The following is a 131,154-nucleotide window of genomic DNA, read 5'->3' on the forward strand; positions in this document are numbered from 1 at the left end:
ACTTCTCCTATATTCTTCCTTCAGGATATGCTAAGAAAGCCCTGCCCAGTTTCTTGCCAGCTAAAAAGCACCCACTTGGGTCTACCCTTCACTGGGGTTATTCTGTAACCCCTTACTAGCACAACCAGGAAAGAGTTTCTGTGATGACCACGTTTTCCAAAGAGCCAGCAATGTTAGTCTGTTAAAGCAAAAACAGGGAACTTTCTTGTGGCACCTTTAAAGATGAATAAATTTATTACAGCATAAGCTTTCATGGATTATGACAGAGGTAGCTAACCTTTTTCAGGCTGAGGGCTGAATTCCAACTTGGGAAAATTCTCAGGGGCTGTATTGCAGGGGTGGGTGGGGCCAAAGTGGGCAGGGCCAGGGCCAAGGACAGCAAGGCCAAGGGTCTTTCTTACCATTTTTAAGTACGATGTAGTAGTCTGCTGTCTGCGGCCTCCACCTCCCCTTCAGCCACCTCTTTCCTCCATTTTTGCCAGGGTCTCTAGTATGATGGTTGTGGTGCCTTTTGCAAGCTTTGGAATATTACCTTGAATTGATGATACTGCCACTTGCAGCTGTCTTCCCAAGTTGTCAGCTGTTAATCCGGCACAAAGCTGGTTCTTGGCAAGAATTAGCTTTGAGAAGAACTGCTCACAACAGTATGTCGTTTCAAACAGAGATGCTACTCTCAAGTGTGTGTCTCCACAGTGCTGGAAATTCTGCATCACCTACACATAGTTTGTACAACTCCAGAATAGTCATGTTGTTGTATTTTGCCTTACTTCACTGTTGTTTTCAGTTTCAACAGTTCATGCTGAAATTCTTCTGGTGCATCACCTGCTTCAACACTGAAATTGTGGCCAAGAGCTCTAATGCCCTTTACTGTGCTTTTAGGGCTTTGAATCACTCACTGAATTTATTAAGCACGTTTGCACACTCGGTTGCGTGCTCTGCTGTTGACTCAGGCTTTTGTTCCTGAAGGGTTGGAAAATGAGCTGTGTTGCCTCTTGCCAGCTGTGGCAACATTCACTTTGCTTCAAATGTTCTTACATTGGAACCAAGTGATAATACAATTTCAACCTTGCAGTAACGCTGGCAAAAGCAGCACTTTCAAGGACCATTACAAAAAGCAAGCCTATGCATATCTGCTCAGAAGTAAGGATGGGCAGTAAGGAGTTAGGATACTCTGATGAAATTGCTGCTCTGAGAAGGCAGGCTACCTAGGACGTTCGAAGCAGCTCCAAGATTACCACGCTGGAGATGGCTGAAAGTGAAAAGCAAGACAGAAAGGGCCAAAGAGCCCCAGAGACTCCTAAAGGTCTCTGAAAGTGGGGAAAGAGTCAGGTAAAGGTCAGAGGCATGGGGAAAGTGTTCCAGCAGCCTGAAAATTAATGGGAACAACCAGGGAAGGGGGAAAATCAAAAGGACGGGTGTGTTTTCTGAGGGGGGACGTGTTGAGGAGGAAGAGCCTTATGGGACAGATTGGAGAACTTTATGGGCTGGATGTTCCCCATAGCTGGACTAGAGCCTATCTTCATGCATCTGATGAAGTGGACGCTACTCCACAGAAACTTATGCCATAATTTGTTAGAGTCTTGTAGCACCTTTACAACTTCTTTGTGTTTGTGATGACCTTGTCTTTTCCTAAGGCTGGATACAAGTTCTTGTCACACTAGAGTTGTAAGGATTATGGCGGCATTATCTCCCTATGTGAAGCAGTCCCTTGAATGCATGCCATATAAAAGTGAAGTATTATTGTTGGTTAGCAGTATTCTTGTACCTAAAAACTATAGTTGCTTCTGAGGGAAAGTGGCTTCTCCTGTGTCTCTCTGTGCACAGCAGCATCACCTAGTGGTGTGTATTGAAGCACTGTAGCTTTATGCAGATTTTGAGAGGAAAACCCCTTGTTCTGAGCCTGCTGGTTTATATTGCTGCTCTTAATGCAGTGTCCACTACATCATTCCAACACCCTGTAGCTTCTGTTACGGATTCAGGAAAAAAACACATAGCGATTTTACATTTCTTACTGGATTTTCCTGCTCTCTATCTCTACAGAGCATCGACTGGGAAGCCCTGCTGGCTCGTAAGATCAAGCCACCATTTGTGCCAGTAATCAAGGGCCGTGAAGACATCAGCAACTTCGATGAGGAGTTCACAGCTGAAGCAGCTATGCTGACCCCGCCCCGTGAATCACGGCCCCTCACTCAAAAGGAGCAGGATGCCTTCAAGGACTTTGACTATGTTTCCAATGCCTGCTAGCTCTGGGAATGGGGGTAGCGAGATCCCCCTAACACTGCCAGCTGCATGGGGCAGGGTTCTGTTCCACCAGTGACTCAGAGGCTTACTAGCCCTGCCTGTTAGCTCCAGGAGTGGAGCTGGGAAAGCCCAGCCACACTGCCAACTTCATGGGGTAGAGTAATGTCCACCAACATATGCCAGCCCTGGGATTAGAAAGGGAAAGCCCCAGAAATATTTCTGCACCCTATAGAACACAATATCATTCATGCAGAAACTTGGACACTTGCTAGCTCCAAGGGAGGGGCAGGGAGAGATTGAGAGAGAGAGAGAGAGAGAGAGAGAGAGAGAGAGAGAGATACTGCCAGCCCAATATAACAGGCACTATTGACCCAGAGTCATGGGCAAGAATAGTCTCCATGATAGCACCTTTTCTCCACTGATGCCCAAACTTTCTGCTGAAAAGCAAAAATAATTTTCCATTGCTAGGAAGGAATGCATTGGGATTGGAGCCACTGAAGCCAAAAGGCTGTTCTCTGCCCCAACATACACTTGTGAAAGGTTTTTTTACAAACAGTGTTGCAAAGAAATGGCTTGCTCTTCTGGTGCTATTGTTGAAACCCATTGTTTCAAACCCCTTACCTAGAAGGGAAACCCTATCGTTTTATGCACCACAGTGTTGTATCTATCTCTAAAAGTCCTCAAAACCTATTGGGGGTTCAAACTAGTGATGGACAAACTCCCCTTGGCACAATTTGAAGCAAGCTCTGTATTTACAAACTTCCCAGGCAAGTGTTTTTAAAAAGCTCACCATTTTCCCCACCAAGAATTATCTCAAGGTTCATAATGGTGGAAAGTATGCACTGGTAATGAACACACATGTGCATTCTTATATTGCCTCCCTGTGCGTTTTAGATTAATTTCACCTGCCCTGTACTTAGTCCTCAACATCAGAGAGCTGCTTGGAAGCTGATCCCCACACTCCAAGCAAACTGTCCTGGGAACTAGAGAGGGTTTTAGGTCTGGATGGAGGAACAACATCATAAAACGTTTGTAAGAAATAATCAAGAAAATTAGCACAGGTAGATATGACACCCACCAGACAAAAGGTTGCTTGGTTGGGTGGCCCCGGTCACACAAATTACAGCAATCAACTAGAGTTTCACCACAAATAAGCATACACAGCTAGCTTTCAGTGCTTGGTCTGCCAGCTGCTGACCTTGTGTGCTCAGAACCACGTTTAGCATTCTGAGCTGGAGAAGAATATCTCAGAGGAAATGGCACTACATTCATAATACAACTGAGCACTGCAAGTTAGGCAAATTTGTTTCCTGAACAAGGTAATGACTTATTTCAGCAACCTCACTGCTTCAAATCCACCATTTAGAAATTACTGATCTGGTCTGTGCTCCAGTTCCATCCTGTGTCCCAGCTCTTTCTTGGAGACCTATCTACTACCATGCAAAAGGAGTATCCCAAATGTAGGGGGAGAAGGTGTTGAGACTCCAGGTGCTTCCAGATGGAAGGCTCCTAGCGCTACCAATCAAAAGACATTGTGCAGCTATCCATCTTTCCCTCCTTAATGGATTTTCTGTGGTAAGAAAAAAAGATGGATGAAGCAGTGAGAAAACACAGGAGAGTTGCCAGTGGAAGACAACAACATCTGGACCCCCTGTAAATTCCATGAATAAGGCAGGGTGATTGCACAGTAAAGGCCTCATCCAGAAGCACCCTCCATGCCCACATACCTCTCCTGGCTTGGTTTCTGTAGCTTTTCCAACAGTTTCCCCTGCCCTGTTTTCAGTGCTGGCAATGTCCTCATCCTTGCTCTCCTCTTCCAGTGTCTTAAGCTCTGGACTTGAGCTCTGAAAGTTCAAGAATTTGTTGTGAAAGAAGCAATGCAACTATGGGAAAGAGCTTGTGAATAGTCTTTGCTGGAGTGAGCACTATTATGGTCTCAGCAAAATTATCTTAAAAGTGCAAACAGTTGCTGGAGGCATAATCTCTGCACACAACTAGTCTTTGCTGAAGAATCCTCATTGGTCTGTTTCTACATCCTGGGCACTAATCTTGCAGAATTACCTGTCAACTTTCTGAAGTACCTGTTGGGGGAAGTTCTGTTTTTCTTAACCTGCCCTGGGGACTTAGTTCATTTCCTACAAGTGTTGCCTGAGATCCTTGAGTGTAGATACATAGGTGGGAATAAGCAGGACTAAGCAGAGATGGCCATCTCGAGTATAATACCTTTTAAAAAATACTGATAAACTGTGCCTGGTGCTGTGAACTATATCTGAGAAGTACTGTGGCTCATATCCCACTACTGCTGTGATGTCCTTTTATATGTGATTAGTTAATCAGGAATAGCTACTATCACTGGTTCTTTGCTCAGTTATTAATGTTGATTAGAAATTCCACTCCATCCATAAAAATACATCGAAAGAATGGGAAAAATCCATCCTTTTACTACTTTCATCACCTTGATTGTGAGTATGAAAGGATCGTCAAGATCAGCGGATACGGATTAGTTACTCCTTGAATACACATACTTAAAAAGCAAGATATCTTTCTGCAGTTTGACTAACAGGCTACAGTAGATCCTTCTCTTACTGCATATGAGCACAAGGCCTCGTTGGTAATATAGAACAGGGCACTTTCCTGAACATACTTGTATCCTCTAACTGACCCTCAGGAGATGTGCCTCTTATTCAGTGCGCTCTGCTTTTCAGCCTCATTTTTTCCACCCACTTTCAAGCAATCCTGTTTCAGGATTGAAAAACAGGAGCTGGCAGCTACTTCACTTCGAAGAAACAATTTCAGTACATGATGGTGGGGAGAATTCTAGTTTTGGCCCTTGTGAGCACCAAAGGATTCTGTATAAGTTGCTGCTTCAGGAAGAGTAGGACCAGGGATTTGTTTTGCTTTTCATGGGGAGGAAAAGGCTGTGCCACGTAGTGTCTGCTGCAGAGAATGTAGGAAAATCTGAGGGCTGGAGAGGAACTCGGACATATATGACTTAATTAAGCAGCTTGGCGATTTTTAATTCTGCTTTGGTCCTTGTATATCCCTGCTTCACATGACTGCTCTGCTTTCCTTTTTACACCGTCCTGAACACTGAGTCTGCTCCTTGTTTTAAATGGCAGTGCAACCTGCTTTAAAATTGGGACTTTTGGTTCTGTCCTCAAATCTGGGAGGGAGGTTTTGGTGCTTCCTAAATTATGGAAGACTTGCATTCAAGGCTCCAGTGTTTCAGCCTCAGTTCAGGAAGGAGAGTAGCCTCTGTTCCCAGGTATGCTGTTAACTTCCTCAGTGCCTCTTTCTGCTTACATTGCCTCTTCTGTCTTTCCTAGGGGCGTGTCCAAACTTAGTATCTGTATGGATTTTATGCTAGGAGGCAGTATCATGCTACAGATTTGAATCTTTGCCTTGTCTACTGAGTTTCCTTTTTTAATGTAACTACCTCTGTTACCTGACCAGAACCACACTGTGGCCACAAAAATGCTGCCTAGATCCTTCACTTCTCTGCTAGAAAGTCTGAGTTTTAAAATGTAGACATGTCAATACAAATCTACCTAGTGTTAACAAAGGTGTATTGCAGGATATCTGACAAAAAGCTTTGAAAGTGAATAGCGTCATTCTTCACTTGAGAGGCAGGACTCCTGGATACTATTCCCAGGCCTCCCTTGGATTAGATTAGAGATCCCTAGAGTCCCATTCTTCATTCTAACACTGGTTTCCTGAGTAAATTTTGGTAGAAGAGGAGAAACCAATAGGGACAGTCATTAGAAAGCATGTTCTGTTTAGATGCAGAATACCATGTCCAGAGTCCAAGCTCTTAAAACTATAGATTGAATGTGTACATTACAATGAAACAGAAGTAGCATACTCTGCTATAGAGCAAGGAAATCTGGGACAGTCTGTATTTTGAGATTGCATTAGTGAGTGTGCAATTGGGTACTGGACATAGAATTCTGCACCTGAATGTCTCAACTTAAATTGTCCAAAATCAAGTTTCTAATTGTTAAGATTGCAATCATCATATTGAGAGTACATGCATAATGGTTAGTGGAAATATCAGAAGCTATAGAAGGACCTAAGGCTTTCTAGTAACCTGAGATTCAGTCCCCTGCATACCGCTCTCTGCCTACTCAAAGTAACTAAATACATGCAAATTTGCCTACTTTCATAATTTATGCAGCTCACAGAATTCAGGCTATCTTGGTTTAGAAACTTGATTTTAGCACAGGGCACACGTAGCCCTGGCCTAGAGCACTGTGGAATGAGGCTGAGAATGCAGCATGAAAACATCAGAGGAAGAAAGTTCCCACACTTTTTTGCTCATTGTGTAGAGATAGGGTGGGATATTGCTTGATCCCTCAGGGTTAACTTCTGATTAAATCCTCTTGCTCAACTCTGCATCCACTTTTATGGTTTATATACCACTTTAGAGGAGAGATTACAGGCTGTCTTACAAGACTGTGTTTCTATCACCAGTCATCCGACTGTACAGACGATATTCCCAAATGGGTTTGAATACCTAATTTCTTATGAGGAAAATGTCTCAGTGGGCTTTGGGCCCACCATGCCACTTCAATGTCTTCGATACCAAAACAAGCATCAGCAGCCTTTGCTCTCAGAAAGAGGGAGATGAGTTGAATATAAAGTTGTGGAATTCCATGCTCATCCTGCCTTCCCTTACTACAAAATTGCTTCAGTTTGTGCACCTTGCTTTATAATGCACAGGATTGGACTACGAAACTAGCAACTTAGTGGGTGACTATAATTCTAGGCTTCACTCTGTTGGCCTGGATTTCTTCTCATGAAAGCTGTCCTTGCACTATTGGAACTAAACCATGAACTGCTATAACTCTGCCTTTTTCCCACTGGTATAATTTCTCTGTATATTAGCTCCTGAGGTGGATATGGTCAGACAACCCCACTCCAAGTTGTTCATTCCTCTTTGGCCACCTGGGAGACCTCCCTAGTACAGAATATGTCTCTGTAGGGTAAAATGTAAGAAATTATAAAGCAAAGGTATGGCAATTGCTTCAGCTAAAGCAAATGAAACAAACAGCAATGTCCTGTAATAAGAACAGCCCCTTCTACATCCATCAGCTAAAGCACCTCCCCCTATCCAGCACTCTACTTTGTGTGATGTTGAACTTGCCATTTTAAAAACTGTTTTCAGACCACTTTCATATCCATCCCCACTGGTCTACCTAATGTGCTGTATTCTATATGGCTAGAGATGTAGGATGGTGGAAATTCATAGTATAACTGAACTCCTTCCTTGAATCAATGTAGAGGTTGATGCTTAATTTGGAAGTAATGGGTTGGTCTTTGTCCACATTCTAGGCCTCTTAATTTATTAACCCCTCCTGCTGCATGGCACACAGTAGGATATTATTGCTGCTGCTATCAATAACAACATCTGCATAACAAGTTTCCTTGGGTCTTTTTGTTTCATGCAACTGTGGTTCATAGAAAAAATAGAACTTTCAAATGGCCTAGTGTCAAAATTGATCCCTGCTGGATCAGAATTGGGAGTAAGACATGAATGGCCCATGGGGTGGTTTCACAGATATGGTACGACCGCTATGGTACGACCGCTCCTGAAAGACCTACTTGCCCACAGCCAAAATGCCGATACCAAGCCAAACTTGTAAAAGGCGGGGGGATGGGGGCCGGAGAGGGATACTGTAGGCCGTAGTTCTATACACACTAGAGGGTAAGCCCCACTGAATACCGTGGGGTTTGTTGCACAAAGTCTTTCGTCCTGTTTCACCCTCGTTTCAGGAGGGTGGCTCGGAGGTGGAAAAGCCCGGCACGCATCTGCTAACGGAGGGATCCCAGTTTTAGGAAAAACGAATGAAAACCTGCTGGAACATAGTTGATTCTCGGACGCTGTAGCCACTACTGGGGCCGCTTACCGAGAAAAGGGAGATGCTTGGTGTGGTGTAGAAGTGCTTGTGGGTCGGAGCAATTCAATAAGCCTCGCAGGAGAGGAGGAGGGCGAAGTTCGACAGCCACGGCTTGAAGGGAGCCGAGAACATCTCCAAAGCGACCCTTCGCATTGGAACGGGAGGGGGCAGGGAGGACAACAAGGTAAACAGTACTCGACGGCTCCCCTCGAGATCCTTTTTAGCTGTGAAGGGATCTGGCCACGCCCGGTCCCCCTCGAAGAGAGCGCTCGACCGGAAATTTACCGGCGGGGCCGCGGGAGGGCTTCTTCGAGTACTGGCGCTACGGCAGCGACGCGACACCCGCCGTGACGAGCAAGGGGCGGCAGTGCCAGCAGCCGTAGCGCGCAAATGCTTCGGGCTGCCAAGACCTCGGGGCCCCTCGGGCGTGGAGAAGCCGTGGGAACGCGCGCGCGCGCGCACAGAGCGCCGGTCCTGCCGCTCGATTGCGCAAAAACGGCAGGCTCGCCATCTCCTCGCGCCGATCCGGATCTCGTCCTCGTGCCGCGCCTTTCGGCGCCCCGCCCGCATCCGGTGATTTCGGGGCGATTCGCTTTCCGGAGTCGCGGGCCGCCCCCTCGCTGGCTCCTGAGGCGAAGGCGAAGGCCGCGGCGAGTGTCTCCTTCCTCCAGGCGGGGCCGTGGCCCGCAGTGGACGTCCGCCTCCGTGCCCTACACGCGCTCGGAAGAGTTGCTTCCGTCGACAGCACTTTTGCCGGCGGACGAGATTTCCTGGGTAGTTTTGAAGCCATGACCAGCTCCGGCCGAGTGATAACAAATAACGATGGCTGCTGCCCAGAGGCGCCAGTGGAGGTAGCCAGGACAATTCTGCCCTGAAAGCAAGAGGTTAATTAGCTTGCCTTCTATGTAAATTAATATGTAAATTAGCACATGCGAATGTGTTCAATTTCTTGGCCTATTGGTCTGAGCTCTGGATCTTTTTGGTGCCTAGCGCCGCCCCTGCAGGAAGTGATCTTTTCAGTATTGGACAGCATCGTGTGTCATGGCCCTCCAAAAGAAAAAAGCCGCGGCAGAAACGTTGATCTTTCAAACTTGTGTGAGAGCGGAGGGGAAAGTGTCAGTGTGGTGTACTGGCTAGAGTGCTGGACTGGGAGGCAGGAGAGTCTAGGAACCCGGAAGTTCTAGTCCCCACTTGGCCATGGAAGCTCACCGGGTGACTTTGGGCCAGTCACAGACTCTCAGCCCAACCCGCCTCACAGGGTTGTTGTTGTGAGGCTAAAATGGAGAGGGGGAGGATTATGTACATCGCCTTGGGTTCCTTAAAGAGGAAATAAGGCAGGATATACATGAAATAAATAAATAAACAGTTTATATAGTTTAAGCAAGTATTAAAAAATTGGTCTGCAAATATCTGCACTAAGAGAGGAGAAATACACAATCCATTATGCATCTGATGGACTTGACAGCAGTCCATGAAAGCTTATGCTACAATAACACTGCAATCCTATGTGCCAGGGGTGAGCAGTTAAGATCAGGATCTACTGGATGATCTCTGAGTGATTTACAATAGATCTGCAAAAGTTTCTGACTCCCCAAAGTCAGAAATATTTCTTCTTGACAAGGGAAAACAAAAGATACCACCACCACTCCTCTTAAAGGGCAAGGGGAGAACCAGGAGTGGATTTTTGTGTGAATGCAGGTCTGATACTGAATGGTCTAAGCCTTGTGCTCAGAAGCACCCTCTCCCTTACTTTGCACCAGTACTCAGAAGGTATTGTTCAGCTGTCCTCTTTTTTTTTTTTTTCCTTAATGGATTTTCCGTGTTAAGAAAAAAGACAGACGAAGCGGTCGGAAAACATGGGAAGGTTACAAGATGAAGATATCACCTGAATCCCCACAGATTTTTGTGAATGAGCCAGGGTGATGGCATGATAAAAGCCTGGTCTCAAAGCACGCTAGCTGTATGTCTCCCCCACCCCACCCCTTGGAACCATATCTTGCACCTGCCTCCAGTTGGTAGACCTTGAGGTTTTTATAAAAAACAAAATAGATTCCAGAAGCCTGAAATCTACCCACACTTGCTATACACACTTATCTGAGAATAAGTCCAATTGAACTCAATCAAACTTCAGAGGAAGTATATATAGGACTGTAAGCTTACAGCATTCTGTTAGTCTTTAAGGGCACAATCCTATGCATGTTTAGACAGAAGAAGGTTCTACAGCTCCCAGCATTCCTCAGCCAGTATGGCTGGCTGGGGAATGCAGTGAGTTGTAGGATTTTTTTCTGTCTAAACTTGCATAGGATTGTGCTCTGAAGTGTCACAAGTTTCTTCATTGGTTTTGCTGCCCAATATTATCTGCAGATGGCGGGGGGGGGGGCATATTATGCACATATTGCAGGACAAGGCTGATAGTGGCTTACAACAAAACCCTGGATAGTGACTTACAACAAAACCCAACTATTGTTATCTACACACTATGTGGGTGAGTGGGCGGGCTGAAGCTGAGAGAGAATGGTTTAGGACTAGGACCCTGTAATGTAGTCCGGCGTTATTAATCCTGGGATGCAGGGGTGACGGAAGCTGGTGCTGAAGTATGGTGACTTAAGAATCCTATGCCAAACGAGCTCTTGCCAGAGATCTGCAGAGATCTCAACCTACACTAAAAATCAGAGGGCATGTATTTACTCACGCTTTGCCAGTTGCCTGCTTGCCTCCTGCTCGAACATGTGTCATGTGAGCAGAACAGTGTGTGTGGCCTGGCTCCCTCTCTGCCTGCTCACTCGGCCATAATCTCTTTTCAAAGGTGCTGCCTGTGACTTGGTAGAAGGTGACTGAGACAGACAGACATGCAGGGCCAGCAATAGACAAGGAGGATGGGGATGGCCCAGGGGGCTGCCACTGCCACCTCCCTGCATCTGTTGCCTAAGGCAGCCACCCCACTCTGCCTAATGGTAGGGCTGACTCTATATATTCCCTATTTTATACAGGGTGGGGAGAAGGTGAACAAGGACACAGCAGGATCGAAGCTAAGCGCTGCTTTTCATTATTTTATTGCAAGTAATATGAAACATGGCTTCAAAGAGCCATGGGACAGAATTTGAGATGCTCAGTTTTTCTTCATGAATAGTAATAGTTCCACAGACTAATGATGGGACCATTACCTATAATTCAGTTTTTCTGAAAGCAATGACCTTCAAAGTGCAGAAACCCCACCAGGACATTCAAGGCAATTTCTCTCTTATTCACAGGAACATCAGCCAAAGCTGCTTTGAAGCATAAATTCCAAGTCTGAAAGCAAAAAGATAAAATGGATGTCAGTTTAAGAAAAGAGGTTCCTCTAGGGGTGCTCCCAGATAGAGGACTCCTAGTGCTACCAGTTAGAAGATACCGTGCAGGAATTCTGTCTTTTTTTCCTTAACTGGTTTTCTGCAGTAAGGAAAAGGAGGAGGAAGCAGTGGGAAAACACAGGAGGGCTATGAGTGGAAAATGACATCTGGACCCCTAGTAAAAGTCTACGAATGAGGCAGATGATGGCACAATAAAAGCCTCACCTGGAAGCATCCCAGGGCTTGACTGGGACTGAAAATTAAATTGACCTTCTTCATCCTCAGAATTAGTGGCCAAAGGAAGGAAATGGCAAATGGAATTAAGCCATATATAATCTCTAATCTGTCTCCCTAGGATTTTAGCCCACTGAATCCTCCTCTGCTAAGATTGTACTTTGTTTATAATCCAGAGGCTGAGTTTTCCCCACCTGTGAGAAACACAGTGAAGTTACTTCTGATTATTCTTTTGGTACTGGAGGTGGAGATTCAAGAAGACTCAGGGCTGGACTCGATGGTCTTGTAGGCCCCTTCCAACCCTACTATTCTATGATTCTATGAAGACAATGCAGAAATGGTGCGACCCAAAGGCAGAGTTTGCATTTATGCCACAAACTTTTGTCCTCAGAGTGACCTGCAACAAAATGTTACACTGTGGAGTGCTCCTGTTCAGGTCTCCAGCCAGCCAGGCATTGCCCTCTTCCAGGATACTCCATTCACACATACCCCAGTTATTCAATTCTCCCCATTCTCAAAAGTCACTTCTGTGGCCACTGAGCATGCTCAGTGCTCAGTGGCTGTTTTGGTTCCCCGCACCAATTTTTTTCCTAAAGGTTTTTTTTGTACTTCTGCAAACTTTGGGGTCCCCCCGAGCCTATATCCTCTTCTTGTGCATGGGTGGTGCCATTCTGGCTACAGAAGGATCTACACTCAGAGAATGGGTTTGCATTTAGTATATAGGATGATGTCTTAGGGGGCAGCACAGACTGTTTTTGTTTCTTATGTGTGTGTGTGGGATCTCAATGGGCTCCTTCACACCGGGCTTTATCCTGTGATTGAGATTGCTCCTTCATGGAGGTTTGCGGGCTCTTCACATGACACAGTGATCATCCCAGGCATCTCCTGCACTAAATGCCCTTTGTTCCGTTTTTAAATAGATTGCAGATAATGAGCTATCAAATTACCCCATTGTGTTCCGCTTCAGTTCCCTCCATCAAAAGAGTTAAAGTGGCAAGAAGAGGAGCGAGATCCATGAAAGATAATGGAAGACTCAGATATGGGGAAAAGGGGGGAAGGGGAGGGGGGAAAGGAAGTGCATGTAAAGGGAGTCAGTTGTGATCCTGCATTTAAAATGGAAGCAGAAAGCCCTGTTTTAAATGCAGAATTTTGGGCTGGTGTAGAGATGCCCAATATCTTCCTCCAAAGCAGCACTTCTGTTATGGGGATGTTGCATTTCCCCACACTCTGAGAAAATGCTGTTTACCCCTTGCAATTGTAGAAGCTGCTATTTGGAGTGCTATGAGGAATGTGGTTGCATAAATGCCACAGTTACCTGTTGGATAGTGCCAGTCAGGGTCAGAATGTCATCATCAGGCACCTGCTGAGACCCACACCCCAGCAGCGACCCACTACCAACCCCCAGAGACCCCTATCCTCCTTTGCTGTCACTGCCTGTTCATCTGCCTTCTCTGGGTGAGTCGTGACAGGAGCAAGTAGAAGGAGCAGCAGCCTCTACTTGCCTTCCCCTCTGGATTGGGCCCCAAGCGTTGAGTTCATGAGCAGACAAATGGGCAGTGGCAACAGTAGTGAAAAGGAGCTGGGGCTTACTGAAGGCATCTTGCCCAAGAGCCCAAACAAGGATGGAGCCAATGCTAGTGCCTGTGACATCACTGGTGATAAGAAACCCTCAGCCATACCCTCAGGCCCATCCGTTGGTGAATATTTTTCACCAATGGAGTGGGACGATGTGTTGATACTCAAAGGAGAAAACAGATTTAGTTAACTGCAACGGAACTCTTTAACGGTGGTCTACATGTCCCCATCCTTCCTGCCGTCCTCCCACACTAGGACTGTCTGCATCTTTATTGCTGAATTCACTGTTACGGATTACGAAGTGAGGAGGAACTGGAGCCCCTCCTACCTGTGCAGAACATGCTGCCAACTGAGGTGGCAAAAGCCTATTGGCTGAGAGAGCCCCTCTCCCTTCGAACCCCAACGGTCATCACTTTCTGGAAAAGTCCACCTTGGCTGAGGACATCACAGTTGTAACCTTCACGGTGTGTGGATATAAGTATACTTATACTCTCAGTATGAGTTACAGGTAGGTAACCATTTTCTTCCAAAGAGTTCCAGCCCACAACACATTATGCTTTATTAAAGGTTCAGTGGTGTCCCTCTAAGATTCCCATCAGTACAATAGCTCAGCATTCCCAAACACAGGCAAACAAATGCTGATACAATGAAGAAAGCGGTCGCCAAAGCAACGTAGTAAATCTCCCTCTCTGTGGGGAAAGCTGAGTTTTCAAATAGTACAAGCCTGTTGACTCCATTGCCCATCTTGGGGGTTTCTTTCACATACTCCTGTGTGGGCAGCTCTTGGGTCTATTTAACGTATGTCCCTGAGGATCCCTAAACATCCTCATTCCCTCTAATAGCAAACTCAAGTAATTCAGTGTTTATCACAGAGCCAGTGTGGTGTAGTGGCTAGAGTATTGGACTGGGAGTCGGGAGATCCAGGATCTAGTCCCCACTTGGCCATGGAGCTCACTGGGTGACATTGGGCCAGTCACAGACTCTCAGCCCAACCCACCTCACAGGGTTGTTGTTGTGAGGATAAAATGGAGGAGGAGGATTATGTACGTCGCCTTGAGTTCCTTAAGGGGGAAAAAGGCAGGATATAAACATAATAAATAAATAATCAGTTTGGATGCGAAAGGGAGCTGCCCAAAAACAAGGCATTGGTTTCTACATACTTAGGGGACTCACTAGGTATGCAGAAGCTTATAAGTTTATAAATTAAAAGAAAAACATTAAAAAAAAACCTGCCAGACAAGAACCTGAAAGCTTATAAAATGCTGATGGCAGTTGAGCCTGTAGCAAGGGCAGAAACGGTGTAAAGAAATCAGACGTCTGGCAACCTCCACCCCAAATGTGGAAGACAGGAGGGGAGAGGGAATCCTCTCACGTTCCTGACTGTGTATAGTAGGTATTCTGGAGGGGTGGAATTAGAGTTCGTGAGATGCATGCTATGAGGTTAACAAACTCTCCACTATACAAGGATGGTTCAGTCTCCAGAACTGTGACCCCCACTATATAGTATTATATGTTAAGCAGGGAGAAGTTCCAAGAGTGCAGTGCTTACCCAGGTTTTGGTTTCCTTTGGAAGGAGGGATCACTGGAAACTTACACCATTTTGTAATATTTTAGTTTATTTACAAATATATAGGTTCAGCATAGGTGAAAGCAGACAGCTTAAACACAACAAGGCAAATCCCACTCTCCCCACATCAGAGGCACCCCCAAAAGCCTAATCTCTGCTCTCTCTCCTTGTCTTACCTCCAACTCTAACTTCAGTCTGTCTCCTTTGTTCCTTTTCTCTCCCTCACTCACAGACACACACTGCATCATCCTTAGTTGGGGAAGGGTGGAAGAAAAAAGGATGCCTCTTAGAATCATAGAATAGTAGGGTTGGAAGGGGCCTATAAGACCATCGAGTCCAACCCCCTGCTCAGTGTAGGAATCAAGTCAAAGCATCCCTGACAGACGGCTGTCCAGCCTCTGGTTCTCACCTTCCAGAGGGATCTCCCTCAGTCTCCTAGTCATTGTACACCAGAGGTGGGTAACCATGGATGGAGGGCCACATGCAGACTTTGGCCTAGTTTCATGTAGAGTATGGCCCACTTAGTAAACCCACCCACTTTTGGCTCTGGCCACACTTACGGCTTGACCGCAGACCCAGACAAGTTTTGACTAATGTAATGTGAAAAAAAGTTCCCCACCCCAGTTGTAGGCCATTTACCTATACTTTCCATATGAAAAGACATATGTGACAACTTTCCCATTGACTATTATGGAAGTTTCTAGCAATCCTCCTGGTGTATTAACCCTTTCCTGTTCAATCTTACAACAATAATTATAAAATGCTCAGGTTTGGGACTTGCAAATTTCTAGTGTTATAACACACCAAATGGAAGTCTGGGGGAAGAGGAGGGGGAAAGGGTATAATTTATCACTTCCTCACTCCTGAAGCTCACTCCCCCAGAGACTCAAGAGCCTGCAAGCTCCTGTCTCAGGCTATCTTGAACGCTGAACAAGAGCACTCCTGGGGGAGGGGATACATTAGGAACGTAAGAAGAGTCCTGCTGGATCAGACCTGTCTAGGCCAGCATTCTGTTCACACAGCAGCCAACCAGATGCTCTAGTGGGAAGCCCACAAGCAGAACATGAGAGCCAGTGTGGCGTAGTGGCTAGAGTGTTGGACTGGGAGCCCAGAGATCCGGGTTCTAGTCCCCACTCGGCCATGGAAGCTCACTGGGTGACTTTGGGCCGGTTACAGACTCTCAGCCCAACCTACCTCACAGGGTTGTTGTTGTGAGGATAAAAGGGAGAGGAGGAGGCTCATGTAAGCCGCCTTGGGTTCCTTGCAAGAGGAAAAAAGGCGGGATATAAATGCAATAAATAAATAAAAATAAATAAATAACATGAGGGCAACACAGCATCCTGCCACTCATGCTCCCCTGCAACTGGTATACAGAGGTATATTGCCTCTGTTCCTGGAGGTAATAGCTTCAATATTTGCAACATTTTATTTCAGGGTCCCGCTTATCAAGCAAATGTATCACATATGCCCACGTGCAATACCCTCATAATAAAAATGTCAGCATAGGTTAAACCTGTTTGTAACCCACATTTACTTCAAGGATCTCAGAACATTGTATACAGGGTTCTCCCCATTTTATTCACACAACCCCCCTCCAGGGCAGGCTAGGCTGAGATAAAATAAGCAACGGTCACCCAATGAAGTTTATGAGTTTGGACCCAGGACTCTATCCACTGGCTCTAACTGGAGGGGGCAGTGAGTGATAGAGAGAGGGGCCATCTTTCACTTTTGGTCTAAAGACCTAAATCTACATTTGACAACACCTCTTGGGATGGCTAAGCTGCACTGATGCTTAGTTCCATACCTTTCTCTTGGCAGATTTCCTGAGGCAGGTGTTTGAAGATGGCTAGCAAGCAAGGGTACAGTTGCCTTCCCGATGGCTCTGTGGATGTTCCATCTTCTAGCCCTGAAGGCACCCTGGCCCTTAGTCCTCATAGCCCAGGGCTGTGCCTCATCTCCCCTCCCATTGCAGAGTCCCACTGGCTGAGCAACACACCACCACAGCCCGAGTCACCGCCAGAAGTAAACATCACTTTGGAGGAGCTCCTGGCTCCCATTACGGAGAAGCTCAAGTATTTGCTGAAGAAAGCAGAAGACTTCCAGACATACCTGCTGTACAGGTGGCAACGGGCTGGGTCAGGGCTGGGGAAACATGAGCAGGAGGTGGCAACCTTTCGGTGATCCAGGCAGTCCACACAATGTTTGTGAAACGAGACTTTGAGACAACTTTCAGTATGAAGCAGCTGATGATTACTTAGAAGACAGGGGAGGGGGGAAAGGGAGGATGGACGGGCTAGTTGTAAAATAGTGTTCTATAGAAGGTGGCAGGAATAATTTCAAAAGGAGGGATGGTGCTTGTCTTGAACTTGCGCATGCTATACGTTGATCTGGTTGAATCTCTGCGTTAGTTCTGCTCATTTGAGTGAGTCCCTGCCTGCTGATTAGTATTGAAGAGGAGAACTTCTAGCCCTGAAGCTAGAATCAAATGCAGTAGTGGTAAAGCCTCATCATAGGCTTCTCCTCTCAGAGCCCTCTCATCAGAACCAGGGCAAATAATCCAATGATCAGTCTAAGTACTCCAAGTTACCTGAACCCTTTAAATGCCCATTGCTACTCTTTAGTTATGGGCTGTTGGGGAGAGAAGTATATATTTTTGCCAGAGAGGTAGTGAGCAAAGGTGCTGTCTGGTCTGGTTTTACAACTGATTAGGATCGGGCAGGAATCAGGATATGAAGGACTTCAACAGAATTTTGTGGGAAGGGAATTAGTGTGGCATTTCCACCAGGCATCAGCACTGACTTTAATGCACTGCATCGTTCTAGCATGTGATACTACTATAGTGCTGTATAGTGGAATGGGAAATTTATTCTTCCCTACCTATTGCATAGATGATCAGTGACAATAATCTGCCTATGGCACTTGCAAGGGGCCCAGAGACTATCAAGGGACACATCGCACTGACAAGACTGCCATTTTCACTTTGTGTCAGGTGCTCACAAATAGGGGAGGTACAAATTAGGCCTGGAGTGCCTCTAACTTCCCTAGGGCCCAGCATGACCACAACAATCACAGCCTTCTGTGGGTTCATCTGACTTTTCTGAGTGCCTGGTGTGAATGCAGGGTTCCTACCACTCCAGAATCATATGCTATCTGCAGATTCTGGGGCATCATTTTCACTTTTGTGCAGGAAGATCGGAAGCTGTGCTGGTCTCCAGCATGCTGCTCCTGGCCTCCCTGAGTAAATTTGCATGAAAAGAGAGATTGAGCTTGGTCCCCCAAGTCCTTTGCAACATGCCTGGGGGAAGGGGGCAAGCAGGGCATTTTGGAGTGCACTTTTGAGGGGTTAGGTCAGCCTTCCCCAACCTGGTGCCCTCCAGATGTTTTGGACTACAACTCCCATTAGCCCCAGCCAGCATGGCCTATGGTCAGGGATGCTGGGAGTTGTTGCCAAAACATCTGGAGGACCCCAAGTTGGGGGAGGATGGGCTAGGTGTTCTCTCAGCTTCCATTCCTTGCTATGGAGAGTGTCTCGCCCAAGTGCCTTCAAAATCCTCCAACCAGCCCTGCGTTGCTAACCAGGCACTCTCCCAGTGGTTAGAATGTGTAGTGCTGTGCTAGTATGTGCACTGTAGCAAGTGGTTCAGTCAAGAATAATGCTCTGTAAGGAGCAAAGACAGATAGCTCAGTTTCCTCCTTGAGTTAATGCTGAGATCCTGATAAGATCCTGATAAGACAGAGACCCTATGGGTTGACAGTTCCCAGGTCTGGAAACTGGGATGTTTGCCTGTTCTGGATGGGGTTGCACTCCCCCTGAAGGAGCAGGTCCATAGTTTGGGGGTGCTCCTGGATCCATCTTTGTCACTGGAGGCCCAGGTGGCCTTGGTGGCCTGGAGCACCTATTACCAACGCTGGTTGGTATGCCAACTACACCCATTCCTACATAGGGGTAGCCTAGTCATGGTGCTCCATGCGCTGGTAACCTCATGATGATGACGACGACGACGATTAGTGTCCCTTCTTTTTCCCAATACTGGGATTCAAGGCGGCTTTACAACATTAAAACTTGTACAGTTAAAACATAAATAGAAATATACAAAAGTTTAAAATATAATTAAATCAATAATATAAAAATTATATAACATATCAGAATTTAAAAATCAACAATATAAAAAAATAGTCTCAATCCAGCATATTCTCACAGGTCCAGACTATTCCCAAAGGCCTGCCAGAACAAAAAAGTTTTTGCCTGCCTGCGGAAACATATCAAGGAGGGTGCCACTCTCGCCTCCCTGGGAAGGGAGTTCCAGAGCCTTGGGGCAGCCACCAAGAAGGCCCTCTCCTGCGTTCCCACCATAGACTACTGCAATGCACTCTATGTGCGGCTACCTTCGTGCATTGTTCAGAAGCTGCAGCTAGCACAGAATGCGCAGCTAGCACAGAATGCACAGCTAGAGTGCTCACTAGGACACATAACACCTATGCTAAAAGAACTGCACTGGCTATTAGCTACTGAGCCATGTACAGGCTTATGTTATTGTCATATAAAGCTCTAAACAACTTGGGACCAGGATACCTAGCAGGCCGCCTTCCCTTATACATACCCAAGCGATCTCTAAGATCATCAGAGGAGGCCTTGCTCGTCATTCAAAAACTAACAGAATGTTGCCATGAAGAACCCCAACAGCAGGCCTTCTCTGTAGCAGCACCCACCCTCTGGAAAACCTTCCCCTGTACAGTTCTGGAGGCAGAAAATGTGGCATCTTTCATGTGCCTCCTAAAAATGCACCTTTTCACCCAGGCTTTCCCTGGGTTGTCACTGCTGCTGTGTTCTACTTTGGTTTTACATTCTACTTTTAAACTTTTAAAGTCTTATGTTTTCTCGTGTTGTATTTTATGGTTTAAATTGTTGTGAACTGCCCAGAGAGCCTTGACTGTTGGGCAGTATATAAGCAAAATAAATAAATAAAATGACCATACATCTGGCCTCCTATTTTCAGCAGAGACAGAATGCAGAAGGAGCAATTTGCCAAAGCTATGCCCACATTTCTGCAGATGTGCCAGCCATACTTTCACTATCTGGAATCCACAGCACGCAGCTGCACACCTTATTTAAGACCCCCACAGGAACCAGTGCGGAGGCGGGTGAGTCTGGCTGCAGGGTGGGAGAGGGAAAGGCCCGGTACATCTGGGAAGGACATTCCATCCAATCAGGCTCAAGAAGCTCAAAGTACCTCCTCTTGGCACTGTTGCAAGATGAATTCAAGAAGGATGGAAAGGGACAGAGGAAGTAGGCTCTAGTGAAAATAGAAGTCCCTTGAATCAAAGCGCTTCTTTCTTTGACTCTGGGAAGGAAACTGAGATTATTTCAAGAAGTTTCTCTTGTACCAAGGCTACCTCTTCCCTTTCACAGTCAGACATTTTGGGGGTGAATTTCCAAAATTGCACCTAAAATATCAGCTCTTCCTAGCCAACATCCAGCCCATTCCTGGCCATTGTCTTCCCCTTTGTTCTTCACAACTGCAACACTTTTCTAAAATTAAATTCCATCTTTACACTTAGGGGCAACTGTGCAGATAAACTGTTTTTCAGTTTTAAAAACATGATATGCAAATTTGGGAGGGGGGAAATCAATGCAAACAAACTATTTTGGAATAAAAAGAGATGAAGTGAAATTAAAGGAGACATGAAATGAGAATAATGTTTGTGCAAATATACTAATATACTTTTTGATTATATGCCAGAGAGGAAAGACTGTAGCAGGTTCATTAGCAAATGTGATCTATGTTAAATGGGAGAAGGTAATATGACCTCAGTATAGGACAGTTAAATTCCCACCCCCAGAAAGAGCAGGGATGGCACAGTCCCCCTATAAAGGCTGCTTCTGGACAAACCTTTTATAATACAATTGCCCTGCCTCACTCACAGAATGTTACAGGAGTCCAGATGGCATTGTCTTCCATTGGTAACCCTGCCGTGTTTTCCCACCACTTCTTTTATCCTTTTTCTTACCACGGAAAATCGGTTAAGGAGGGAAAGACAGAATAGCTGCACACAGTTTTTTTATTGGTAGTGCTAGGAGACCTCCATCTGGAAGCACCCTGGAGAAACACACTCTTAATTTAGAGTCAGCAACTGGATTGGTCCAAAGAAGAATAAAGAGATGAGGAGCCAAGTCTCCCCTTACTAACTTTCTGCTGCTAGCAAACTCATTGCTGACTGAGGCTGAAAGCGGTTGGCCCTAGTGTGTCCTTTTTCCTGGGAGAGGGAGGAGGCAGGAGGAAACACGGACAGCCTGAGCTCAGCCTCAGTATTTCTGGCAGATTGCAGGTATGACTATGAGGGGCTTGCTCAAGGCAAAACATTTCCCTTTAGTAATAACTAGAAAGACAGAAGCGAGTAGTGGCTCAATGAGTGTGATCAGCCCAGTCCCATTCAGCACTGCCTGCCATTGCTTGAGATCCTGCCTTTTCAGCCTGCAGTCTCAGAAAAATCCTAGCCCAAGTTGGTATTCGCAGCTCTGCTCTTTCCTTACAGCTCCTGGAGATCTCTCAGCAGCTGGCTTGCCAGCTTGAGCAACTGGTGCTGATGTATGCTTCCTTCAGCTTTGTCTCCTTAGAGGACACCGACCCGTTCAGGTACAAGGCAATCCCCAAGGCAGGTCTAGCTGTATGTTCCCCAGGGTGGGGCAAGTGGCTACAGTGCTCCAAGGTCAGGAACAGACTCTGGAAGTGATACTTGGTGGTCACTAGAATGTGTAGAATTGAAGAAAATTACTTCTTCCAAATAAAATCTGCAGCTATCTTTGTGCCATGAAGCACGAGATTAATTTAAAGATTGTTAAAATGCTTTTTTGACAATTAGGTTTTACGATTACATTTTTTAAAGAGAGAAAACAGCATTTTAAAAAACCAGGAGTCTTCCTAAAGATGCTCAGTATTTTATTTTTAAATTGTTTGAATGTGTGTATGTGTCCATCAACCCCAATGAGTTATTTTTCAGGTTTTGGCAAAAATACTTGCAACCTAACATTCATTTGCAATACCCTAGGTTCATATTGTCACAAATTTTCTTGAAAAGTAATGATTTTGAAAGGCAAATGTATTCATTAGCTTTTTGTATGCATTTTGGAAGATACTTCTTCTGCCTTTGAAACTGCCTACCTGTCTCCAAATCTCCACCAGCGTCTCATGTTTCTTCTGTGGGAAGTTTTGGCTGAATGAGGCACAACAGGTTTCCATCTTCCAGTATTGCATCTCAGCACCCTACACAGCTGCCCACGTTCCCCACAACTTATACAAGAAGATGCGCTGGAACCTTGACATCTCGGAAGGGACTGCCAGCCGGAATCAAACACCTCGGACAGAATAGTGAGTTGCTTGACATCCTGGAGATGTACGGTGTGGGTAGAGGGGACATGAATGGAGAGACAGATCTAACCATGATTCCCTCACCCCCTTACTTCTGGCTTTGGGAATGTGGTAGGTTCTCCTGATGCTGCAGTTTTGGCTGTAATTTTATTCCACTTCCACTCCTTGAGCTTCCCCGAGGCTTCCTTGAGCAGCCATCCTCATTCTTCACTGCCTGCCTGTGATCTTGTCCTTTTGTTCTAGCTACTTCCTATGCTTCCGTGATACAGGAGATGACACCACAGTGAAGATGCAGAAGCTCTGGTCAATTGGACGCTGGGTGCCTGTAGATCCTGACAGTGAGCATAGCTCCGATGTGCTCTCTTGGTAGGTATGACTATTGAAATTGGATAATAGTTCACTAGCAGACCACAGTTTACTTTCCGTTTAGAAAATACAATATCACAAGGTCATTGTGCAAGTTTGTTGCTATGGCAAAAGGCAAACACCATGTGGGGACACATTAAAATGAATGACATAGAATGGCCATTGGAATGCATTGTTTTCTTCCAAATGGCCATAGGAATACATGAAACCAAGGGCAATTCATTCCTTACAGTCATGTTTAGGGACTATGCCCCAAAATAGCCAAACAGAAAAGTATTGCCCTTCTGAATGACCACTGAAATAGCTAGGATCTTAAATTGGACCCTCAGTTGAATCCTACATTGCCTGAAGGCTTTATTGTCTGTCCTGTTGATCAAGTGAGTGTCTGAATGGCCAGAGCAATGCTTTGGCACAGATCAGATCCTGCTAAATTTCCCCCACCACGTCCCTCATTCCACCACCCTCATCTACATAAAAACCAACAAGAGTTTCCAAATGGCCATAGCAATGCATTGGAATGGAGTCAGCCTGCAAGCCTCAGAAAAAAAGCTATGGAAATTCTTGTAATTCCAAATGGCTATTGCATTGCAGATGGTTGGGTGGGAAAAGCAAGCCATATAATGGCACTGCCCATGCTTTGTACTAGGGCCAAGTATGTGTCCATCAACCCAGCACTGTCTCCTCTGATTCTCCACGGTCTGGGGCTGAGAAGGGTCTTTCCCATCACCTGCTACCTGATCCTTTTAACTGGAGAGGCCAGGAATTGAATCTGGGGCCTTCCATAAACAAAGCATATGAGTTGCCATGGAGCTGTGGCCCTTTCCTGCCATAGAAAGCTTTGGAATAGGTTGGGCTGCTACACAATTGTCTATGGCAAATACCAACACTATCAGCCCCTAAAGACCCTGGGATGCTAACAGCACTGCCTCTCCTTCTGTTACTATCCAGGTTCGACTTATTCATGTAGTACTCTTCCTGGCATTCAGATACATTATCTCCATAGTCCTTGCAATAGCCTTGTGAGTTGGTTGGTATCATTTTCTTAATATCATGGATGGGCAACAAAGGTTGAGAGGATAGGGGCCTTGCATAAAACTATTAAGTTTGTTGTCGCCACCCACTTTCGGGAAGGTGTGCATGACAGCAGCACAGAAAACCTGTGTTAGTGGGTTTAGCTGACAATAACCGTCAGTGCAAAGGAAACTGATCCTTGCATCGATGTACGATTGTGCGACCATAGCCTTTACATCCAGTAACTTGTACAGAGCTGTACAAGCCTTTACATCCAGTAACTTTAGCAACATCTGCAGTCCTAGTACATGCTTCTAAATTTTCCTTTGCTATAAGCATATGACTCATGGTTTGTTTGGGTATCAAGTGAATGAAATGTGTTGGTCTGTTTTCAGTGGTATGCATGTTAGTATAATATGTATTCACTTGATATGTATGGCTGGAATGGGCAAAACAAGTCACCCCTTAGCTTCATCTCTCCACCATTGCTATTCTGTCCTTTTTTCTTTGAATGCCTGTACCAATATTGGATACATTTATTAACAACAACTAGACTGGACACAACAGCATACAGCAGCTTCTTGATCACCTGTTAAGAGATGCTGAGGTGCCTTACTGCTGGGTGGGTGGTGCTCCAAATGGGAATATGTGCACAAAAGTTTCTAGAAAATTATGCATCTTATTGCTTCCAGTTGTTAAACAACAGATGTTGCAACTTTCAAGAAGGGTCTATGATCTTAGAAATATTTGCAATGTGTGAAATATAACACTAGGAATTTTGATAAATTTTAGTATTTGGGTTTCTTACAAACACAATTCATTTTAAAGTGTTGTCCATGCAATTGTCACTTAAGTGGAACAAGGATCCTTGTCAGAATTTTGAGAAGCAGCCCTCACTGACACCCAAATAACTCAGAGGTAAAGCATGAGATGTAAGGGGATTATTCTGCCCCTGTTTCATCTGAGCCCTCTAAGTCAATATCAGCAATCAGCAGAATGCACCATACTTTCAGGAGTCATGAACTTCACTATTAAAAAATTAAACATTGCTCTGCAAAGATACACCGCCATGACATTAACACCATTGTTTTATGTTTTAAACCTGGAGAAGGAGGTAGACATACACAATAATTAAAAACCTTGGGCACCAACAAAAACACCCAGCAGGAAATTATGCATAAGACTGCTACATCGCTGGATCCTGACTACAATTTTATGGCACTCCCTCATTTATATAATGCAGGATGTAGCCTGAAACATGTGTGACAAACTGCTCCTCTCTCATCTTAAGGAGTGGGATGTAACTTCCCACACCTTTACTGTGTGAAAAACAAATGCAGCTGATTCCTGCCACTTAATTAAATATTATGACTGAAAACTGATGACTGAAAGCCGGTAACATGATTTCTGGAAGAGAGAATACAACGTAACCATGAAAATCAAAACATAAAGCACCTTTAAACATCAGGCATCTGGGAAAAATGTTTTCTTAAGAGACACAACTAAACCATGGTTTAGTTTGAGGCGCCTCCCCAGAAGCACTAGGAGAGATGTAGGATGAACACATTCTATGCATATTATAGAATGCCTCCCCATGTATTTCTAGAACCACCCTACACAGCCATGTGTAGCAGTGGCTGTCCATTAAAAACCAGGGGAGTTCAGCCCCTGGATAGCATGGATGCTGTGACTGCTGCCACTGATCTTATCCCCTTCCTTCACACAGGGTGCTGTGCCACCAGCCCATGGGGGATTACCAGCAACTTCTGACAATTGGATTTGAAGAGCCCTCCCACACCTTAGCCACAGACCTCTTGGTTCAGATGCTAAATGCTCAGAGTTCTGGCCTGCTTAACTGCGAGTCCTCCTGCTGGGGGAGCCCAGAGGAACAGGTGCAGTAAAAGGTGTACTACAACATGCAGCCCCCTGCTTCCTAACACCACTAGCACCAGCTCAGCAGGCACACTGTGCCAGATGCTGGTATCTTCATATTAGTTACAGAGAGGTCAGTGACCAGAATTTGCCTTACAAATATGTCAGTTTAAGATTTCGACAACTTTGCTGAAATAGGGAAAAAATCTTGACACCGCCCCCCTGCCAGCATCATAGCCTGCACTATTTACAGTAGAAACTTGAATTATATTTTTAAATAAGGATATAGATTGAAGGTCACTGCTTGCCCTCCGGCTAGCTTCCTATGCCCAGATACCATCCACTTTGTGATAAACCATATTACAGAGTACCAAGGGTCTTGTAATTCCTCTTACAAGGTGCAGTAGGATAGAGTTGGCAGTCACATTTTCCTTCCTTCAGTGAAAGGTTCCGCCCAGAAACCCTTTATGGTGGCCCAAGACTGGACATAGCATAAGTGTTTCATCTCATCAACTTTCTGGCCTATTTCCTTTGAGTTTATACATCCCTTGTTCCCCTTTCCTAATTTCCCTCTGGGCCCTAGTCACTGGCTGTGGCTCAGGATAGATCAAAGTCTTTGAAGGATCTAAGAGGGGACACCCAAAGAGCTTTGGAATTTTGTGTGTGTGTGTGTGTGTGTGTGTGTGTATATATATATATATATATATAAATAACTAACATAGCTTCTTGAATAAAGCAATACATGCTGGTTCTATGCGTCATTCCCTTCCAGTGACATCGATGCTGTGTGGAGCTCCAGTTTTGCTGATTCACTTATTTATTTATTTATCCAGCTTTCCAGTGTTTAGGGATGTGCACAAATAAGAAATGTGAAACTATCTAAAAATAAACACGAACAAGCTGCATTTAAACAATAACAATTAAAACAAAAGATATAGAACATGGTCCATTAAACTTACAAAACCAGTCAAGACAAGAAGATCAGCGGTAACAGAAGTTCGGTCTCCAAATGCCTGCACTGCCTCCCAAAGGCCCACAAAGGGCATTTATTTACACACTTCTGGGGAGGAACTCCCAAAGCCTTGAGGTGACCATGGAGATAGCCTATCCCATCCTACTACTGTTCTTATTTCCTGCAGTGATGGGACAGACCTCGAACAGGATCTTTCCAATGGACCTTAGTAGGCAGGCTGTGTGTTTCAGATGGGAAGAGATGCATGCAGATCCCAGGCTGTTCATTATTTTAAAAATCATATCCCACCTTTCACCTAGAAAGTCTTAAGGTGTCTTAACAGTAAATAATAAAATACAATCATCCGTTAAAAACAAACCAACCCACATCAACATGAAAAACAAACAAGCCAACAATAACAATGAGCAAAAGGGTTTTACACTTAAAGGTGGCCTAAAAATATGTTTAAACAAACAAACAAACAAACAAACAGAAGTCCTCAACTAGCACCTTAAAACACACTGGAAGCCAATGCAATTTGGGCTGGATAAACTGCTGACTTTTTGTACCTGCAATAATAATAGCTGGAATATGGCTAAAACAATTTTGAAACTCCAAACTGATGAATGCAGCATGAAGGCACTACAACTAAAACAACCATCCAAAATCCACAGTTAGTGTCTTTATTAGGACCAACCAAAATGCCACAGAAGTTTGTGCAAGCTTTTGAGTTCTCCAGAATTCATCATCAGGCTAGAGGGTACAAAAAGCAGCAGCAGGGGGCAGGGACAAAAAAGGACAAAGATTAGGTCAGGTGTTGGGGCCATGAGCCCTGCAGCTTAGATTCAGTCTCAATACGGAGATTGCGGACTGAATGAACTGGCCACTGGTAGGTGTTCCAGTTATTAGATCACGCCTAGCTTTCAAAGAAGCAATGGCTGACCCCCATTTCTGAAAACGTAGAGGCCAGCTGTAACCCAGATCTGTCTCTTGCCTTGGGAAAAACATACAGAGAGCAGAAGTAAAGAGAAATACAACAGTCTTTATATTAGCAAAGCCAGAGATTAATTTTAGTGGTGCACTAGGTAAAAAAAAAAAAAATCAATTGAAGCCAAATTCTGTAGTATTACCCAGTGTATGGAGCCCTCAAAATGCAAAGTCTCTCTTCAAATGGTAGAAAATTCTCTTCCTCTGGTAGTAGATTCTCCCCTGAATAGATATGAGGAATAACAGGTCCTGTGTGTTACAATATTTCAAAGGTCTAGGATAGAGATGACCAGCCTATTTTGATTACAGGTACAGGAGTTGCTGATATTACAACATTGACTACCTCTGTTCTAGAAGCAGTTGTGGTTAAACATGAGGAAAAACTATACTAAGGAGCAAGAATGCTGAGTCAGAAGGGCATAGAGAAACAGGAAAAGAGAAGCCCTGCCATCTAGAGGCCAAAGTATATTTCTCAAAAGTTAGACTATACTGTTTGGGGGTGTGTTTTTTTAAAGTACGTGCAAAGATATACACAGATGTTAGTGTTAAGCATGGAAATAAAGAGCCCCAATGAACATATATAAAGAAGACATGTTAATGGTGGCAGAATTACTCCCTGCTAGACCTGTGGAATTGCTTCATCTCACAACATAAGTATCAGCAAGAGATGAAGGTCATACTGGTACAGCTTTGTCTCTTTCAAGCATCCAAAGCAAGGCCAAAGTACATCCTAACACAATAGAAGAATTAGATGTTCTGATCATTAGAGCTTTCCTGTTTCCTTATTTGTTACTCTGAACAAATATTCTGAAAATGTATAACCCCCTTAAATATTCATACAATAAAAACAGACTTCTGAAATACTGGAGAATGTCATAGGTCAAAGCTCACTTCAAAAAGCCATAGCTCACTTAAAAAATTAGTATCATCAGTATAAGCAAATGAAGGGTGCATATGTATCCTTTTGCAGCTTGTAGCATCAATTACATGGCGTTAGCATCATCTGCCTAAAATTAGCCCATTTTCTATATGAATAGATCTCAAGACAGGTTTCCAGGTAATGGTGACTAATTTAGAAAACTGAGTTTAGTGATTTGCTGCAAATGCAGACCTGTATATATGATCAGTCTATTTCTTTATTTTATTTATTTATAACATTTGTATACCACTCCCTAGCCAAACAGATTCCAGAGCGGTGAACACAAGAAGTACAATAGTAAAAAAGATTAAAGATTAAAACAGCATATTAAAATTATTAAAAACAAAATGCCAATAAAAACCATGGCTGGTCATTTAAGGAATGCTTCCTGGAAACAGAACTGTTTTCAGGAGGTGCCAGAAGCAACACAGTGTTAGGGCCTGCCTGACCTCCAGGGATTCCAAAGAAAGAGGGCCGCCACACTGAAGGCTCTTCTCCTGGTGGGCTCCAATTGGGCCATAGATCCATGTGGAACCACCAGGAGCATGCCCTCTGATGACCTCAGTGACCGGTTGTCAGATATATAGGGCTTCTTCACATGGAGGCTTTATTCTACTATTGAGATTGGTTACTCACGGACGTTTTTGGGCTCTTTAGATTACGTCGTCAACCTCCAAGGTGTCTCCCACACTAAATTACCTTTATTCCATTTTTAAAAAGATCGGAGATAAAGAGCTATCAAATTACAGTGCTTGAGTTTGCTTGTGAAAAAGGAAGTCCCACAATAAAAGGAGCTAGACCACAGCACCATCTAGTGGCTGTATAATGAAACATATCGAAGACTCCGATAAGGGGGAAAGGAAGCACATGTAAAGGGAGTCTGTCATGATCCTGCATTTAGAACGGAAGCAGAAAGCCCCATTTTAAAAGTGGGATTTTAGGATGGTGTACAGATACTCATAAACAGTAGACAGATAGATGTTGAATGGGGTAATCAATGAATTGCTGATTTTTGACCATAAGAATTCCTCAGAAAATATAATCCATGATTCATCATTGCGTTGTGTCTTCAGTGTGTCCTCAACTGGCACTATAAATAGACACATACTATTAATTTGCATCCCACCCCTTCTCCAAGATGCTCAAAGTAGCCTGCAGATGTCACTTCCACACATAGTTGCTTAGCATCACAGCTTGGCATTCCACATCCAACCAACCCATAACAATTACAATGAATCCCAACCTCAGGGATGGGAAACTGTGGCCCTATAGATGTTGGTGGGCTGCGACTCCCATCAGCCCTAGCCAGCATAGCCAACAGTGATGGGATGATGGAAGTTGCAGCCCAACAACATCTGCAGAGCCACACATTTCCCATCCCTGCCCCACCTAACATGTAATGCAAAGTAAGAAACAGAGACGTCTTTACTGTCAAATGTGTCTAGGTTTTGAATATGACTTCAATCATGTCCATATTACACAGCCTCAAAGTAAAGAGCACTCTCATATATGCTTTCATTCTAACATCAACTAGGAAGTTCACACTTTTTGAGCTGAAATGTCTGTGCTAAACTCTATGACAGATATACCTGAGAGCCAATCAGCAAGCAGACCCTCTAAGGCAGGGGTTGGGAAACTTTCCCAGTCCAAGGGCTAAATTCCAATCTGGCAAAGGTCTCACAGCTACACTCCATCTGTGGTTGGGGCTAAAGGTAGAGTGGGCAGGGCCAAAACATGGTTTTTATTTTAAGCATTCTAGCAGTATTTTCATTTTGTTGTTGTTGTTCAGTCGTTAAGTCATGTCCGACTCTTTGTGACCCCATGGACCATAGCACGCCAGGCCTTCCTGTCCTCCGCTCTCTCCTGGAGTGTGCTCATATAGGATCCCAAATACCAAGCCTCTGCATGACTACTCAGAAGTAAGCATGAGCAGCATGTCTATTCACAAGTAAGCAGGGCAAGCCTCTGTATGTCTACTCAGAAGTAAGCAGGGCTGAATCATTCAGCAGCTTCCTTGCCAGGCCCTACCCTTCTCTCCTCAGCTACTGATCAGAGATAAGGGCTTTCCTGTTCTGAACCCTGAGAAAGGGAGCCTTTTTCAGGGCTCAGCAGGGAAAGGCTCTTAGTTCGTGGTCAGAGATAAGTCCTTTTCTGTGTTGGGATAAAGAGCAGGGCCTGAGGAATAAGCTGGTGGGCAGGATTGGGAGCCCTTCTGGGCCATATCTGACCTATGGGCCAGAGGTTTTCCATTCCTCTCTAAGGTCAAGTCTTCATGTTCTGAAGACAGGCTTGAGGTGGCTCATAAAGCTGTGAAAACAATAATCATGCTGGAAGCCAGAGTACAACTCGTTTGCACTTCAGCTCAGGATCTTTGGGGACAGTAAAGAACAGCAACCCAGGCAGTGGAATTTATTTATAAATAGTTCTTCCAGAAAGGAAGGTGGAGAATCACGCCCACACTCCCCAGTCTTGATCAGGCCTGGAATTTATGTGTTATATGGGAATTCCAGTTTTGAAATCTATTTCTCCTTTGCCTTCACCCTACCACCATCATATTATGTGAAATACAATTGTGTCTCAAGTGGGTTGGAAAAAGAAGGTAGTAAACAGGAGTCCTGGGGCCCCATTTAACAGAATGTATCCACAGTTGAGCCAGGGAAGGCACCGTGCCAACTTAGAACCCATGTCCCCACATCCTTAGAGGGTAGAACACGGGTCTCCCCTTTGACTTGGTGACCAAGGGGTTACAGGCATCATTTATGTACATAAGTTGCTTCCTATTGATTTCTATATCATCAGATAGTACAGATGTGAGAGGTGAACTGGTTTGGTCATCTTCAATTCAACTTCATCCTATAGTGACCAGTAACGTTAAAATATAGTAACCTAGGGCAGGAGTTGAAAGGTACACTATGAATAGCAAATGGCAAGTTCAAAGCAGGCTACCTGCAACTGTACAATGCACTCTGCCATCTTGTTAGAGGAGTGGAGGTAAGGGACACTGCTTTTAAGAAGCAAAAAGGTGCAGTTTCTGTTTCTACGAAGGAAAAACTCTTTCCCACCTTTAAACGAAATGGAACAGAGCATACAGTAATTCTGTTTGAGGCAAGCTCACCCTATTGCAAGGGGAAGGGGCTGCTTTAATGTGGATGTGGCCAGGCTTAAAAGGTATGCTAAGTGCCTCTGGCCAAACTGTCCAACCCATGACCCAGCAGGTGGCTGTAATACTATCATGCACTATCTTTCATTTCACACAGGCATGCTGAATAGTGGCTCAAGTAGAACTGGATACATATTCCAGTGAAAAACATGGCTTAGGCTTTTTTGTGAGATGGTGCGATCTTATACCACTTGCCTGGAGGTAAGCCCCATTAAACACAATGAGACTTACTTCTGAGTAGACATGTATAGGATTGTATTGTAACAGATTCATTCAGCGTAGGCTAGAGCCCACTTCATCAGAGGCATGAAGTATTAGCCTCAGTGTATGTAGTTTTGGACATTTTTTATCCCACCCTTCCTCCAAGGAGGTCCTGGTGGAATACATGGCTCATATTGATTGGAGAAGGAATGGCAACCCGCTCCAGTATTCTTGCCAAGAAAACCCCATGGAACTTATCACAAGGCTAAAAGATATGACGCCGGAAGATGAGCCCCTCAGGTCGGAAGGTGTCCAATATGCTACTGGGGAAGAGCAGAGGGTATTTCCAAGTAGCGCCAGAAAGAGTGAAGCGGCTGGGCCAAACCCGAAAGGACACTCAGCTGTGGATGTGTCTGGTGGTGAAAAGAAAATCCGATGCTGTAAAGAACAATATTGTTTAGGAACCTGGAATGTCAGATCAATGAATCAAGGTAAGCTGGAGGTGGTCAAACATGAGATGGCAAGATTGAACATCGACATCTTGGGAATCAGCGAACTAAAATGGACATCATGGGCGAATTTAATTCAGGTGACCATCATATCTACTATTGTGGGCAAGAATCCCTTAGAAGAAATGGAGTAGCACTCATAGTCAAGGGTGGGAAAAGCAGTACTGGGGTACAATCTTAAAAATGATAGAATGATCTCAGTACGAATCCAAGGCAAACCATTCAACATCACAGTAATTCAAGTCTATGCCCCAACCACTGAGGCCGAAGAAGCTGAGGTTGATCGGTTCTATGAAGACCTACAACACCTTCTAGAGCTAACACCAAAAAAAGACGTCCTCTTCATCATAGGGGATTGGAATGCTAAAGTAGGAAGTCAAGAAATCACCGGGATAACAGGCAGGCATGGCCTTGGTGTACAAAATGAAGCAGGACAAAAGCTAATAGAGTTTTGCCAAGAGAACATGCTGATCATAGCAAACACTCTTTTCCAACAGCACAAGAGGCGACTCTACACATGGACGTCACCAGATGGTCAATATCGAAATCAGATTGATTACGTCCTTTGCAGCCAAAGATGGAGAAGCTCCATACAGTCAGTAAAAACAAGACCTGGAGCTGACTGTGGCTCAGATCATGAGCTGCTTCTTGCAAAATTTCGGCTTAAATTGAAGAACGTCGGGAAAACCACTAAACCATTCAGGTATGACCTAAATCATATCCCTGATGAATATAGTGGAGGTGAGGAATAGATTTCAGGGATTAGACCTGATAGACAGAGTGCCTGAGGAACTATGGACGGAGGTCCGTAACATTGTTCAGGAGGCAGCAACGAAATCCATCCCAAAGAAAAAGAAATGCAAGAAAGCCAAGTGGCTGTCTGATGAGGTTTTACAAGTAGCTCACGAAAGAAGGGAAGCGAAAAGCAAGGGAGAAAGGGGAAGATATACCCAACTGAATGCAGAGTTCCAGAGAATAGCAAGGAGAGACAAGAAGGCCTTCTTAAATGAACAATGCAAAGAAATCGAGGAAAACAACAGAATGGGAAAGACTAGAGATCTCTTCAAGAAAATTGGAGATCTCAAGGGAACGTTTTGTGCAAAGACGGGCATGATAAAGGACAAAGAAGGCAGGGACCTAACAGAAGCAGATGAGATTAAGAAGAGGTGGCAAGAATACACAGAAGAACTATACAGGAAAGATCTGAATGTCCCTGATAGCCATGATAGTGCGGTCACTGAACTTGAGCTGGACATCCTAGAGAGTGAAGTCAAGTGGGCCTTAGGAAGCATTAGTAACAACAAAGCTAGCGGAGATGACAGTATTCCAGCCGAGCTATTTAAAATCCTAAAAGATGATGCTGTTAAAGTGCTGCATTCAATATGCCAACAAATCTGGAACACTCCACAGTGGCCACAAGACTGGAAAAGGTCAGTTTACATTCCAATTCCAAAGAAGGGCAACGCCAAAGAGTGTTCAAACTACCGCACAATTGCGCTCATTTCACATGCCAGCAAGGTGATGCTCCAAATCCTACAAGCTAGGCTTCAGCAGTATGCGAACCGAGAACTACCGGAAGTACAAGCTGGGTTTCGAAGAGGCAGAGGAACTAGAGATCAAATCGCCAACATTCGCTGCATCATGGAGAAAGCAAGAGAATTCCAGAAAAATGTCTATTTCTGCTTCATTGACTACGCTAAAGCCTTTGATTGTGTGGATCACAACAAACTGTGGCAAATTCTTAAAGTGATGGGAGTACCAGACCACCTTACCTGTCTCCTGAGAAACCTGTACGAGGGTCAAGAAGCGACAGTAAGAACCAGACATGGAACAACCGAGTGGTTCAAAATTGGGAAAGGAGTACGACAAGGCTGCATATTGTCACCCTGCTTATTTAACTTATATGCAGAGTACATCATGAGAAATGCCGGGTTGGATGAATCAGAGGTCGGAATTAAGATTGCCGGGAGAATTATCAACAACCTCCGATATGCAGACGATACCACCCTAATGGCAGAAAGCGAAGAGGATCTAAAGAGCCTCTTGTTGAGGGTGAAAGAGGAGAGTGCAAAAGCTGGTTTGAAACTCAACATTAAAAAAACGAAGATCATAGCATCTGGCCCCATCACTTCCTGGCATATAGAAGGGGAAGAAATGGAAGCAGTGACAGATTTTACTTTCTTGGGCTCCAAGATCACCGCAGACGGTGACTGTAGCCATGAAATTAAAAGACGCTTGCTCCTTGGGAGGAAAGCTATGGCCAACCTAGACAGCATAGTAAGAAGCAGAGACATCACCTTGCCGACAAAGGTCCGTCTAATCAAAGCTATGGTTTTCCCAGTAGTAATGTATGGCTGTGAGAGCTGGACTATAAGGAAGGCTGAGCGCCGAAGAATTGATGCTTTCGAACTGTGGTGCTGGAGAAGACTCTTACGAGTCCCCTGGACTGCAAGGAGGTCAAATCAGTCCATCCTAAAGGAAATCAACCCTGAGTGCTCATTGGAAGGACAGATAATGAAGCTGAAGCTCCAATATTTTGGCCACCTAATGCGAAGAGAAAACTCCCTGGAAAAGACCCTGATGCTGGGAAAGACTGAAGGCCAAAGGAGAAGGGGACGGCAGAGGATGAGATGGCTAGATAGCATCACGGATGCAATGAATATGGACTTGAGCACGCTCCGGGAGAGAGCGCAGGACAGGAAGGCCTGGCGTGCTATGGTCCATGGGGTCACGAAGAGTCGGACACGACTGAGCGACTGAACAACAACAACAATTGATATATAATGAAATGTATTTAGAGAAAATGAAATAAGCCTTTTTGCTAGGCATAGGGAACAGCTCACAAGTATTCGTACCAGCACCTAAAATGGCGATTTCATCGCCTTCCATCATTTCATCGCTGCCCTTTTTTTTCCCCTTTTCTTTTTTGAAACGTTGCCTGGAATCGTCCCCGCGCTTCCTTCCAGGCAGCCATTTTGGGGCGTCCACCAGACCCCACTGGCGAGAGGCGCAACGGCGTGCAACTTAAGCCAATCTTTAAGCAAGTGGCTTTGATTGGCGGCTCTGTGGGCCGAGATTTTCCTCCCCCGCTTTCGCAGGGAGGCGGATCCGTACTCGCGGCGGCCAATGAGAACTGAGGGCTTCCTGCGCGGGGCCGTACCGTCCCAGTCGGAGCGCGGTGTGGGCACGACGAAGGGAGCTGAAGCGCCTCGCCGATTCGGAGCTGGTGAGGTAAGCGGGTTGTATGGGGCGACGGTGAGGCGGGGGGAAGCAGCGGGGCGGCCCCGGGGAAGAGGGGTTGTTCCACGGCGGCCTGAGCGCGCTCTGCGAGCCCGGCCGCGCGCGTGGCTCCTCAGCTTGCGCAGCGCTTCGGGCCGCCGGTGCAGGAGCCGCGGATCGCGCCTGCGCGTCTCTCCGGGGCCTCTCCGCTGTTTCCAAGGGAAGTAGCGCTTCCCTCACCCGCGGGGCTCCGTCGCCCGCTCACGCAGACGGTCGTTTCGCCACACGCGACTGCAGCTGGTGCGCGGAAGAGCGCCTCGCCGCTGGGCGGGAGAATGCGGCGGCCCCGGCCGCTCCGCGGCGATGGGCGGGAGGGTCTGCGTCTTCCGGCGCGAAGCGGCAGGGCCGCACGCCCTAGGGCCGCCTTGACCTGGGGAAGTCGAAGGCCTCGGCGCCTTGTGCGGAACCATCTCCGCCATCCCCGTGGCCGAGATGCGCCAGGTGTCTCCGCTGCGGTTCCAGCGCTCCAGGCTCTGGGCTCCCGTGCGTGAAAAGGAGCCTGATTTGTCTTTCTCATCGGCCCGGCTCCTCTCCTCAGGATGAGCCAACCCAGTACTTCTCAGACTTTGATCTAACAGACAGGGTGGATTAAAAATGAATGATTCTTAAATTAAAAGCAGCAAAGACAGGCGTGAAATCCTGTTTGAAGCCTTACCATAAAGGAAGTAGGACGTATTGCATGTTATAAAAGCCTTGGAGTAAAAGTTGGCAGCTGTTTCTGTTCTAGCCTGAGGGCTTCACTGGGCATTGATAATTCCCGGGACGCTATTTTATGTTCAGTTTACTCCATTCTTCTGTGTACATAATGCTGCGCAGCACACTTCAGAGGAATCACTTCGAGTGTTTCATATATTGTGCTGTAGTTGTTGTGCTGTAGAACATCTAATATATCTTTCCCTATTACATACATTTATTTTTGCAGATAGATTTGCTTAAATATTGCCTTATCAAGTAGACTTGGAGTGGCTTAGTAGCTGTAAAACAGGGGTGGGCAACTTATAGGCCAAAACATCTGGAGAACCACAACTCCCATTAGCCCTAGCCAGCATAGCCAATGGTGATGGATGATGAGAGTTGTAGGCCAAAACATCTGGAGGGCCACAAGTTACCCACTCCTGCTTTAAAGGATATTTCCACTGCTAGGTATATAACTCTATACATCTTATTCAGATATACTGTTAAAATCCCTCAGTTTATGTTCAACCATCAAGTATCTTGCATTACGTCTTGATTAGGTTTGGTGGGCTGACTTGTGGAAGTGAGGCCTGAAACCAAGGAGCAGCCATTGAGAATGGCTCTAAATGCTCCTAGCTTCATACCTGATGGAGGGGGAATCTGACTGAAATTACTTATGGAAGATTGTAGAAGTACACCAGCAAGCTATAATACCTTTTCTGTAGAATTAATGAAAAATTAATTAGGGTCAGTCAGTTCTCTGCTTGGCAATTGAAATAATGCTGAGTTAATGATTCCATACTGCAAATTAGCTTTAATCAAGGTAAACCTTCCTAAGGAATAAATAAGTACAAGAATAAATAAATAGCATATTTATCCTGGATTTGTGTACTGAGAAGTCTAAAAGGAAAGGCTGTATGATCAAATAGTCACACATAATTCTTTGAAGATCTATGAAGAGAGGGATGGGCAAAAATATGTGGGAAAAGAGAAGTGCCTGCCGTCCTATGATACCTGTAGTCAGTGCTACAAGAGAGGGACTTAGAATTTATTGCTGTGGTTATATCTTCAAACTGTTGTAATCTGTTTTAGGGGCCTTGCTGAAAGGCAAGGTCAGTTAAAAAAAATACTCTGGCATGATCAAAAGAGACAAATCAAATTTCAAAGGATTAGAGAAAAGCTTGCACCTTTCCTAGCCACTCTGTTGTCTTGGGCTATTTTACACATTGTGTTTTCTGATTTGGAGATGAACAGCTGTGCTGAGAGGGAAAGAGTAATATATATATATATATGGTTAAGGGTCTTTGGTAACATGTACACTGATTAGTATTGGCTTTCTGATCAGTGTATAAAGACCCACGTTACCGATATATGTTTTTAAAACTAATTTGGGAATAATACTTGGGTTGAAAAAAGTAACATGTGATGCAGGCCTTAGAGAGGCTCATAGGATGTTTGGCGAACCATGGTTTCTGAGTGTTGGAGAAACAATATCTGTCTCTGCCATTAGCAGGATTTGCTTGTCGGAACTATGACTATGGAAAGCTTTGAACTGGAGATGACTACCTGCTGCCTACAGCTATGGCTTCCATTCCTACTTCTCAGATTTGGTCTCCCCCTGTTTTTTGGGATGTCCTTAGTCATGGACTTAGCTCTCTTTCCCAGTGTACTGTAAATGTCCCTTAATCCTGGCCCATGCTTCCTGCAGGACATGGCTGAGCAGGATGTGGAGAATGAGTTGCTGGATTATGAGGAGGATGAAGAGCCTCAGGCAGTGACTGAGGAAGCCCCTGTCTCTGCTAAAAAGGATGTCAAGGGCTCCTATGTCTCCATTCACAGCTCTGGTTTCCGAGACTTCCTGTTGAAGCCAGAGCTGCTTCGTGCCATTGTGGACTGCGGCTTTGAGCACCCATCAGAAGGTAGGAGCTGAGCCAAGGCCCTTGGCCCCCTCGCCAGCCAGCCCAGCCCACCCACCGGGGAGCAACTGACAGTGGTGCCACGCGGTACAGGGTGAGAGCTGGGGGCTGCAGGGAGCAGGGGTGGGAGGGTGACATTGGGATGGGAATGGCTTCTTTGTCACCATTTAGCCTAGTATAGTACTTGGGATTGCAGTGCTTTGGGGAGCCCTGCAGTTACGATTTCATTTAGGTGATACCAAGTAACTTCAGCCCAGTAAAGTGGAGGGCCTGTTAGCATAGGAGTTCTGTTTAGACTCTGCATAAGATGGGATGTGATCTAGCACTTAAGGGAAAGGGGGGATTTGCAGGAGCTCCAGTCAACACCTTCTCTAGGGTAACTAGACCGCACCAAAGTCCTTTGGGTCCTGCTCACTTTGATGTAATTCAGGGTGATGAACCTGGAAAATCATCTTGTGCTGCTAGTGGTGTGAGAACAGTATTGCTCCTTTCCACAATATGTGTGCAGGGAGATTGACCTCTTGGGAGGGTGTGATGTGGAATTTCTGGGTTTAAAGTGGCGGGAGAGAGCTGGTATCAAGGCCTCCTGAGGTTCATCCCACTCATTCTGGGTTCTCCCATTTGTCCAGAGGCTGCCTAAACCCCTTGTGTGACGACTTCTTCTTCTTGCCCTCTCAGTGCAGCATGAATGCATTCCACAGGCAATCCTGGGCATGGATGTCCTATGCCAAGCCAAATCAGGCATGGGCAAGACTGCTGTCTTTGTATTGGCTACACTGCAGCAGATTGAGCCACTGGATGGGCAGGTATGTAATGGGGAGTACAACTCCACTATGTTCATGGCCCGCATGGCATCTGTTTTGGAGACATTGTGCTACTAGAAAGCTAGATGTCAAAAGGCCTATGATAGAGGTCATATCCTGATTGGGGAACAAGGTTGAGAATTAGCGTCAAAAGCTGTTTTGGTGGATTTTTCTGGGAATGTTATTGGACCTGAGCTCTGGGGACATCTACTGTAGGATAGAAGTTAATGGGGCTTTGGGTTTTGGTATCTTAGATTGCAACTGGTGTGAACCTCCTGATGGCTTGCTGCCTTTCTCAGCTGGAGTAGTAGATCTTCAGCACTGGATTCTATAATTGCCATTTCAAGTATAGGCTTGGCAATCTCATGTTCCAGTGAGACAATCAGCTGAGTTGCCTACAACAGGGATGTTGAACTTCATCTGGCCCATCTGGGGTCCTGATCCGGCCCTCTGGGGTTCCCCAGGTGGCCATAGCCCCATCCCCTTTTCCTCTGACTGCCAATCATTTGCTGGTTTACCAACTTTTGCACTGTTTTTCCCTTTCTAAAAGTTTAAAATGCTTCTGCCAAGGCTTAGTGACTGTCAGTAGGAGCTTTAAGCTAGGAATATGCAGGTATTTTTGGCCCCAGCACTTTTGCCCTACTCACCACTGGAATGTGGCCCCTGAGAGCTTCTCCAAAATTGAATTTGGCCCTTAGACTCAAAGAGGCTCAGCGCCCTTGCCCTACAAAATGCTTCCAATTCTGCCAGAACTGTAGGAAATTTGGCCAGGAATATAAGTTTATTCTAGTTGTTGCTCTTGCTTGATCATGGGACATGTTTCCTGATTTCCAAGTGTAGCTTGTTTATTGGCTGATGATCCATAGTATTTCCATGGAGAAGGACTAGCTGTGCAATATGCTAAAACTCTAAATGGCACAATGTATGTTACTTCAAGCTGGTTCTCAAGGTCAAGAAAAGTGACTACTGGTTCTGGTGGCAGTGGGAAAACCTGGGCCCTTCTTGCTGCCTTTGTAACAATATGTCCTTTTCTTTCTGATAGGTGTCAGTATTGGTGATGTGTCATACCCGGGAGCTGGCCTTCCAGATCAGCAAGGAATATGAGCGCTTTTCCAAGTATATGTCCACTGTCAAGGTGAGGGACAGACTGTTTTATTTGGGTCCAAAATACATAGAATGCTTGTTGATGTATGCCAGGGAGAGGTGTGTGTGTGTGAGAGAGAGAGAGAGATTTGGGAAGGAGCTTGTAGTGGTGGAGAGAAAGAGGTTATTATGCGATGCCCTGATTGTGCAGTTGATTTCAGATATTTCCACTCCCTTGACCAGCACACAGGACCTTCCTTAAGAATGAGTATCAGTTCATAGGTGGAAAGATCCTATTAGCGATTCATTCGGTTGTATAGGCTTACACTAATATTACTAATTCTGGACCCTGTTATATTGAGGGGAAGGGCTGAAGTCAGTGGTAGAGCATGTACTTTGCACACAGAAGGTCCCAGGTTCAGTCACTGGCATCTCCAGTTAGGGCTAGGAAAGACCTGTCTAAAACACTGGAGAGCCAATGCCAGTCAGTGTAGGCAGTCCTGAGCTAGAATGGTCTGACTTGGTATAATGGCAGCTTCCTATGTTCCAATATTATGTAAAAGCACCTTTCTGAACTGCCTCATTTCTTCAAAATGGAAGCAATTGCTTCTGGAAGAAGAGATCTGATGGATTGAGAGTGGTAAGAGCCAGTACAGCTGGGTCCTATTCATAGTTTATTGTAGTCTCACATCTTTCATGTTTTGTATTGTCTAAGTAGATCAGTGTGGAGCCACTGAAGTTCTGTAGGTTAGGTTGTTGGTTTCTCAGTGTGACTTCTGTTTGTCCTTCAGGTATCGGTCTTCTTTGGAGGCCTTTCCATCAAGAAGGATGAAGATGTGCTGAAGAAAAATTGTCCACATATTGTGGTGGGGACCCCAGGCCGTATTCTAGCGCTGGTGCGCAACAAGACCCTCAATCTGCGCAATGTCAAGCATTTTGTGTTGGATGAGTGTGACAAGATGCTTGAGCAGCTGGGTAAGAGACAGAAGTGGGGGCAGCCTGGGTGAGGACATTGTGGCTTGAGTTGTCATAGTCTGGGATTCCTGATCCATTGGTTGCTGTTCTTGGAAGGAAGTCTGGTGCTCAAGTTCCAAATCAGGAAACTGATGATAAGACAGCCTGAGGATGAGTAATGTTGCTCAAAAACCTGCCTTGGGGTATTTCAGGAAGTAACACCTGTTTCAAGTTCATGGGGAAAGAGGGGTCCTGGCCAGCAGCTTCATGAGCTGCATCCAGCTGTCCAGTCTCGTGACAGAACTAAAACCCGACCTCTATATTCAACTGCGATAGAATTAAAGTGCAGAATTTGAACATAAGGAAAGACTTGACAATTTTTCAGGGATGCTCAAGGTTCTCTGTTATGTGGAGAAAACTCCTCAAAGATCATATTTTTTTCTTCGGATGTCTTTCCACCTAAAGAGATGTCCTTGTGACAAGGTAGTAATAAATGGCAAGCTGCTTGAAAGTGGCTATTCAGACATAATGCCAAACCATGGTTTAGTATTATGAGGTAGTTTCTTGCATGCAGCTAATAGAAACTTTTGAACTGCAGCAAGCAGTCTGCCATTTTGTCCAAATGGGCAAACTATGATTTGCACTTGCCTCCAAACCAGGATCAGACTAGATTGTAGACAAGTATTTTTATTTATTGGATGTATTTATTCAAATCATACCTAGACCTTCTATAACCTAATGCTCTCCAGATGATGTGGAGAGCTCTCCCATCATCCCTGACCATTGGCCATGTTGGCTGAGGCTGATGGGAGTTGTAATTCAAAACATCTGGAGAGCAACCAGTTTGGGAAAGGCTGCTTTATCTGTTCAGACAAAATGGCAGACTATGGCTTGCCAGAGGACTAGAAGTCTTTAATTTCTGCATGCAAGGAAGGAGGTAGTGCATAAATCAGAATCTCCTTTGGGCTCGTTCTCATAGTATCTGAACACACCCTAAGGCTGCAATTCTGTGCACGCTTACCTAGGAGTAAGCTCCGTGGAACTGAATAGATATATAGGATTGCACACAGGTATGTTGTCCAAAAAGCCAGTCCTTCCTTACAACAGGTAGATTGCTGTGGGGAGGTTCTTTAGGGCATCTCAGTGGACAAAACTGATCAGAAGGGAGTCCATGAACTGACAAAATTCTCTCATGATAATTTTTTAGTTAGCACCTGCAGTTCTATCCCTGTTCTTCAAACTGTGTGGTAGGACATGTTGGATCCCATGAGTGGGGGATGGGGGTGGAACTTGGGTTGATGAATACCTGAGTTCCCCTGACTCTTCCTAATTCTTCTCTAGACATGCGCCGTGATGTGCAGGAGATTTTTCGTTTGACACCCCATGAGAAGCAGTGCATGATGTTTAGTGCCACCCTGAGCAAGGAGATCCGGCCTGTCTGCAGGAAGTTCATGCAGGATGTAAGCCCTAACCTCTCATCTTATGTCTCGGTTGGTTACCCTGGTGTGGAGGATCCATGGAAGTGCCTTCCAACACTAAGCTAAAGGGGCCCCTTTGAGGCAGTTTGCTGTTCCTACAGCCTTGTCATAAGAAGCTTGTGTCTTGAGTTCTTTATTTTTTACCATACTCTTGCCAGGAGATCTCTGGGGGAGAGTTTTTATTTTTATCACGTTTCTATTCTGCCTTTTTTCCTCTTGCAAGGAAGCCAAGGCAACTTATATAGTGATTCTTCTCTGCATTTTATCCTCATAACAACCCTGTGAGGTAGATTAGGCTGAGAGTCAGTGACTGGCCCAAAGTCATCCAGTGAGCTTCATGGCTGGATGGGGACTAGAACCCAGACCTCCCAAGTCCCAGTCCAACACTCTTAACCACAACACCAGGCTGGCTTCTTATTTATAAAAAATTATAGACCATGCCTTCATTCAAAAGAGGATTTCAGGGCAGTGTACACAAAAATCAGATACTTGCTTCAATAAAAACACTATAAAACCTAAATATAAATACAGTTAAACCATCTAAAAATAGAAATATAAAATGCTTATGCAAACATGAAAGTTTTAACCTGGCACAAAAAAGAATACAATATCAGTGCCAGGCTTACCTTCCATGGGAGGTTATCCAAAGTCCAAGATGATAATTGTACTTCCATTATAGATGGAATACAGAGAAGGGCTTCCTCTGTTTATAGCATTTTTACCCTGCCCTTCAGCCAAAAATGTTCCCAGAGCAGCTTACAAATAAAGAACATGACCATTTCTGACCTCAGGCTTACAACAAAAAAAGACACAGCAAAAAGGAGGAGGAAGGAAGAAGAAAAAAGCAAATTCTGGCATCAGTGCTTAGTTATAGAGAGCCAGCATGGTGTAGTAGAGAGCCAGCATGGTGTAGTGGCTAGAGTGCTGGACTGGGAGTCGGGAGATCCGGGTTCTAGTCCTCACTCGGCCATGGAAGCTCACTGGGTGACTTTGGGCCAGTCACATACTCTTAGCCCAACCCACCTCACAGGGTTGTTGTTGTGAGGATAAAATGGAGGAGGAGGAGGATTATGTACGCCACCTTGAGTTCCTTGGAGGAAAAAAGGCGGGATATAAATGTAATAAATGAAATGAATGAATGAAATGGCTCAGGTAGCCTGATAGTATAGCCACTACTATGTGACAGTTCAGGGAGAGCCAAAGGCAGCTGCTGATGGGATTGCCCTGCTTCCATTCTCTCCCTCTATTAGTGGTTGAAGCCCTACTAATCTTTGTTCTCTTAACATGTTGCTAGAAAATTGTGTATTTGGTGGCATGTATATGTCCTCTGTTTTCATTCCTGTCCACAGGGCCAGTGCAAGACCTCCCACTGTCACCCCCTCTTCTCTCCCCCGTCCCACCCGGCCATAATGGCAGTGGGCAGTCTCCCTCCTCCTCTTCCCTTCCCCCTGCACTCCTCTGCTGTTGCCCTCTCTTCTTTCTCCCTCCCCCTCAACAACGATAGCTGCAGCCACCAGCCCTCCCCTCCCACACTGCTGGCCTCTTTTCTCCCCCGCCTCGACAATGATGGGGGCTGCAGCCACACACCTTTCCCTTGCTGGGACGGGTACTTCCTGGAACCAAGGTCAGGAGGTGGCCACAGCAGCACAGGCAGTCTCCAGGGCCACCTTCCTGCCAATGCCTCACTCTGAGGGAGGACCACTTGCGGCGAGGCATTTGGACTGGGCTCTCTGCTGGCCACTTCCTCTTCTGAGGGGCCAGTGGGGCTTCCCAGAGAGTCTACCCACCCGATGGCTTGCTCTGAGGGGTCCTCCAATTGAGTCATAAGGTGGGTGGCACTCCAGAAAGCTGTGCCAGCCGCTCTTGCCACAGCAGGCGAATGGCCAGCAAAGTTTCCTGGAGCGCCGGGCAGGGCACATAGTTCTCCTGGCAGTGAGGTCAGCTGCCCTTTGGGATCCGCTGTCTCATTAAAGGGTTTGGCATATGAAGTGCCTGTACAGGACCATGGTGGCCTTTTTTCCGCCCTTCCAAAGTGCTGGCTGAATGAATGATAGTATGGAAATGCACACTGAGATTAATAGCATATAATGTTGAACATAGGAAGTTGCCTTAGACAGAGTTGAATTGGTCCATCTGGTCTAGTATTGTCTGCTTCCTGTGTGGGGAACCATCAGCCCGTGGCTTCATGTCATATGGCCCTCGTCATTGTCCAACTCTTCAAACACTGCGAGCCCAGTCTTGCTGTCCAGACCATCCCTCTGGGATTTGCTTAATCCAGAATCGGGCAGAAGGTAGATCTGGATCTACTGGTAAATCTCTGAATGCTTTGCAGTAGATTGGCAAGGATTGGTGATTCCCAGTTGTTTAACAATAGCAGCAACAGAACTAATCCCCTGTTCCCCTTAAATCACACTGCTGAAATGAAGAAAGCTTGGGATAAACAGGAGTGGATTTTTGTATGGAAGGACTGAAACTTCCATTCAGTTCTGATACTGAAAACAAATGCCTGGGCTCGGAATTCTGTAATTCTTCGTGTGTCTTTTGCATCAGTTTCTGGTTGATGGTTCTTAGGGCTCTACTAAAGAACCAAGTAGATCCTGCAAACCTGAAGCCTGCTCAGGCCTGGCTTAATCTTTCACTTCGTGTGTGTGTGTGTGTGTGCGCGCGCGCGCGTGCGCGTGTGCATGCACGCATGCACACTCATGTGCAGGAGGTAGGGAAGGAATGGGGTGGTATAGAGAGCTGTGCAATGCTGCAAACTCCCACCTTCTTTGGGATCTTTTTCCCCCATGGCTCAGTGGCCCCTTTGTAGGGGGAAAAAAAGAACACTTTTCCTAGGAAAAAGGCGCCCCATCCCTGCTCTATTCAGTGGTAGAGGCTCTTCAAATTCTTGGGGATCCTTTTAACTGGAGATGACAGGGATTGAACCTGCGGCCATTTAGGATGCAAAGCTTGTATGTACTTTACCACTGATCTGTGGAGTTGCATGATAGAAAAGGGTTAGCTGCTTCACTTCCCCAGTAATTAGAGTGCCATGGTAGGCGAAAAAGAGTTGGCACACAGTGCAGGGGAAATGTGATGGTACTGTGGGGTGCCGCTTTAACACCTGCACAGCTTCAGGCAAAATATAACAGCTTCCAAGTGCTATTGCTATATGCTCATAGTCATAAAGAAGAGCTGTGTTGGAGCTGACCTACTGGTTTAGAGTGTTTCTTTTTCTTCATTGTTTCCCCAGTGGATCAGAGATTGTTTATCTCAGGACCTTGATGAAGTACATGATAAATGGCTATCAAGTTGGTTTTCTCTGTTGCTGGGCACATTTTGTGGATAATTAACAGTTGTGGGAATTCTCCTATAGTGCTTGAAAGAGGGAGGTTTGGAGTCTGTGGTTCTGCAGATGAAATAGTTCTGCTTCTGCCCCCAGCCTCTTAACGTCCACTGAAGTAATCAAAGAAATGCCTATTGCTATGGGATTTGATATTTCTTAATTTAGCAATTAAACAAAAAGTGGTGTTTAAAACAGGGATATATATTTGTAGAATTTTGCTGTCATTACTGGTAAAAGGTCACATTGGCTTCCTTCTCTGTTTGCAGCCCATGGAGGTCTTTGTAGATGATGAGACTAAGCTGACTCTGCATGGCCTGCAGCAATACTATGTGAAGCTGAAGGACACGGAGAAAAACCGCAAGCTCTTTGACCTACTGGATGTACTGGAGTTTAACCAGGTCTGCATGTGAGAGGGCTGGGCACCAGTGCTCCTAAGTTGTATCCCAGCTGTAGGACTGGGAGTTGAGCACGGTCACAAGCTCTGGGCCTAGAAGGCTACTCGGGGGCCATGGAGCTCCCAAATTAAATGCACTTTTTTCTTCCTACCTCTTGCAGGTTGTGATATTTGTGAAGTCAGTGCAGCGCTGCATGGCCTTAGCTCAGCTTCTGGTTGAGCAGAACTTCCCAGCCATTGCTATTCACAGGGGCATGTCTCAGGAGGAGAGGTGAGTACAGCAAGATAGCTGAGGTAGGAGAGGGCAGTAGCAAATTGGACTTGAATACTGAGCAGACTATTCATCTGTTTCAGGATGGGATGGGGCTGACAGTTACGTGTGTTGAGGGGAAGAAGAGATCTAGAAAGTTGTGTGTGCAGGCATGAGCATATGCTCTGAAAGGCTGTCTTGCACCCAGCTCTAGAGGGGGGATCTGTAATGGTTTGAGGAGAGCCAGTCATTCCCCTTTTGTTCTTTGCAGGCTCTCTAGGTACCAGCAGTTCAAAGACTTCCAGCGTCGGATCCTGGTGGCCACTAATCTGTTTGGCCGTGGAATGGACATCGAGCGGGTCAACATAGTGTTTAACTATGACATGCCTGAGGATTCTGATACCTACTTGCATAGGGTGAGCCTGGGTGTAGAATGGGGGAATGAATCTCATACTCTTTCTTTCCCTGGGTGGTGTTGGTTTGATACCTTGGCAGTCATGGTTGTGGCAGGGAGCTGGTAGCAGTTGCTGGTCCTGGCTAATTACTAATCAGGTGATTGGAATCTCTACCTAATGCAATTCTGCATAATTTCTAGATCGGAGAAATGGGGTGTCTGTGTTCTGAACCTCTCACAGGATATAGCTCCATCATGAAAACCCTTAATGTTTAGTCGGTGCTGGTTGAATAGATGATTCATTCTTTCCCCCCACCCCCAAGTTTGATAACCCTGGGATGGTGGATTCAGAGATTGCAGGGAAGTTTCTTCTGTGTACCCATGACACATCCTTCTCTCTGTAGGTTGCCCGAGCAGGCCGATTTGGCACAAAAGGTTTGGCCGTTACGTTTGTGTCAGATGAAGGCGATGCCAAAATCCTTAATGATGTGCAGGATCGCTTTGAAGTCAATGTGGCTGAGCTCCCTGAAGAGATAGACATCTCCTCATACAGTACGTATTGGAAACTAACTTGGATGGGCTTCTTCCTACTGACATGTTTTTTGTATATGCTGCTCAAACGTAGAAATCAGGGTAACCATTGCAGAGTACAGATATAGTGTAGTGTTTCTGGGAACCTTGCAGAGAAGGAAGATAAATTGGGCTGCTTTTAGAGAAGTAGCCTATTGAGTGGACCTTCCTCTGTACCTAAAGTGGATAAGGGGGTTGCTGGGCCTTATGTTAACAGCTGATAGGTGTAGGTTGAAAAGCAGACTCTAGTTCGTGGTTTGGAAGGTGAAGTCCATAGTACCTATTACAAGCTATTTTTTGCATTATAATGGGAAGGTAGGATATACATTTCTTAAATAAACGTAGTACAGGTTTCTTCAATTCTATTTTGGCTTTATTTTGCTCTAGCTTATGGGTTTGGCAGAAATGATGCAGATGTTAGGGCAGAGGTAGCTGTTACAGTGCCAATAAAGAATACTTCTAGTGGTGAGGAGATGATGGGTGAAGTTTTCAGTATGCACTGCAGCTGTGGTTATTCAGAAGTAGGCAGGTTTGGCAGAGAGGCAATGTGCTGAGGGCAGTGCCTGCTAAACTGTACTGGAGGACAATTTTGAACTTCCACTAAGACAGCTGAAGAGCCCTTGGAACTGTTCACACGTTTAAAAAATTGATGGGTAGGCACACCTGCCTCTTCCACTGTGCCAAACAATCGGCTCCTCCAAAGGTTGTGCAGTGTGACATGTGGACCCATACCGCTGAGTTGTTTAGGGGCTAAAAACCCCAATGGTTAAACTAAAACCATGAGTTAACGGCTGTTTAGGGGCTAAACAACCCACCAGTCTGGGTTTGCATGTCGCACTGCATAACCTACGGTAGAGCTGATCGTGGGTTATGCAGTAGAGGCGGGTATGCTGCAGGTAGCGAGCCTGCTCATGCAAATCGGGCCTTAGCCTAGTAGTATTTGATATAGGCTGTTCCATAGTAGGGGCAGCTTTGCTAGGAAGCATTATTGACTGGTTGTCTTGTCTCTTGCAGTTGAGCAGAGCCGGTAGCACGTGTTCACAGATCCTACCCGCCTAGTCCAGCATGGGAGCTGAGGCTGAGCACACCGCACCTCTAGGTGAAGCCAGATGAATATCTGCGTCTTTTTTTTTTTTTTAAACGCACTGTTAAACCTATGGGGTGTTTGATCTTAAAATGAATGTCTTATAAATTGCCTGAATGGTATTTTGCCTCATGGTAGCCTGGGGCTTTTTTAATTAGATGTTTCTATTTTCTGAATAGTAAGCCCCTGTGGCTAAGTTTCATAATAAATGGATTTTTTAAATGTCATTTTCTGGCTGTTCTTGAAGCATAATGAGTCCCCGTTGTTGGTACTGAAATCCTGTTGACAATTCAAGTTTTCATTTTTTTTTATATACACACACACACACACACACACACACACACACACTTACTTGATGGCCTCTCTTCTTGCCTACATCTTCCACTTTTTGTACTTTCACTGTTGGTTCCCTTTGCCTACTTGCACCACCTTTGCTGCTCCCTAATGCCCTACACCCTCCTCTACCAAGACTCATCCTTTTCACTTTTGTTGTGCCTTTGAGCAAAGTTTTTTTTCCCAAATTTGTTTGTCATTGTAGTGTCTTTCACATAAAAAGATATGAATAGGGATCTGTAAGAGGCTGTAATTTTTGCTGTTTGAGAAAGAGGAGGAAGAAAACAGGACACAAGATCTTTGATATCCATGTCCCTGCTTGGGCCCCTACGTACTTGTGTATATGTTCACAAAATACCTCGCCTTCTGAACTATCACAAATCAAATATAAGCAAAGAACCTGAGGCCATCTCCTTTTTTTTTCTATGAAACCCTGAATAGTAGTATGTTAAACTGCCTGTACTTAAATGACTGAGTTCCTTCCCTCAATATTGACATCCCTTTCTCTTCGCTGCCCCAGCCCCTCCAACTTGCTTGTTTTGAAAGACAGAATAGATCAAAATTGTAAAATACCTTTTATTTAAATGTACATGTTAGGAAAAGTGGTTGAGACACAAGTGCTTCATATAAGGGGTGGGTATTTAGAGGGAACAAAGGCCTGTTTGTGCAAAGATGCCTAGCTAAACTGCACATATGTTTACCTAAAGGCACTCTTGGAGTGGGTAAGTTTCAAGGCAAGCTAGTATGAAAAGTTACACAACACCAGGGATATCACTTTATATATTTTGACTCTATGGATTTCCCCAGCTCCAAGTAGAAATTCACAGACAAATACTGCAAAACTCAGGTATCTGCAAGACTAGGTTTGAAGGCTAGGTTAATATGTCTGGTGGATGTTGTCAGGTTTTGGAGCACAAAATTAAACATTGTTATATAATTTCTTCTCTCCCCTCAGCTAGCATTTAATAGTTTAAAAAACTTAAACTCAAGATCTGTTAACTCTAGTGTGTGTTGGCTGCATGAGTTACCTAGTGCCAGAATTCTAGGAGTAAAGTGCATCTGGAATTGCAGTATACATAGCCGAGCTCTTTGGCTCAAAAACGAGGAATTTGGCAAAACTGGAAATAATCCTAAATAAGTTAGTCTAAACGGAAAATTGTAAAGTTTCAGTATTTGATGTAAAGTGGCAACATGAGCCTGCTCATTAATTTCAGTAACTGCTTCCAGAAAACAGTCTTCCTCTTGTTCCTGCTATTCTATAAGTGCTGCTATCATTTTGTCTTCTTGTAAGAGGTTCTCTACGACTTGACAGGTTCTTCAGATTACACTGTTTGTTGTGTACTGTATCTTTTTCTTTGTATCTTGCTGCCATTATGCAGAACTCCTGGGGATAGAACTGAAGAACACACCAAAGCACTGAAATATAAAATATGGGGACAGGAAAGAAATGGGGGTATGGGACCCTTTTTTTTTCCTGGAATAGCAATAGGGTGCTTAGCTTATGACAGACATGATGCTACTTGTGCCGTTGGTCTCTGTTGGATTATTCCCTTGTTTTCCAAGGCAACTGGAGAGGCGGTTGCTATTTTTTCAACTTCGGTATGGGTACCTAGCAAAAGTGCTACGTCAGGCTGAATCACACACTTCTATATTAGGCATATGCTCTTTAAAATACTGGAAGTGGTGACCAGAAAAGCGTCAGGTTGCCACTTCTGAGTAGTTTAGAGAAACCATATGCATAATTCATCAAGGCCCTCTTCACAACTGATGAAGCATTCATGTATTTTTGTGCTCCTACACAAATTAGCTATCTCGAGATGTCACAGTACTGGATCCCCTTCCTGCATTGAAGCTGAATTCTTGAGAACACACCAGATGTAGCTTGCCTAGGGTTACTCTGTTCTCTGTCTGAATCCTGGTGGTAAACCTGTGTCTATGCTGCAGGCTGCAAGTGAAGCCTGCTTAAACGTTTCTCTATTAATAAAAATCCTTGTACACAGAAAACTAGATGGCTGGGAGAAAGCTTTTAGCCTCGCCTTTGCTGTGGCATGCTAGTTTTCCAGATGTGTAGATACATGTTTATATGGGGGAACACTCAATCACATGAATGCTCGCAGTTTAAATTGGTATCGTCTCTAGACCAATGTTTATCTCACTGAACACAGGACCTCAGCTTTTTGTTAACCTTTGGATGAAGGAGGTCAAGTGGCCTGAAAGCATAAGCGGACTAGTTAACTGAAGTTCTTTGTCAAAGCCTTGTTAAGCCTGGTTAACACCCTTGCCACTGCTGGTTGAGGTCCATATTCCAACTCCTGAGCAGGCTTTGCATAGAGTACCTTTTCCAGAGCTCCAGCTGGATTAGTTTGTTCTACAGTTTATATCCTACAGTCATGGTCAGAGCAAGTGCAAGCCAGCTAGACAGTGACTGTAGAGACAGTTCCCAAGAATTCCTGCTGCACCTAGCAAACTGGCTATTGACAAGCGGATCCAGTTCATAAAGAGCATGGAAGGGAAGGGAAGGAGGCCTTCACCTACCATGTGACATTCGCTTCAGATTTCTGATGATTGCCTACTGATGCACAAATAGCTAGGCCTGCGGCAGTGCACTCTGCTAGGGCCAACCAATGTCCATTGCAAGGGCTTCTTTAAAAAGTGTCATGAGTGCAAGTACCTCTTTATAGACTTACTCCATCTCTTTGAGAAAGAGCCGTCGCATGAAGGGGAAGGGGGGCCCTTGCTGAAGAGACCTGTGCCAGTATCTGCGTAACAACATTGGTCCAGTGCTTGAGCTTGCTAGGTAGGTCTCGACACAGGCTTCTGGCAGTTTTGATGTCCTTGTTGCAGTAGGTGTGTATCAGCAGGTACCTCTTCCAGAGAAGAATGCCAGAATAACAAGAAGTGTTTGTCATGTGCAATATAACACTTCTGGAACTTACTTCTGCAAAGGGCTGCTACATTCCAGATTCTTTCAAAGGCTTGTTTGTCTATAAGAAAGAAGAATATAAGTGGAGTAGTTGAATAGTTCCTTACCTCTACCAGGATACTGTGTGTACCCAGTGCATTTCCTCTGTCCCTATTTCTTTAGCCCTTTATAGCAGACAACCAGTGGTTTCAGCTGGTTGGTTTGTAAATCTTTCCTTCTAAGGAAATAATGTTTTTTTCTGAGTGGAGCTTGGTGATAGTTCTATTAAGGCCCTTTAATGTGCAGCTTTTTTTTTAAAAAAAGGAAAGTGTGTGGGGTCATTTTCAAGGAGTCAAACTATTACATATTTTGTTTCAGGTTCACCTGTAACTGGAATTGTGTTGGTCCAGGCCAATAAAGGTTCAGTAACTGATTTGGCACACATAGGCAACTGGTTCAGTTCCAGTTCACATGAGAACATTTAAATATAAGGCACATTATTTATAAAGATCATTTGCACAGTGAGCTATGCTGTCCTCTGCTGTGCCTGGGATCCTGAAGGACCAGCCATCACAGATGCACTCACAATACACCTGGGCTGAGAACTGCAACATGGGGGAGATACTCTGCACTGCACAGCAATGGTGTCCTTTCCTTCCTCTGTTAGGTATGCTATGGTTTGTCACATCCTCCCCTCATGAACATTTATGTTCACACCTATTCATTTGAATGAGCCTCTGCTTTTCCTGGGTTTCGATTTTGGGTTCACAAATTAATACCTATTTCAAACATACTCCTATTTCATTTTACTTTTTAAAATTAACAGCTCTTTTTATGTTTACATATATGTTCTCATTGTACTGTACAGTAAACACCATTCTATAGACACTTCATATGTCTTATGCCACCTGTGCCGCATTATTGTATACGTCATATATGTGTTACATGTTTATCCCTTCAGTGTTGTAACTTTTATGTTGACCAAGCCCTACCAAACAGGAGATGCAGTCCTCCTGTCCAACCCCTGCCTAGGGCTTCCCAGGCCCAACCCTTGAAGACAGCAAGAGTGTAGAAGCCCTGTACAAACCGAAATATGTAAATGACCCCACTTTCATTTTATGTGCTCATTCTGGTGGAGCCAGCGAGATAAATGCTACATTTCTGTGCCACTTCAGAAAAAAATAAAACTTTGTTCCCAGTTTGGGTTTGACTTCCTGATTGTTTTTAAAAAGGACTAAAGTGCAACTGCAGAAGATGTGGCCAGACTCGGAGCCAAGGTGGTGCTGCAGGACTCCAGGGAAGCTACAAGCTCAGTAAGGGAGAGTGATAATCTGTGGAGAAGTCCCAACAAGGAGGGGGAAATGCCACACCTTCTGTTATTTTGTCTTACCCGTAATGTGTTGGAACCTGCTGTGGAGCTGAAGTCTGTATACTTGTCGCTACTATGGCCCTTGCAGAACCAGCGGTAGTAGTCATCACGCACCTAGACACAAAAGACAGGCTTGTTTTATATGTAGTTACCTTTAGGGTGCTCGGATTTCTGCACAAAAAAACATTCCACAGCCAGACATTTGTAGTTGCCTTTTGGGTTTCAGGTTCCGGCCCCAGTATTACTAAATGCCAAACATGTAGGGCGGGGGTGGGTAATATACAGCCCCTGCTGCTTTCCAAAATTGTTTTTAAAAAACATAACAGGCATCTGGAGGGGCCATTTTGACCTCTGTTCTATCCTTTTAGTGCAAGCAAAGTAATGTTGACCCTTTTGGTACTCTGTAGGCTCTCCAGATGCCATGGGGGATTGTGGGGTTTTTTTTCAGCGGTGGGTATGGGTGGGCAGTTGGTAAAAATGGCCCCCAGCCCTCTTGTAGTTGCCCTCCCCTAGTATAAAGCAATCCTATGCATCTTTACTCAGAAATAAGCCCCAACGTATCTAATGGGGTTTATTTCCAGGTACGTGTGCAGAGGAGTGCAGTCTAGAGATGACACCCATCTACTTGCTGCAGGTACCTGTTTCTTGAGCAGACAATGCAGGAGGAAGATGAAGAGCCCCTGCAGGCTGTTGGAGATGGTGAAGAGGTAGGACATGACGAGGGTGTGTTCACTGAACTGAAACAAACCGAAGACCCAGGTGGTACCCAAAATACAGAGCTGGGCAATGGCTGTGATAGTGAGCACCCTGCAGAGAAAGAGAATTGAGACACAACGCTGGCTGCTGTAATGCTCAACCTTACAGGGACAGCAAGGGCTAACCTTGGAGCACAAACTAAGGAGGCAGACAGTCCTCTGTCAGACAGTCCTAGATAACAGCCTGTTTTTCACTAGTTTTTCTCCAAGATGGAGGCTTTGAAATAATCATTCTTTTCATCAATTGAACTAAGAAACTTTACCATACAGGGGAGAGGCTACTGTAGTCTTTTGCTTACCTCTGCTTTTTCAATCTACTCATGTCAGGACTGATGTCGGAAAACTTCTCAGAAAGCCTCCAGACAGTAACCACAAAGACAATGGCATTGACCTGTGCAGGAAAGATGGGACATGGGTGTTAGTAAGGTTCTGAGATAAGAGTTCTACAGTGGCCGAATGTACGTGCCACAGTTTTTCTAACTTCCCTTACAGGGGCTAAAAAGGTGGTAGATAAATGTGTCAGCAAATAAAGTGCAGGAAACGTGTTCAGCTGTATAAGACAAAAGTAATGGATGGAATAGATGGGCTATTTGCATAAGTGATGAGGTCCATTTACTGCAAAGCTGACCTGGCAGGCAAAATGCTGCCCAACAAATCTAGAAATACTTGTATGCATTTTTATTCCAGTTTGAAGGTGTGGAGATGAAAAGTTTGTATTGGGCTTGGAAAGTGGCAATTCTGGATACAAGAGTCGGGGCAATTCTGCTTGGTGAAATAAGCCCCAGCTGCACGCTAGCCAGAGTTCCTCTCCTATTGCTTGACATCAGATGAGGCACATAAGATGGTGGGGTTGATGCCTCTGTAGGGAAAGGGTAGGATAGGAAACATCAGAGCTAATAAACTGACAGAGGGACGAACAGATTCAGCATTAGACAGACCACTGCATCCAAAGCTGTATGAGAATACACTATCCATCCGTTGATGCCTTCACAAAGGGTGGATTGAACAGAAGATTGGTACTGAATGTAGAGTAAATGCAGAGGTAGGCTTTAGGGTGGCATCCAGCAGAGAGGAGAAAAGAATAAAGGGATGATTTGGGTGTGTATTAGGCATTACCACGATGATGAAGGAGACAGGTGCCAAGAAGCTCCATAGGAACCCACGATCCTTTGCAAGCCAGCAGCTGTGGGGAATGGAAAAGGGTGAATCTTTTGGCAGGTACCAGTACCTACACTTCTTCCCTTCCACGTTAAGTTAGATGTGCTCCCCTGCCCCCTTAGAAATGCACTGTCATTCACACGAGAGCTCACAAAGGTAGGGAGCTTACTGCCAATCATGCCAGAATGGCAGATGCATACAGACTGGTTGTATCATTGACTGTTGGGTGCTTTAGAATGGGAGTTGCACATGCCTTGAGCCCTCCCAACAGCATGGCACAAACATTTATAATAACTACTACTGTGTTACATAGCTGTGCACATTTCTATTCTGCATCTTGTAGCTTGGGTTTTGATGCACAAGCATTCTCTAGCCCACGTGGGAGCACACCCAAACCCCAGGACTCACTTTTTGTTGCCGTAGCCCTTGCTATTTGCAGCAGCTGAGATGCCCACCACGATGGCCGGTATTCCATAGCCCACAAGGAAAATGTGCCAGTGCTTGAGGCTGTGTGTTTTGAAGACCTGAACCACCATCAAGTAGAGTTCCACACCCTCCAGCAGCATCCAGCAGAAGACAGACAGGAAGAAGTAATGCAGCAGCCCAGCCACTATGGCACATATTGTCTGAGAGGGGAGACAAGACCAAGAGGAGGTTGTGAAGGAGCTGCTTGTCGAAGTCTTTTGGCACAAGGTTCAAACTCTGGAGGGGACAAAGTCTCTACTACTTCTGAGAAGCCCTTCCTCAAGCAGGCAGGGCTAGAGTCTGCTCTATGAGATGGCCCATATTTGAGATCTATTGTCCTGCCACAGTAACAAGCTCCTCTTCACCTGCCTCCAATGAAATGGGTGCTGCAATTCGACACTGCAAAGCAAACTGCCTTCCTAGCAAAAGCCGCTGCAGTTGTGACAGAGGTTTCAAAATCCATCCCATTACTATGAGGGGTTTTGGGCATTACTATGAGCCAAAAGTAACGGGCTGCATGTTCCGCCATGTCTCTGTCTTCTGCTCCACATCAGGGCATCTTCCACACAGAGGAAGATGCAAAACATGGAAATGTGAAGGCAAGGGAGCAGCATCCCATTCCCACTGCATTGCTGTAATGTCCAAAGGAAAAGGAAAGGTTCCTCCTGTGCAAGCACAGGGTCATTACTGACCCCTAGAGGGATGCCGCTTGCGCTAGCGTTTTTGTGGCAGACTGTAGCGGGGTGGTTTGCCATTGCCTTCCCCAGTCGTGACTACCTTTCCCCCAGCAAGCTGGGTCCTCACTTTACCGACCTCGGAAGGATGGAAGGCTGAGTCGACCTAAGCCGGCTACCCGAGACCCAGCTTCCGCTGGGATCGAACTGAGGTCGTGGGGAGAGCTTCGGTTGCTATACAGCCGCCTTCCACTCTGCGCCACACGAGGCTCCAAAGCCACTCCTAAATATTGTGTTGCTGCTTCTTAAAACATGCTGGAGCCACCAGTTCCTCGGTCCTGTTTACTCCCCTCTTGAAGGAATAAGCACAGGTCTGTGTAATGCTGTCTGCTGGAAGTGAACTCAAGGGATGCCTGTCAGTCAGCGCAGGAGCCCGCTATGGCCTATGTCCCTGGTCAGAAGGTGGGAACTTGTTCCATCAACAGGAGTGCTGCAGCAGGGCCCTGGGCTGCCACTCATCTTCCCTCCCGGCTGCTTCCCTTGGGATTCCTCTCGCCACCTCCCCTGAGTTCATACTAGTTGTCCATCCCACCCCAGTGAGTTACCGTGTTGCTAGCGTTTCCGGCGCCCATCAGGAAGGTGACGTAGCCGGCAAAGAGTGCCAGGCAAAGGTGGAGGTGGATGGTAGTGCGGATGCCTCGGATGGCGTGACAAAACAGGAAGGTGAGGATGGAGCAGAATAGGCAGACCAGAGACACAACCAACCCAACTTTGGTGATGATCGTCAAGCCCCGGTCCTGCCAGAATGACAAACGGTTAAGGCAGTGCAATACAAGCCAAGTTTTAGCAGAAAGTTGGCCATCACCAGCTGGCTGGCACATCTAGCCAGCAAAGTACCTCCTGACAGAAGACTCAGATAATAAACAACTGAAGTGGCAAGCTGTAATACCAGCTCCCAGTATCTAGGAAGCAACGCTTTGATCTTATGGCAAAGGGCAGCATGGCTGGCTGGTTTCTGTTCCTGGAAACTTTGATGGGAGGACGGTGCAGAAGTAGGATTAAAGTGTGGTTCTGCAGAAAATCCCACCCTGATTTCTAGCCTGAGTATGATGAAGCATTCCCTGCTCTTTGTGCAACCTGCTTTAATTATGCCACCTCCTTGCTAAACACCAGTGACAGATTAAAACCAGGCTCCCATAAGTACCCTTACCAAAACCTAACTCCTGCCCTTGGTCCTGAGCTCGCCTCCGTGCCTTCTCCCCAGGATGGTACTTCAGGACCACTAAAGAGCAGGTCCAGTGGCTGTTTTTGTGGGTCCTTGGACACCAGGGAACCAGTAGACCCCCTGTCCCCTACGTTCCCCTGCCACCTGCGAGAGGAATGAGTTGATATGCTTCCTTGGACTCTCGGCTAGCCAGCCAAGGGAGCTTGGCCAAAGTCAGGTGCAGAAGAGTCTCCTCCCCTGCCGAGTCCTTCCCCTCCTCAGTCTCTGTGCCCAGCTGCCACCTCGGCTTCCTCCTGCCCTTGCTGTGGGCCTGTCCTGGGTCTCCTGCACTCACCTGCCCCTGCTACAGCAGGATGAGGCTCCATGTGCTGGCAGGCAAGTGAGAGAGCAAGACAGTGGCCTTCCCCAGCCTGGTGCCCTCCAGGTGTTTTGGACAACTCCCATCAGTCCCATCCAGCATGGCCAATGGTCGGAATGATGGGAGTAGTTGAAAACATCCGGAGGGCGCCAGTTTGGGGAAGACCGGACTAGAGGGTGGGAGGGCAGGCAGCCAGTGGGAGGCATGTGCTGCAGAAGCAGTGCTGGCTGAGCCAAGTGACCCCTCCCACCCCCCCTTCAAAAGCGCCACTGCCATCATGCCACACCCCCTTGCTCCATGCTGGCTGCTCTCATGTGCATGTCTGAGCAGGCACCCAAGCCCGTGCAGAGACAGCAGTCGTGTCTCCAGTGGAGGGTTGGCTTCCTACTCCTCTATGGACCCTAGCAGGTGCCTGACTCCACTGGACCCGTGAAGAAGTCTGTTCTCTGATATGCTAGGAGCATAAACAGTGGAAGCACAACATTCAGAGAGGAAAGTGCTGTCTCTCCATGCAGAGCGAGAGCCTTTGGGGTTGCTTCAGACGTTGCACTCACACACAAATGACGTATGCAGCCCTTTCAACACTCATAGAGTAACACCTTAAAAGAGGAAGTGATCTGTCTCCTCTGTGTAGAACACATGCATCAGACCGTGGGAAGACATGTGCATATTTCCTGCTTAGATTTTACACAAGGAGCACAAATACTGGATGCCACGTTTTGTCATTTCCTTGTAATGTCTGAACACTGACACGCTTACTCCCTCTCGAGCCTACAAGCCCTTGAGTCACAGTTGCGGATCCTCCTTATTGCCCTTTTTCTCCAGTCAGTGCCTGAGAAGACAGAAGCCCATGGCAAGGATCAAGTCTCCTCCAGGCCCTTTGGCACTCACCTCCACATCGTAGAAGGCCATGAGCACAGCAAAGCTGGTCATGTGGTTGCACTGGCAGTGAGTGCTGGTGGTGGTGCTGGAGCTCAGGCGTGTGCAGCCTTTTTCAGACCAGCGCCCGCTGCCGTTAAGAGGCTCCCAGAAAGCACAGATCACCTTCAGGTCAGGCCTGGAGTCCTAGGAGGGGAAGAAAAGAATCGCGGATGGATGGTTTGAGATACCTGCAGGTTAGGAGAAGGGGAGCAGGATTCATACTCAGTGACTTGAAAAATGTTGAAAGATGGACTCTGTACACATAGAACATAAGGAACTATACATAAACTGAACTTACTGCCCTTAATGTGGATCAGTGAGATGTCAACGTCTGGTCAAGCGGGCCAACCAAGAAGGTCCACTTCCTCATGTAGAAGGGTGAGGATGGAGTAGAGAACTGGCACACTGAGAGTATTAGGGAGGGAAATGGAGAATCAGCTACTCACTGGTTCCCGGTGGCTGAAGTTGAAAGTGACAGGGATGCTCAAGGACGTAGTCTCGTTGTGGTCTACAAAAGCAGATGCCACCCTGGACAGTACCTCGTAGTTGCGCTTGCCTGGCATCTCTGCCCATTGTGGTGCCTTTCCAACTTGCTCCCATTCTTTCCCTTTAACATCAGCCTCAGTCAGGATGGGCCCTAGGTTGTGGTATGAGAGCAGGCCAACCAGGCTGAAGGCTGGAAAGATAAAATTAACAGCTCAGTGGCTCCCTCGGAACTGAGGACTCAAGAGCTGCTGGTATGATAGAACACGAAGGCCTGGTGCAGCAGAATGAGGTGACAGAATCTTGAAATGGTAGAGAGGACTGTACCACATTAATCTGAAGATGGAGGGAAATCACATTTTTAATGGGAAAAATCCTCCACCCCTGCAAACAGAAACTTAGTACAGCAGGGAGTGGGCTGGCTTACAGCCTCCCCTTTCATATGCTTGCTATTACGGGCAATATTTTATGGGGGGGAGCACATTTTAAAAAAGGCACCCCCAACAACAGTCTCATGTATAGTCCATTCTGCCATCTTATTGTGCTACAGGTGTGGTCTAGTTCTAAGAAATGTAATAATGCATGAGAAGCTCCCTCTGTTATCCATTAAGCACATAAAACTGTCCTTTCTCCATCTAGCACAGCATGCTGCTGCCAAACGTGGCCAGGCAGGTGCCTCTGGGAAGCCCATAAGCAGAGCATGAAGGAAACAGTCCTCTCCTATTCTTTGACCATTTGGTATTCAGAGGTATGCTGCGTCTGAACCATTTAGCTATCACAGCTCACAGCCACAGATAGAACCATCCTCCATGTATTAGTTGAATCCTTTTAAAAAACCACCTAAGCTGGTGGCCACCTCCACACCTTGTGGCAAAGAGTTCCACAGATTAAATTAGAAGCACACTTCCTTTTGCCAGTCTTGAATATTCTGCCAATAAAATCCACTGGATAACCCCTTCCTTCCCTCTTTTCGTAACTAATTCTTTTTTCTTAAAATGGAGCTCTTAACATATTTTCCCACTTAGTTGTCTTCTTTTCCTCCGCAAAGAAAGCCCCCACATACTTTAGCTTCCCCCAACATATACCCAGGCCAGCTTTAGAGGGAACTGCCCCCAAGCTTCCCTGTCTCCTGACACTGCCCCACCACCCAGTTTGACACTAGAGGGAGCTGCCTGCCCCCCTGCCACTGCCCAGCCCCCCAAGCCTGGCCCTGAAGCTGTATCCAAGGGGAGCTGCCTCTCTCTGCTGTTGCCCCTTCCTAGCCTTTCCCGGCAGTAGAAGGCATTGTGCTGTGGGCCACAGTGCACTGCAGTGCACACGGGATTACCTTCCCCTTCTTTGCTTGCTGCTTCCCAGTCTAGCTCCATCTGTGTCTCCTCCTGCAACAGCCAGGCTGGGCTCTGGCTCCTGTTGGTCCTGATCTGTAGAGCCAGCTCTGGAATGAAAGAAAAATCAAAACAAAACCCAGGCCAGTGTGGACAGCTAGTAGAAAAGAGCAATGGGGGGAGAGCAGTATCCTTGGAACAAGCATCCCTTTCTTCAAAATAGCCCACCTACTCCACTCAGAGTCGTTCCCAACATGGGAGAGATCCTGTGAACAACAGGGCAGATCTGGAAAGAGGGGTCATAATATTCCCAATATTCCAGTGTCAGCCTCCTTCCCCACCCCCTGCTCTGAAAGTGCTATGGGGAACTTCAGGCCTGTGGGCCCAATCCAGCCCCCAAGGGTTCCCCAAAAGGCACAACCCTTTCCTCTGACTACCAATCATTTGCTGGTTTTCCAGGTTTTGCACCCCCCCCCCATTCTGAAAGGTTGAAATGCCCCTCCTAAGGCTTAGTTACTGGCAGCAGGCACTTTAAGCGAAACTGTCATTTTTTTGCATTCTGGCCCCTCCCCTTTTTATTCTGGCCCCACCGACCACTGGAATTCAGCCCCCCAGAGCTTCTCAAAAACTGAACTCCGCCCGTGGCCTGAAAGACGTTCCCCGCCCCTGTGTTATGGGGCACCTGCAATGGAGAAAGGAGGAAAGGCCTGACTTCTGCCACCAAGGAAGCCTCATATCACCTCCTGTGCACTAACCTATGCCTTTGCTGGACCCAAAACTGGTGTTCCTATTGGGTAGGACAAGGGCCAAATCTCTGAGGAAGGCCTCCACCATTTCCATCATCTGAGTGGCCATGCGGTGCCTTTGCTCTTTGCTCTCAATCTTCATTTGACTCATTATGTTATCCAGCAGATCCTCCAGTTTCTAAAATTGAAGAAACAATGTCGTTGGTGCTGAAGGGAAAAGCTGGCCTCACTTTCAGACATACATTAGGAAGGAGCAAGTGGGGCGGGGGGGCAATATAATAAACATGAATCCTGACTGGTCAGCTGTCATCAGAATGGAGAGTAACACATGTGAATGCAGTGAGTGCGGATTTCGGTAGTATGTTGCTCATTGTTCACATGGGAACTAGGAGTGTAATTCTATGAACGTGTACACAGAGTCTGAAACCCTTGCCGGCTCAGAGCTTGAAACAACGGGTTGCAGTGCAGATTCTGGTGCACTTTGGGCTGGGAGTGTGCCTGGTGCATCTGATGTCACAGAGCAAAGACTGGTAGCGGTTTGTATGTTCATACCTGTCTTAGGACTTCCTGTTGAACTATAGTTCCCCCATCTTTTAAAGAAAAGCCACCCTTCAACTTTTCTGATTTCAGAGAAAACCATGCAGTATAAAGGAGGGGAGAGGGAGACAATTAGGAAATACTTTGCCTGGTATGGTAATACCCTTATCCAAATCACAATCACTTGGAAGTACAACCCCACTGAATTCAGTCAAATTTACTAACTTACAAGCATCATTAGGACTATACCCTAAAACTGATAAAATTATATTAACAGCATGCAGACAAGGCTCTCATTGTCCTTGCATCTGTAACAAGGTATGCATGTTACATTTCCAGCACCATGAAAATCAACTGGGTTATACAATAGGCAGCAAGCACCTTTGCTTCTGTGTTATACAATAGGCAGCAATATATTTTGCATTTGAATGTTACAAGATTTATGAATACCGCTCTGTCTAAAGAAACAGAAACACTTTGTTTGACAGAGGAGTTGTGTGTAAATAGAAAGCTTGCATGCCGCTACACTTTTATATCTTGCTCGCTCATGTTTCCTTCTGATAAACATTTGTATCCTTTACCTGTTCTGATGGTTGTCCCACTTGATTATTTGCTTTTTAGAAGTCATCTAAGATTATGACCTGGTTTGCATGATCACTGCAGCCCACTGTGGCTTATTAGCCACAGTGAGTTGCAGCACACCTGGGCATCAAGCTGACAATCCAAGCTGCCACAGCTTCTCATTAGGTGCAAACCCAGCGAGGGTGGATTGTTGGGGTGATTGACAAGGCATCCAAAACCCATAGGCTGTTTTAGGGTTGTGGGTGGTTTGTCAACCACACCAACAACCCACCCTCATCGGGTTCTCATATAACGAGAAGCTACGCCACACCCTGAATGTTCAAAATGGTGGCCGCTGCCACAATGAGAAGCTCCGCAGGGAAATTCCCTCATGGTGTCTTCTCATTATAGGTGAACCCACCCTATCTTTGACTGAAATAACTATGTCTATTTTCACTTTAGTGTTTTATTATCATTTTGTGAACAGCAATACCTTTCTGGTACTGAATTGTTTTTAACAATAGCGTATACCTTTGCCAACTGGCAATGGTGCTTTATATCTTTGTTGCCAACTGAAATGCGCAGATCCTTCTATTATTTTATAACGGAATAAAGTTTTTGTCCACCAACCATTTGCTTGAAGCTTCTCCTTCTCTCTCCCTCTCTCTCTCTCTCTGTCTGATACAGGGCTGGTTGTACATTAGGCCGTGATCAGGCAGCAGATGCGGCGGGGGGGCAGCCCCTTGCTCATTCTTCACCTGAGCCACTCAGCCAGTCCCCTCTCCTGGAGGACAGAGCTTTGTATACCACATGGCCTGTCTCGAACCCCGTAAACTAGCTTGCTGTCCTCAGGTGCGGTGGAACACATTGCCTCACCGCCATCTCCGGTGTTGAAATAAAATTCAGCTCTCAGTTAAGATCATTTCTGTATGTAGAAGTGAGGGGGAGGGGCACCATCTTGTCCTTTGCCTCAGGCAGCAAAATGTCTTGGGCCAGTCCTGCTCCGTTGTTCTTGTACCAATAGAAATTATCGCAGCTGGAATTGGTCTAATTCACTCCTGTAAACTGAGCTGATTTTGCCAATATTGTGCAAACATTATTGTTTGTGCTGAGTGACAGAGAGAGGCTGGAAGGCTCTGTGAGTTTGGACACAAGGCAGTGGCTACAAGGGCCAAACTACACAACCTAGATGTTATTTACCTCAGTGTAAGCATGCGCGGCACCAATTCAGATTGGGACTGCAGCATTCTGGGAGGGGAGATTTATGCTCCCCCACCCCATTTTTGTCCTGAAATTCCCACACATTCCTGCGGGTGGGGAGAGGGTTAAAAAAGAACAAACATCTCCATGGAATAAATGGAGGCTTTTTTTCTTTTTTAACTCTCACCCCTCATGGGCATGGGTGGAATTCCAGGAAAAAAAGGAAGGGTGGGAGCTTAAATCCTCCCTCTCAGAGCACCATGGTCCCAATCCAAATTGGGGCACACATATTTACACTGAGGTAAATAAGCCAATCATGCATAGCAAAGCTATGAAGAACATGTAGTTTGGCTCTAAGAGTAGGATATGCAAATAAAGAACTGCTACTGAAGATTGACATAAGGAATTAAGGGGTAACTAGGGATTAAGGGACAGTCATTTTAAGTTCCATTTGTCTTAAACTGAGGTATGGGGGAGGGCACACCTGGCTGGACAGCACCACCTTCTGGCCTCTGTCCCCACATATTTTTTAATGAGTAACACATTCTTCTAACCCTTGCATCTCTGACTTTTGAAATAAAAGCAGGCGTGAAACAAACTTGAAACATACCTGCAGATGTTTCTCCGGATCCATCGGCTTCTGCACTGTCAGTGATGAACTGCAGAGACTTCTCAGTTGTGTTTTAAAGTCGCAGAGGAGCGCCTGCAACCCCCCCCCCGCCAAAAAAATTCCATTAGGTGGAGATGGAGGAAACCAGAATGAGAAGAGGCAACCAAGCTGCTGTGCCTGTTTAAAAGCTGAAGGGCCAAGCTGGATGTATGGCTATCCACCCCTTTAGCCCTGGTGTACTTAACTTTAAAAAAAATAAAAAGCCAGTGCTGGGAACTCTAAGTCAGATCAGGACAATGGTGGGGGGAAGAGGAGCTATAAGCATTTTCTCCGACTGTGGTCCTGATTTGAATCCCCCCCCCCCCAGCTGTTTGCAGTGGGAGGAAAGCTGTGAAGGGCAAGTGCTGCGTGCTGAGCAACTGAGTTTCAGATGCAACAGGAAAGGGGCCATGGGAAACGTAGAGAGTGGAATTTGAAATAAAATGAATGGCTGTAATCCAGTACACAGTTATGCGCACACAAGACTCGTTTAGGACAATGGAGCATGAGGTGACAGTCAACATTTTGTCCTGATGTACTTTAATAGTGAAATTCAAAATAACTCCTGTCTATCCCCAAAATAATTTAAACATTGTCATTTTCAGTAAGCCAAGGTTTTGAAAGCTTGTTTTCAGGAAATCAAACTTTGTGGATATTTTGATTCCATTGCTATATAACACAGGGATTAACTGTGACACTCAAGAAAGATTTCAGAAGCAGACAGCCTTCAGATGGAGAGAATAGGTGGCTTCCAGGGAATAGCAAGGTGATAATTATCTTTCAGTGGGAAATTTCAGGAGTACAAATTCCACAAGCTCTTATCTTTAAAGCTCTAAACTCCCTCTGCCATTGATGGCTGATGCTCTCTCTTAATTGATAAACAAACCAGAGCTGTATATATTCTACAAGTGCACAGCACAGATCCAGACTCTGTATTGGGCACAAAATTTAGAATCCTGAGACTCTGGGCTTACTTTTTCTTAAAAGAGCAAGTTTTTTTGTCCTTACGGCCGCAAAGCAAAAATGTCTGTATCTACGGGGGCAACACTTTGGAAGAATCTTAGGTGCCAGTGTACCAGAAGAGCAGGATTTCTAGTGGTTAGGGGGTGGGCCTTCAGTGCCATGAAAAGCTTTTCGCTCCTCCCCATTCCCATGCGAATTAAGCAACTAAATGATAATCTTCACAATTTGCATAATTTATGCAGGTCATATAATTCAGCTTTCCTTGGAGCAGAATTTTGATTTCTTTTATTTTTTAAACAGTCAATACATGCAGTCCTGGACACAGTGGCCAATTGCCCAAGTTAGTAGAAAGCAAATGGGCAGAGCACTCCTAGGCACCCAGGGGCTGGAGGAAGATCTGTGGTGGGGCATTCGCCACATCCATAGCCTTGTTGGTTCACTGCTGCCAGGGGGAGAGAGGGGTGTCTTTTTCTTCATGCCAGTGTTCTGCTTTTCCCTCCTCCCACTGATCACACTGGAAAGGAAATCAGCTAACCAGCTCCAGTGCTGGCATAGTGTCAGGCCAATCCATGGGCATGTCAGGGAAATATGCGGTCTTTGGATCCTGAAGATTCAAGCCCATCTCTGACATGTCTAACACCCACTCATGACATTTCCTGTTTTCAGTGCTGGCAGGAACACCCCTGGTGGTATATCTACCTCCTCAAAGCTTTCCATGGGTGTATCAATGGGCTTTTGAGACACAAGGGCCAACCCTCTCCACCAGCAGAATGGTGGTGGCCACAACCTATGGCCTCTCAGCCAGCTCTGGAGGAAGGTTAGCATTGCTCCCATAGCCTATTCATGGAGTCAATTTGGTCTTGACAATTAAGGTCCAATGTTTAGGGCTCACCTGTCCATCTGAACAGTCAACACTTGAAGGCACTGGACAGCTCATTTCTGGGGACAGAAACAGACAAGTTATTAGAAAGTATTGCTTTTCATTCCTTTCCAAAAGCTCTTTGTATTCTGCTTGTCTCTTTGAGAACCAAAGCACGTTACATTAATCTTTATATTGAGAGCGCCGTAAAGTTCCTTGTTCAATCGTTAAGTCGTGTCCGACTCTTCGTGACCCCGTGGACCATAGCACGCCAGGCCTTCCTGTCCTACGCTCTCTCCCGGAGTGTGCTCAAGTTCATATTCATTTCATCGGTGATGCTATCTAGCCATCTCATCCTCTGCCGTCCCCTTCTCCTTTTGCCTTCAATCCTTCTCAGCATCAGGGTCTTTTCCAGTAACTTTTCTCTTCGCATTTGGTGGCCAAAATATTTGAGCTTCAGCTTCAGTATCTGTCCTTCCAATGAGCACTCAGGGTTGATTTCCTTTAGGATGGACTGATTTGACCTCCTTGCAGTCCAGGGGACTCGTAAGGGTCTTCTCCAGCACCACAGTTCGAAAGCATCAATTCTTCAGCGCTCAGCCTTCCTTATAGTCCAGCTCTCACAGCCATACGTTACTACTGGGAAAACCATAGCTTTGATTATGTAATGCTTTGTTGGCAAGGTGACGTCTCTGCTTCTTACTATGCTGTCTAGGTTTGCCATAGCTTTCCTCCCAAGGAACAAGCATCTTTTAATTTCATGGCTACAGTCACCGTCTGCGGTGATCTTGCAGCCCAAGAAAATAAAATCTGTCACTGCTGCCATTTCTTCCCCTTCTATATGCCAGGAAGTGATGAGGCCAGATGCTATGATCTTAGTTTTTTTAATGTTGAGTTTCAAACTCTCCACTTTCACCCTCAACAAGAGGCTCTTTAGATCCTCTTCGCTTTCTGCCATTAGGGTGGTATCGTCTGCGTATCTGAGGTTGTTGATAATTCTCCCGGCAATCTTAATTCCGACCTGTGATTCATCCAACCCGGCGTTTCTCATGATGTACTCTGCATATAAGTTAAATAAGCAGGGCGACAATATGCAGCCTTGTCGTACTCCTTTCCCAATTTTGAACCAATCGGTTGTTCCATGCCCGGTTCTGTTGCTTCTTGACCCTTGTACAGGTTTCTCAGGAGACAGGTAAGGTGGTCTGGTACTCCCACCTCTTTAAGAATCTGCCACAGTTTGTTGTGACCCACACAATCAAAGGCTTTAGCGTAGTCAATGAAGCAGAAATAGACATTTTTCTGGAATTCTCTTGCTTTCTCCATGATGCAGCGAATGTTGGCAATTTGATCTCTAGTTCCTCTGCCTCTTCGAAACCCAGCTTGTACTTCCAGTAGTTCTCGGTTTGCATACTGCTGAAGCCTAGCTTGTAGGATTTTGAGCATCACCTTGCTGGCATGTGAAACGAGCGCAATTGTACGGTAGTTTGAACACTCTTTGGCATTGCCCTTCTTTGGAATTGGAATGTAAACTGACCTTTTCCAGTCTTGTGGCCACTGTGGAGTGTTCCAGATTTGTTGGCATATTGAGTGCAGCACTTTAACAGCATCATCTTTTAGGATTTTAAATAGCTCAGCTGGAATACTGCCATCTCCGCTAGCTTTGTTGTTGGTAATGCTTCCTAAGGCCCACTTGACTTCACTCTCGAGGATGTCCAGTTCAAGCTCAGTGACTGCACTATCATGGCTATCAGGGACGTTGAGATCTTACCTGTATAGTTCTTCTGTGTATTCTTTCCACCTCTTCTTAATCTCATCTGCTTCTGTTAGGTCCCTGCCTTCTTTGTCCTTGATCATGCCCATCTTTGCACAAAACGTTCCCTTGAGATCTCCAATTTTCTTGAAGGGATCTCTAGTCTTTCCCATTCTGTTGTTTTCCTCGATTTCTTTGCATTGTTCATTTAAGAAGGCCTTCTTGTCTCTCCTTGCTATTCTCTGGAACTCTGCATTCAGTTGGGTATATCTTCCCCTTTCTCTCTTGCTTTTCGCTTCCCTTCTTTCTTCAGCTACTTGTAAGGCCTCATCAGACAGCTACTTTGCTTTCTGGCATTTCTTTTTCTTTGGGATGGATTTCGTTGCTGCCTCCTGAACAATGTTACGGACCTCCGTCCATAGTTCCTCAGGCACTCTGTCTATCAGGTCTAATCCCTGAAATCTATTCCTCACCTCCACTGTATATTCATAAGGGATATGATTTAGGTCATACCTGAATGGTTTAGCGGTTTTCCCTACGTTCTTCAATTTAAGCTGAAATTTTGCAACAAGAAGCTCATGATCTGAGCCACAGTCAGCTCCAGGCCTTGTTTTTACTGACTGCATAGAGCTTCTCCATCTTTGGCTGCAAAGTACATAATCAATCTGATTTCGATATTGACCATCTGGTGATGTCCATGTGTAGAGTCGCCTCTTGTGCTGTTGGACATGTCTGAGTAGCATGTCTGAGTAGCAATAGCTAAATATGCCTGAACCCAACATAGCACAGATATGATATTCTGTGGACCAGGTAGAAGGCTGCATTGAAATCTGGGAGACCAGGGTTGAAGAAGTCCCACATCAGACCTAGTAGACAAATGTGCTCTCAGAACCCCAGTTCCTAATCTGTAAAATTAAAATAACAGTGACCTCCTCCACAGGGTTGTTGTGAGGACAAATGTATTAAAGATTGTAAAGCACTTTGCACATCAAATCATGAAACATTAGCAAATAATTGACATGCCCTCCAGGCCATCCACAATAAGCATCTTGCACTTAACACTAAACTATCCACCCAGTCTGATGCCCAATCACTTCAGGTGTTTGAAGTCTTTGTGTAATTCTTGTAGGGTCCAGAATACAGGGAGCTGCATCAATTGGCAATATAAGCAAGATGAAAGCAACAGTGATGCAAAGGAGTATTTTCATTCTTTAAAATGACCTAGTCTGCTTCAAGCATCTCCAGCTCTTTTTCTAGGGTACTTTCTTACAATGAAGTTGAAAGGAAGAGTTGCAGAAAGAAAATACTTTAGAAAAAGAACTGAAAATGCTTGAAATGTGCTGGCTCAGAAAAATAATTCTAAAAAACACCATTGTGGCACATCTGGATGTTTTCCTCTTGTTTTTGTAATTATTTTAAAGCCTGCTTTTACTATCCAGGACAGGCAGCCAGATACCCAGAAAAAAAGGAGACTTGCTAGAGATCAAGGTTTAATCTGGTGAAGGTTTTGCCATCAGTTTTGCCCTGGTGAGCATCTACAAGCCAAAAGCTACCTCCTGGCCACTCTCTTGTTCTGGCAAATCCCATGGCTGGAGAGTGGCTGATGGGGTGCCCCTCTCCAGAGTACCCACTAGAAGTGGCAGGGAGGGACAGCACGATTTGCCACTCCTCCCACGCTGCTTGCCTGATGGAAGCACCTGACCCTGCTTCATGAGAGGGCCAGCCAGCAAGGCCATAGTCAGGAATCCTGGGAGCTGTAATCCAAAAAATCTTGACAGCACCAGGGTGGGGGAGGCTGAGCTAGATGAACCAATGGTCTGACTCTGTACAAGGCATGAGAACCACCTTGAAATCTCAACTCAGTCATGAAGCTCACTGGATGATACTTGGTCAATCATTCTCATTCTAAGCTACTTCACAGGGTTGCTGTGAGGGTAAAACAGGGAGTGGATGATGTTTGCTGCCCAAAGCTCCTTGGAGGAACATCATTTGGAAATTATCTATAATATATTCTAATGAGATATAACTGCACACATTTGGACTGCAAGAATTCACAGCCAATTTCACATGCTATGTTTTCATAGGAGTTCATATGCTGACCACAACTATGAAGCAGTTTCGCTCTTCCGCCAAAGTCTTTTAATTATTGAGGGTTGGGGACGGGATCAAATGCTTGTAAACACTAGGATGGACTGGGAACTGTGCAATAATAAACTAATGGTTTTACCCTCATAGTGCCTTGCTGAGTTCCTAGTTTGGTGTTGCCACATGCAACTGGGATTGTGGGCAGTGTGTTGGCAAAAGGCACCTTCCCCCTGGGAAACACCAGCAGTGAATGCATGAATCCAGCCCTGATCATACTGGTCCTGCAGTTTCCTCCATGTGATCCAGTGCAGGCAGAAGACCATCTGGACGACAGGCACTGGGAAACAGTGCACAGTCTGAATGAGCCAGAAGTGGAGAGCAGAGGGTGGCTAATTGTCAATCACTCAGTCTGGAAGAGGAAGCTGTCAAACCAGAGTTCCAAGGGAGTGGAAACTAGCCCCCCCCCCCCCCCCCGAGATGAGCCAACGATGGAGGTTGTTAGAAAATAATGCACCTGGGTAGCCTAGTTAGATGTAGTCTGAGCAGAAAATGATCACACATCTGGAATCAAACTGTCTTTGCATGCAGGGAGCCACTAAAACAAGCTAGGCAAGGTAAGTGTTTTTGGTTTATTAAGGCAATCAATAGAACCTTTTCTGCTCTTTTTCTCTCCTGTGGATTTAGCTTTACTATAGTGTTTATGAGGCAAATAGTGGTGCCATATTAAAGCAAGAACAGCAAGTAAATGTAGGCACCTTTTTTCTAGATTGGGTAACTACACACACTTGTGCACACACACATATGCACCCACACCATTTTCGGCTCCAAATCTACATTTATTACATAGCACAGCCTGCTGCAGTGTCAGCCTCCTACCCATAGAATGCTGCCCCCACCCACATCCCCTTTTCCCAGCCTCCTCCAACAGAATTTACCTTTGCATTTTATTGTGTTCTCATCCCCATGGACAGCATCTGTATACTCGAAATACCCTGGTGGACATGTACACTTGAAGCTCCCTATGAAGTTGTTGCAAATGGCACTTTTGTCACAAGGGTTTTTCTCACACTCATCTATATCTGAAAAGAGAGGGAGATGGGAGAAAAAACAGCATGAGAATAAGAAAGCTGAAAAATGAAGTGAGAAGGAGAAAAAAAAGGAACAACCACACATTTCCTAGGTTCAAAGATCTGTTTGGGATCTGTTTGGGTAGGAGGTACCAAATGTCAATGTAATTGTGAGAAGGAACAAAGTTAGACCTGCCGCAAGGAAATTCCCTGAGAAAATGCCCTGGAAGGACATTGGAATGGTAGCTTGCATACTTCTTGGCTGTTGCAAACAAGTTAATGACAGAATCAGTGGCCAAGTTCCTCTTTTCCATCCAAAGTTCTCGTAAGATGATTTCTCTGTCCTACCTGTAACTTGTATTCCATGTTTTATTGTTGTATATTGTGTTTTAATTATGTCTATATATTTTAAATATGGGTATGTTTTAATGATCATGATTTTATTCTTCTGCTTGTTGTGTAATGAATCAATGACTATGGTTTTTTGTTTTGTTTTTAATGACTATGATTTATTTTTTTGTTTTAATGGGTCTGCGGCCACATAATAAAATGAACTGAACTGATCTGGCGCAAGGCAGCTTGCATAATTCCATGTGATGCTTTGATCATGCTTCCATGAATCAATGTAGTGTATTCACACAGATTGCAGCTGGATTAAATTACATGTCTCTATGGACAAGACAGCCTCTGGAGGACCACATGGACCATATTGACTAGACAAAAGGCATGTGGATTATTCCATGCAGAAATCGACAAAGTTTCCACGCATGAAAACTTTCATCTTCACAAGTGTGTAACAGTGCATATGAAAATGAAGACAGATGATTGTTCTGGATTCCCAGAGTTTATGTACCCACCTCAGAGCTCTTACATGTGATATGTTCATGTATAGGTATGTTACAAACAGATAGATGCAACCTGGGCTATAATTTAAATAAACTGATACTCCACATCAAATCACACCCACAGTGGATGCTCTGCTTCACAAGAACGCTGGCCAAGATCAGCTTAGACAGGGCTCCAGCCAATCTCCCATCCAAGCACTTACCATGCTGGAATCTATTTTGCCTGGGCTACAGTTTCACATGCATTTGGAATATTATATGGGCCCAAAGCATCAGTTCAGACTCACTGTGCAACACTAGTTAATTGCAACACTGGTATAACTTAAGAGGCATCTTCGTCCATGCATTACTTTGGCTGGATAAGAAAAAATGTGTTCCCGTTGAGCTGTACCTCTGCATAGCTTTTTATCATTTTTTCCACTCTTCGCAAATCCTGGCTTGCATACACAATGGTAATCCCCTTTGGTGTTGATGCAACTTCCATTGGGTTCACAGATGGAAGCATTCTTGCACTCATCAATGTCTGCAATGAGAAACCTGCTTCTAGGTGAAACATGGCAAATTGGCCCCAATTTTGAGCATCATTTATCATGGTGAGGAGGAAACAGCTTGTGGCTGGCTGCACAAAGACAAGCCATTCCAATTCCAGCTTGGAGAAAAAATGTATTGACTAAGTCATGCAAAGAGGTATGCTGTAAAGTGTTCACTTAGGCCGCAATCCTTCACATGTTTAGACAGAAGAATTTCCTATAGCTCCCAGCATTCCCCAGCACAGATGGCGAATGCCGGGAGCTGCAGGACTTTCTTCTTTCTAAACATGCATAGGACTGTGGCCTTAGAGCAGTGATTCTCAAATGGTGAGTTGCAACAGCATCATAGCTGTCAGGGTCCCAGGCTGGTATCAGGAACAAGAGAACTTCCTATTCAAGTAAAAAGCTAGAATGAAGAGAAGTATGCTGGGTACATCACATTTCATTGGTGATTCCCAGTTGGAATAAACTGAGGAAACTACAGCTTAGAAGGAGAAAGATCCAAGAGAAATCAGCAAATCAAGTTTCTGGATAAACAAGTGCTCTGTTTCAGCCAGGGAATTTGCATGCAGGGAAGCAGATGAAGCTCAAACGGCACCAATGAGGTTTCCCCTCGTTCTTTAGCCCCTACGTGGGGTAGGGGAATTTAGGGGGGATGTAGCTTGGTGGGAAGCTATAACCCCCCCTACTCATGCACACTGATCAAGAGACAAACCAGGGTTCTGTATGCTTACACTAGAGTTTATATAAAAAAGCATGACCTAGATGCTACGCATTTGACGTAGCATCTAGTTTAGCCCTGATAAGAAGGCAAGGCAAAGATGGAGCTGTTCTCTTGCACTGCTAAAATGAGGGTACCATGATGGGGATACTGCCAAATGATGTGGTGATCTTTCACCCTTCTCTGTGCTGTAATTAGCGTTTTTATGCCACTCCCTGCAGAACCAGAAAGAATGAGAGGAAACTCTAAACAGTTTGAAGGACATCTTTCTTCACTTAGCTTGCAAACACCCAATAGAAATGTTCTGATCCAAGAATTTAGTATAATTCAAAGAAGGATGAATTATTGTTATGGATAGTAAAACACTGCAGAACCACAGTAGTAGTGGAGGGTGAGGAAAATAGCCTGAAGGACGAGTCTTTTGGATAAGCCACAATTATACCTTTAATTAAAACGAGTAAAATTCTAGCCCCTAGTGACACAGATATAAAGCTCGTGCACATGATAGCAGGTTGTGTTACAGTAGCCTTCTCCAATGTGGTGCCCTCCCAATGTGTTCAACGACAACTCCTATCATCTCCAGCCATGCTGGCTGGGGATCATGGGGGTTGCAGCTCAATACATCTGGAAGGAACCAGGTTGGAGAAAGCTGTGCTTCAGGTGCCAGGAATCAATTAAAATGACCACATTCTAAAGCTTACCCCACATGTGAATTTTAGTAGTGTGAAAATAAAAATAGCACAGAACATCATCCACGAGCTGTACCTTGGCATCATGTTTGTTCAAATTACACGTACATTATATTAATACAGTGCTGCTAAAATATGCAAATCAGTCTGTCTCTTGACATGTCTCCACTACGGCCCTATTTCATTCCAGCCCTTATATGGAATCACCAAACTAAGCAGAACCATAAAGCAGTGGGTGTTAGGTGGTGGTGGTGGGGGGGGGAATTTAGAACACAGTACAAGTGCGCAGATGCTGAACTGCTCTCCCCACCACCTCCTGCACTTTCCCCTGCCAAACCACTTTTTAAAGCTGTGTTTCTCCTGGTGGGTTTTTGAGAACAGAAGTTAAACTGGTGGGAGAAAACACAACAGCTCAGGGGAAGAGCATGAGCTTTGCATGCAGGCAGACATCTGGGTTCAATCTCAGTAAAAAGGATCTCTGGTGGCCAAGGCCTCAAAGAGATACTGCCAGTCAGAATAGACTAAACTGGGCTAGCAGATCCAATGGTCTGAATCAATACAAAGTAGCTTTGTATGTTCATAACTGCTAAGCAAAAGTGGTCTCCTGAGGAAAAAGTGCAGGCGGAGAGGGGGGTTCAGCTCATTCCTCCCACAGAGCGTTGGGTATGAACACAGGAAACTGTCCTGCTCTAGATCGAGCCTTGGCTGTTTGCAAGCAAATACAGGGAGCGATGCAATAATAGTCAAGTTGGCAAGCAAATGGTCAAGCACACAGCTTTCAGCCCAAGGAGGTTTAGGCTAAGGCAGGAGTGGTCAAAACCCAGGCAGAGCTCAGAACACAGGCAGGCAGGCAGGCAGGCAGGCACTGAGGATCAGGCAGCAGCAGCAGTCAAGGTAACAAGCAAGAGGTCAGACACAGTAAATCAGTCAGATACGTTATGCAGTCCAGAAGCAGGGTCATTAGGCAGCCCAGAAGGTCAGTAAACAGAGCATCCATCACAGGGTACGATTCAGGAGGCAAGCTATATGGCAGAGGCTGGATAGACCCAGTTGTTCCAACACGGGCTGGGTTTCTAGTGAAGGCTTTTAAACTCAAAGCCAGCCGGGCCCCACCCAGAGCTCAGCTGCAGCAATCAGAGCTCCCTTTCCAGAGCCTACTCCTGAGGAGTCCCTTTCTCCTGAGGAGACCTTTTCTGGAGGGGGCACTCCTTTGTGCAGGAGCCCTGCTAGCCTGTTGCTTGAGGCGACGACGCTCCCGGGGATCGGGCGTGGCTCAGCCTCTGCCTCAGAGGCAGAGTCCCTTCCTCCTGACACGGATGGCCCTGCAACCACTTCCCCTGAGGGTTCAGGCTCCTGTAGGTCTGGTGGCAGTCCCTGGTGTGGGGTACCCAGGGCTTCTGGGGCCTCTAGCTCCTCCTCTGCAGAGGACTCCTGCAGTTGGGGCATGACAGAAACCCTCCTTGTTTTGGTTCCAGGTGGTAGACCAAGGTTACATGAATGTCTCCTGGGTCCCTCAGATTTCTGAGCAGTGCAATTATCTTCTAGGGGTGCAATTTGTAAAGAGGTGGAAGTAGCAGCTACAGCCAGGCTTGTGCCTCTGTGTCAGCCCTCAGCTCTGCATGTGCAGTCAGTGTCATGCCTGGAGTGAGCATGCAGCATCGCAAGCAAGGGGAGGTCCCAGAAAACCCTTACCCACGCAGTCATTTTCAGAGGCATTCATGAAATGAGGCTTCCCAGCTCTCGACTGGAATCCGTTGTTGCATTTGCAGGCAAGGTATTTCCCGCAGAGCTGTCCGGCATTGTCTCCACATAAGTCCTTCTTGAAGTAGCAGTCATCTATAATATATGAGAATCTGCAATACATATATCTGTTAACTGCCTCCTGCATGCATCAAATGGCTGAATCTTGTGAACTGAAATTCTAATAAGAAACTTCTAAAGAATCGGATTCTTTTTCATAGCCCTTATGCCATAATAAATTTTCTAGTCTTTAAGTTGCCACAAGACTTTTCCTTGTTCTAGCCCAGGAGGGATCAAATATACACCTTTATCAGGCTCTTTAGGCATCCCCAATGCAGCTTCTCACAGCCCCATTCAAATTATTGACCTATATTCACAGCATGGAAGCTGAGTACAGCAAGGGATACATTTGGGATGGAAGAATTTTGGGAATGGGGAAGAAAGCTGCTTTATAGGGTAGGAGGTTTTTGGCAGGCAGGGCTGGCATTAGGCAGAGTGAGTTGGCCATCTCTGGCAGCTGATTTTGGATATCATGATAGGCAAGCAAATGGTTATTTAATTTATTGTTTATTGTAAATGTAATTGGCTTTGGGTACTTTACACCTTCACTGTGGCTGGGCAGGGGCAGCATTTGCTGCTCTGCCTCAGGCAGCTAAATGCCTTATGTTCCGTGGGCAGTTAATCAGTGTTATATGGAAAGCGGGCTTCATATTCAATATTTCATATTTACATCTGACACTGTATTGACCCTAGAAGTGTTTAAGACCAGATAATTTAGAGTTGCCAAACCAACAAGAAAACATGACCTAGCTGTTGATGCTTTTCTTCTTTTTGCCAGTTTCCAGGAAAGTGGGCCAAAATCAGATTTTTAAAACAATTTTAAAACAAAATTTTCATTTTTAAAAACTAATTTTAGGGGGGTACACCGTACATTGGGGGGGGGGGTTCCAACCAGTAGCCCATGTGCATGCTATGCCATTTGAATGGCCTGAGGAGGAGGAGCAGCTGTTGTTCATTCACTTACTTGCGCCATCAGCAGAGGGAAAAGTGATTTAAAATGGTGGCAGGAGTGGGGTGGATTGTGCAAAGGATAACTGGTTAGAAGAGGAAGAGTTAAGCACCCTCCTTATAAGTGTCCCCCCCCACCTGCCTTATGAAGGAAACATGGGTTGGGAACCCAGAGTTTTCCTTGCAACAGGGAGATGATGATGATTCATTTCTTTCCTTTGAAGACTGGTGCCGTCTGTCCAAAATGTCTATAATCCATGCTAGATCCTGCCGGCACAGTATGGCTGGACAGGAAGGGATTTCTGGATATGTGGCCACACTGGGGTGCATGCTCCCATTAGCTCACCTAAGTAGCAGGCACTGTAGGATGCTGCCTCTATCTCTTGCTATCACCACCTCTTGGTAAGAAACAGCAGCCCTTGGATTGCTTTCTGTACTCATCCTTTTGGTACTCTGAGCGCGACGCGCACTCCGCAACACACAGCAAATTGTACAGCAATAGTTTTAAATGGGCCTTCTAATGCTGCACTATAGGCTTCTTGAACTTACCTTCATCGCTGACAGTATCTTCAGGAGGACTTCTAGACTGAATAAGGGCAATGAAGAGCCCTACAAGACAAGAGAGATGGGGAATGGCCCAGTGTCAGAACTTATCCCATATATCATACATTCATTCATACCCAACCATTCCACTGAAAAGCCCCTGCACCTCCCTCCCCACACACCTTCATCGTCACAAAAACCCTATGAGGAAAGTTAGGCTGAGCGACAGTGATTGGTCAATGGTCACCCAGTGAGATACATGGCTGATGGGGGATTTGAACCTCAATCTCCCCAGTCCTTGACCAACATGCTAACCATTCTTTCATCATGTGTTTCTCAGGCTTCCCAGAATTCCTGCACACAGATCTCCTTTCCAAAGCTTGGAAGGCCATTCAGCCCCACAAGGAAGAAAAGTTTTGTGGATCTCACAAATACCTTCTTCAGTATTTTGGAGACTGCCCCTCCACACACAAACTTATTTGTGGCTTGGAGAGATTCAGCCTGAGTTGATTTAAATAGCAAAACAGATTCCTAGATGATAAATGAGGACAGCATGGAAATGAGTGGAGATGCAAATGTTTTCTTCTAGACATTTCTTTCTTTCGACAGCTGGGAAGTTTGTTGGCTTTTATTTTCATTTAGTACAAATGCCAGAAAACACAAGGTGGCCGGCGGGTGTGTGTGTGTGTGTGTGTGTGTGTTAACATCCTGTCTCAAGCCAGGGTCTTAGGGAGGAAAATGAAAATGAGACCAAAGATCTTCAATATTACCCAAGACTGTCTAATCACTAGGAGATAAGAAGGACCCATCACAAAGGGACAGCATAGGAAAAAGCACCCATTTGTATTTTATCAGGGAACATCTTTAGGAATTCAGTTCTCATACTATTGCATCAGGATGCAACCCATGGACACAGCTGCCATGCTTTGTGGCTGATTCTGAACAAAGAGTGAGATTGTTTCCTGTCCCAGTTATCCAACTCTTCTTCCTACTCACTTGCACAGCTCTCTTGATAGCCATAGTTTTCTCAAGGGAAGGCAGCTCTCTGACAGGAGCCAGTATCAAGTGATGACTTACACAGCTGCACACTTTACAGTGGCTCCCCTCTTGGCAGCTGACACAGAACAGCTGAACCAGGAGCTGTCAAGGGCAAAAAGCAAACGCCACAATAGCTTCAAGCAACAGAGCTAAGTAGCAAGAGGCCTCTGTACTTGGTATTTAATTGCTTTATTTTTGTTAGTCCATTGAATGTCTAGTGTATTTTACCCTTGTATAATGCCTTCCAATGCATAAATGCATTAATGAGTAAATAAATACCACTTCCTGGCACCCAGCAACACTGTTAATACCACCATGTTCACTGTCCAGCTAATACTACTATGTACATTTAAAGCTTCACAAATCATAGAGCTGGAAGGGGCCTTGTAAGCCAGGGGTGCAGAACCACTTTCAGTCCGAAGGCCAAATTCAATTCAGAGAGTCTCAGTCTGTACCCCAGAATCCCAGCTATTCATAACAGGGGTTTAGAGCATTTCTCCACGTTGCCATATTTAGGTCAGGATCCAGACAGGTACTTTAGGCACACCCACAGGCTTGGGCATTCCTAGTGAGATTTTTTTCCTTTTCCCCTTTGATCATTATGCAATATCACAAACTCTTTTGAGAGTCATCTTGATGTTAAAAATGGCTTGCCTTGTGACATGGTTGGGCAGGGGGGAGGCAGATGTTCAAGGAGCACAGGCTCAAAGCCCCATTGGGCATATGGAACTAGTGCACTGCTCTTTGGCCCCTAATATAGAATCCAAGTCACTAAAAATTACTCTGGGTGATTATCTAGAAAAGCATATGAACTTACAGAGTCTATTGTTATATCAGGGTGGTTGATTTCCCCTATAGATATTTAAAGAAAGTATTTAACATGGGATTTTGATAATGTTTGAGGGCATGAGGCATATTTCTTTACATTATTAAGGAGTAAATAAAATGTTAACAGATGGTTGGGATTTTGTTTTACTTTCGTGGATGTCAGTTGCATTTCTTGATTTGCCATTTAAACTTCTTAACATTTGCAAACACTGTGCTAAAAAGATGTTTTTTATGTCCTTGCATGTGTCATATTTTAATTAATTTCATTAATTCAATCAACAAGACATCTGCATCTACAACAAATTCTTAATTCACGCGTATCCAACAATAATGTTCTTCTGCTAGAACCAATGTACAATTTGAAGGTCGATTCTACATGTAATTGTGGATAACCAACATGAGCATTGGTTAATTTCTAAGAAGTGGTTTCTTGGCTCTGGCTGCCTGAAAGTCACAACTTTTCACCCAGAGGTCGTCACACAAGATTTACACTGCGATTACACAGTGGTGTGTGAAACGGTGCAATCTGCATCAAAGCTTCTTTCTTCTTTATTATTACTTTACAGGTTCTGGCACCCAGCCCTGGTTCAAACTAAGTCCTTAATATGTGTCTATAAAAATGTTAAGTATAAACATGGCAGATGTTTGCTTAACTGAGCTTGAAGGTGCAGAGGAAAATAGCACACTCCTGCAGCAATGTTCACTTAAAAGCTCAGCTGAAGCAGACCGGCAGAGGCCTGTATGCTTGGCCCCTGTAAGTATGAAAGGGATATTGGTAAGCACAGCCTCTTCCTGCCTTCTGCAACCCAGTACAGAGTTATTTTTAATCAATTTCTATTGTGAGTTTCAACGAAACAAAACAAAAACATAACAAAACCAACAAATTGAAAATATAACAACATACTCTAAAGTCCTCAGTTTCAAATATTACAACATTCTAGGGAGAAAAAAAGGAAAAAAAGAATAGATTATGCATAAACTTCAGTAAAAGCAGATCAGATATCCAAATATAAGTCCATTCGCACATGATGCCTCTATACCACTCTTTCAAATGTTGCTAGTGTTGTTAAGTCTTTAATCCATTGCATTATAGGCGGTGAACTTTTATCCTTCCAGTATTGTATTATCAGCCGTTAAGCAGCCAAGAGGGTGCCAAAAATCTATTTACAATGACCGCGTGTTACGTTCCAAAAAGCAGGTAAATAGTTAAGGGAACATGTACATCAGTAAATATTAAAGAGCTTTCCAGTACAAAGTTTATCCCTATAACTTCCTTCCAAAAGGAGCAACTATTGGGCATTTCCAAAATATATGAATAAAAGAAGCATTACGTCCCCACAATTAGCTGAGTTTGATAAACCTTTGTTAAAGAGACATTATGGCATCCAATAAACCCGAAACAAGTTTTTGCTGAATGAGACGTAACCAGAGGTCTATAGAGATATGAAATATAGACAGCACACAGCGGTCCATTGATTAGACAAAATAGGACATTCCCATTCCCTGTTCCATTCCTGCTGTAGAACCCATGTATCATATTTATTCACTGATAATACATATTTTATAAACATGAATCATGGGTCAATCTACCTGGTCAGCTTCAATAAGTGTTTCCAATAGCAAAGGAGACTCCGAGGCAGTAAAAGCAGCAGGACCAAATCTTGAAACTCACAAATGTTTCAGTTGCAAATACTGCCATTCAGCTGTAGCAGGCAAATCAAATTTATCTTGCAAAGTTGAACATGACAAAAACTCATCAACAACACAGCAAAATTGATCCAGGGTAAAGATAATTTTATCTGTCCAGGTCCACCACAGAAACATCTTCTTTCCTATTCTTATATCTGGATTTCCCCATAAAGTCAATTTGGCATGGGAAAATGGGTCAAACTGTAATTGGCATGACATTATATGCCACAAATCTCTAGCCACCAAGATTATGGGAGGAGCTCTATCCACCTTAATATGCTGAGAACCTAATGCCATCCATTTTCAGAGAGGCTCCAGACAGGAAGACCCAGTACAGAGCTATAATAGAGAGCTTGACACCTGCCATCTTTTCTCTGAGCTCCCTCCTGTCCATGGCCAAAGCAGCAAATGCCTAGTTACATAGAATAGCAAGTGACAAAATATGACATCACCACCTTCTTTCGCAATCACTGTTCTTCTCTCTTACTCTAAGGCTGCAATCCTATATCCACTTACCTGGAAGTAACTCAATGGACTGCAAATGTATAGAATTGCCATGTAACTAACTTATTCAGCAGCTGAAGCAGTGGGGGCAGAAGGTTCATTCAATGTTTCAAAGAAATGTGTTGCTTTGTCATGGTTGGTTTTTGGTTTTTTACACTATAATTTTTCATCTTTTAGGGGGGAAATTGATTCTAAATGGTATTCCCAATTATACTTTATTTTCCTTTCTTTTAATTAATTTATTTGGAAGTTAAATTCTCCACACCTAGATAAAATGGAGGAATTAAGACCAGGAAAACCCCTGAATACGTTAGCTGATAATCAATTTACATTGTATCTTGCCTGGAGTAATACAGCAGTGCTAACTTTAGTACATAATAATATTACTATATAATTCCCAGTCCTATGAATGTGTACTTGAAAGTAGGTCCCATTGAGTTCATACTTACCTAGAGGTATGTTCTATTGAGCATGGTGGGGCTTACTTCTGAGTAAACATGCACAGAATTGCACTGTTCTTGTTTTTTGCTCAAACAGAATCTATCCTATCACACACAGAAAAACTTAAAAAAACTTAACTTAACTTAAAATCAACTTAAAAAAAGAAATTAAATGTTATTCTAAAACGGGTGAGCAACTTGTGGCATTCCAGATGTTTTGACCTACAACTCCCATCAGCCCCACCCAGCATAACCAGTGGTGTGGCATGATGGGAATTGTAGGCCAAAACATCTGGAGTGTCACAAGTTGCCTACCCCTGTCAGACAACGCTGCAGGCACTCTTCTGAGTTTGACATTATTTTTTTCTATCTTCCTCTGGTCTCATGTTTTTTTTTTATCACTTGTGATTTGTAATCATTATTTTCTCTCTTCAAATCTCTTGTAATCTAACTGCAATCCAGCAAAGATAAGCACACTAACATCCATTGGTTTCAACTGTTAACTTTAGTTGGATTATGCTTATATTTTGCAACTCAAGTGTTCTATCAGTCACCTTACTTGCACATCCTTACATTTTATCAAGTTTCTGTAATCTGTTTTGAAAAATTCCTAATATTACAATCAGATCAATAACCTTATCTTCTTTTATCTTGTTCCTTTAGCTTTTCTTCATATTTTTCTCTCTCTTTCTAACTTTTGTTCTAATCTCTTGTCTTTCTCATCTAGTTTCTTTACATACTTATATCTCCTAGCTTTCGATAACATTTCAGAATTTATTTGTCAGGGCATATCTTCTGAGTGCATAGAAATCTCCAGCTCATTTGCCTTGGTTGCCATCACATCACTCTATCACACATCACATTACACACATGCAATGCAAAATAAAGTAATCTCTTTTTTCTCTTTTTCTTGGAGAAAGTAAACATTGTGTGTTGTGGAAGGATTATTTTGCAGACTTACCTGTGCAGAGAGGTTTATCTTCACTCTCACATGCTACAGTTATTTTTCTGTAATGGAATCCACATACAAATTATATGTGTAGAGCAGGGCTGGGCAACTTGTAGCCCTCCAGATGTTTTTGCCTACAACTCCCATCAACCCTAGCCAGCACAGCCAATGGTAAGGAATGATGGAAGCTGTAGGCCAAAACATCTGGGGGACTACAAGCTGCCCACCTCTGGTGTAGAGAGAGACCCTTTTCTGTGTCAAAGCATCATCTCAGTCTACTTTACCATGAGGACCTGCCTCTGTCATTGACAGTTAAAGTTGGCAATTGTGCTGTCAGGGATCAGGTCAAGCCTCAGAGGCAGCTGACTTGCTACATACACCCAGTAGTGGGAGGGGTTGAGCCCACTGCTTGGATCAGTCCTGAGCCAGCAAACCGATGCCATAAGATTCATGTTCCTTGCCTGCCCAGTTGAAATATCGTGGCTGTCTTCAAGGTCATGCTATGGAAATCCCCACAGTGACCTGATTTGCATGTCACTGGGGCAATTCCTGGGTTGTTTAACCCAGGAACTGCCAGAAACAAACAAAGTGTGCAAGTCACACGCAAGCCATTTCCAATTTCAATTAACAACTGTGACATCCAAACCTGGAAACTCTGGGTTGTTTATGGGTTAAACAACCCAGAGTTAAGCCAACAACAAACCATGGGCAATTGGTGAATTAACTGTGCATTGTTTAACCCATAAACAACCCATCTTTTCTGGGTTCGGATGTAATGAAACAACTTAGGAACAGCACTCCACTCGTCCTGGCAATTCCTAGGGTAAACAACCCAGGAATTGCTGCTGTGACGTACAAACTGGGTCAGAGTTTGGATATTACAAGTTATCATGCACAGGTACAAGTCTCAAAACACAAGTTCTATTACATAATCCAGCATACCTTAAATTAAGGTCAAAGTACTCCTGATGCCCAGTGACATACATGTACCAGAAGCTCATGTCCTTTCCCTGCAGGTTATTATTTTTCTATCCAGCTGCTTTTTGTGCCCTTGGGGAAAAGATACAAGCACCCCATAGCTCAGGGGGAGCCATTCTGATAAGAAAAATATGGCCTAGAAGGAAAGATGTACCCCTCTCCTTGTGTGCACAAACCTCTGGCCCATATTACAGCTTGGGTGGGTGGAGGGAACACATTTTGGGTGGGTGGGTGGGTGGAGGGAACACTCAAGGAAAACATTTACACAACTGGATATGATGTGTAATTTGACATTTTGATTTGACCAATGATCATGCTGGACAGAAATTATGGGAGTTGCAGTCTAACACATCTGGAAGATACCAGGTTGGGGAAGGCTGCACTACAGGCTGGTTAGGCCTCTCTTAAACTCTCCATATTGAGAGTCTAAGACACAGATGCACATAAGTAGTAACATCTTATCTGGGGTGGCTAATTCCTGGTTGCTTTGCATGACCAGAATGGCTGACCCCCACCCCCCACGCTTGCCTGGATTGACATCAGGATGCTGTCATGCATGCGTTTTAGAGAGGCTTAATAGTAATAATGATGTAGTGGTGTGTCATGCTCCCATGTTCTCTCAACAGCTGCAGACACACTCGCATACAGAGCCAAAAGCCAAAAGAGCAGCAGACAATGCTTTGTCCAAAATGGCTTCCTTAAGAGTGCTTCCAGAAAAAAAGGACAGGAGAACAGGAGAGCAATCCACCTAGTTAACATACCAACACTATTAACTACTCCGCCCCACATTCGGCAACCGTAATGTTCCCCCAGTACCTAGGATGCTGCTCAGACTCTCTGCTCCCTGAGCAGATTCCTCCTCAGACACTACAGTCCCCATCCCTCAGTCTTCCTAGGCTAAACAGCAAGCATACCTTGAATCCTGGTCCCTTTGGGATCTATCAGAAATATTTAGGATTCATTAGGCCCATAGAGTCAACTGCACAACAACTCTTAGATCATACCACAAGTAGTTCACAACTGAAGGTAAAACAAGCAAGATGTTTATTAAATAGAATAAAGATATATCATAGGAACAAGGATGGGATGATCGAAAACAAGCTCATAACACACAGAGAGCAGTCTGAATAATACATAAATCATGGCCTCTAAACATTTAGATCACCATTCCTGGAAGTAAGACCTTGCCAAGGTGAGAAATGCTTGATATTGACCCCTGTTGTAGGAGTAAACACCTGTAGACACAGATTCTCATAACTGTATTTGCTTCAAAAAGAACTTTGTGACCATTAAATCCTAGTCCTTCCTTTCTACCCCATTCATTTGAATATCCAGCATTCCTTCGCTTCTATACTAAACTAAGCAGCAAAATTATTCTTCTAGCCATTTAATTCGCAATGTCAGAGGTTAGACAATACATGGGGTTACCCAAATCAAACTGAACTCTTAAGACAAATACCTTGTCTGGGATGTCGGATAGAATTCATGTAACAGAAATATAGTATTGCCTCTCTGAAACACACAGAAATATTAGTGGAACCCCCCCAATTTAAGCACAATTTTACTGTAAGAAATTATAACTCTTTCTCTGCATATCTTTTGGACTTGTCCAATGATAAGATTTTGCTCTTGTTGTTGTTGTTGTTCAGTCGTTCAGTCATGTCCGACTCTTCGTGACCCCATGGACCATAGCACGCCAGGCCTTCCTGTCCTGCGCTCTCTCCCGGAGCATGCTCAAGTTCATATTCATTGCATCCGTGATGCTATCTAGCCATCTCATCCTCTGCCGTCCCCTTCTCCTTTTGCCTTCAGTCTTTCCCAGCATCAGGGTCTTTTCCAGGGAGTTTTCTCGTCGCATTAGGTGGCCAAAATATTGGAGCTTCAGCTTCATTATCTGTCCTTCCAATGAGCAGTCAGGGTTGATTTCCTTTAGGATGGACTGATTGGACCTCCTTGCAGTCCAGGGGACTCGTAAGAGTCTTCTCCAGCACCACAGTTCGAAAGCATCAATTCTTTGGCGCTCAGCCTTCCGTATAGTCCAGCTCTCACAGCCATACGTTACTACTGGGAAAACCATAGCTTTGATTAGACGGACCTTTGTCGGCAAGGTGATGTCTCTGCTTCTTACTATGCTGTCTAGGTTTGCCATAGCTTTCCTCCCAAGGAGCAAGCGTCTTTTAATTTCATGGCTACAGTCACCATCTGCGGTGATCTTGGAGCCCAAGAAAGTAAAATCTGTCACTGCTTCCATTTCTTCCCCTTCTATATGCCAGGAAGTGATAGGGCCAGATGACATGATCTTAGTTTTTTTAATGTTGAGTTTCAAACCAGCTTTTGCACTCTCCTCTTTCACCCTCAACAAGAGGCTCTTGAGATCCTCTTCGCTTTCTGCCATTAGGGTGGTATCGTCTGCATATCGGAGGTTGTTGATAATTCTCCCGGCAATCTTAATTCCAACCTCTGATTCATCCAACCCGGCATTTCTCATGATGTACTCTGCATATAAGTTAAATAAGCAGGGTGACAATATGCAGCCTTGTCGTACTCCTTTCCCAATTTTGAACCACTCGGTTGTTCCATGTCTGGTTCTTACTGTTGCTTCTTGACCCTCGTACAGGTTTCTCAGGAGACAGGTAAGGTGGTCTGGTACTCCCATCACTTTAAGAATTTGCCACAGTTTGTTGTGATCCACACAATCAAAGGCTTTAGCGTAGTCAATGAAGCAGAAATAGACGTTTTTCTGGAATTCTCTTGCTTTCTCCATGATCCAGCGAATGTTGGCAATTTGATCTCTAGTTCCTCTGCCTCTTCGAAACCCAGCTTGTACTTCCGGTAGTTCTCGGTTCGCATACTGCTGAAGCCTAGCTTGTAGGATTTGGAGCATCACCTTGCTGGCATGTGAAACGAGCGCAATTGTACGGTAGTTTGAACACTCTTTGGCATTGCCCTTCTTTGGAATTGGAATGTAAACTGACCTTTTCCAGTCTTGTGGCCACTGTGGAGTGTTCCAGATTTGTTGGCATATTGAATGCAGCACTTTAACAGCATCATCTTTTAGGATTTTAAATAGCTCGGCTGGAATACTGTCATCTCCGCTAGCTTTGTTGTTACTAATGCTTCCTAAGGCCCACTTGACTTCACTCTCTAGGATGTCCGGCTCAAGTTCAGTGACTGCACTATCATGGCTATCAGGGACATTCAGATCTTTCCTGTATAGTTCTTCTGTGTATTCTTTCCACCTCTTCTTAATCTCATCTGCTTCTGTTAGGTCCCTGCCTTCTTTGTCCTTTATCATGCCCATCTTTGCACAAAATGTTCCCTTGAGATCTCCAATTTTCTTGAAGAGATCTCTAGTCTTTCCCATTCTGTTGTTTTCCTCGATTTCTTTGCATTGTTCATTTAAGAAGGCCTTCTTGTCTCTCCTTGCTATTCTCTGGAACTCTGCATTCAGTTGGGTATATCTTCCCCTTTCTCCCTTGCTTTTCGCTGCCCTTCTTTCGTGAGCTACTTGTAAAGCCTCATCAGACAGCCACTTGGCTTTCTTGCATTTTTTTTTCTTTGGGATGGATTTCGTTGCTGCCTCCTGAACAATGTTACGGACCTCCGTCCATAGTTCCTCAGGCACTCTGTCTATCAGGTCTAATCCCTGAAATCTATTCCTCACCTCCACTGTATATTCATCAGGGATATGATTTAGGTCATACCTGAATGGTTTAGTGGTTTTCCCGACGTTCTTCAATTTAAGCCGAAATTTTGCAAGAAGCAGCTCATGATCTGAGCCACAGTCAGCTCCAGTCAGCTCCAGGTCTTGTTTTTACTGACTGTATGGGGCTTCTCCATCTTTGGCTGCAAAGGACATAATCAATCTGATTTCGATATTGACCATCTGGTGACGTCCATGTATAGAGTCGCCTCTTGTGCTGTTGGAAAAGAGTGTTTGCTATGATCAGCATGTTCTCTTGGCAGAACTCTATTAGCTTTTGTCCTGCTTCATTTTGTACACCAAGGCCATGCCTGCCTGTTATCCCGGTGATTTCTTGACTTCCTACTTTAGCATTCCAATCCCCTATGATGAAGAGGACATCTTTTTTTGGTGTTAGTTCTAGAAGGTGTTGTAGGTCTTCATAGAACCGATCAACCTCAGCTTCTTCGGCATCAGTGGTTGGGGCATAGACTTGAATTACTGTGATGTTGAATGGTTTGCCTTGGATTCGTACTGAGATCATTCTATCATTTTTAAGATTGTACCCCAATACTGCTTTTCCCACCCTTTTGTTGACTATGAGTGCTACTCCATTTCTTCTAAGGGATTCTTGCCCACAATAGTAGATATGATGGTCACCTGAATTAAATTCGCCCATGCCTGTCCATTTTAGTTCGCTGATTCCCAAGATGTCGATGTTCAATCTTGCCATCTCATGTTTGACCACCTCCAGCTTACCTTGATTCATTGATCTGACATTCCAGGTTCCTAAACAATATTGTTCTTTACAGCATCGGATTTTCTTTTCACCACCAGACACATCCACAGCTGAGTGTCCTTTCGGCTTTGGCTCTTAGTGTTGAATGAAATCAGTTTAATGTGGGGATATATAGTCCCTAAGGACCCAATAGTAACTCTTTTTGGATATTCTGAGGGCACATTTGTTTGTGGGGATATTGAAATAGCAATTTACCTCTTAGCAGCAGCCCAAACGGCAATCACTTTTAATTGGAAGGTTAACCCACCTTCAATTAATGATTGATGTCTTATGGTCTGGGATATGGGCACTATGGTTAAATTAACGAACATTATAAGAGCTAGAGAAGGGATATAAATAGAGGATCAATTTATAGAAAACGGGAATCTTTTTATTATTTATTGGAATGAAAAAGCTCAGGAACCATTAAAGCCTTTTTCTTTATTGAGGATGGTTTAATGCCAGTTTTGGTATAAAAACTGATGGTTTAAATTCTTAATGCTGCTTTTAATTTGTCATTATCTTTGTTGCTAAAATTTTTATCACTATGAGCAGTATTTGGCATTATTATATATCAGGTATTATATATCACTATGTATTAGGTAAATAACAATAAATAGTAATTATGATTTTTAGAAGAAATTATAACTCTTTCGAACTAGAATAGCTAGGCTCAGATTCCATCTAGTTCATAGCAGGAGCGTCAATGACTCAGATAAGGCTGAAAGCCCTATGCTAGAACTAGGCTATGATACCTTATGTGTCACACACTCTTGTCACAATCCACATTGACATTTAATCCCTGTCCCACACTCCACATGGGAAAATCTGGTAGTCAGCAGCCACATGAGGCCACACACACTAGATACAGGGTTTTATCCATTGAACCCCCCCCCAACCCCTCAGTGTGCAGCCGTTTTAACCTCCACAGTGACACAGCATCACAAAACCACCCTCCAACTCTGCCCAGAGTCTGAAGCCCTTGGTGAGGGGAAAATGATCTCTTCTATGTTTGTGCTGTCTGCATCCTTTGCACCTAGTCTAGAAGCCAGTGCCAGGAATGGTCTCCAAGCAATGCAAAATACCAAAAGGGGTTTCAATGGAAAACACAGAGATAAAGGGAATATCATTAACTGATCACCTATTGCTATAAAATAAAACTAACCTTAGGTGCCTAGTTGAAAATAGGTTTACACAAACCACTTGCCAGAGCTGGACAAAGTGGGCAGCGAAATTGTCCCCGGGGATGTTGCCACTACTCCCAGTGGAAAGTCACCCTAATTTCTGTAACAAGGCCAGGACATATAATTTCACTGAATGGAAAGAAAGAGGGCTCCATTGGCTGTACGAATTTTATGAGGAGCGTCAACCAATAAAAATAGAGGCTTTAAAAGAAAAGTTGGGCAATGCAACATTGCCCTGGCTTTTGAGTTGCCAACTCTGGTCCTTTTTGAATTCCCCTACAGTGAAAAATGAGGTCACTAGAAACCTAACTATATTTGAAAAATTAATGGTAGGGAACTCGGGAGAGACCTAGGGATTTATTTCTGTAACATACAAACAGTTCCTGCACTTCACATTTGATTTAACTACTCCACAAAAAACTTGGTGGAAAACCAACTGGAACTTTAAAGTAGATGACCATGACTGGCAACAACTATTTGGAAAGCCTCCATATAAATCAATATCAGCCCAATCTAGAGAGATGTCACTGAAAATAGTCCATGGGTGGTATCTGACTCCAAGGCATCTCGCACTTATGACACACTCAACTTCTCCTCAATGTTGGAGGGGGTGCCAGGAGTCAGGAATGTACCAGCACATGTCGGACTGTGCAGACGTCCAACCATTCTGGTAGGCAGTGGCAGCAGAGATTGGCCATATTACAAACCAAAATATCCCACATATGCCAAGTCTAGCAGTATTAAATTTGTTTATACGGGAGGCCAGTGATTTAAACAGTAAGGAGCTGATTACTAATTTACTTGTAGGCAGCTGCCAGATCCAAGATAGCTAGGTTTTGGAAGGGATTCACCTACCAGGGATTAGATTATTACTATGCCATGGTCTGACAAATTGCCACAATGGAAAAAAATATCGCACAAGATGAAGGTGGCCAGGGGTCAAAGCAAACATGATTCATTCCATGTGATACCATTTGACTTTATCGCATATACGAACAGAACAGAACATCAATATTTGATTCCCTTGCACTATAAAACCCTATGGCTTTTATAAGGAAGAAAACAGATGAAGAATAATCCTGAGTCCGTCCGATAAAACATCTAGTAGCACCAACAAGAATTACCTGTGACCTTTGTATACCCACTAAAATATAACTGTATGGTAAGAAGATGTAATCCTGATGGAATTTGCTTTACTTTAGTTTTTATTTTTGTTTTGTTTTATTTTGCTTTGTTAATATTACTGAAATTCAAGAAAAATTTGTATACAAAAAACAACAACTCCTCTCTGAGGAGCTAAGAAAATAAATGTGTGCACTACCAAGTCCTTAAGCCTTAACAAGGCAGTAAGAAAGTTTGAAGGTAAACTTCATATTTTCCTTATAGAACCCACAGGTTCTCCCTTTAACACGGAGACCACAATTAATATTGGCACAGATGTAAACAGCAAATATAAGACATCTATTTCAGTAAGGGGCCTGGTCTCAGAGAGGAATCTCAAGAGGAGACGAAGGAGGGGAGAAGGATTAGAGTAGACTCATCTACACAAGAAATCTCAGCCTATTTGATACTGGTTGAATTGTCACGATTTCCTCCAAACTGTAGCATTGTGGGGGTGGTCTGTCTGACAGGGATCCCCACTTCTTCAAATATCTACAATTGCCAGAATTCCTTGCTTGGAAACGATGACACATGAACAGTTTTGGAAAGTGATTAAAATTTGTAGTGCAGACCAAAGGCCCCATGTCCTGTGGAAATGGTGACAGAGGGAAAGTCAGAGTCACTCACGCTTCTCCTACCACATCTGGGCTTCATACACTGTATGAAAGGCTGAAATGTTTGTCACCCCCACTTAGAGACGCACATTCTCCTGAAGCAGAGGCATCCTTTGCCACTTCTATGGTGGAACAGACAGAAAAAAAAAAGGTCTGGCACCAACTTCTGCAGAAGGGAACATGTGGTTAGGCACCATAGGAAAATAGGCACAAATAGCATAGGAGGAGATTGCAGATAAACTCTACCACATCCTCATAATTAGGAATGCGTAAGATTTCAGGATGGGGGAGACTAGGGCCAGTAAGACTAGGTCAATAGATCAGTTGAGAAAATGTCCATGGCTACTAACTAGGTCTGCCTTCTTTAGAAATTCCACCAGAGCAGTCTGAGTGGAAGACAACTTGTACTACAGGGCCAAGGAGTTGTACTCAAGAATTGCATTAAGAAAGAGCCACATCTGGAAGTAGAAGTGTTCTGAGCACAGCAACACTTTGCACAAGTCCAGTGCTGGCTCCAGGTTTTTGAAGGCCCTTGGGCAAGGCATCCTCAATGGACTCCTCCGTAGTGACCTCACTTTCTCACTGCCATTGTCACCAGCTGCTATTGCTCCTCATCCTTCTTTCATCACTGCTACCACTTGCTTGCTTGACAGGCAGAGAGCCAGTGAGCAAGAAGGCAGTGGCATCTACTGCTCCTCTTTCTCACCGTCACCACCATTGTCTCAGCCAGTGTGAGAGGCAGGTGAACAAGTAGGTTGCAATGGTGAAGAGGAGAAGCAAGTCCAGGGAACCTTGTCAGTGGGCCCCTACTCACGTGTGTGCTCTCGACAGACGCCCATCCATGACTACCCCTGATTCACAAGTCATGTTCCTTTTTTCCTTCCAAGAACAATGAGTTCGAGCCCGCAAAAGGTTAGACATGACTTGCTTGCCTCCACTTCACAGAGTGGGAGACTCCCAAGATTAGTCTTGTTTTGATGCGATGTGGGTTTCATTGCCTAACTCTGGGGAAGAGATTACTTGTGGTTTTCTCAAAATTTCCCCCTTCTTCTAGCCCACAACTCACTGGCAGGGGTGCAATGAATATACCAATAGCAACCCCCTCCCTAATGACAGTGGCTTCTTGATAGCTGAAGGAAAAAATAAGTCTCTCATCCAAAACCAGTAACTTTGGACACCACTTGTAACGTTAAGGTAACTTCTCTTCACTCACCCTGTTCCAATCACAAGCTCTTTAGAAGAAGGCTCTTCTTGCTTTCTCTGCATATCAGGAACTGACAGAGAGATTCGTGCTGCCATAACAAATGTAAGTAAAGGGGAACTGGAAGCATAGAGTGAGGCAGCAACACCCTTGAAATCACAAAGCAGCTAGTTCACCAACTGTTCTTGTGTTCCATAGCAAGGACAGGCAGACTTCAGGCTTACGATATCTATTTTGGTTTTTACTAGAACCCTGTATCGACAAACTGGAGCAAAATGCAAAATGGTAGCTCAGGCAAGTGGACATACGCTAAGAATTAAAGGAACAGGCTGCCTCTAAGCACATGCTCAGCCCAGGAGAGAGCAGAGGACAAGAAGGCCTGGCGTGCTATTGTCCATGGGGTCACAAAGAGTCGGACACGACTTAACGACTGAACAACAACAACAACAACAACAATCAGAACCAAGTTCACAAATTCTTTCACACAAAATCCACTCCTGGTTTCCCCTAACTATTCTTTTTCGAAACCTAATTTAGTGAGGGGTGGGGGGAGCTTTTTAGTTGCTGCTATTGTTAAGACAATTGGGAGTCAGGAACCCTTGCTGATCTACTGCAAATCAGCCAGAGATCAATCAATAGATCCCAATCTACCTTCTGCCCTTCCCTGTTCTATAGCATAGCGCTCTACAGAGTTGGCAGCATCTGTTCTCCAAGGCATTATCCACTTTGTGAGGGTCTGCAAAGCTGGGACATTCACAACTGAAAGGATTCCTTTATTATAAGAAGTCAGGTTAGGAGCCAGCTAACCAACAATGGAAGCCTCAGTAGGAGCCCTCCTAAAGAGGTGTTTAGGTAATGAAAAGTGGCAGACGCTCAACATCTGGTTAACACTAGATGCAAGGACAACTTGAGTTGGAAGTTAGCTAACAGCAATGCTTCAAGGAAGAAGGCACAAGAGCAAAGTGGTTAATGTGTGAAGGAAAAGTCAGCACTGCTGATGGAGATGTCAAAAGACGTGCCTGGGTTGAATCAGATATGTAGTTGGTGTCTGATGTCTTACCATCAATTTGTTCTAGATAGGGCTCTGTGGTCTCAGTATCTAGACTCTTTGTGTAGTAAACAACACCTAGATAGTTGTTAAGGGAGTCACAAGGGTTCTTGGTACAAAGAAACCATACATTCCTGGAAGTTCTCAGAACTGCATGATGCAAGCAATGACACACACACACAGAAACCAATGATGGTTGTTGCAGGCATAGATTGTGACACAGCGTGGAGGACAAGGTGCATCTGCAGAGCCACACATTCTTTTGCACATGTCTGACAGCAACCTCCTGTGAATAATAACCTGGTAAATTAGCATGTGGATATGTACAAACTGACGAGTCTGATACTGAATGGCTGGAACTGCTGTACCTCTCTCCAGTTTGCAACATTCAGTTTTACTCTCCACACAAACTTCTACCCTTCCAAACCGCTACATATTCCGGAAGGGTAGCTGTGTTAATCCACATCCCTATGCGTGTTTACTCAAAGGTAAGCCCCATGAAGCTCAATGACACTTACTCCCAGGCAAGTGTGTATAGAACTGCAGCCTTACCCTGCAATCCTATGCATGCCTGCTTAGAAGTAAGTCCCATTGAGTTCAATGGGGCTTACTCCCAGGAAAGTAGGTACAGGATTGCTGCCTTAGTCTGTTACAATAAAAACAGAGTCTTGTGCAACTTAAAAAATGAATAGTCTTGTGGCAGCTTAAAGACAAACAAATTGACTAGGGCATAAGCTTTTGTGGACTACAGACCCCATGAAAGCTTATGCTGGAATAAATGCGTTAGGGTTTAAGGTGCCACAAGACTCCTTGTTGATCTTGCTGCAACAGGTCTACCCCTCTGGAAATTGTTACTTAGCCAGGGCTGTGAAATTGGAATTAGCATGGTTGCCATTACTAGGCAACCAAGTTCCCCTTCCTACTGCCAGGACTGGCACAATGAGTGGGCTAGGGGCAGCCATATAGCTGGAGCATGTAAAGCAAAAATAGTCAGGGGGAGATTTTAGAGCCAGGGACTGAGGGGGAAATCCAAGGCTGCCCAGAGCTGGCTCAGTTTAGAGGACTGCAAGTGAAAAGAATTGGTGTACAATTCCCAGGATGAGAGATAATGACTCTAGCACTATGCAAGACTAACTATGAGCATGAATGATGCTGTCCCCTGCTGACTCAAAGTCCCAGTTCACTGGGAAAGAATTCAAACTTTGCTGAAGGGCACCGGGAACTCCATCCATCTCTAGGCCACGGCCTGCAAACTAATTAAGCCTGAGTGCTTGATTTAATGTTTAAAGTTTAAACCAAAACAATTCCATTGGCTCTAACCACCAACCTGTGTTCTCAATGCCTCTCCGGGCATATCTACATCACAGCTTTAAACTAGTTTAATTGTCATTCCTTCTCTCTGGAGAATTCCAAATACAGAGTGGGCAGGTTACAGATCTCCAACAGAAAACGGCTGATGATGGGTCCCAGAGTTCTTTGGGAATGTGCCATGAAAATTAACTTAGGCTGCAATCCTATCCAGATAGGCAGCAGCCTCCGAACTCGGAGGCTGCCGAGTATCCAATGCAGGGCAGGAGCGGAGTGGCAGCTCCATGCTTCAGCTGCCCTGTATTTCTTCTAGAGGGGCGATTTTGCCCATCTAGCAGCAGCGCCTCAGAGAGGGAGGGAAGGAGGCTGGAGTGGCCATAAGAAATGGTGTACTACAGCTGCCCTGGTCTCCTCCCCTCCCCTGGGAACACCCCCTTTTCCCTGTCTCCATGCTCCATTTTCTGGGTGTGGAGAAGTAGCTGGCATGGTTCTCTCCATGACAGCTATGAGGGGGTAGGGAGCACAGTTTCCTGGTTCCCAGGTCAGAGCCCTATCTCCGACCTCATAGCCAAGAAACCGAACAATCTAATGCCCCCCAGATGCTGTCTAGGGGCCATAGGGTTGCTCTCTTATGGAATTCTGGGGTGAGGGGAGCACATCACTGGGGAGGGGGCTAATTAAATGTGGAACAACAGGGGATGGATAAAGGGTTAATAACTCCCTGCTGTTTCTCAGTTCCCAGTTACCCTACTCTCAAAACAGGTTTAATAAAAAAGTCACCGGGTTCCATCATTATACATATTTGTACGTAATATACTGCTAGGCCAAAACATATAGTGTAGGGCTGTCCTCCCTCTAGGCCTATTTCCATAGCCAAAACCTATTTCCTCTGTCCAGGAACCTCATACCCTCACCAGTCAGCTTCATTTCTGTGTTGTCTATTCAAATTTCTGATACCCTGGAAAAGGTACTCAACTGGACTTATTTGGCTGGAAGAACAAAAAGTCTGGTTACCAGGTCTAATAATTTTGGAAGCATACAGGAAATATGCGATTGAGAAAGAGAGAGACAGAGAAAGAGAGAGAGAGAGAGAGGACAAGGCTTTCCCTATTAACCTAGCTCTAAACAATGCACTTGAGAAAAGTAGCTACAGCTGACAGAAAGCAAAAGCAGAAACCACTATGTGTTGTCTAACTTCCTGCAACATGATTGGTGCTGAGATGCTGATTGCGTTTGGTGCACCACAATGTAACCACTGCCATGGAGATGCTAGTGTAGCAGTAGTGGGGAATGAATTATTATTATTGCATTTATATCCCACCTTTATTCCTCTTGCAAGGAACCCAAGGTGGCTTACATTATCTTCCTCCTCTCCATTTTATCCTCACAACAACAACCCTGTGAGGTAGGTTGGGCTGAGAGTGTGTGACTGGCCCAAAGTCACCCAGTGAGCTTCCATGGCGGAGTGGGGACTAGAACCCGGATCTCCCAGCTCCCAGTCCAACACTCTTGCCACTACAATGAAGTAAAAACACTGGAGTCAGCAGGGCTGCTAGAGAGCAAAACAAAAATGTTTTACCAAGCTGGGCAGAAGTTGTCAAAATTGGTTAACTTTAGGCTGTTATTGAGATGATTCCCTTCAGCTACACAGGAACATGAAACTGACTAGCCTATGAAGCTAAACCTTTCCCATTCAGCTTCGCTTAGGGCTGCCAACATTTTTCTGACAGAGCTTTGGTGTCTCTACAATTGTGTAACAAGCAGAAATCCACAACTACGTCTGTCACATCAGCTACAGGCTGCAAAAAGCTTCTCCTGGTGGAGAACCACTACAGGTCTCTTGCCCAAAAACCCACAGAGGATCTGGAGTCAGTGCAGGGTTTGCCATTCTGTGAACATCTGCTTTACATTTTCTTTTTATTTAGTTCTTTGTTTTAGGTGCCCACTGAGCAAAGTACTGAACTCAGTGCAATCCCTAATTTACCCTCTCTACTTCTCTTGTTCCTGGAAATGATATGACTGGCATGCTCTCTTTTGGGGATTCTGTGTGAGCAGAGATTACCCTCATTCTTCTTCCTCTTCTTCTTTTTTGCTAGTGTTTAAAATGCGGTTGGAACATGAAGCCACTGAGAAGTGGCATAGATAAGGCTGCCGGACCACTCAGATGTAATGCCAAGTCATGGTTTGATGTTATGAGAACACGCAAGCATAAGCCTCATGTTCATGTCCCTTCCTCATCCTCTTCACCTACCAAGATTAGAAACTCCAGATCATAATTTGCAGGAAACCATAGCTTGCTGTTTCATCTAAACCAGGCAAACAATGGTTTGCCCATACTATAATTTGTATGCAAATGAGGACTCCAAAATACCGTTTGAACACGGTATGCAGTTCTGGTTTGTTCAACTATAGTTTGACAGGTCCAGATGAAACCATGAGCAGAAGTTTCTAATACTGGTGCATAAGGGGAGGAGGGAATACACAAACCCAAGGGTCACTCTTGCTTGTTCTCATAAGTGTCTGAATGCCCGCTGTAACTCTGAATCATTTGAAAATTGTCACTGCTATGAAGTCAAATATTTCCTGCCCTTTGGAGACACCCAGAATCAATGCCTGAGGCAGCTGCCTCACGGGGCCAGCTGAAGCCTCACTGTATTTGTTCTTGTTCTGAGTTCAAAACAAAAGGGAGATTGGAGGGCCATGTGAACCCACAAGAAGAGTCTCCAGGGAGGCAAGAGCCTGAAAAGAGACTTCAGCCTCCCCTGACAATCGAGGGCTCAGCCAGCACTAGGTGGAAGGGAGTGAGTCAGCTGTCCCAGCTTATATACATACTTGAAAGCATTTTAGACACAAATTAACGTGATAAACCCCATGCTAGTTAGTCATTCGTGAGATATTTTTGTGTTATGTGGAAAAAGAAATTAACAACGAATTTTAGCTGGCATACAGAAGCTCTTCAGGCATCCTTTTTACTCCCGCTCCCCCCAACCCCTGCCATATGTTTAAAGACAAAAAGGAACAGTTGCACAATTACTTGTGCATGCTTTTTCATGCTTAAGAATGACTCTCCATGTATTAAAATATTGTATGAGAAAGAACTGGCCCCAAGTGATAAGCTGTTAAAAAAAAAGTCTGGGTTCCTATGCATTTTAGGGTGCAGCTTGTCTAGTTTGGGTCATGCATGTATATCTGGCTAGGCCTGCTAACTGTAGTGCTAGATTTTGAACTGACCTCTTTAAAATTGGGGTTACCAATTTTCCCCTTTTAACGGCTACAAAACTGAACCAATCATATGGATTTTTTCAATCACTTAATCTCAGTGGCAAGAAAAGTTTAACTTTTGCCTGCTAATTGCTGTCTGTAGAGTTATTTTGCCTTAAAAAATATAGCCTTGCTTATGTGCCCTTAATGAACTTGAGCACACTCTGGGAGAGAGCGGAGGACAGGAAGGCCTGGCGTGCTATGGTCCATGGGGTCATGAAAAGTTGGACACGACTTAACGACTGAACAACAACAATGTGCCCTTAACAGGAGCCTAAAAAGAAAAGAATGGAGGGCTACCTCCCCTCTATTCCTTTGAACAGCAGCCCGACACACAGAAATGTGGCAGGTGAAATGTTGTCCACCGCTCTCCTGCAGACTGCATCAGAGAGAGATGAAAAGCAAGGCCATTCCATCAGCACTGCTGAAAGACCAGCTCCCTGAACAGTTTCCAGCTGGCCATTATAAGAATTACTATTTAACTTTAAGAATTGGTGTCTGGGTTCACTTTTTTCATCTTCCCTCTCCATCCCTTTTTCCTTTTGTGTCATGTCTTTTAGACTGTAAGCCTGAGGGCATGAAACATCTTCACTTTATTGATTGTATGCAAGCCACTCTGGGAACCTTTTCAGCTGAAGAGCAGGGTAAAAATGCTTTAGATAATAAATAAAATGAACAAACAAATGAATAAAATGTCTGGATCTCTACAGGGGTAATAGGCTGATGCGAGGGTGAATTGGAGTAAAAAACGGCAGGCACGCAAAGGGTTAAGCACCTCCTCCCCACCCACCGATTCTCTGCTCAAAATTGTCCCCTCCCAAAATCATGCTTGCTCAAGGCTCTCTCTCTCTGTCTCTCACTCACACACACACACACACACACACACACAGAGATTGTCTCTTAAAAACAAACAAATATGGATCTCAGGGCATTTCTGTGTATTGTGTAGTTTTGCCATCCATGTATTTCTTAAGGCAAAGGATTCTCTCTTCTCACTGGGCTGCACATATCAGCACAGGCAACAGTCCTATCTGGAGTATTTGTGTGCAAGCAGAATTCCCAGATCACTATGACTTTCACAGCCTCATTCAAATAAAGCCTTTGCTTTAAAGCAGGGATGCTGGAGAAATTTAAGACAGACTAAAATGAGCTCAGATTTCTAAGAATCCGACCTGCGGAATCTGCTGCGGAGCAACCCCCTCAGGCCGCACAGAGTCCATGGACTTCCGGATGATTTTTTTACTTTCCTGAAATTTACGCATATAAATTTGTAGGAAAATAGGCAAGTTTCTGCTGAGGAAACATTGAATGGAATGAGGACAATATGTTAAATATTACATACTAAGGTAAATTATGTAAATACTTAAGTAAGTACATATGTAATTATTTGCGTATTTTTCCGCACAACGGGAAAAAAATATCCGCATCCATCTGTGGGAGGACAACGGAACAAAAGGCACCTGACAATCCCCGAAACACAGACGGATCAGATTTTACACAGTATGTATATCCCTACTTTAAAGTAGATTGGCTTGATGATGCAAGAAAGGACTCAAGGGTGGAGAATCCCTGGTGAGAACACTGAAAGTTTGATGAGTGTCTTAGATGGGAAACTCCTTGCCTCACTGTTTGATTGTAGTATTAGCTCAGGCTCATTGTCATTCATTTTAAATACACCGCTCTTCAGTTAACTAATTAAACTTAGGCAACAGTAGCAAGATGAAGGGCAGAGGAAGGTCAAGTTAGCTAGAGAATCACTGTGTACCCAACTTGGCAAAGCCAATTCATTTCCTGAGCTGTGATGTGAAAAAAAGCAGAAATAACAGGATATGCAGAAACCCAGATACTTCCCCCACCTGCAAGGCCTGTTTTTAGCGGAGTTTTAGAGTGCAAGTGACTCTGGGGCAGGAAAAAGAAGAACCACAGCATTCAGGAAAAAATCTCGAACAGACCTCCTTCTACACTGCACACTGTGGAATACGTTATAAGGCTGTATACATTATCAGGGTGCTTCTGGATGGATGGCTCATGAAAAGGCATTGTGCAGCAGCTCTTGTCTTTTTTCCCCCTCAACGGATTTTCTGTGGTAAGGAAAAAGACGGAAGAAGTGGTGGGGAAACACAGGATGAGGGTTACAAAGGAAAACAATGTTGAATGGGTCCCCTGCAAAATTCCATAGGACAGGCAGAGAGATTGCACATGAAAGCCTCATCTGGAAGCATCTTAAGGCTCACATTAAACTGTTTTATAAATAAACGAACACTGAAAGGCCAAATCAGGCTAGGTTGCAACAATGGTAGGGCAGAGCACTACTGGGGGTTAGTGGGCAATACCCTCTGTATCACGTCATTCCCGTCCAGTAGAAAAATAAGTCTTTAATGGAGTTACTCCAGTTTATACCAACTAAGTGACACTCTGTCCCCAGCCATGGACCAAGGCTCCACAAGAGTCTTTATTTACAGACAAAGCATTTGTATTTTGACCTCCAGAAAAGTAGCAATAGGCAGTGAAATGGTTCATCCTCCAGTACCTCCATGGCTCACATAGCTATTTAACTCAATATAAAGCACCAGTATTCTGAATGGGTGGAAATTTACATTCCACACTGTTTTCTGGCCTACTTGCCATGGCTCTCTTGTCCATTACACTATGAATGATCTAAAGCAATACTGACTGGGTTCGGATGATTATGGGAGTAAAAGAAGCCATTGTGGCTTCTCCCCCCACCCCGCACATGCCGCACTCATGACTGCAATTTGCAAAATTACCCTCAGTGCAGCACAGGTTGCCGTATTGTCTGAACCAAGCACTGTGCACAGCAGTTGTGGCTTCTTACCCACACCACGATCCACAGCTTGTAGCAGGGGTTGTGATGCTGGTAAGAAGCCACCCCTACCACACACTGCACCAGGTTCAGATGACATGGCAAACCACGCTACATACCAGGTAATTATGCAAACTGTGGTCACACGTGCAGCACACACAGGGGTGGGGGTAGAAGCCATTATGGCTTCTTTTACCCCCGTGATCATCCAAACACCCCCACAATGAATACTAGTATCTAAAGCAATACTATGAATACATTCACAGCTGAATTCAAGTGGGTAGTCCCTTCCTGAAAGTATGACAGTGTCAGAGCAGCACAAGTCTTGCGCACTGACGCACTAGAAATACCCAGAAGCTTCCCTCTCAGAATGTGTGGGAGGCTGGCAATCCCTTTCTAGCTGAAGATCATCAAACTTTGCCCATTCCTCACATTCTTAGCCATGTGGATGCTGACTAGACAGTGCTGTCCCACGGCTTAAACATTCTATGCGAACAAGTGTGGGAGTCATCAATGCAGGAGCTGTAAATAGTGTTCCGGTCTCCTACATCAGACTTCTACTGGGAATTCCCCCTTCTTATAGCTAGTAGGAAGCAAGGTGGTGAGGGTGGGAGGTTCTGTACATGATGTTTCTGAGTACAGACAATGCCTACCACATGTGGGATCTTATGAGCTGGCTTGGATTATCATAAGGTAAAAAAAGGTGTCCCCAACCAGTCGTGTCCGACTCCAGGGTGCGGTGCTCATCCCCGTTTCTAAGCCGAAGAGCCAGCGCTGTCCAAAGACGCTTCCGTGGTCATGTGGCCGGCATGACTGAACACCGAGGTGCACGGAACGCTGTTACCTTTCCCGCCGAGGCGGTACCTATTTATCTACTTGCAATTTCTTGCTTTCGAACTGCTAGGTTAGCAGAAGCTGGGACTGAAGACGGGAGCTCACTCCGTCACGCAGCACTCGGGTCTCGAACTGCTGACCTGCCGACCTTCCAGTCTGCAGTTCAGCGTCTTAACCACTAAGCCACCGTGGCCCTGATAATATGGATTATCATATCTAAGCTTAATAAACCAAGATAAGAACAAGCTTTTCCCCATGCATGCAGCCCTTTCACGTGAGCTGTGATTAAACCAGGAAGCTGCTCTAACCATAGTTTCTTGTTTTGTAGAAACTAGAAAACTATAATTACTAGCTTCAGAACAAACTAGGATATTAATCCAACTTCAAATCCTGGCTTGTGCCAAAGTTGGTGAACACAGTATTCCAGTTCAGACAAAATGCGGAACTATGGTTAACTGAAGACTTCCTGATTTGTTTGCTCACGCAGAAAATAGAGGAGCCAAAGGGGTGGGGCGGGCAAAAGGCTTGTACATATCTCATCTTATTATGCCAAGATATGTTTGTCTGAATGTGGCCTATGACTCAGCTAGTCTGCCAGAGTGGGTTACACAAGGCCTTGCAAGGATCAGATGTATAAAATCAATTCATCAGATCTCAGATGCACACACAGAACCCCAAGTCTATGTTCAGCAGAAAGTTCACGATAGTTTTCCTTTTTGAAAACAGTTACGTAATTTCTAAAGCCAAAGACCTTAAATCTACTAAACTTATTTTAAACTTAAATTAATAAACTCATTTTAAACTGGTAGCAGATAGTCTTGTACTTGTCATATGTTTTTACACACACACCTTTGTTGCATATGCTACAGCAGCCCAGAATAAGGCGGATGTTAGTGTTAGATAGTCCTAGTGTTACATAATCCTAATTCTCATCAACAACAACAACAACAACAACAGCATTGTTCAGAATCTCAGAGGAGAATCTGAGATAGATGGAAATTTATCCCAATTCACTGTCAAACAACGTGGATAGGAACAGCATCCAGGTTTATTTAATGCAGTTTTCTGGCAAGACGTGACAGCCACTTCTATAGAAACTGAGCCATAGCCTGGGAACAAGGCTAGGCCTCAGACTACAGCAGGGGGTACCCAGGTTTGGGATTTTGGGCCCATGTTTTCTGCAGAGGAAAGAACATGGCTGATGTCACCCATCCCACCCCCTAGATGTCATTTTACTGGCAGAACCAACTAAGGTCAAAGGATGTGAAAATCCAGTTAGTCCTCAACATGAGAAATATCAAAATACTCCTTAAAGCGCAATAGAAATTCTTCCTGGTTTGCGTCACGGGCCCCCTCAACTGTTCCTGACTAATTCCAAGACTACAGGCCTTGCCCTTGGAAGAGAGTGGTGCCTAGGAGGTCAAATGGAGGCTGGTGTAAAAAAACAAAAACATGACTTTTGACTTCTCTCTCAGTTTCTAGAAAGATGCTGGGGTCTATTAGATTACAGATAGGGCTAGCAACTTTTTTTTCTTGGCAGCGATTCTGTGTCTTTAAGCAGTGGTGATAAGCAGCAATTCAACACTAAAACTTCTGTAGCATAGGGATAACTGCACTGGGGGAAACTTTGCTTCCTGATTTGCATTATTGTTATTGTCTGCTAGTTATGTACAGCCCAATCCTATTAATGTTTACTCAGAAATAAGTCCTGCTGTGTTCATTGGGGCTTACTTTCAAGTAAACATGCACTGGAGTGAACTGGATCCTACATACACACTTACCTGAGAGCAAACCCCATTGAACACAGTGGGACTTACGTCCGAGTAAACATGCATAGGACTGTGCTGTATGTTTTCAAATGTATATACCATGTTCTCGGCCATAAAAAAATGGCACCCAAAGCGATGTACGGGCACAGTAAAAACAATCTACAAATCTAAAAACACAAATGTGAAGAGAGAAATAGCCAAGGTTAACACTAACACAGCCAAGGTAAAGTTCTGCAAAGATAAAATAAACAAGAAAAAGGAGCCAAATCCATCAGCCCATCAGGGAAAGCTTTCTGATAAAGCTATGTTACAGTCCTGTAACAGAAATCTAGCAGGTTAGGAGGCCAGCTGGCAAAGTATTTTGCAATGTGGCGGGTAACACTACAGGGAAGGCTTGGCCCTGTGCTCTTCCAGCTCTTGCATCCATAAAGGACACAGAACAGTACCTCCCAGACAGATCTGAGGGAAGAGGGTTTTTTTTTTCTTTTTAAGGGAGAGGAAATAGCAGAAGGTGAATAACACAGAGAAAGGCAAGTCTCAAGTTTTTGCCAAGGAGAAGATTTACAGTCCAAGCCTATTCATATATATTCTGAAGTAAGTCCCATTGAGTTCCCAAGTACGTATGCACAGGATTGCAGCCTTATATGACATCTTACAAATAGCACCTTTTAGAGAGACCGAGAAAGCAGGGTTATATGTTTGTCAAGTGCTCCTTGGAGGCCTCCCTCAGTCTAATCCAGTAGCCAAATCCAGACACAGACAAAGGGATACTTTTCAAAGCTTTATTCCTCTTTTACAACTTAACAACTCTACTGTTAGCAACTAGATATGAGCAGCAGAGTACCTATGCCCTAAGTTGGAACAGTTGGTCCCCGTTTGAAAGGGAATCACTGGCAGACCCTGAACTTATGGGCTAGGGAGAGTCCCTCCCCTTTTCCCTTGGATCCTCTGGGTGCAACCGTTGTTTGCGCACCAACCGGGCACTACGCCTCCTTTCTGCACCTTAGGGATGGCAGAGAATTTCTCCCCGAATCTTCGGGAGGCCGAGCGATGACGCATTCGGCCCCCCGAAGTTAGTTGGGAAATTCTCCGCCCGCCCCTCACCCCCCCCCGGGACTTACCTTCGGCGAATGTCCCTCTCGGCGGCGGGTCCCGGCGGCGGTTCGGCGCGGGCAGGGGCGGCGGCCAGTCTCCCAACCGGCTGCCGCCACCGCCATTGCAAAAAAAAAACAAACAAAAAAACACCCATGATAGGCTACGTAATGATTTACGTAGCCTATCACGGCTAGATTTCCAAAGTCAGCCGTGATAGGCTACGTAAATCGTCACATAGCCTATCACGGGTGACTTTGGGGAAAAAAAAAAGCACGTACGCAAATGGCGGCGCCCCATGGGCGTTCCCATTTGCGTTCCTTATTTTGGCACGTCTAGTCTACGTAAAGACTAGACGTAAACGCTATTTGCGTTGCCCTTATTTTCGCTGTAGTCTACGTAAATCTTTACGTAGACTAGACGTGCCAAAATAAGGAACGCAAATGGCGGCGCCCCATGGGCGCCGCCATTTGCGTACGCACTTCCCCCCCCCCCCAAGTCACCCGTGATAGGCTATGTGACAATTTACGTAGCCTATCACTGCTGACTTTGGAAATTTAGGCGTGATAGGCTACGTAAATCGTCACGTAGCCTATCACGGGGTCTTTTTTTTTTTAACTTTTTGTTTCGCGGCCGGGGAGACGGGGCGCTTCTCCCCGGCCTGAATTTCGGCCGGGCAAGGCAGGGCGCCTGCCCCCCGGCCTGAATTTCAGCCGGGCGAGGCGGGACACCTCCTCCCCCTCGCCTGAACTTCGGGGGGAGAAGCAAAGTGCCTCCCCCCCACCACGAAGCCAAGCTGTGAAAAGGTAAGTAACTTTCGTACATCCCTACCCTCCATTTGGTGCCACTCCCTGCATCGGCGTCACGCGTCCAGCAAGTCTGCTTCCCGCGCTCTGTCACTCCCAGGACTGCTATCTAAGCTAGGAATGCCGGTGGGAGGAATCTCTGTCAGCTGTTGGCCTTGGGAAGGATGAGCGCACTCCTCTCCCAGGAGCGGCTGCTCTTCCTCAGAATCAGAACTACTCTGGGATTCTATGGGCTCAGTGTCCACCCTGACAATGTTTCACTTTTTGTACTTTCTGGTTTTCTTTGCTAGGCTCTGCCCCATGCCTGTTACCTAGCCCTGAGTTTTGTGCCTCTTGCTTCAATTTATATCTGAAATCTAGAGATCAGATTACAAGCATCTTATTTCCACATAATCTTATTTTTATTCACAATTTTGCCCTTTCAATAAAGATCTATTAAAAAACAGCTAATTGCCCAAATCAAATCCGGTCAAGATCAAAATCGTCAGTACATAGCCAGGAGTGGTACATTTCTGTTTAAATTTGATAATTTTTCAGAATCATTACAATTAATGTATTTTGTGTTGTATCCAATGGTGGCTTTGCACCAGGGGGAAGTGCTTACCCTCGCACAAGGCAGGGCATCCAATTTCCACTGATCCTCTGACCCCACTACAGCCCTTTGCACCATATTCCATATTGTTCTGGAAGGTCCCCCAACCTCAGGAACAGCTTTAAGGGGGCAAGGGTAGCCACAGAGGATATCTGCTAAAAACCGGATGCCCCGCCTTGCACTAGTGAAAGTGCTTTCCACTAGTGCAAAGGCACCATTGGATACAACCCTTTGAGTATGGTTAATTATCCTACTTTTAAAATTATGCATGATTGATTTAAGTATCATGTTTCACATCATGTTATGCATTATAATATCAGGTAAGTCATACAGCATTTCACCAGGTATAATACTTTACTTGAGACCAGGTATTATTGACTAAAATCACTATAAAACAATTGAATGAAGGGTTCAGTATGTATTTTCATATTTTACAGTTGCCTTGAGGAATATTTTTATGAGAAATATGTTGTGTTCTTATCATTCTTCAGGAACTTTTTTTTTTAATCGCATGCTCAAGGCTCACCTCATTGTGTTTTACACTTTTCCAAGCATTTTATAAATATTGAACATTATTACAGTGGTTAAAAGCATGAGTTGAACAGCTTGGTTCAACTTCCAACTCACTTGATTAACAGTGCAATCCTATGCATGTCTACTCAGAAGTAAGCCCAAGTTCAATGGGACTTTCTTCCAAATACGTGTGTATAGGACTGTAACTTATTGGATGGCCTAGGCATAGACAAGCCACTATATCTAGGCCTCCCGCCCCCATACCCCTCTATTCAGGGCAGATAAAATGAAATCATTCTTCACACAGCACACAGTTAAACTATGGAATTAGCTACCACAAGATGCAATGATGGCTACCAATTTGGGTGGCTTTCAAAGGGAGTTAGACAAATTCCTGGAGGAAAAGGCTACCAGTGGCTACAGGTCCCGATGGCTATACGCTATGTCCTGTGTCAGAGGCAGTATTCCTAAACACACCAGTTGCTGGGAGACATGACGGGGGCAGGGGGAGCTGTTGCGCTCATGTCCTGCTTGTGGGCTTCCGACAGGCAGCTGGTTGGCCACTGCGTGAACAGAATGCTGGACTAGATGGTTCTTGCGCTTACCTGACTATGGCAATTCTGCGGGGCTTTCCGGCAAAACAGCTGCGGGTGGCTTATAATTGAGTCAGGGGAGGGCAGTCCACCATGGGGGCGGGGTGAGTCGAAGCCCCTCCCGTGTTAAAAGCATGCGCTCGGGGAGCCTGAGAAGCCGCGCATGCCTAGGTACCTGCGTCGAGCGCCTCCACCCGCGGGGGGAATTCCGATTGGCCCTGGATTTCCTCGGGGCACCGTATCTCCGGAGGAAACGCCTTCTCACAGTCGCCGAACGCGGGCGGGCGACCCTGTTCCCCTCCCCCTTCAAGTGTTCGTTTAACCGCTCCTCATACGTGGGTGTGGGTGGGGGTGGCTCTTAACTCTTTCCTTCCCAGCCATTTGCGGCCCTCAAAACCCACAGATCTCCACCTGGTTTCATTCCCGCCCCGCGCACGCTTTCCTTGATATCTGGGGACGGGGCGTCTCTCTCTCTCTCTCTCTCTCACATACACACACTCACTCCTAGGGAGAAAAACAGCTTGCTTTCGTCTACCTCCCCCCAGCTGCTAATCTTTCTAACGGGGGGGTGGGTTTTGCTTGTGTTTCATTTTCACTTTATTTTGTATACGCCAGAGAGCTGGGAAGGAAAAGGTGAAGCCACCCCCTCCTGCGCCCCCGCCCCGCCCCTCTGCCCAGCCCGAAGCCACCCTCAGCGGCGCGTAGCGGAGCGCTTGCCCCGCACCACAGGTTGATAACACAGGTTTGCGAGATGGAGTTTGTGAAGCCGTTCGTGGGGAAGATACATGGGAAATGTTCTGAGCATTGGTAAGCTCCAGACCAGGCTCGTTATTACAGACTTGATCTATTAAGATCTGGGTAGATAATCACATGGTTCCTGTTGCTACGACAGGATTTTATGATCCAAGGCGATGTACAAAAGAAGACGGAGGGAAAGCCCGCTATGGCATTTACATGAGCGCACACACGCAGAGGCGGCGGTTGAAAAAGTGTTACGAGGAACTTCTCGCGTTCCAGCGCATTCCCACGCTCGCGTCCAGCCCGCGCCCTCGGAGCCCATCGGCGCAGCAGCAGCTCCCCCGGAAAGGACGGAGCCCTAGCCGCTTGAAAACACCGAGCAGCCGTTCCGACCAACGGGATGAACCTTGCTGATCGCGGCTTCGAGGTAACCCAAGCTAGCGGCAGCCGAAGCACCGGGCAGAGCAACGCAGGGCGCGCCACGCCGCCGGGGACTGACTCACCCAAGGCCACAAGTAGCCGCAGAGCGGGCTCCATGCCCCTGGTCGGGCGGCGGGGGATTCCTGGGTCCCGTAGGCTGGTGTGGCGAGAGCACCGCGCCGGGCGGAGAGAGGGAGCGCGAGTGAGAAGGGGACGGGCGCGGGGCGGCATCGGCTGCTCCAGCCAGGACCCGCCCAGAGAGAACGGCAGGGGCCGGGCGGAGAGAAGGGCGGGGGAAGAAGCGGTACTACCACTGCTGGGCTCTAGCCAAGGCGGCCTCCCCCGCCCCAGTGAGCCCAGGCATCTTTGGGTGGAATGGGCAAAGGGGGGCTGGGCATGAGCCAGGCTTTGGTCGCAGAGCTGCTCTCCCCTGGGGAATAGGGACAAACGGAGCATCTCTGAACTCTTTGCTGTCATCGCCAAGGAAACCAAACCAGCCCTCGCACATCACACAAGGGAGAGTAGCCAGAGCTTCCCTTGAAGGAGGTGAGATTTAGGCGGCCTAAAGGGCACCTCTCCTTTCCAAATAAAATAGGGGCAGGAAAGTGTCTTAACTGCAAACCCTGAAATCTGGTATCCTCTCAAACCCTACACCAACGTGTTGCACTGCTGAGTGTGGGTGGCGAGGTATGTGGCACAAACCTAGCAGAAAACTTAGGCACAGGTTTTAAGGGGTCAGGAGCTGAAGGGATGACATTTTGTCCCTGGCATTGTGTACCTGAAACAGGACATGTCACGTGTTGCTGCTTAAGGCAAAGAACAAGATGGTATCCCCACCCCGTTCCACATACAGAAATCGACTGGACTGGCAATTGAGTGTTACTTCAACACTGGTGATGGGACCTTGTTCTCTGGCACACCTAAGGGTAGTCAGCTACCCTTAGGGGGAGCAGGGCGGGCCAGCTGACACACACAGCTCTGGCCCTGAATACCCTGATGCCTCCCATCTGTTGCTTGAGGAAGCTGACTTGAAAACAGGGCTTGGTCCCACTTTAGATGGATATTAGAAGTGGATCGCCTTGTGTGCTGTTTGAGTTTGTGTGCAACTGGATTTCTCTCATGGGTTGGGGGTGCTTGCAAAGAAGACCCTACCCTATACCTGAGGGGTATTCCCCTCCCTGGGGGTAGGGGGGACCTGGCCAGCCTCCCTGTTCAGTAACTGAAGCCAAGCAGTTGAACTTAGAAGGATCTAGGGCGGGTGTGGGCAGAGAGGTGGATATTTCTGCTCACATGTATTTTCCTTGGCATGTCTAAGAGCAGGGCAAGCAGAAGGGGCAGAATTGGAGGCCAGGAGTCTAGCTAAACTGAGTTTGACTGTTGAAAAGGAATGAAGCCTGAAATACAATGCTGACTGCTCTCTGAGGAAGAGCCATCAATCTCCAAAGCCCCTTAGTAAACTGGTGGTGCAGTGTTGATTGGGATCACATACTCCTCCTTGTGTTGTACAAATCTGGGAAGAGTTCCATGCTGTGGATAAACTCCAAGTGATCTAGGTAGATCACTAGCAAGATACCCTAAGCTCCCTTGTGCATTTCCAAGTTGCTTATCCTGTAAACATATAAGTACTAGAAACTTTAAAAAGAAAACTTAAGTTCTCAAGAAAAATTATGTGGAGATGGTGATGAAAGTCAGCAAACAGGAACAAGTATTAGCAAACCACTTAACCCACATTCATCATTAAGCTTCATGTTGATGGCAATTGTCCATACAGGATATAAACACATATGCCTGGTCCCTGAAACTCCTGTGGACCTGCTGATCCCATGATGGCTTTAGTATGTGAGCAGGCCTTATAGTCACTGTATGCTCAAATGTGGTTGATTTCCACAGTGAGAATGCCACTTCGGCAGGGTGTCACAATCACAAGAGTAAGTTGTATTTGTGCCCACAGGGACTGCATGTAGGGCTAAGACACGCCACACACCTTACACAGAATTCCCAAGGATGGAGCACACAGATGCCACAACGAGTGTGAACTGTCTTAAATGCGCTGAGTCCTAACACCTTTGTCACTGGTAATGCTCCTCAACCCTTGACTTTGGTCAATCCTGCCCTTGCTGTTTAATTACAGTACAAATATAAAACTTAGAGGCAGGATAAGCAAGCAAGTTAAAATATGCATTACAATTCTTGCTGTGGTTAAAGTATACAATACAGGGACGTAGTTATCAACTGAAATGTACATCTTTACATTCAACAAAGGGAACACAGGATCTAGAGATAAGCTGAAGAATTTACAGTGCTATGCATGTCTAATTAGAAGTAAGCCTGATTGAGCAATGGGGCTTACCCCCAGGTAAGTGTGTATAGGATTGCAACCTAAGATAATAATACCAAACGTTTCTTTTCTTTCTTGCAACTCCACCATATATTTTAAAAATTGTCTTTAGGTTTCTGATAAACCAGCACTTGCTTTCTTCTAATTTATGTTTTTTAAATATTTTATGTGCAGACAAATGCCCCTGTGATGCCATCTTATTACAGTTTTCATTGTAACTAAGGGCGCAATCCTATCCACATAGGCGGCCGCCTCCTTGCTGTCTAGCCGCAGGAGCACGGAGCGGGGAAGGAGGCTGCTGTATGACACATAGGATGTGTCGTACAGGCATTTCCCCCGTCCCCTCCCTACCCCCAGCCACGCCCCCTTTTGGCCACTCTGCGCTGTCTTGTCAGCGCAGAGGATGGGGCTGTTCCGCACTGCCTCTGAGGCAGCGCAGAAGTGAGGGGAGATCAGTTTTCCTGGAACCGACCTCAGAGCACAGACTCCAAGGTTGGTTCCCGGATAGCACGATATCCTATGGCCGTCTAGCTGCTGTCTAGTGGCCATAGGATTGCTCCCTAAATGTAGTTGAAAAATTAGCCTTTTCCAAATAAGGAATGCCACACTTAATCAGGTATGGGTTTTTTTGTGTGTTTTTTTGCAAGCCTCTGATCATGTTCATACATGATGTATCTTTTTGTGTCTCTCTTCTAAGTACAACCAGCATGCAATTTAGACTGCAACTTCTTATCATTTGACTGAAGGAACCAACTTTTCAAAGTCTGATTTATTTTGTTGAATATAATATTTCTGTTTCTGCATGGTCAAAAAAGATCTTATTTGGAAATACTGAAAAATGCAGTCTCTCTTGACTTTGGGGCAATGTCTGTTCATTTAGTATGTTGCCTTTGTACTGACTTAGTAGAGCAAAAGAGTTAATGGAACAAGAGATGGCAGTTGCTGTGCTACTACTGCTCTGTAGACTGGGATTAATTAATATTTCTTGACTCCCCTTGAGCTGGGAAATGTACTGCAGGTTTTGACATGGTCTATAGAATTTGCAGAAGTGGGAGTAGAGTACATTATGGAAGCTTGAGAGGAAGCAGAGTTGTCTGCCAAAATCCCTCAGGGCATGGGACTGTTTTACATCTCAGGAGAATATGTCAGTCAGTAAAGAAGAAATGAGAGGTTTCCCCCCCACACCCCTCAGCCCTTATTTCTGAATTTTTTTTTTATCAGGGTGGTAATAATAACTGCATAAATAAGGAACAAAGATAAATGAAATAAAGATGGTAAAATGTTGAATGCTTCTTAGAAAGAAAATGGGGAAAATATGGAGATAAATATGCATAAGGTGGTGGTAACTGCTCTGAATAAGGTGCTAGTGTGGGTGCTTGTTTAATTACTTCTGTCTTCATCGCCATGTTTTAGAAGTCATATCTAGTTCTGCTGGTGAGAAGTATGTTGGCTCAACTGGATCTGTCTCTGGATCCATGACAGGAGGGTATTGGTGCCATGTGGCATTCACTGCAAATGTGTTTGGGGCTTCGTGTCACAAGCAGGCATAATAAGTTTACATATTAAATCAGAGTACACTTTTAAAAGCTTGCTTGGTATTTGTTGTCATGGCATTTCAGCTACATTGGAGTTCTTCCACAAGGACCAGAAGGCAGAAGCAGAATCCAAACAGGTTTTTGAGTCTAGAAAATATGCCCAGACAACTACAAAACCTTGAGGACAGATGGTGCAATAGCAGATGATGTCAAAGAAACTTGGTGGAAGTTCTCATCCAGAGATGGTGTTCAGGGGCAATGTGATACTGATCACCAAAAAGAGCTTCCTTTGTTATAGACTCAACAGTGGTCATTGTCTGCTGCTGCTGCTGCTTCTCTTTCTCCTTCTCCTTGTTTTAAAAAGGACCTAAGGGAACAGTGACTCTAAGCATGTGAAAAATGTCTTTCCCTTGGACTAGGAAAAATGCACCCAAATAATAGTTGTCCCCAACACACCTAATTAAAAAAAAGAGTACATAGAAGGAACACAAAAAAGAAATGTGAAGCTACCTTAACTAGGTCAAACCATTGGTCAATCCAGCTCAGTACATCTTAACCGGCAAAAACAACAAAGGGTCTTGTGACACATTAAATACTAATAGTGGCTCTGCAGGGGTTCAGGCAGGAGTCTCTCTCAGCCCCACCTCAAGATGCCAGGGATTGAAGCTGGCCCTTTTGCATGCAAAGCCTGTGCTCTACCATTGAACAATGGCCCTCCCTGTGCACGACTCAATGTACCCTCAATGCATTTCTTAAAAGAGTAGTGATCATGGCCCACAGGAATTGCATCAAAGAGAGAATTTTCTCCAGGTGTAGCTTCTCTTATCTTTCGTGGTGCTATAGTATGAGCTACAACTGACAGAATTATCCCTTCAGTTCATCTCCTGTTGGACAGGAATTCTGCATGAATAATTTTTTGTTACCTGAAGCCATAGGCTGTGAACAGAAAATTGGATTCAGGGCCAGCACTAGACTTCAGGTTGCCTTGGGCAAGCTGCTGCTGAAGGTCCCTCCTCTCCCCCCCCCCCTGCTTTCACCAAATAGAGCTCATCAGGAATCGTAGTCTGCTCTGGAAGCATTTGTTTCCATGTCATTTCATAGATGTTTGCTGTGAAAACTCTGCAGGATACCAGAATCGTATTCACCCCTTCTTCTGACAACCCATGCTCTAAGAGTAGCCCTTTCTCAACCCCCAGGTGCAGAGTTGGATCCAGGCTGGATCCAGGTAGATAATTGGGCCCTAAGATATCAAATCCAGTCAGGTTGGAGGTTTCTGGGGCAGGCTTGCACTGAGGTCTATCAAGTCCAAAAACCAGGGCCTCCTATGCCAATGTGGAGCTGTCATCACCACCTTTGCCCCAATCATACAAATCTTGCACTGTGCCTGTGCCAACATAGGAATTGGAGGGAAATGCATACAGGAAGCTCTGTGGCCACACTGAGTGCAGATTATCCATGGATTCCACCTTCAGTTTCTGAAATGATCCTCTCCACTTTCCTGTTTGTTTTCATGGTAAGGAGGTTGAGAATAGGGACAACCCACCATTTGGCTATGAAATGGAAAATTGTTGGAAGTAACGCCCATTCGCCTTGATTCACCTTCTCTTGGCTCAGCCAATCTGCTTGTACAGAGGCTATGTAAGTTCACATATTTTAATGTGGTTGTATCAATCATATATCAGCCACCCTTTTGTAAGCAATGTGGATCCCTATTCATTAAATTTTTATTTTGTCAATGAGGCATGGACCCAACAAATACTTACTACATTGCCAGGTCGCTTGAGTTCCTGTAGAATATAAAATCAAATACAATGGTTAAGTAACAATATAGGTTAATATGCATCCCCTGTAGACACTGATGAATCAATAGGGGGGCATGGAAGCATCTTGCATTAATAGCAATTGCTTCCATAACTACATCTGAATTATCTATGGAGCTTCTTGAGAAGGGGAGCATGACTATATACTCCTATGTGATCTGCAGAATCTAGAGAGTTCCCGTGCTGGAGAATCCAAGAGTCTTCTTTTCCTCCCCCAGTGGGTCTTGAATCCATGTCCCAAGAAGAGCTCTGGTGTCTCCTCTCTGCAGATCTCCTGACAAGGGAGATATATGGGTGCTGGGAATTTCCATGTGATTATTTAGTTTTAACACAAGGAAAACGGAATAATCTGAGAATTTCTCTTGGGAAGGTACCTGATCAATAAACCTGAATCCAAGGAAATTTAGGGTTCTTCAGGGGGCATGAAAACATTTTGCCTTGAATCTAATCTGTGGAGGAAGAGTTCAGATATCAAACCACAATAAGTTTTAGACAGTAAAACTAGTTCAAATGTTGAACTGTCCTCCATACTGATAGGATATTGTCATCCTGACAGAAAATTGTGAAGTTCCTATAATCCCTGCACTTAAACCGCTTCCTAAAGGGATACGGGTGTACAAAATTATTACAGAGGTGTTCAGAATTATGCACAGTGTGGAGAATGTGGATAGGGAGACATTTTTCTCCCTCTCTCATAATACTAGAACCTGGGGTCATCCCATGAAGCTGATTGGTGGGAGATTCAGCACAGATAATAGGAAGTACTTCTTCATACAGCACATAGTTAAACTATGGAATTCGCTACCACAGGACGTAGTGATGGCCACCAATTTGGATGGCTTTAAAGGGGGGTCAGACAAATTCCTGGAGGAAAAGGCTATCAATGGCTACTAGTCCTGATGGCTCTACACTGCCTCCAGTATCAGAAGTAGCAAACGTATGTACACCAGTTGCTGGGGAACATGGGCGGGAGGGTGCTGTGGCACTCATGTCCTGTTTGTGGGTTTCCCGTGCACAGCTGATTGGCCACTGTGAACAGAATGCTGGACTAGATGGACCCTTGTTCTGATCCAGCAGGGCCCTTCTTAGTTCTTAGGAACTAGTAAAGTGCTTGGAAGGTTTCTCTTCCTTTTATCACGAGACAGACAAAGAAGCTGCTTCTTGTCCATGATTCTATTACAACATCTTCAAAAGGAGTACTTGCCAAAGAAAGGAGTAAAAACAAATTAGCCTCAGAGTTGAAGTATACACTTACAAGCTGTAGATTTAGTCCGATCATATCTGCAGCCAGAATCCAGGCTCTCTATCACTGGCCTCTCAGGGCTGGGGAGAGAGAGAGGCAGCTCCCTGTATAGAATAAATGGCTCCTCCTGTACTAGTGGCTTCAGGGGAAAAGGTGGGAAAGTCATCAGCTAGGAAGGAACTTCCTCATCTCTGCCCAGACCGCACACTGCCCCTTCTGCTTCTGAAGTAGAGGGTGTATAAAACTCTTCACAGGAAACAGTTCTGGAAACCTTTAGTCTCCTCACCGGAGAGTTCACCGCCCTTCTGTTTCTGAGGGGAAAGTGAGGTCTGGCACATCTAACCTCTTGGTATACTGAAGAACAGCCACATTAAGTTGTACCAGCATGGGGTATCTGGACTGGTTGAGAGGATTTTTTTGTAACTCCCCAACTTTGTGGGAACACTGTGGGCTGAGGGGTCAAGTTGGGGGAGAAGATGGGGGGAGATTTCTCCCACCTTCTCTCTTGTGGGAGTTGAATTTATGGGCCCTCCTTTCCTCACTGCACAGAGAGGGATGGGGATGGAGCTTCCTGCCTTTTCCTGGGCTGTGCCTCAGGGACAGCACGCCCTTCCTCATAACTTGACCTATCTAATAATAAATAATTCCAAGTGTGAGGCTTTCCCATCAGTGAATGGGGTTTGAGAGGATCCCTGCTGCCTCAGCCTTCAGCACTCTTTCATCCCCGGACAGGGTAGATTAGTGCCTGCCCGTGATGACCATCCTGGTACACTAGGAGTCAATGTCAAGTGAGCATAGCTCCTGGGAACTGGACAGGTTCCCAGGTAATGAGGAGACAGTCGCACCACTACAGATGGACTTTGCTCCTTAGGCATGAGGTCTCTGGAGAATGCACCCCTGGCTAATGAGGTGAGTCACGCTGCTATGGGTGGACTTTGCTCATTGGGCTTCTGGGAAACAACCCAATTGCCAACTGCCCCAGCCCCTCTCATAATGATGCTCCAAGGGGTGTGGCAATAGTGTTGGGCTGGCCTTTCCTGCCTGGACAGTGAACATCACAGCCGCCGTGTCCATGGTCTGCTCTGAAACTCCTCAGCTCTGTCAACACCCTGTTGCTTGGAGCTAGGCAGGACTGGAATCTCATCATTTTGTCCCAATTCCAGGCCCTATCCCCCATCACTGCCACAGGGCCTCGCTGACCCCTTGGAATGTTAAGAGTGTTGTTGGGCTCTGCACTCTGTTGGAGGAGGTTGTTCAGCATCTGCCATGACAACCATGGTGGTTGTGAGTCTTGACAGGCTTTCTGTGTGTGGGCTTTCTCTGTCAGCTCTGCTGACGGTCATTACCCACCATCACCAGAGCACTAGCCCTCCCTGACGTGGAAAGAAATGGGCATGGAGAGCTGCACCCAGATGCCACTACCTCCCCTTCCAGGGCTGTGAGATGAGCCACAGTAATGAAGGGTGTGTGATTGCCAGATTGGGATGAGCTCCTTGGAGGACATTGTGGAGTGTTTGACATGATAGCTGTTGACTCTCGTCAACAGGTTTCCTGCTTGCAGGCTTTCTGTGTTGGCACCACCGAGAGGCACAACTTCCAACCATCTCCAGAGTGCTAGCTGTGCCTGATTCTGACAGAAACGGGTATGGAGAGCTGCACCTGGAAGCTGCCATCTCCTCTTCCTGGTCCATGAACTCAGCCAGAGTAAAGAAGGGCGTGTGATTGCTGGATCAGGATGCGCTCCTTAGACTAGATGTCACTGAGGGGACTGGAGCATTCTGATAATCAAGTATGCCCTCCAACAAACAATAAAGGTAGGCTTAAGTACTTCTTGTTCTGCCTCTTTGAAAATAAAAAGCTTTGTTTTTCGACAGTGGCCATAATGAGACAGAAATGACAAAGACTCCCAAGTGGGAAGTGAGGAGAGACTCCTGCCTAGCTCCACATTGGACGTCTGAACAAAAATAAAGACAAAAAAGTTAGAAAGAAAAGTCACTGCTCCGAAGGCTAACTTGGGAGCCACTGATTAACCTGCACTCCTGTGGAAGGTAGAGCCAAGACTGAGAGGGGCTCCTGCCCCTCAGGATGGGTACAAGTCTGATCTGATTGGCCCTGCTTCCCATGGAAGTGGGAGTTAACCCTTTCCTGCCAGCTCCACTCCGTTGCTGACCAAGAATGATGAGGGAAGATGCACTTGAGTGAAATATTAAAATTCCCAGTATGCTGAGTAGGCAAGCTGGAGATCCAGAAGTGGAGAGAGGCTGATCTATGGAGGTGAATGTCTAGACTGCAGCAGTGGAAGGGGTTTCTCCAGTCCTCTCCTTCCCTCTTCAAGATTCTGTTCCCTGCCTCTGCCATACATGTTCAAGAATCAAGGAGATTGATATATGGCATGTGACTTTTTGTAGACTTTCACATGAAAATATGCAAGAATCCATAGGGACAAATTAGATGTGGAATGCAAATGCCTATAACAAAACCCCAACAATTTTTGTTAAATGAAAAGCAGCCCATGAAATGTTGTAGGAACATAGGAAGCTGCCTCATACTGAGTCACACCATGAGCCCATCTAGCCCAGTATTGTTGACACTGACTGGCAGCAGTGGCTGTCCAGGGTTTCAGCAGGATTCTTTCCCAGCCCTACCTGGAGATGCTAGGGATTGAACCTGGGACCTTCTGCATGCAAAACAGGGGCTCCACCACTGACTTATGGTCCAAGCACTCAACTAGTGCAAATAATATTATTAAAAGTACTATAAGCTGTCCTGGGCAAGTCATAAATTCACTGGGAAGGCAAAATAAACAGATAAATCAGACTAAATTCTTAACTGAGAACTCATTCTCTAACAGCCTTCACGTTTGAAAGCATTTTAAAAATTCTTACGGAGATCCATGTGTGTTTCTTCTCTGCTCCTAAGGAGCACACTTGACTTATTATGTTACATTTAATGTACTGGAATGTTTGGTCTCATTTGAAATACGTGTTGGTTTTTAAAACGATGAGTGCTTTTCATAGCTTCTTTTACTCCACTATTTAGCAATTCCACTATTCATTTACTCCTTTCCAGATGTTAGATATAGACATACTGGTATTTTTAAACAGTGCCCACGCATTCTTGAGGGACATTTTGCCTCATAAACTATTCTTTCACATTGTTTTCTAATGAGTGTCCTCATTTTTTCATTGTTACTTTTTGCATCGTTCCTTTTTTGTGAAGAATTAACTTTTAAGTATGATGGGCCTCCTCATTGCCCCCCCCATCTTATCTTCTACAAAGGTTGAATGTTGACAATTATGGTGTCTATTCCTAGAAATTCAGCTATATTTACATCTTGGATCTGTTCCTATATTCCACTTAGGAATAAATTGGACACTGACTCTACAGACCTAGCTGCAGTAGAAAACAATAATATATGACTTTGAGAAAATGTATCTCTGTGTGCCACCCTGAGATGTGTAACTTTCCCCATAAATTCAAGGATCATTTAAGCCAGCCTTCCCCAACCTGGTGCCCTCCAGATAAATTGGATTACAATGCCTATCATACACAGCTATGCTGGCTGGGTGCTGGGAGTTTCAATCTAAGACATCTGCAGGGAAATAGGATGGCTGGCTTAAGCATTCGTTATTACTGTGACTTACTCTTATTACTTTTATTTTGCTGTCTCTCCCATGTTCTTCAGAATTAGAATAATAGATTAACCACTGCGCATGGAGGGGGAAGCAGGGCCACACATGTTAACCATGTTACACATGGCCACACCCCAATTTTGGTGCACTCTTCTTGCCATATACCTCAGTGCTTGCATGCTCCCTTGAACATGGGAAAGTGTACCATAAAGGCCCCTTTCCTGGGTTTAACTGACTGTATGGATGTTGGGGTGAGGTCAGAGGGGCATTCTGATGTCAGGGGCCTTGCACCCTTCTCACATGTTCATGGAATGCATGAGTAGTTACTCTGAAAAGGGCTGATCTTACAGCCCAATCTATAACACGTTTACTTGGAAGGATGGGACTTGGCATCTTCGTAAGAGTGCTTAAAATTACAGTCTGAAGTTAATTAACTCTGAGAAAACCAGATCTGCTGTTGACAACTCTAGAAACTTGCTAAACTGAATTGGGGCCTGTTGTAGCATCTAGGTAAGTGATCCATAATGATTCTCTTCCTCACTGGCTCTTGTTCACTGGTGTAAAAGTATCTCTTGCTGTACTTTTATAGCTGAAGAAAGGTAACAGGAAACTTGGGTTAATGTACCTTCTCAGACTAACTCACTGGACATCAGTAAAGGAAGCCCTGTTGTTGAGCTTTCTCCAAGCTGTTGGACTTCAGCTGCCATCATCCAAAGCCAGCATGGCGATGGCCACGGTGGCTGGGGATGATGAGACCTGTAATCCAATCTGTGGAAGGCACCAGCTTGGTGAAGTCTGCTATTAAGAAGTGCAGGCAATCAATTTTGTGTGTGTGTGTGAGTCAGACAGACAGACACCATGTCCCATCAAAACCTTTGTTGTTGTTGTTGTTCAGTCGTTCAGTCGTGTCCGACTCTTCGTGACCCCATGGACCATAGCACGCCAGGCCTTCCTGTCCTGCACTCTCTCCCGGAGCATGCTCAAGTCCATATTCATTGCATCGCTGATGCTATCTAGCCATCTCATCCTCTGCCATCCCCTTCTCCTTTTGCCCTCAGTCTTTCCCAGCATCAGGGTCTTTTCCAGAGAGTTTTCTCTTCGCATTAGGTGGCCAAAATATTTGAGCTTCCGCTTCAGTATCTGTCCTTCCAATGAGCACTCAGGGTTTATTTCCTTTAGGATGGACTGATTTGACCTCCTTGCAGTCCAGGGGACTCGTAAGAGTCTTCTCCAGCACCACAGTTCGAAAGCATCAATTCTTCGGTGCTCAGCCTTCTTTATAGTCCAGCTCTCACAGCCATACGTTACTACTGGGAAAACCATAGCTTTGATTAGACGGACCTTTGTCGGCAAGGTGATGTCTCTGCTTCTTACTATGCTGTCTAGGTTTGCCATAGCTTTCCTCCCAAGGAGCAAGCGTCTTTTAATTTCATGGCTACAGTCACCGTCTGCAGTGATCTTGGAGCCCAAGAAAGTAAAATCTGTCACTGCTTCCATTTCTTCCCCTTCTATATGCCAGGAAGTGATGGGGCCAGATGCCATGATCTTAGTTTTTTAATGTTGAGTTTCAAACCAGCTTTTGCACTCTCCTCTTTCACCCTCAACAAGAGGCTCTTTAGATCCTCTTCACTTTCCGCCATTAGGGTGGTATCATCTGCATATCTGAGGTTGTTGATAATTCTCCCGGCAATCTTAATTCCGACCTGTGATTCATCCAACCTGGCATTTCTCATGATGTACTCTGCATATAAATTAAATAAGCAGGGCGACAATATACAGCCTTGTCGTACTCCTTTCCCAATTTTGAAGCAATCGGTTGTTCCATGTGTGGTTCTTACTGTTGCTTCTTGACCCTCGTACAGGTTTCTCAGGAGACAGGTAAGGTGGTCTGGTACCCCCATCTCTTTCAGAATTTGCCAGAGTTTGTTGTGATCCACACAATCAAAGGCTTTAGCATAGTCAATGAAGCAGAAATAGACGTTTTTCTGGAATTCTCTTGCTTTCTCCATGATCCAGTGAAAGTTGGCAATTTGATCTCTAGTTCCTCTGCCTCTTCGAAACCCAGCTTGTACTTCTGGTAGTTCTCGGTTCGCATACTGCTGAAGCCTAGCTTGTAGGATTTTGAGTATAACCTTGCTGGCATGTGAAATGAGCGCAATTGTATGGTAGTTTGAACACTCTTTGGCGTTGCCCTTCTTTGGAATTGGAATGTAAACTGACCTTTTCCAGTCTTGTGGCCACTGTTGAGTGTTCCAGATTTGTTGGCATATTGAGTGCGGCACTTTAACAGCATCGTCTTTTAGGATTTTAAATAGCTCAGCTGGAATACTGTCATCTCCGCTAGCTTTGTTGTTAGTAATGCTTCCTAAGGCCCACTTCACTTCACTCTCGAGGATGTCTGGCTCAAGTTCAGTGACCACACTATCATGGCTATCAGGGACATTCAGATCTTTCCTGTATAGTTCTTCTGTGTATTCTTGCCACCTCTTCTTAATCTCATCTGCTTCTGTTAGGTCCCTGCCTTCTTTGTCCTTTATCATGCCCGTCTTTGCACAAAACGTTCCCTTCAGATCTCCGATTTTCTTGAAGAGATCTCTAGTCTTTCCCATTCTGTTGTTTTCCTCGATTTCTTTGCATTGTTCACTTAAGAAGGCCTTCTTGTCTCTCCTTGCTATTCTCTGGAACTCTGCATTCAGTTGGATATATCTTCCCCTTTCTCCCTTGCTTTTCACTTCCCTTCTTTCCTCAGCTACTTGTAAAGCCTTATCAGACAGCCACTTTGCTTTCTGGCATTTCTTTTTCTTTGGGATGGATTGAGTTGCTGCCTCCTGAACAATGTTACGGACCTCCGTCCATAGTTCCTCAGGCACTCTTTCTTTCAGGTCTAATCTCTTAAATCTATTTGTCACCTCCACTGTATATTCATAAGGGATATGATTTAGGTCATACCTGAACGGTTTAGTGGTTTTCCCTACATTCTTTAATTTAAGCCGAAAGTTTGCAACAAGAAGCTCATGATCTGAGCCACAGTCAGCTCCAGGTCTTGTTTTTACTGACTGTATGGAGCTTCTCCATCTTTGGCTGCAAAGGACATAATCAATCTGATTTCGATATTGACCATCTGGTGATGTCCATGTGTAGAGTCGCCTCTTGTGCTGTTGGAAAAGAGTGTTTGCTATGATCAGCGTGTTCTCTTGGCAAAACTCTATTAGCCTTTGTCCTGCTTCATTTTGTACACCAAGGCCATGCCTGCCTGTTATCCCGGTGATTTCTTGACTTCCTACTTTAGCATTCCAATCCCCTATGATGAAGAGGACACCTTTTTTTGTTGTTAGTTCTAGAAGGTGTTGTAGGTCTTCATAGAACCGATCAACCTCAGCTTCTTTGGCATCAGTGGTTGGGGCATAGACTTGAATTACTGTGATGTTGAATGGTTTGCCTTGGATTTGTACTGAGATCATTCTATCGTTTTTGAGATTGTACCCCAGTACTGCTTTTCCCACCCTTTTGTTGGCTATGAGTGCTACTCCAGTTCTTCTAAGGGATTCTTGGCCACAATAGTAGATATGATGGTCATCTGAATTAAATTCGCCCATGCTTGTCCATTTTAGTTCGCTGATTCCCAAGATGTCGATGTTCAGTCTTGCCATCTCATGTTTGACCACCTCCAGCTTACCTTGATTCATTGATCCAGGTTCCTAAACAATATTGTTCTTTACAGCATCGGATTTTCTTTTCACCACCAGACACATCCACAGCTAAGTGTCCTTTCGGGTTTGGCCCAGCCACTTCACTCTTTCTGGCGCTACTTGGAAATACCCTCTGCTCTTCCCCAGTAGTATATTGGACACCTTCCGACCTGAGGGGCTCATCTTCTGGCGTCATCTCTTTTAGCCTTGTGATACGTTCCATGGGGTTTTCTTGGCAAGAATACTGGAGTGGGTTGCCATTTCCTTCTCCAGTGGACCACATTTTGTCAGAACTCTCTGCCATGACCTGTCCATCTTGGGTGGCCCTTCACGGCATAGCTTATGGCTTCACTGAGTTACGCAAGCCCCTTCGCCACAACAAGGCAGTGATCCATGGTTTCAGTCATCTCCAAACAGCAAAACCGTGTTAATATCCTCCCCAAGTTTCATAAATATAACAAGCCTCAGGCTGCCCGCCTAGCGACAGCAAACCAGGTCACCACAAGTTGTTGGGCTGCATCATGGATTTCCTGGAAATGATGGTTGCTTACTTGACCACAAGCATGGCAGTGGTATTGGCTGGGCTATTTGTAGACTTTGGTGGCTCAGTCAGATTCTTGATCGTGGTATGCATTCCTGTACAGAATCCAGCAGCAAAAGTTCTTTTGACTGGTGTCCATTTTGGGGGGAGCATGTTATTTCATTGTTATACCAACTTCACTGGCTACTGGTCCATTTCCAGGCACAATTCCCGGTGCTGGTTATGACCTTTAAGGCACTAAATGGTTTAGGACAAAGAAAGATGGTCTTGTAGGCAGTAGAATTACCAAAGCTGAGGGAAGACATAATGGCAGACTGTCTCATCCAACATATATAGGCTCGCCAACCTCAACCTGGCATTTCAGGGGTTAAGCCCCCTTTTCCAGTCTTAATACACATTATGAAGAATTCTGCATGTCCCATTTTTTATTTAACAGGCAGCAGTCTGGGGCAGGTTGCATCTGAACTGAAGAAGGGCAGCTGCTTAATTCTCATCCAAGTCATTAATAAACATGTTGAAGAGCACTGAGCCCAGGACTGAGCCCTGCGGTACCCTGCTTGTTACCTCTCCCCAGTTTGAGAAGATCCCATTGATAAGCGCTCTTTGAGTCCAATTCTGTAGCCAGCTGTGGTTCCACATGATCGTTGTTTCATCTAACCCACTTTGAGCTAGTTTGCTCATCAGGATATCATGGGGCACTTTGTCAGAAGCTTTGCTGAAGTCAAGGAATATTATGTCCACAGCATTCCCACAGTCCACGAATGAGGTGACCCAATCAAAAAATGAGATCAGATTCGTCTGGCAGGATTTGTTCTTGACAAATCCATGTTGGCTTCGAGTAATCGCTACATTGTTTTCAAGGTGCTTACAGATTGATTGTTTTATAATCTGCTCCAGAATTTTCCCAGGGGTTGATGTCAGACTGACTGGTCTGTAGTTCCCAGGTTCCCCCTTTTTACCCTTTTTGAAGATAGGGACAACATTAGCCTTCCTCTGATCATCTGGCACTTCACCCGTCCTCCATGATTTCTCAAAGATAATAGACAGTGGCTCTGAGAGTTCTTCTGCCAGTTTGTTTATTACTCTAGGGTGCAGTTCATCTGGCCCTGGAGATTTGAACTCATTCAAAGTAATGAGGTGTTCCTTGACCATATGCCTATCGATCTCAAGCTGCAATCCTGCCCCTTCAGCCTGTACTTCGCCTTTGCCAGGGGGGTCATAAACCCTCTTTCGGGAGAAGACTGAGCCAAAGTAGGAACTGAGCACTTCTACCTTTTCTTTGTCTTCTGTTATCATTTTGCGATCTTCATTGAATGGTTGAACCGCCATTTCTTTCAGAAATGGTTCCATTTCATCAGTGCACCATAGATTTACCTCGGTTCATAGCAGGAGGAGGGAAAATGTTGGAGTTTTGTTGTCATTTAAAAAATGTGACAAAGATTGCAAAGAGCGGGAGGTGCCCTGGAGGATGACAACGTCATGTGTAAGAACTGCGAACTTCCACGAGTAACCAATCATGAGCACACAATAAATACATAATGTAGAAACGGCCGGAATTACAGCCTGCCCAGGCTACTTGGGGCTTAAAAAATGCAGAGGAGAGACTCATGGCACTTTGCATAATAAGTAGTTTGAGCCTCAAGACCTTCAGTCCAGGAGATGGTTAAATCTCAGAGTGAGGAGCCAGTTGCAAGGAGGTGGGCTAATATCTTTCTTTTTTAAAAAACCATAATAAAGTACACCAAGTTCTTTTGCCCTTAAGTTTCTTCCAGACACCGCGACCCAGCTTGCATGTAACGGCCGCAAACCATGGGTTAACCTACAGTTTATTGTTAGGTTAACTGTGGGTTGTTCAACCCACAAGTAACCTGCAGGTTTGGATAACACGTAGCAACCTCTCATTGGCCCGATCAGGGGTTGGATATGCAAAATGGCTGCGGAACACACCTAGCACACACTATGGCAAATCATGGGTTAATTAACCCATGATTTGCTGTTGTTATGTGCAAACAGGACATGCATCTCAGAGTCTGAGCCTTAGGAGACCGGGCAACCCTAAACCTCAACAGAGAAGTTTCACAATGTTTGTACTGTCCCTTCTTCATAAAGGTGCCCCATGACTCATACAAACACAACTTCCATATCAACTTAGCATTGACAAGGCGAAACCCATAATTAGACAACCCCTTCATTTACTCACTCATACACACTGTCTCTCTCACACACACGCCCTCTTCTCCCTACCCATAGACACATCTTTCACTCTCATGGACATGCCTTTCCAAATGAGACTGAACGTTTGGAACAGCCACTGGATGTGCCTGATCTTGTGTGATATCGGAAGCTAAGCAGGGTCAGCTCTGGTTAGTACTTGGATGGGAGACTGCCTGGGAATCAGGCTTCCTGCATGGAGCAGGGGGTTGGACTCGATGGTCTTGTAGGCCCCTTCCAACCCTATGATTTTATGAAATGTTGGGTGCAGAGTGGGCCGAAGCTTAACGATCAGGGCCTCTGTTCTAAGGATCAGTGAGATTGCTAGTAGGAAGCCTGTCCATACCATGGGACTGTAGTTTGATTTGGCTGTCTCTAACCTCTTTCCACTGTCTCCCACTCCATCCCACAAACCCATTCAAGTCTGGATTTCAAGGGATTTTCTTTATGCTTCCAAAACGTTCTCCTCCAACTTGCTGAAAGCAGTGATTCCTAGGAGAATCAGAACTCATTCCAACTGCAGTTGAATTTGGCCCTCAGACCAGCTGGCAGTGTACATTTAAAATAACACTGGAAACAGGCTGATATCCACTCTGTGTGCGCACAGGGATTTTGAGCACTTGGTTTGTCCAGATGATCAGTGAATATATGCCTTCACTGTAGCTTTTAGGTCTGCATGTGGCCCAAGGGTCACATTCAGCCCTTGGCCTAATTTCATGCTGCTCTAATTACATGTGTCCCACAGAGATGGAGTGTCAGAAGGAGGGAGAGAGAGAGCTATACCATCTTGCAATGCTGCTGGGTGGCTCATTTTTGCCCTTATGTGTGAACCAGGGCAGTATTCGCTCTCTGCTGCACTTTAGAGCTTTTCTGCACAAGGCATTTGTTGTGCACTCATCATTCCCTACATACAGTTGTTTACAGCTTCTTTAGACGACATTCTGACCCTCCAGTTTAGCTTCTGTGTATAAACGGCACTTTCCGTGGGTTTTTTTTTTAGAGCAGGGGAAATGGGTCATTATTTCTGATGGCAAAAAGTGCAATTTCCTCTTGTGTATTTGTGCTATTCTGCTATACCACAGTGCCACCTAGAAGGTATGTAGTGGAAAAGTAGGAAAGGAACTGCTCCTTGTGTAGTGCTCAGATCTCAATTCTGCAATGAAACCAAATGTAGATGCAGCAGGTTAACAGCTTTGTGTAGAAAAGCCCCTAGCGTCCTCCACTGCAGATGGCCAGAGGGTAGTATTGCACCTATCAGATTAGCAGGGATCAGGTGACACAACAGGCCAATAGAGTTTTTACCTGGTTGTATAAAGCTGCTGACTTTGACCTTGTTCTTCAGTCTGAGCTGTTTTCAAAGTTTCTGTTCCTCCTGATCACCAATTTGATTGCTGCCCTGAGAAGGAGGCATGCTGCTGAAATGGGCTAAATAAGATAAAAGTTAATGGGTCACAGAATGGTAGGGTACTTATGTAAGGTGGGTGTTTACCTTTTTTTTTAAGTGCTGATGTACGCAACCTGTTCTAAAGCATAAATAAAATATAGGGGGGGAAAGTAAAGACAAAAGGCGTGGGCCCAAGGGGAGCAAAAAGGTTTGTGTTGTTTGTCTTTATTCTTCTAGACTAGAGGCTCACCACCAAAGAATTAGTTGCTTATTCAAATCAATTATGCACCCCACTCCCACTGCTTATTTGTCCTCACTGCTCTGTTAGGCAGCTTTCCAGTCCTTAGCCTTCTCCTTACAGTGTCTCCTTCCATAACACTTGTGTCAGGTTTTAATCCCAGTCAGCTGAAAGCTGGACTGTGGAACTTATTTGTTGGTGACAGCTTTCTTCCCTGAGCAATTGGAATGTTCATGGACATTCTGTGTCAGGGGCTTTACCTCCTTATGTACAATACAGACATCTATGACTTGTGCGCAACCATGTTCTACATGGCAATCGGAATCTGAGAGAAGAGTTGCATTTTCTTAGGTACAAAATATAACACATCCAGTGCTGGACAGATGCCATTTCCCTACAAAGAAGCAAAACCTTGAGGGATGACATTTAGATTGCATGCATTAGCTATTAATTTATTTTACTAAATAGTTTGGGAAGACCTTTAGAATGAGAACAAGTTATAGGTAGTTATTGCTCTACCTACCCTGGCCCCCTGTAGTAGAGCATCACTTAGTTTCAGGCTGGAATGTATATAGGGATATGACAGTGATCCAGTCTGCTTCTTGCTTCTTGTCATGTAGTTCTAATGACACTGATTTGGCTTGTAGGTGGGTATACTATTGCAAGGCTATTGTAGATGATCAGTCAGGTGCGGCCCCAGCTGACAATTAAGGATGAAACTGTGGGTGTTGCATTCAGAGCTAAATAGCCCTGTTGCTGCCCAGCTGCTTCTACTGAGGAAGGGCTGTAGCTCAGTGGTAGAGCACCTGCTCTGAGTGCAGAAAGTCCCAGGTTCAATTCTTGGCATCTCCAGGTAGGGCTGGGGGAGGCTCCTGCCTGAAACCCTGGAGTGTTGAGCTACTGTTGGCCATTGTAGACAACACTGAGCTAGATGGACCAATTATTTGTCCTGGTATATAAGGCAATTTCCTGTGTCGCAATTATTTTCTGGGGAAGTTATTTTGCTGGGCCAGCTGCAGACAACCATGGTTCTGAGTGTTGGGGAGGGTGGCCCCTCAGAGACTGGCCTGCCTTGTCGTCAGTGTCTGTGTGCTGAAACAGACAGGCTTCCAGGAGAATATGGGAGAGGATGGAATCCCAGGAACAGTAAATGGGTGAAGGGACGATTCCAGGCTCCCCCAAAGAGTCAGTGTGATGCAGGGGTTATACTGAGCGTTGGGTCTGGCTGTGTGAAGACCACATTCAAATCCCTGTGCAGCTGACTGGCTACTGTGCAGACAGAATGCTGGACTAGGTAGGCCTTTAGTCTGATTCAGCCAGGCACTTCTTATGCTGTTACATTCTTAGGAAGCCTACTCAGTGGCCCTGAGCAAGTCATTTATCTCTCAGTTTAGCTTACCTCATGGACTTGTTGGGAAGCTAAAACTCCACTCAGAGCATCTTGGAGGAAGGGCAAAAAGTGAATATCTTTTAAAAAATAGTCAGAAAAGCAGATTTGAGATAGTGAATACAGGAGAAAGAAAACCTAGTGAAGGAGCCTTCAAGACTTTGCAACAAGTAGACCTCACACCCTTCCTTGCACTAAAATCAGAACTTAGCAGTGTATAGAAGTTCATCTGCCCTGTGACGTGGGTAACATTGTGACTGAGGGACTCTGTCTTCTCCATCGTGGTAAATTATGGGGAAATGCTGAAGGTATATCTGTAGAAATGTCACAGGCTGTGCGTTTGTGATTTCCTTCCTACTGAAAATGAGAAGCAGCAGTTCTGTAGGAAGCTGCAGGAGAGGAGATGGAGAGAGAGAAAAACAACACACACACACACACACACACACACACACACAGATAGTAGTAGGGGTGTTGTCTTACATAACCACCTACCAGAGTATGGACAAAGTGTTTAAATCACACCTTTGAGGCACTGCAGGGCCTAACATAGGATCTGGGCGTCTCATACATGCACCAGTGCTTGCCAGTCCCCATTGTCCACACCCTGATTGCCATCTCAGGGCTGGCACACACCCAGTAACCCCTTTAAAACTTGCCAATGTGGTGTCTTAATGACTAGGGAGGCGACTGTCATTTCTGACCGCACAGTTAAGCTTCAGGTGACCTCTCCTCCAAGGCCAGCCCTAGCGCTAGAGAGAATGAGCCAGCTGTCTCAGGCAACTGATTTGGGGTGTCATAAAGGGCAGCAAATTGATAGCTATTTAATTTATTATTGTTGTAGTTTTACTCTTAGGGTGAGGTGTTTGTGGGATTTTCTGCCTCATATGCTAAAATAACTTGGGTACTAGGCACCTTGATATGGGGAGGGAAGGTGCCATTTACTATTCCACCTCAGGCAGCAAAATATCTTGGACCAGACCTGCTCTCCTCTTCTGCCACTCAGAAACCCAGGGGTGCAGTGGGAGTCAGGCATAATAATACAGTTGGGGCCTTCCTCCAGTTAGAAGGGCCACACAGAAAGCACTCCCAGAGTCTACCTTCAGTGGCCAGTCCTTCCCATTTCCTTCGACAAAATGTATGTAACTTTGAATAACAATTGGTTCGCAATCCCCTTGTTTGCAACAATACACTCTGCTCCTCTACAGGAAATAGGCTCAAAACAAGGGGACCAAACTGCGAACCCTTCTCACCGTTACCTTCTCCAAGGAGCGCTGCCTCCCTGCCTAGATTTGTGTGTCATAGGTACTTCAGCAGCTAGCTGATAGGAGGCACACACAACACATCCATTTCTAAGTGGTTTTACTGATTACTGGCTAGTTCTCAGTGCTCCTTCCTGTCTCTGATCTGACCTTATCCCTCCCCAGAGACTCTCAGCAAGCAGAAAACAGGGGGAATTGCTCAGAAAGTTCCCACTCTGATGACAGGAAATCAGGAATGCATCATCATTAGCTTGAAAGAGAGCAGAGCAAGGAATGGGTCACTTGTGGAGGCTGAACGAATAGAATTCCCACGTTCTCTCTCCAGTTGTTTGTGACCCTAGCGGGTTAGAGGAGGGTGAGATGGTTCACCTTCCCCAAACTGGTGCCTTCCAGATGTGTCGAACTACAACACCCTTCATCCTCAATCATGTACCTGTCGCTCAGCCTATTGCCTCTGTGTCTTCCTAAAGCTGTGTCAGCACTAATTCAGCTCTTCAAAGCAGTTGCACACTGAATACACACTGGCGCGCAGTTAGCCGGCACACTGCAGACAGCCAGGCGTGAGTGCATTTACATCTGTGGCATCAGCCATGCATTGTGTCAGGAGCAACACCGGCACCAGGTCATCCCCCTCGTGCCATACTTGACTCCAGAGGCACAATCTGCACCATGACCTTTTCTTTCCCACTTCCTCTCCCGTTAGACCGATGGGAGCCAAGGGCATGCCAAGCGGCCTTGGGCATTTATGGGTGATCTCAGGTAGTATGAACAATATAAAGGCACATTCAAACAAATCCATGCCATCTATTTATAGTTCCTTCTTCCCTTGAAGGGGCTCCTTGGCCTCCTGCCTCATGTTGGAAGGCTATTCAGAAAAGCAGGGAGGGGATGGGACATCTCGACAGTGTGTTTCATGTTGCTTTGTTTTCAAGAGATCAATAAGTGGCTAAGGCTGGAGCTCCCTGGGAGAGTGAAAGGATCATGGGACAAAAAGATTAAGGAGCCAGCTCAGTTCCATGCTTCTTTTATTGTCAAAAAGACCTTCTGGCAGATATCCTGAGAGTCTGAAGAAAGTCAGGCCAGTTAGGACTCTGTTGGGATGGGGGCATCTGTTAACCAGCACGGGAGCTGGGTTGGTAGGTGGGTGGATGACAGGTTTCAGGCTTGCACCGTGTGCGTGTGTGCGTGCGTGTGCATGCGCGGGGGTGAGGTTGCTGTGGCCCAGTGGTAGAGCATCTGCCTCGCATGCAGAAATTCACAAATTCAATTTGCGGCATCTCCAGGTAGGGTTGGAAAAAGTCCCACCTGAAACCCTGGAGAGCCACTGCCAGTCAGTGTTGACAATACTGGGCTAGATGGACCAAGGGTCTGACTCAGTATAAGGTGGATTGCCATGTTCCTGTCTCCTGAAAACCTCTGCTTTTCGAAGTCTGTTTATTATAGTAGAATATAAATTGTAATAACATCTCTCCCTAGACCAGGCCTCGACTTCATTGCTTTTTACAAATGTTCTCTGCCTGGTTTCCATGTGCTGCTTGTGGTACAGTGTGTCTGTGTTTCCATGGGAGGGTTTGCCAAGTAGTCTTTTCCGTTGGGTGTGTCTGTGGAGTAACAGCCTGAGAGCTTCTGTTTGCTTTATTACACTGATAGTCTGATTATGATGAAATCAGCTGGGATGTAACTGGTGCCCTGGAACCAGTCCTGGAATCTGTTTTCCATATCAGGGTTAGAGATGGGAGAGAAATTCATTCATATTTTAATGACAGCTGATTTCACACTTTTGAACCACTATGCAAACTGAACTCCAGTTATCCTTTGAAATTCACACTTTTCCAAATTTTGAAATGGTGTTCTATCAAAAAATGCATACAAAGATGCATATATTAGAGAAAATGTGTTCAAAATGCATTACATTAGAAAAATTGTGTGTTAAAAATGATATATTAGGCAGAAATGCACATAAGGTGCACAAAAATGCTTATGATTTTTCATGCTAACTTTTTAAAAATCCCAACATTTAGGATGAACTGAATTTAAGACTGAAGAAATGGAAAAGTAAGAGAAACAAAACTGATAGATTCGTCCATCCCTAACAAGGCTGAGTTCTTGAATATATGAAGTAAGAATGGAACATTATGTCATCTTGTTGTTGTTGTTCAGTCGTTCAGTCATGTCCA

The 131,154-nt window shown here is 45.1% G+C and overlaps 4 protein-coding genes and 1 long non-coding RNA gene across 16 annotated transcripts in view; 3 read left to right on the forward strand and 2 right to left on the reverse strand.

Annotated features, from left to right (window-relative positions):
- PKN1 (protein kinase N1) overlaps positions 1-7,662 on the forward strand; it is a 93,227-nt gene extending 85,565 nt beyond the window's left edge. For both annotated transcript variants that reach the window (XM_084838477.1, XM_084838476.1), the window contains exon 22: positions 2,041-7,662. In XM_084838477.1, coding sequence (XP_084694603.1) covers positions 2,041-2,244 — 204 coding nt within the window. In that variant the 3' untranslated portion in view covers positions 2,245-7,662. The remainder of the gene's footprint in view (positions 1-2,040) is intronic.
- The window catches only part of LOC146354251 (uncharacterized), a 29,685-nt gene extending 20,584 nt beyond the window's left edge, over positions 1-9,101 (reverse strand). Inside the window, exons 1-2 of the long non-coding RNA XR_014788337.1 lie at positions 8,148-9,101; positions 3,969-4,085 (exon numbers count right to left, since the gene is read on the reverse strand). This is a non-coding gene — a long non-coding RNA (uncharacterized LOC146354251). The remainder of the gene's footprint in view (positions 1-3,968; positions 4,086-8,147) is intronic.
- A 4,565-nt stretch (positions 9,102-13,666) lies between these two features.
- C2H19orf67 (chromosome 2 C19orf67 homolog) lies at positions 13,667-25,538 on the forward strand. Its single transcript, XM_084838478.1, has 7 exons — positions 13,667-13,740; positions 16,662-16,963; positions 19,841-19,985; positions 21,378-21,478; positions 22,025-22,210; positions 22,454-22,576; positions 25,314-25,538. The coding sequence occupies exons 2-7, from the start codon at positions 16,686-16,688 to the stop codon at positions 25,486-25,488; spliced, it is 1,008 nt and encodes a 335-aa protein (XP_084694604.1). The 5' UTR covers positions 13,667-13,740; positions 16,662-16,685; the 3' UTR covers positions 25,489-25,538.
- Positions 25,539-35,353: 9,815 nt separating this feature from the next.
- DDX39A (DExD-box helicase 39A) lies at positions 35,354-48,620 on the forward strand. 5 transcript variants are annotated; one of them, XM_084838491.1, is made up of 11 exons: positions 35,354-35,418; positions 37,850-38,151; positions 38,687-38,863; positions 39,903-39,995; positions 40,735-40,918; positions 42,239-42,357; positions 45,970-46,101; positions 46,259-46,368; positions 46,619-46,763; positions 47,146-47,293; positions 48,326-48,620. In XM_084838491.1, exons 3-11 carry the CDS (start codon positions 38,771-38,773, stop codon positions 48,340-48,342), a joined length of 1,041 nt encoding a protein of 346 aa, XP_084694617.1. In that variant the 5' UTR covers positions 35,354-35,418; positions 37,850-38,151; positions 38,687-38,770; the 3' UTR covers positions 48,343-48,620. The 5 variants fall into 5 exon arrangements, with proteins under 5 accessions (XP_084694617.1, XP_084694616.1, XP_084694618.1 ...); XM_084838490.1 differs by having other exon boundaries at positions 38,736-38,863; XM_084838492.1 differs by having other exon boundaries at positions 37,850-38,060.
- A 665-nt stretch (positions 48,621-49,285) lies between these two features.
- Positions 49,286-107,950, reverse strand: ADGRE5 (adhesion G protein-coupled receptor E5). 7 transcript variants are annotated; one of them, XM_084838482.1, is made up of 19 exons: positions 107,784-107,950; positions 76,863-76,922; positions 75,258-75,401; positions 72,017-72,148; positions 70,649-70,792; positions 65,912-65,958; positions 64,018-64,110; positions 61,119-61,287; positions 60,366-60,473; positions 59,002-59,231; positions 58,526-58,699; positions 56,657-56,848; positions 55,321-55,538; positions 54,871-54,937; positions 54,054-54,145; positions 53,638-53,806; positions 53,021-53,113; positions 51,665-51,712; positions 49,288-50,144 (listed from the first exon to the last, which is right to left on the reverse strand). In XM_084838482.1, exons 1-18 carry the CDS (start codon positions 107,929-107,931, stop codon positions 51,680-51,682), a joined length of 2,313 nt encoding a protein of 770 aa, XP_084694608.1. In that variant the 5' UTR covers positions 107,932-107,950; the 3' UTR covers positions 49,288-50,144; positions 51,665-51,679. The 7 variants fall into 7 exon arrangements, with proteins under 7 accessions (XP_084694606.1, XP_084694611.1, XP_084694609.1 ...); XM_084838480.1 differs by having other exon boundaries at positions 49,286-51,712; XM_084838485.1 differs by lacking the exon at positions 107,784-107,950 and adding an exon at positions 106,555-106,629 and having other exon boundaries at positions 49,286-51,712.
- Positions 107,951-131,154: the final 23,204 nt, after the last annotated feature.

This window comes from Heloderma suspectum, chromosome 2, assembly GCF_057233095.1.
Source record: "Heloderma suspectum isolate Gila_16-S chromosome 2, 16-S_ref, whole genome shotgun sequence".
In the NCBI taxonomy this organism is placed as follows: domain Eukaryota; kingdom Metazoa; phylum Chordata; class Lepidosauria; order Squamata; family Helodermatidae; genus Heloderma; species Heloderma suspectum.

What these genes read in the sequence shown, in the direction of transcription:
- ADGRE5 (XM_084838480.1), bottom strand. Translation starts at nt 107,931, where the DNA reads ATGCCGCCCCGCGCCCGTCCCCTTCTCACTCGCGCTCCCTCTCTCCGC. An exon ending in GCGGCTACTTGTGGCCTTGG is followed by an intron (nt 76,923 to 107,783) that starts GTGAGTCAGTCC and finishes CTTGTCTTGTAG; the next exon opens with GGCTCTTCATTGCCCTTATT. An exon ending in GAACACAATAAAATGCAAAG is followed by an intron (nt 65,959 to 70,648) that starts GTAAATTCTGTT and finishes TTCTGTCCCCAG; the next exon opens with AAATGAGCTGTCCAGTGCCT.
- C2H19orf67 (XM_084838478.1), top strand. Translation starts at nt 16,686, where the DNA reads ATGGCTAGCAAGCAAGGGTACAGTTGCCTTCCCGATGGCTCTGTGGAT. An exon ending in GAGGACACCGACCCGTTCAG is followed by an intron (nt 21,479 to 22,024) that starts GTACAAGGCAAT and finishes AATCTCCACCAG; the next exon opens with CGTCTCATGTTTCTTCTGTG. An exon ending in AGCTCCGATGTGCTCTCTTG is followed by an intron (nt 22,577 to 25,313) that starts GTAGGTATGACT and finishes TCCTTCACACAG; the next exon opens with GGTGCTGTGCCACCAGCCCA.
- DDX39A (XM_084838489.1), top strand. Translation starts at nt 37,817, where the DNA reads ATGTCCCTTAATCCTGGCCCATGCTTCCTGCAGGACATGGCTGAGCAG. An exon ending in CTTTGAGCACCCATCAGAAG is followed by an intron (nt 38,061 to 38,735) that starts GTAGGAGCTGAG and finishes TTGCCCTCTCAG; the next exon opens with TGCAGCATGAATGCATTCCA. An exon ending in GGCATGTCTCAGGAGGAGAG is followed by an intron (nt 46,369 to 46,618) that starts GTGAGTACAGCA and finishes TGTTCTTTGCAG; the next exon opens with GCTCTCTAGGTACCAGCAGT.